Here is a 144,179-nt window from a genome sequence, read left to right as displayed (position 1 = left end):
ACAATATTGTTTTCTGCTGAGAATCGCAATATCCAGGATTATGTAGCAAACGGTACACCCTGCAAAAACCATTATGAACCTGTTTTGCCACTATCCACTGACACCAACAAAAATTAGGAACTTAAATGAGCCATGTTCTTGACGTTTATCGAACAACAGCACTAAAGAAGGATTTCCATAAACACTGATTAGGTCAAATATTAGGTGAAGAATATCTGAATATTTTTTTATATAGCAGACATGGAGCAAATAACTGCAATAGAAAATCACTGTCTTAGCTGAATCATCTGAGCTTTTAAGTTTTCCTCAGCACTGCTTTAGGGTCCATACACACCTAAGCACTTTTCTAGCTTTTCATGTGTTAGATCAATACACTCCTAAACTACTTGTAATTTTATTTGCTGTTATATTCAACAACACTTTTCACACCAAAGTATTTTTGCGGTGAGCAATTTAGAAAAGTCCTGTCTGCAGCAGTTTTTGAGTGTTTCAGTTAAAACACTTGTTCCATTGAAATGACTAGTAAAACACTGTCAACACAAAGAGATTTTTGCATCATTTTTACATAATGCATTTTCACTGCATCTTCCTAGCTGAGCAAGGAATGGAGCAGCTTATTCACTTTAGAGAAAAAAAAACTATTGTCTTTGTGTGATCCTGGATACATGCCTCACTTGTCTACTGACAGCTATTGAGGGAACAATTAAAGACACATGTAGCTTGCAATCAAGTGACAAGACCAGAACAGACATTACAGGCATACATTTAGTTTTAATAAGGTTAGAATTTAGTAAGATGGCTACAGATGTTTCAACACAGAGTAGTACCACAGAGCTGTCATTCCTGCCTCATTCGCAGGCTCAGTTTGTATGGGGTTTGTATGTTCTACCCATGCATTTCTGGATTGATTGGTATCAGTGAGTCTACTTAATTGCAGATGATTGTCTATTTTATGTCAGTAATACTTTTTAATGAACAAAAAAGTCTAGTATTTCATGTGCTGAGAAGTAGATAACAGTAAAATCCATCCATCCATTTTCCAACCCGCTGAATCTGAACACAGGGTCACGGGGGTCTGCTGGAGCCAATCCCAGCCAACACAGGGAACAAGGCAGGAACCAATCCCAGGCAGGGTGCCAACCCACCGCAGGACACACACAAACACACCCACACACCAAGGCCAATTTAGAATCGCCAATCCACCTAACCAGCATGTCTTTGGACTGTGGGAGGAAACCGGAGCGCTCAGAGGAAACCCACGCAGACACGGGGAGAACATGCAAACTCCACGCAGGGAGGACCCGAGAAGCGAACCCAGGTCCCCAGGTCTCCCAACTGTGAGGCAGCAGCGCTACCCACTACGCCACCATGCTGCCCTAACAGTAAAATATCTATAGCAAATAAGATTAAAGCTAAACAGATACTTTGTTTATAGCTTTCTGTTACAGAAGAGACACAGCACTCTCTTTTGTTATTGGCTGTGCAACTGAGCCCTTCATACCATCCACCACATTTGCTTCTTGCTGGGTGCTGCTACGTTAATTACAGGTTTCCTTTGACCTTACACTGGGCCAATTAAATATACCCCTCAGCACATAGGATTAAATGTATACCTATAATGTCTATTCAGTTTTTGTCACTTAATTGCATGATACTCACATGCTTGCATATCCTCTACCTTAGTAGCTGCCACTAAACGACTGGAGCACACATGTGCAATGTTACACTGACAGCAGCAGGCAATATCTTAGCAAAATAATGCAATATTGCTTTGAGTGGCTGGAATTAGCTTGCACTTTTGTAGTGTGAACATAAGGCAAAATGTAATAAAAATAAAAGCATTTTTTGAATACAGCACTCACAGAAAGATATGCCTGGGTAAAGGCTTGCCATTTGTATTTTGACAGGGATTGTAACCAGTAGTTAATTACGTGTTCTCCACAGCCTCACCAAGGCATTGCTAGGTCAGTTCTACATATACTGCAGGAACCTACTATGCCAAATTTCACAGATAGTTTCAGAACACCTAAAAAAATAAATGCCTGGTCCCTGGTGGCTAGTGGAAAGTGGCATCACAATATGTTCACTGTGAACTTTGTTTCTCAGATGTTAACTCCTTGTGCTTTAACATTTAATCTAAATACTTATACCTGTAAACTTAAAAGATTTTTAACATCGCAGTATACCTTTTCATTGCTGTCAACCTGCAGCTAAGACATATGTCAGAGATCCACTTTTGTCCCAGGAAGACTGTGGCTGTCAAGGTTCAAGGAAATTGACCGTCTCATTTTTACAAGGGCCTTCAGATGTTTAAGTCGTCAATCAAAAGAACTTTGCTTTCAATGATATCCTTGAGCCACTTTTCTCTAAACCTTGTCACGCCAGGCCTGTGAAATGCATTCATTGAGAGAAAAGTGTCAGTTGGATTTCCAGCTTGGAAATGAGAAACAGGAGGGATTGAATTCCAAAAGTCTGAGCCAACTGCTCAGAACAAGTTACAAGAAAGTAAAAATAGCTTGCTGTTTTGTACAGAAACTTACCTCCTGAATCTGTGTTTAATACACTAGAAAATAAAACATACTAAGATCTATGGTCCAGTTTTACCTGTGTGTACATCGGTTTGACTCCACAAAATATTGCACTTCAATAGGGAAAGTCTGGAAATGCAGAATAAAGAATAATGTAAGATTTTCTGCAATGGTGATAACTGTTCATTTGATTATGCAAAGAAAAACAAAATATTTACTGTATTTAAATGCGCATATGAAAGAAGAATCTTGCATAATAATGTACAGCAGTGGTTTTCAAACCCGGTACTTAAATTGCCATTCTTTTGCTGGCTTTAAATGCAAATGAGTGATCAATAATCAAATTATTAAAAGTTTAACAAAAGTTAGATTTTGTATGATAAATTATTAATGTGAATAAAATGTTAATTAGTTTTAATAATGAAACATTGACAAGAGGTTAAAGTTAAGTCCAAAAAGGGGAATTATGTGACAAGAAAGTTTGTTATTTCCCATCTATGGTAACATTTAAAAGAGAATGATACTATTACACTATCTGCATTCAACAATGTAGCTGACACAGAGGGTGCAAGGACATCCACCTTTGTTTCTATTTGGTATAACAATTACGCAAAGCATTTGGCAAAACTGTTAAAAACCCTGGCCACCAAATTTTAGTAATTAAAGTAAATTTATTAATTCATTAATAAAAGAAGGTTTCAAAAATGACTCAGACAGAAAAAGGGAAACTGAAAATAATTATAATGACAAAGACAAAAATCCAGAATAGTAAGACAAAGTTCAGGAAAGGTAAATACAGATCAGGAATTAAAAGAAATGAATGTAAAAGTCACACTGAAACAAAATGGGAGATAATTAAATATTCTAAAGACCAAAATTAAAAACACCAAGTCAAAATTCAAAATCCTGAAAACTAAAAACAAAAAGTGATTGAAAGACTACATAACTTACCAGAAAAGATTCAAAACAACACAGAACTACTCAATTAGAAGCCAAGTAACTTCATTGCAATAATGCACTGGCTGCCTTTGATACTTGTAGCCCTCAAATCCTGCTGCAAAATTAATTCCAGCACCTGAAGGCTCTTAACCAATCAGGGGTCTCACCTTAATTGATATAATAATGTATTTGAAACAAAAGGAAATTGTAACTAACAATATGAATTGAAGGAAGAAAGACAATATAAGTAACAAAAAAATGATTATCAGAAAGTGTGATTTGGCATTAACAGAATAACAGAAACCAAATACAACAAAAAAATAAACCCTGATATTGTCTGTTCAGGAAAAGGCAAGAAATGATTGCATTAATGAGAGTCAAACCAATATTCTTTATCCAAAAATAAGAGTTGTAAACAAAATCAGAAGAAAGCAAGGACTCCATTAAACCAAAAAATCTAGCATGAAAGCTCATGCCAGCAAGGAAAGCTTTGTTATTCAATCTAAATTCAACTTGATGTTATTTTGGACAAATTAAAAGGATGGGACTTTTGGGCTTTTTTTGCAATGAATGGCCTGTTCCTGTCTAAATCTTCCCAATCTTCTAATAGTCTTGGATACCTGGATGTGCAAAGGAGTTTCCCTTTATACCCCTGACCCATGATGGCAAGTGCAACATGACCGCGGAAATCACCCGTACCAGTGCCACAGCAACCGCTGGAAAAATACTGAATGAATTGGCGGCATCCAAAAGAAAATAAAGAGCATGATGGAAAGATGCAAAATACTGTATGTTTAGGACCCTCAAAACAAGGGAATTCTAGAAAACGAATGAAAGGAATACATTCCACAAATAACAAAAACCTTAACAAAAAATATAAATATTAAAAATAAGTGAAAATAAAACAAAACAGAATTAAATTCAAAAGCAGATAATGACAAAACCAAACCCACAGATGAGACCCTCATAAAATTATATTACCACAAATATAACTAACACACACATTTTTATACAAAAGCTGAACAGAACACAAGTCAAATACACAGAGATTTTAAAAATAATTGTTTCATTTGAGCATTTCAGAATAAATGTATTCTCATAAAATAAATGAAAGTTTAGAAGAAACACACACCTTCTCCCAACACCATTCACAGCATACTCACCTGAGGCTTATTCCTCATAAGACTTGGTTTCTATGACAGACATTGGCCTCCACTTGTCATTTTTCCTATAAGTATTTGTCTAACATTGTCTCTTGTTTCTCTTGTTCATTCAACTGATTTCTTGCCTTGTCCATTGAATATTTTTCTATGTATGCTTTTTTTGCCTGTTTCCTATCTGCTTCACCGTTACTTGTGTCCCTGTTTGACTGTTTGATTATATTGCTTCACATCCCTAAGCTCCTTCTTATTTGTTTTTATCTTACTACAATTTTATTTTGCAGTGGCATTCTTTAATTACATGGCTAAAGATATCCTTTACATTTGTGCATGGCTAAAATTATGAATATGGGATAAGACTTACGAGTGTGGTTTCACTTTTCAGGCAGCTACCAGAATCATTTAACTTTGTTGGTCTGGTTCACTAATGGACAAGCAAGAACCAGCATCTCCATTTTTTCCAGCTGCACAATCAGCAGTTGTGCTGCTATGTTCATGCTGAATTGCTGATGCAAGTAATAAAGCTTATTCTAGGTGATTATTCAATGATTCTTACTCTTACTACTCTAAAAAGCTCAGTTGCAAATAAATAAAAAACTGACAACAAAGTAAAAGAGTTGAAAAGAACTGCTGTACACAATGAACTGAATGATAATCTTGAAATGTTACTCTGATGTATTAGATAAATTTCCCTGTTTACATGCAAAATCTACAGAGATGATGTATTGGAATAGCACAGAGTATAAAACAGGAATAATTTTAAGTTGAGCGCATGCCTCAGGTTTAACCGTGGATATTTCAATAATGAAGTAGACAGAAGCTGTTGACTGTGGGACTGGTTTCCGTCGTGTTGGAATGCTCCACGTCACCCGGAAATGGTATTGTTTGGCATATTCTATGGCCTCTTCTCTCAAAAAGTCAGTGACATGCAACCAGTTGTCTTGCATTTCCCATGTCTGCAGAAAAATGAGCATTATTATCATCATACTTTGGAAAGAGGATTTGGAGGGTTGTGTTCAATACAAGTAATTGAGTAACATTAATAAAGCACACTAAACAAACATACATTTTTTAAAGGTATTTTGTGATAATAGTCTTTAGTAATGTTTTTAATGCCAAATAGTGCATCATGTGCCTATACAGTTTAAAGTTTTAATAAAAATAAATTCAGAGAAAATTGTATCTCTTTATTATAAAAAAAAAATCTTAGAAAGAGACAAGATGTGATTGTCTCAGAGACACTTTCATGTCCCGCGAGACGAGTCTTCGTGCCAAGCGATGTAACCATGCCCGGGGCCGGAAGCCCCGAAAGACAAGAGCTTATGCAAAGAGATTTGGAAAAGTCCTGCATGGTTATGTCAGATACACTTCTTGTAGAGAGAAAGAAATGATATTCACTCGCAGGCAGTTATACGTTGCATTGTCACGATGTAATGCCAAATACGGAATCAAAATTCAATGCAATATTGATGAAAAGGTAAAAGCGAAAAGAGAGCGAATATATGGACATAGGTGATATGACAGAAGTGTGCCGCGTGAAATGTGCCAGCAGCTGATCAAGCAAAGAAGAGGTAAAAAAAAACTGTATATGTTTCCCATTGTATCACCGTTTAAGAGGGCTTGTTGGAGGAACGATCGCATTTCCTTGGGGTGCATTCAGCCCCCCTCTTCACAACGTGAGTGGCAGAGACGCAAAGCGGTTGGCATGAACCACATGTGGGGGGGCGAGCAAAGCCCCATAGCATTTAATGAAGGAAAACATTTCTGTTAAGAAAATAAGCATTATAAAACTTTCAGAAGAAGCAAAACATTTACAGAATGAAAAACATTTTGATGTAGTATTTAAAGGATAGACTTGAGGGATCTCCAGTATGTGCCCTACATCCCAAATTTGTGCAAATAAGTTTAATTGGCAGCTCTTAACTGTAAGTGAATAATAATAATTATTATTGTTATTTACATTTATATAGTGCTTTTCTCACTACTCAAAGCTTGCATTCCCTGCTGGTATTGTGCCTGACACTATTAACAAAGGCACCAAACCCCAATAATGCCAGGAATGGATTCAGCACATTTCAAAATTGGGGGAACTGACTTGAAAGCTCTGGTGGACTATTTATTCACACCAGATGCAATTATAAGCAGGCAGCTATGATACTGACTTACTATATATATTGAGCTGTATAAAGTGCAAGGCAATAGATTATTATATAAAGCCAATAGGATATTTTATACACTCACTGAGCAAATTATTAGAAACACCATACTAATACTGCATAGGGCCTCCTTTGCCCTCATAAAACAGCCTCATTCTTCATGTCATGGACTCCATAAGGTGTTAGAAATATTCCTTTGAGATTCTGGTTCAAGGGCAGCACAGTGGCGCAGTGGGTACCGCTGCTGCCTCGCAGTAAGGAGACCTGGGTTCACTTCCCGGGTCCTCCCTGCGTGGAGTTTGCATGTTCTCCCCGTGTCTGCGTGGGTTTCCTCCGGGTGCTCTGGTTTCCTCCCACAGTCCAAAGACATGCAGGTTAGGTGTATTGGCGATTCTTAATTGTCCCTAGTGTGTGTGCTTGGTGTGTGTGTGTGTCCTGCAGTAGGCTGGCGTCCTGCCCAGGATTGGTTCCTGCCTTGTGCTGGCTGTGATTGACTCCAGCAAACCCCCGTGACCCTGTGTTAGGATATAGCAGGTTGGAGAATGGATGGATGGATGGATGGATGGATGGATGGATGGATGGATGGATGGATGGATGGATGGATGGATGGATGGATGGATGGATGGATGGATAGATTCTGGTTCATGTTGACATGAATGCATCACACAATTTCTACAAATTTGTGATATGCACATTCATGTTGCGAAGTTCCTGTTCTACCCTATCCAGTAACTAGGAAAGCTATTGAACTCACACTCATGTTCATGAAGCCAGTTTGAGATGACTTTTGCTTTGTGACATGGTGCATTATCATGCTGGAAGGAGCCATTAGAAGATAGCTAAATTGTGGCCATGAAGGAATGCATCTGTTCAGAATTGATAGGGCAAGGCATTCAAGCAATGGTTGATTGGTAGTAACGGGCCCAAAATGTGTCAAGAAAACACTCCTCCCACATTTACACCACCACCGCCTCTAGCCTGGACTATTGACCAAGGACCAAGGATGGATGCATGGATTCATACTGTTGGCACCAAATTCTGACCCCACCATCAGTGTACCTCAGCAGATTTTGAGATTCCTCATACCAGACTAATATTTTTTTCAGTTTTCAGCTGTACAACTTTGGAGAGCCTGTGCCCACTGCAGCCTCAGCTTTCTGTTCTTGACGGATAGGAGCAGAACTCAACATAGTCTTCTGACAAGGTTCAACGTGTTGTGAATTCTGAGCTGCTTTTCTGCTTACCACAGTTGTACAGAGTGGCTATCTGAGTTACTGTAGCCTTTCTATTAGTCTGGCCATTCTCCTCTGACCTCTTTAATCAACAAGCCTGCAGAACATTTACTGAACATTTTTGTTTTGGCACCATTCTGAGTAAACTTTACAGACAGTTGTGTGTGAAAATCCCAGGAGAAAATCCCAGCAGTTACAGAAATACTCAGACCAGCTTGTCTGGCACAAGCAATCATGACATGGTCAAAATCACTGAAATTATATTTTCCCCCATTCTGATGTTTGCTGTGAACATTAAATGAAGTTCCTGACCAGTATCTGCATGAAATCATGCAATTGTGCTGCTGCCACATGATTGGCTGATTAGATAAGAGCATGGATAAGCAGGTGTACAGGTGTTCCTAATAGTTGTGTTCAGTGAATGTAAAACAAAATAAGTTAACAGGGAAATTCAGAGTGGCAGTGATGAGCTACGGGGAAAAATTGAAGCAATTAAATCATTTTAAGTTTCTTAAGTTTATGGGGGAAATGAATTAAATTCAAACCAGTTATTTTTTTTTTACCAAAAGATACTGTATACTGTATATTTTAGGAAGGAGACCACATGTTGAGTAATTTCAAACAAAAAGTAAGACATTTTTTCATTAAAGACAGTAAAATCAGTTACCTGCAGTGTATCTGAAAACAGGTCTCTGAAAACAATGTTTTGAATACACAAAATGAAAGGGAATTTATAAATTCAACTATATGGCATTTCCTCCTGTTAGCATTTAAAATGCTTTTTCTGTTTTGCTAAATGTCATAGAAAGTAAAAATGGCTGAGCAAGTTTTACTCAGCCAGGATCTTCCGTGCATGTTTACTAGAATAGGCTTTTAAAAAGAAAATCATAATAAGCAGGAAACTAATGCACAGGCAAGAAAGGGTCAATTGATCTGACATTTTACGTGCTTGATGTCAGCTTACAACACCTCAAAAAATAAGATAAACATTTTGACGGATCCAGGTTCTGGCTGAATTCCTGATTTCATCAACAGTTTTAAAGGTCTTTAGTAAAAGACTGTTCAATTTTTGGGAACCTGAAACATTAAATACTTTGTATGGCACTCATTGTCTAAGATACTTACAGAAATATACTCTTCAATTTGTTCAATGCCTCGCTGTATGGTGAACTCACTGCAAGGAATCCATTTGATGTTCTTCACCATTTTTTTATCTGCTCTAGCTTCTAAAAGTAAGTAAATGCACTTTAATCTATTTTTCTCTATTTTCAATGCTTGTATTATTTTTTATTATGATTGCTTTCTAGAATTTTTAAAATATTTTAGTAAGAGACTAAAAGGCTGTAATTACGCAAAAATAACAATGTTAGTAGTAATAATACCCCACATCATGCTTATTGTAAATGATATAACCTGATTTTATGTATGCAATCCTTAAAGTCAGAAGTAACTACACACTGTTGCACATTTCTGTATATTGCTGTTTTTGCATATTTTTTATACCTTTTGTTTTTGTTGTTTTACATACCTGCTTATACGTTTCATCATACTTTCAGTATTAAGCATAAATAGGATTTTCTATGTAATACTTACAAATAGTTATAAAAATGTGCACATGAACTGGGAATTAATGCACTGTTCACTGTGTGAATTCTTATTTTTGAATTAGAGGCAGATTTTAGGGAAGGGAAGAAAGAAGGACTGAATGTTCGCTTAACTGCTATTCAATCCTGAATGATATTAGGTCTGTGCTAACTCTACGCACCAAGATAACATCTAAAATTAATTCGTCCGTTATGGTGAAGTTGTCCACGATTTGGACTTTTCAGTTCTTATACTGTACAATATGTACAGTACCTATGGAAGTATTCAGACTTTTTACATTTTACCTTTGTTCCTGAATTGAATTTGAATTTATTCAAAGTTGATGTTTGTCATTCACCAATATAAACAATTCACTATTCTACAAAAAATTCTACAGATTTCCTTACATTAATCATAACTTAAAAACAGAAAAATTACTGATTTTTTTTTGTTCTTTTAAAAAGTATATATGTTCTGTGGCCAGTTGTTAGAATTTTCCATTTTAGATGTGTGCGCATAAATATAAATCACACAAGTCTAAGTAAAACAATTAAAAGTAAGCATCATACTCACCAGAAAGTGCCCAATCTTCATCATCTTCTCCAGAGATATCGTCAGTGCTTAGCCCTAGTTTTAAGATGGCCTGATAAGCTTTTTTCTTTTTCGATATTCCTAGCCCAGTGCCACGCCTTCTAGCAGATTTACTTCTTAGTATCTGTGAATCTTCAAAGTCTGTCTCTTCTTCCCACAAACCTACTGCCAAGCCCGGAGCTTTTCGAAATCTGCTCAGACCATCAGGTGAATAGGTGCCTTCAACTAGAGAGGCAGAATCCTGCAGAGAATCAGCAAAACCACCCGCTGCTGGGAAGGATTTGCCTCGAAAACCTTTTTCTAGGTGATCTTTATCATCAGAAATGGATGCTCTGGAATCATCATATTCACCGGCCAATTTTGTGAGTGCTGCAGCTTCAGTTCCAGCAGCAGAAATCTTAAAGGCTTCATATTCAGAGGCCGCCTTTCGGTGGGCTTCCATGTCAAAGCCAGCGAGCCTGAGGGCTTCATATTCAGCTGCGGTCATTCTGAAGGTTTCAGCACCAGAAGCTGATTTCCAAAAAGCTTCGTACTCTGAGGCAGTCATTCCATGTGCCTCAAAATCAGAAAGAGTCATTCTTGTGATGGCGTCAGCTTCAAAGAAAGCCTTCCGGAGGGCTTCATATTCAGAGATACTCAGCCCAAGTGCTTTTGCTTCTTCCTCTGTGAAGAATGCCCTGCCAGTTTCAAGCAGTTTTAGTGCTTTAATCATTGCGTCTGACATTTCAGGTCCTTCAGATCCAAGGCAAAGCAATCTTTTGATTTCAGCCATTCTTGCAGCTATTCTTTGTGCTTCATCTATAGAGCTAGGTGATTCAGCGGCAAGGCCTGTTTTTTGTGCAACTTGGCCCATCCTGAGAGCTTCTTCTGCAGAATCAATTCCTGAGTCAGATGGCAAATGAGAACTGGGGATTCCATGGGCTTTGGCAGCAGCAGCACCTGTCTCTTTCAGGAGTCCAGCTGCAGAGTAAGTGGTCTCAGTCAAAGAGTCAGCTTCACTGTCAGCGGATCTTGCCATGCCTCCCTCCTGTCCCTCTAGCACAGTTCCTGGAGCTGTTGCTTTTGCTGCTAAATCTTTGTCAGCAGCAGGCCCTTCAGATGGCAGTCCTGCCTCACTTGGTGTTGTTCCAGGCAGTCCTTTCACAGCTGAGCTAAGTGCTGCAAGATGAGCTAAATCAGAGTCTGATGCAGCTGAGGAAATCTTTGCCTCCATCGAAAGTGTGGATGCAGCTCCAGATAATCCCAGAGAATCCTTAGCAAAGGATTCCTCTGTTGACATCCCAGAAACAGGGACTCGCAATGATGCACGTGATAATCCTCTCGCTATTAATTCTGCTTCTGACAGTCCTTCCAGTTCAGAATCTAGCACAGACTGTCCAGCTTCTAAATCTAGTCCTGAAGCTGTTAATGTTGAGAGTAACTGTGATGAATCACAGATTCCTAACCATGCTGATTCTGCCATTAATCTTGCTATTTCTGCCTCTGATGCAGAGAACTCTGCAGAGGTCAAGGTTGGTGTAATGCGTCCATCTGCTGGTGACAGTGAAGGGTGCATGTCTACATGCAGACTTGAAAGTGTTCCTGCTGCCAGGGAGCGTGCAAGACGTTCTGCTTCATCCCCATCCAATTCTGAAGGTGTAATCCCTGCAGTAGCCAGTGAAGTAGTAGTAGAAAGTTCTGACAAGTTTGCATCTGACACAGAGAGTCCAGTTTTAAGTGAACCAAGCATGTGGATTCCTGCCTCATCTGATATTAATCCAGGAGATATTGAGGCTGCAGACTCGAGCTCAGGAGGTTGTGGGGTCTTCCGTGAAGGGGTGGCTAGCATATCACGCTCTGCAGTCTCTGATGGTGCCATCATATCTGTGGCAGAAAGAATTCAACAATTTATTATAGTATCATGAAGAGACAAATCAATATGTAGGAAAACTATAAATTACAGTGATTTTATGCTTTTTTCTCATTTTCACTTCCTTAACCCTTACTCCTTAAACTGTTTACAGCATTTTAAAGTGTTGCTTATGGACAATCCAAATAATTAAAAGTAGTGGTAGGCTATTAAATTCAATAAAAATCAATGTGGGCAATGTTTGTGTACAACTCCTGTTACCTTTGGCATTTTCATTTTTATTTTGTTGAAATAGTATACCCTGCGTTTCACTGTGCTATAAAATATGATGCTGTAAATATTTCTCAAGTAATGCAGGCATTGTCACATATGCTCTCTTGTTTTATTTCAGTGATCAATATCTATGTTAGCAAGATGGCGTGCTTTAATTTAGCCTGCTTTGCTATTTGTATAAATAGTAGCAGGATGAACCTAAAGGAAGGAATATTAAAGTGCCTCACAAATAATCAGGACAGCTGATTTAGGGAATGAAGGACTGATTGTGTAGTAATTAACTTCTCAGGGATCACACCACCAAGCCATAGCAAATAAACAAGGCAATCTGCTTTTGACCACCCATCACACCCTCCAGAGTGGAGAAGGGACAGCTTAATTACTCATATACAGTATAATCTTTAAAACAACTGAACTTGCTATTGATTTTGTAAAGCACCTTGTTATGATGTGTTTAGTAAAAGGTGATAATATAAAATAAAGTCTGACTAATATTTTTCTAGTCATTATATATCTAATTTGAAAATGAAGAGAGATATTGCTAGACAATTATAGCATTTGTCTGGTGACCAAGCAGAGCCCTTTTGTGCCAGCAATCTTGTAAGATATAGAAAAAAATTAGAAATTAAGAATATGTGAAGCAATTAATAGTAGTAGCAGTATGAATATTGTTGCATGTGATGTTTAATTTTACATTATTAATTTTAAAGTTTACCTAAAAATTAATAATTACGCGTAGAAAATATAAAGATATTAGGCTTTTTCTATCAAGACCAGTGGGTTGTACCTTGTAGAGGAGGGGATCTCATGGGAATCTGGAACCCACTAATTAACCATTTAGACCCCCTGAAATCCTAAAAATGTAAATTGTAAGGAAGGGTGGGTGCCAGAAATAATTTTAAACATCTGTTATTTTTTTATAAATCAGTCAGTGCCCATTACTCGGCTTGCAAGAAAATATTGTAGTAGCTGACAGACAGCTCTTTACAGGCAGAGTGAGTGAGTTAGTGGGGCTAGACATTCAAGTGACAGCACTAGTGATGGGGATTTGAATTTACTTTACTGATTGGAGTCTTTTGAACTACCAGTTTGAGTATATCGATTCATTTGACCATCAACAGGATCCAGAATTGGATACCGTTAAAAACATGTTTGTGAGGGTCCCCTGTGAATGAATTGCATTGAAGTATATAATTAAATAATTAATACATAATTATATTTAACAATTTATATATTTAACATGCTTATAATTTATGTTGTATGACACTGTCCTATTTGAAAGTACAAAGTATGACAGCATAATCAAAATGCATAACTAAAATAAGATGATATGAATCAAATGAATGAAAATTGTTTGTCTCATTCTCGGGTAATGATTCAGTTTGTGAAGCAAATGAATGAGAATCATGTGACTCGTTCTTGGGTAATGATTCAGTTAATCAAATGATAACAATTATGCACCTTGTTCTTAGGTAATGATTCAGTTCAAATTTAAAAGAATCAATGAATGACACGTGCCGTGCCGGGTGCAGTTAAGTGAAGTTGAAAGAAAATAAATGTTAGAAATTTAATAATATTTTTATAAAGTTTAATTTTGTGTGACTAATTTGTTTAATGTCAAGAGTCTTAAATGCATTAGTTTAGTATTATGTTTTTATATTCTTTTAAAAATGAGTGAAATAGTCAACTGTACAAAATTGACAATTAATATATTGTAATATAAATGCATTGTTACTGTATTGCACTTATATATGAAGAAAGAAGGAATCATCAGTGACAGAGTTGTCATTTCCCAGCAATGATTCAGTTCCGACTTGAAAGAATAATTAAAAGAAGTGAATGAGAGTCATGAATCAGACAGTCTTGCACAAGAACTTTAAACATAAACCTCCGAAACAAAAGATGCTGACGATATCTCACATGGGCTAGAGCACTCCTGTTGAACTTTATTGATTTGATTTGCTCATGCTCACAAATTACTTTGTAGCACAAACTGAAAACAGTTCTTTGAAAAGAATGAATTGTTCAGGACTCACCCATCCAGCAAGAACTAGAAGTGCATACTTTGAAAAGTCTCATGAGGATTTGAGAAAGAGGACAGAAACGTAAAGTGAAAAAGAATAATTAGGGGGCCCGAGCAGCTATTAATGCTTGCCTTGGTCTTAATGACGTTGAAGAGTGTGACACTAGATCGGAAAAGTGATGGAGACTGCGAATGCTATTATTTTGACAATGTTCGCACTGCAGAGGAAAAGTACTTTACCCTCGAAATGACCTACTTCTGTCTTCTGTGCTCTTACCTAGCTAGAGCTGCAGTACTGGTGTTTGGCATTATGACAGTTTGATTTTGTTCACACAATTATCTTAATCTGTGACTAAATTGCAATTTTAGCATCACATATGTAATATCTGAGTGCATATGTGTCATGAAAGTGACAGTCCTGCATGATGCTGGTCTAAAGTACAAAGTGGCATGGTGTTTGTTTGCAGATTGTTATCTGTGTTGTGTATCTGTGTATGATGCCACTAATCTACCTAAAATACAGATATCTTAACTGGTAACACGGCTGGCACCCTGCCCGGGGTTTGTTTCCTGCCTTGTGCCCTGTGTTGGCTGGGACTGGCTCCAGCAAACCCACGTGACCCTGTTGTTAGGATATAGCGGGTTGAATAATGGATGGATGGATGGATTAAATGGTAACACTCTGCATAGCTAACTTTTTGCATACCCCACATGGTAATTTCAGTATGTAGCCAACAAATAAAGCACTAACAACGTGTGTCAAATACTGAGGGCACCATTGAAAGTATTCATCAGTTAGTGAAAAGTAACTAGCAAGTAATTGTAGTTCTGGCATTTAGAAACTACAGTTGGAAATACAGCAAACCAATTTAAATACAAAGTATGGGAGAAAATTGTGTAAAAGAATCAAGTGTATATGTATAGGTAAATAAATGTATGCTGTACAAGTATAGCTGAGGGTAATGACTAGCATTAAAGGGTGCAATATTCTAGGTGAAACTCAGACTGGATTTCTCTGTAGTACAACTTTCACAATGCTACAAACGGTCTGCAGCATCCTTTCAATTATGCTACTTCTGTTTCAACGTGTATACTTTTAGATAAATCTGCTCTGCAGCCTTTGCTTCAGTAATTTATTGCAGGATTATAGTAGCACTGTGTGATGAAAAGAAGTTATTGAAAATGGTTAGCTGGCTGGCATAAATCTGGAAACGTTACATAGATGGATCCATAAACTTACCAGAAACAGATGTAGATTTCTCCATCAAGTATTCCCCTGAAATATACTTTTCGGAAATCATTCCTTTGTCTTTGCCCTCAGGATATGCTTCAGTCAAGGCACTAGAAGGATGACCATATTCTTGACCTTTTAGAGCTAATTCAAAATCTGCAGCATAGTCTTTTGAAGCAGCAGAAATTCCACTGCTGTCCTGAAACATCCCACTACTAGTCAATCGGTCAAGTAAAATCTTTTCTTCTGTTTTGGCTTTCTTTAACCTGGCAGCATCTAATTCAATAATTTCAGAAAATGCCCGAGCTGTGTTAGGAGTCACTCCAGTTTTTGAGCGCATCTCTGTGAAGAAAATGTAATCTTCACTGTCAGAATCATCATCTGCATAGCCACCATGCTGTCTGAACTCATGAATAGACAAAGAGTAGTCTTCTATAATCACAGGCAGTAGTCTGGATCTTCCTTCAATGACAGCATCTTCCTCTTCGGATTGTTTAGTTTCAGAGTCAGCTGTCATTTCCTGATCCGCGTCATCTTTTGATATCCCAGGAATTCCTTTCACCCGTGACAGATACACAGCCAGATTAGAAATGAACTTGATTCCCAATTTCTGTCCACACTTAATAAGCTCCTGCAGCATATCAGACCGAATACGAACTATTCTGGAACGGTAAATGTAATTAAGGATTGCTTCAAAAATCTCAGGTCTTATAAAGTTGAGCTCAATCACATGGCCAGAAGTATCGAAAAGCTGATGAAAGTATGAGCTTGCTGCTGCCAGAATATTCTTATGGGCTCTGTATGTGTGATCCTGTACAATGAAGGTCACATCACAGAAAAGTCCCAGTAAGCGTTGCTTATTAAGAGACTTCAGCAAAGTTTTCTGGTAATGAGTGTCTGCCACAGAAATCAGTTTAATGCTCGCCATCGCTGAAGACAAAATAAGAAATGTAATAAGTGAAAAGAATGATATTTAACAAGGGGAATAAAACAAAGTTATCACACTAAATTAAACAATGTAGCAGAAACGGCACAAAGACAGATCATGAATTGAACGGTGCTGAAACAGGGGGATTGAAGTTAGTGACTCCAGATAATACTAGTTCTCAGTTATTTTTTTTTCAATAACAGTAGACTTTCTATTTGAATTCTACAGTTGTTATTCTCAGACCTCCTTATCACAGCAGAATCAGATAGAAGTTGGATGTGTTTCTAATTTGTATGAACAAAATAAGAAATATGACTCCTCAAGTATTTGACTAGTACAATTAACAGCAACCACATCCAAAATATCTTCCTATAGCACCACATGTATTCAAGCATTTCATTATAAACAGCTTACATCAAAATTGCAGATTGATCATAGCTTTTCATTTTAATCACACCTTCTTTCTAAATTGTCTCAAAATGACCCCAAACAAAACACAATATTTATTACAAATTGCAAGCCAAGGTTGCATTATAATGTACTTTTGTGAAAATGGACACTGCAACACCATAAAGCTGTCATCTGAATTCTCTTTAAAGTTGGTAAGCTTATTTGTATCTTAGTAGATAAGACTTAGGAAAATATCAATAGTGGTGCTCATGACATAGGCCTTTAGATGTATGAAAAACAATTGGTTAATTGAGGTTTGGTTGAGTAATAATTATGGTATAACATTTTGTTCAGGTTTCACTGCTTAGAAGGCAAACAAGTGCATTGTTTACCATCTATTGAACTTCAGTGTGGTGGAATCATTGTCATGTAATAGGAAAATAAGTCAGTCTGAGATGTTGCAAAGGCCTTTAGGCAGTAGGCCCCCAATGTTAAATATTTGTGGCACTAGTAAAACACACCTGACCTGAAACAGAAGTATACAGATAGGGTAGACAGGACAGTCAGTCACATGTGCAGATGATAACTGCATATTCTAGAACAGAGGTTCCCAAATGGGAGCAAATTTGTCCCCAAGGAGTAAATTTTTAATCTACTCAGGGGGTAAATTTGCTTAAAAAAGTGGATTTAGTTCCCAAAAGCGATCTGAGATTTGCCTTCTCATCAACTCAAGTGTGTTTCATTCTGTATCTGCTCATCATTAGCTGTTTTTACATAAGTGAAATGGCATTAACATGTGCTATTATTGTTACTGTTATTTGAACTTAAAATTAAAAAAAATAAAAATAGTATCTTAAAATTTCCCCTTTTTCACTTAATTTATTATGGTGAGAGTATAAACACAAATTACTGAACAAAAGAGAGTGGGGATAAATTACTTTTGAAAAGTTGCAACGTGATAAATGGGGTGAAAAAGGTTGAAAACCCTTGCTCTAGAACAACATTCAGAAATACATTTTGCATATTAATAATTAGTTTCATACACCAGACTGTACATCTGTGTGACATCTCTCTATTATATAAAAAAAATCCTGTGACGAGACAAGACTTTTTGGAAGATTTTTTCAAGTCCCGCAAGTTGAGACTTTGGCCATGAGATGTTTTCAAGTCCCGCCCTCCTCTCAGCCATAGAAAACCACGCACACAGTACTCTCACCTCTCATTCGTGTGAATTCTTTTGACAGACACAGTTGTTGCTCTCTCAGCTCTTATAAATTTTAACACTTTCCTCACTTTAAGTTCCCAATTAAAGAAGATGTATTGAGTCCAAATCTTATGTAAGAATTTCATCATGAAGGGTTATCAACAGAAAAAATGAGTACACGGGCAATCCTAGCACTGAGAAACAATGAAGTCAAATGAATTTATGCCAAAAATGTTGATCACTAACACTGCAAATTGGTTAAATGCATATCAATAGACTATGCTGAAACAGTTGGTGGTGATCATGCGGAAGATGAAAACATCAACTTACAATATCCCGAAGAATATCTACAACCATTAACAACATATGGTCTTCCACCACCCGAATTACTGTTGAGAGAAGGATGTATCCAAGAAAGGTAATGAAGTACATCTTCAGGGGATAACATTGGACAACAAAGCAAATCTTGATATGCCATTCAGTTTAAAACGTTAACAGTTTCCCGTTAGAATAGCTTTTGCAAAGACAATTAACAAATCTCAGAGCCAAACATTCGAAAAAGTCATTTTATTTAATAGAGAGAAAGAAACAAAATTCAGTCACGGGCAGTTATACGTTGCGTTGTCATGATGAAAGTCCAAACACAGAATCACAATTTAATGCAAAATTGATGAAAATGTAATTTAAAAAATTGAGTTTTACACCCCTCCTTTAACCGCCACCTTATCGTGGTGGAGGGGTTTGCGTGTCCCAATGATCCTAGGAGCTCTGTTGTCCAGGGCTTTATGCCCCTGGTAGGCCACCCAAGGCAAACTGGTCCTAGGTGAGGGATGAGACAAAGAGCGGTTCAAACCTCCTATGATGAATGAAAACTTTGGATGGTGTTTTCCCTTGCCTGGACGCGGGTCACCGGGGCCCCCCTCTGGAGCCAGGCCTTGAGGTGGGGTTCAATGGCGAGCGCCTGGTGGCCGGGCCTGCACCCATGGGGCTCGGCCGAGCACAGCCCGAAGAGGCAACGTGGGTCCCCCTTCCCATGGGCTCACCACCTATGAGAGGGGCCAAGGAGGTCGGGTGCAGTGTGAGTTGGGTAGTAGCCGAAGGCGGGGACCTTATCGGTCCGATCCTCGGCTACAGAAACTAGCTCATGGGACGTGGAATGTCACCTCTCTGAAGGGGTTTTACAGTAAAAGTGTAAGTTTAAAAAGTTTTCGCGTGCTACTTTCATAATATTTTTATTTTATTAATTTTCATTGTAATCATTCCATACAAACAGATCAATTTATAACCCAACAAATTTGAAAACAAATCAAACCCCACCCCTGAGAAGGAGAGCTTAGCTAAAGGAAAATTTCTTTAAGCTTTTTAATAAGGCAACATTAGACAAAAGAAGGGGAGAAGTAAATATCTATATAAATAAGAGATGGAGAAGGGAGTTAAATGCAATAATAGTTATTTCTCTTATTCTGAAATAATATTGATTAAATCCTGCCATGTTTTGAAAAAATTTTGTACAGATCCTCTAACTGAAAATTTGATTTTTTCCAATTTCAAATAATATAAAACATCAGTTTCCCACTGACTTATAAGAGGAGAATTAGGATTCTTCCAATTTAACAAAATAAGTCTGCGTGCCAAGAGTGTAGTGAATGCAATCACCGTTTGCTTGTCCTTCTCCAATTCCAGTCCATCTGGAAGGACACCAAACACAGCTGTTAGTGGGTTAGGAGGGATTGTGACACCAAGGCTGTCTGAGAGGCACTTAAAAATTTTTGTCCAAAATGATGTTAGTTTGGTGCAGGCCCAGAACATGTGACCCAGTGAGGCAGGAGCTTGGTTGCAGCGCTCGCAGGTTGGATCCTGGCCTGGAAACATTTTGGACAGTTTTAAGCGAGACAGATGAGCTCGATATATAATTTTTAGTTGAATAATTCTATGCTTTTCGCATATAGAACTCAAGTGAATTCTCTGCTTTGCTACCTTCCACTCCTTTTCTGATATATTATATTTCTTCCCAATGTCCTCTTGGATCTTTGAAAGGTAGGGACTCTAATAAGATTTTATATATTGCGGAAATAGTGTTTGTTTCCTCGGAATTGAGCAGAATTTTTTCCAGCATTGTGGAGGGTGCAAGGTGGGGGAAATCGGGCAATTTCTGTTTAACAAAATTTCTAATTTGAAGATAGTAAAAGAAATGTGTAGCTGGGAGGTTAAATTTTGAACGTAATTGTTCAAAAGATGTAAATATGTTATCTATATAAAGATCTCTGAGCATTTTAATCCCAAAACTTTTCCAGGTATTAAAAACTGGATATACTTGCGAAGGTTGAAAGAGGTGGTTCCCTTGCAGAGGTGCCACTGATAAAAGATTTTCCATCTTAAAATGCTTCCTAATTTGGTTCCATATTCTGAGTGAGTAAAGCACAATTGGGTTATTAGTATATTTGCGATAACTTTCATTTATTGGAGAGCAGAGCAGGGAATATAAAGAAGTACTACAGGATTTTACTTCTATTGCAGACCAAGCCTGTGTATGTGCATTTATTTGTGTCCAGGTTTTTATGGCTTGTATGTTTGCTGCCCAGTAATAAAACTGAAAATTAGGTAAAGCCATGCCACCTACTGCCTGAGGTCTTTGTAGGGTCGCTCTTCGGATACGTGGGTGTTTTGAGTTCCAAATGAATGAGGTTATTATTGAATCTAACTGTTTAAAAAACGATTTATTGATATATATTGAAATGTTTTGAAATAAAAAGAGAAGTTTAGGAATGATATTCATCTTAACAGTGTTAATTCTTCCGGCTAGAGTGAGATGAAGGGTTGACCATCTATGCAAGTCTTGTTTAATTTTTTCCATACAGACGCCAAAATTTTGTTGATAAAGAGCTTTATGTTTACTTGTGATATTTACCCCTAGGTATTTAAACTGATCTGCTATGGTAAAAGGTAGGGTGTCTAATTTAATATTATATGCTTGTGAGTTCACTGGAAAGAGTATACTTTTATTCAGGTTAATTCTAAGACCAGATATCTTTTGAAATTCTGTTAGTGCTGTTAAAACAGCAGGGACAGTGTTTTCTGGGTCCGATATATATAAGACCATATCATCTGCATATAGAGAAATTTTCTGTTCCAGTCCTTCTGTGACAATCCCCTTTATCTGATAAGAATTTCGGCAGTGAACCACCAGTGGTTCAATAGCGATTGCAAACAACAGTGGCGACAAGGGACATCCTTGTCTGGTACCACGTTCTAGTTTAAAGTAGTCTGAGCAAATTTTATTAATACAAACTGAAGCTTCTCGACTGGTATACAGTAGTTTGATCCAAGCACAAATATTCGGGCCAAACCCAAATTTCTCCAATGCAGTGAAAAGGTAATTCCATTCGATCATGTCAAATGCCTTTTCTGCATCTAATGATAGTAATATCTCTGGGGTGTTTGATTTTGCTAGTGAATATATAACATTAAACAAGCGTCGGAGATTTGAAGATAGATGTCGGCCTTTAATAAATCCAGTTTGATCTTGTGATATTACCGAGGGCAGCACTTTCTCCATCCTTCTAGCTAGGATTTTTGAGAGTATCTTAACATCATTATTCAGGAGTGAAATTGGTCTATATGATGCACATTGTAACAAGTCCTTATTTTGTTTAGGAAAGACGGTGATTAATGCTTGTCGAAATGTTTGAGGTAGTATTTGGTGGTCTTTAGCTTCTGTAAATGTTACCAATAAGAGTGGAGCTAGCTGAGTGGAGAATTTCTTATAAAACTCTACGGGGTAACCATCAGAGCCTGATGATTTCCCGCTTTGTAGTGTAGCGTTAGAGGTTTATCCAGTTCCTCAGCACTTAAAGCATCTATTTGTGGTATTTGTGAATTATCCAGAAATGCATTAGATTGCGTGTTGTCTTCTTTGGGCTCAGTGGAATATAAAGACTTATAGTAATCTCTAAATGTGTGCATTATTTTATTATGGTCGATGATTTCTTCTCCATTCTTGTTGGTGATTACTGGTATTGCATTGTGAACTTCTTGTTTATGAATTTGTTGAGCTAAAAGCTTATTAGCTTTTTCTCCGTGTTCATAGTAATGCTGTCTAGACTTATAAATAAGTTGTTCAGTTTCTTTAGTTGTTAAGATGTTAAGTTCTGTATGCAGGGCCTGCCTTTTCCTGTGAAGAGCTTCACTTGGACGCCTGGCTTGTTCTTCATCTATTCTAGTAATTTCATTTCTTAGCTCTGACACTTTCTTGGTTTCTAATTTATTTCTATGGGAAAGATATGAAATAATCTGGCCTCTTAAGAAGGCCTTTAGAGTTTCCCAGAGTGTTCCTGCAGAAACCTCTGTGGACATGTTTGTCTCTAGGAAGAAGCTGATTTGTTTGGATATAAATTCTGTGCAGTTCTCGTCTGCCAATAAAAGAGGGTTAAGACGCCATCTGCGAGGTGAGTGTGAGGGGCTTAATGATTTTAGCTCCAAGACTAGAGGGGCATGGTCAGAGATAACAATTGTGTCATATTTGCATGATTTAATTGTAGGCAGGAAATTATTATCTATAAAAAAATAATCAATTCTTGAGTAGCTATAATGCACTGGTGAGTAGAACGAATATGTTCTTGAGTTTGGGTTAAGAAACCTCCAGGGGTCTGATAAGTTGTGATCATTTAAAAACTGTGTAATTATCTTTGCAGTATTAGATGTCGTCCCCCCTGTCACAGGAGTCCTATCTAAGAGTGGATTTAAAACACAATTAAAGTCCCCAGCCATTATAATTTTATGAGTGTTCACATTGGGAATGGATGCCAATAGATTTTGCATGAATTCCTTATCATCAACATTGGGTGCATAAACATTTATCAAAATCACTTTACTGTTATATAAGTTGCCCATGACCATCACATATCTCCCTTCAGGGTCCGACACTACCTCTGATGCTACAAATGGAACTGTTCTATATATGAGTATTCCCACCCCTCTAGTTTTCTTTATAAAGCTAGAATGGAACATTTGGCCAGTCCAGTCTTTTTGTAATCTGAACTGATCCTTGGTTAGTAAGTGGGTCTCCTGTAGAAATACTATTTTAGCGTTTAAGCCTGTTAGGTGAGAGCATATTTTCTTTCTCTTTAATTCGTGATTCAGGCCTTTAACATTCCAGCTCACAAAGTTAACTGTCCCATCATGGAGACATTGATTCTGAGTTTTTAATGTCATTTATAGTTTTAATTGGTAATATGGCAGTTTTAATCTTAGTTTCAAGATTCCCCATGAGTTGTTGCATTTTAGCCTGTTGTTGCATTGATATTTATAATTATAAGGATTACAAGAATAGATTAGATATAGCCTGCTCTCCTTCTCTCCCCCCTTTATCCCCCCCCCCCATTTTGCCTCCCCACATGAGGCTAGATCCCACTTCGCGATGTTCCAGTCCTCTGACATACGAAGAGACAGAGCACGTCCAAAACAAAACAAACCCCACCCTGCAGCGGCGTTACAGAATTAAAACAGAGATATCTTTTACAGTTAAATCCTTAATACTATCTGCCGAAAATGTTCTCATTAACAATATTTAAGCTTGAAATAATCTTCAGCGCTTTTAAGTTAAGATATTAAGATTTAAAAAAAAAAAAAAAAAAAAAAAAAAACCACCCTGGGAATGATTTTAAAAACTAATCTAGGATAAACCTGGTAATTCCTACTGTAATAGTATAATGGTAATTATATAAATAGTAGAACAAGCAATAAACCAAGGGTATGAAGTTAAACAGTCTGCTTTAAGGTATAGTAAAATAAAAAAAAATTAGTAAATAAATAAATAAATAAATAAATAAATAAATAAAACGAATCCTGCTTTAATCACTTCCACATTTTCACACTCACGTCTATAACTCTATAACTCTGATTAAAACATAAACATATAACATATAAAGTCCAGATAAAAAAAAAAAAAAAAAAAAAAAAAAAAAAAATGAAAATAAGGGATGTATAATTATAATACCAGTCTCTTTAAACATGGATGCAGCGATCAGATCATAGGTCCTTCCCGTGCCTTGATAGAATACGGCTCTTTAATTTTAATTAACTTTCAAAAAAGTGTCGGAAACAGCTTCTTTAATTCTTTTCCAGCTTCTTCTTTGCTGAAGAAAATATAATGTCGATCTTGAACTTCCACTTTCAGTTTGGCAGGATACAAGAGGCTGTATTTGATATCGGCTTCCCGTAGCATCCTTTTAATGTCGATGCAGGATCTGCGTTTTGCAGCTGTTGATGGTGAGAAATCGGGAAAAATACGAATAAGATTATTTTCGAATATAATCTCTTGCTTGTGTCTGAGAAGTGCCATCACATCAAGCTTACATCTTAGTCGTTCGAAGCGGACAATAAAAGACCTAGGTTTAAAGGCGCTTGGTATCTTTGTGCGATAAGCCGTGGCTATCTCATTGTCGAGTTTAAAGTCATCTCCAATTATTTTAGACAGTAATTCTACTGCAAATTTCACTGGGCTTGAGCTTTCTCGTTTCTCAGGTATACCCTCAATTCTTATATTATTTCTTCTGCACCCATCCTCCAGGGCTGCAAGTCTGTCTCCAAGTTTTTTGCATTCCGAGTTCGCAGCTGTGGCTTTTTCATCGGCGTTAGATGCCAGTTGTTCCGCTGTTTCCACTCGAGCCGTGAGTCCCTGCTTAACGTCTTCCAGCTGATCTGAAACGTCATTAATATGATCATCAAGCCTTTTCAGTTTGGAATTAGTTTCTTCAATGTGTTCCACTAATTTCTCCAACATGCCTTTAAAGTTCACGTCGAAACGTTTAAATAGACGCGTTTCCGTATCTTTGTTATCCTTCTTGAGCTCAATGGCCACCTTCTTAAGATCATTTGTGTTATCTTTCTTACGCTCATTCATGGCCGTAACCATGGCAGTGGCCAGTGTAGCGATCATCTCCTTCTGTGTAGCGATCATCTCTTTCAGTTCGGACAGTTCGCTTCGGCTTTCGTGCTCCGCAAGTGAAAATGCAGCTCCTGTTACAGGCTCGCGATGAGTAGATGAGAGCATGTCCTGCAGAGCCCTTTCTAGTCTCGAATGATCCTCAGAAATCGGCGATCCCTCGCGACCTGTATCACTTGCGCCTTCGCTCCCATTTTCACTCTCGACTGGAGGCGATACAATGGAGCGGGGGTCCCAGGAATTCTGCGCACTCTTCTGCCTGTTCCAGGTCAGTCTCCGTGAGGCCATACCTTACACTTGCACTCAGGCCGGAAGTCTGTCCGGACTTTGATGCAGCTTTAAGTTTCTTTTCCGGTTCTTTCTGACTTTTCTTCTTGTTACTCATGCTTGTATATTGTAGTGGAAGTTCCTGGTCGGGTTAAATACAGGATACCTCTAAATAATATGAAATACGTGGGAAAATAAAGCCGCTGCTAGCGGAGCTCTGCTTCAGACGTCCATCTCCTATAAACGGACGAAACCGCGTGCTACTTTCAAAGCCAAACAGAACAAAATTGTATTAAGCAACGAATAACTCGAACATAACATGAAACATAATTTACTTTAAAATTATTATGTTTTACTATTTTTTAATATGGTTAATTACTCGCTGTAATGTAAAATAGTTAGTAAATTGCACATCCGCATCCCATACACAAGCGGCAGAACCGCAAAGAGGCTAGTGCGTAGAGGAAGCAAGGGGGTTGGCGAGAGAAGAGAGCAGGGGGCAAAGCTCCCCTATATTCCTAAATTTCAACTTGGGATAGACAGCAACAACATTCAGTATCTGTCTTTGAGAAAGACTCCATTCGGCAGCAAAACATCACTGATTCTTCCTTAGAGATGAGTCTTGTTTCTGTATGGAATAAACTTTTATGTTAAATTAGGGTTACAAAAGGCCTCAAGAAAGGACATTTTCAGGGATTATTGCCAACAGGCATGAATTACCATAGTCTGGTGCCACATAGTTGCAACATATGACAGCAATACAACTGACAGAGTGATTCATTTTATTGTTATCCACATTGTAGGCACCATTGAAAACAGTTTTTCAGCTTCCAATACATTTTGACACACACTGATATCCTTCAATTTATCATAGATACTGGGTGACCTGCTATGCTTCTCAAACAGAATATAATCAAACATGTGGGATGTTGTTAGCTAATCTATGGACTACATCCTTCACTCAGGCAGAGTTATGGCTCAGCTGACCAGAATTTTAAAGTAAGATGTAATCGGAAAATGAATCATAATTGTATTAATAAGCCAAGGTCATGAATTAAATAAACAAGGGCTGGGATGTGAGACAAAATTATATATCAAGAAAAAATAGTGAGAAGAGTAAATAGATAGAATATTTCATGTAGTCTAAGCCAAAACACAAGACAGAAATCAAAGTTGATGGACAGGAAAGAATTCATAACCAGAGATATCATTAATAATAATAGCTCAAGGTAACAATAATAACAAAGGTTTTTTTTTTATTTATCCACAAGCTTGTCAGGAAGCATTCTATATTAGTCTTTACACCATCATGTTAATGATGCCATTCCCAGTCTTTTAGCACCGCAACAGTCTGGCAACCCTGAATCACAAACAGCAAAGATGGTGGCACAAATAATAAAAATGCATTTAAAAAAACATCTTCAAAAAAATCGTAAATTAAAAAAACAATCCTACCATTACATTTTTACCGCTAAACCCCCTTAAATGATATCTCCATTACTTTTAAAGGTCAAGGAAAAGACTTGCAAAATAAAAAGCAAAATTCAGATCATGACAATAGGAAGATCGGACAGGTATCAAATCGCATTTGGCAGGAAAGGATAAAGACACCCATTGACTCAGTTTCCTGTTGTGCTCAAGCACTACTAGCTTTTATGCAGTAAAATGTTGAAAAAAACTCCCACAGCCTTTGTATGTTTTAATTTGTTTCATATTTTAGCATTAGACAATAGAATCCTGGTTTTGCAATTTCCATTTTCACTCATGAATTTAATCTAAATATATAATTATCTGATTCTGAATACTAAATGCCAATGAAGTATTAACTGTGTGATTATAGAGTTCTCCAAATATTTAATACCTTTTAAAACAACACAACACAAGTGGTTTACTGTAGCCAGTGTCACTAACCTGACTTGATGTAAGAGGGTGTAGATGTGCAAGTCTAACATCTCAGTGTGTTGAAAGGAACACATTCCCATATCTTATACTTTTTAAGTGGAAAAGAGCAAGATCAATTCAAAACAGCTTAACCAAATGAAAAAATGTAAAATTTAGGAAAATATATCACTTAGTCATTTTACTTTCTACTGTTTTGGAAATTCTGTAAATATATTTTTTAATTAACAAAAGATACATATTTTCCTAAATTATTGTTTATCTTTTGTTTGAAATAAATTTCTGCTTTACCTTTTATGTTTCAATTTTTCAGCTTACCAGCAAAACAAAAGAAAACTGATTCAATTTCCTTTCTGAAAACCGAATAGGACACATAATGTAATCTCTCCCTCACAAACACAGGCTGTTGTTTCGACAATGGACTTGACTGCACCACATACTGTATTGTGCCTCTGCAAGCTTTAATCTCCAATAACTACTACTAAAGCTAAATTAACATCATAATGCAGAGGAATAAGATGAATACCGCATAACAATTTAAAGTCAGACATTTTCTGACAATGAAATACATACCTGAAAAAGTAAGAATTCAGCAGCACAAAGCAGACAAATCTGTAATTAAAGGGAAAGCACATGTTAAATAAAAGATACAAAAATACAAAGTCTGGAATTTAGTGCAAGGCACTGAGTTATAATTTTCAACTAATTGTCTCCCTAGTATTTATCGAAGGCTACAAAACAGAGTAAGTAACATGCTGTAAAGTTTCAGCCCAATGTTTAAAGGAATGGAGAAGCATTGGATTTACCTGCCATACGAAGTGAATGCTCTGTGCTCCACTGACCTGCTCAGAAATAGAGAGCTAGAGCCAAGTGATGTATAGAGAAGGGCAGGAAGCCCAGGAATGTCCATGCTTTCTGGTCTTTTGTCAGTGGTAGTCAGAGTCCAAGGATGCTAAAGGACTACCAGGAAATGATTTCAAGTACTTCATATTTCACTTTGAGGTGAACCCTGGCTCTGGAGTTGACTCTGATGTAGGTTATAAATGTCTAGAATATTATAGGAGCTTACAATCTCAGAATTGGGAAGCAATTGTCAAAAATGAGTGGGTTGGGATTAAGGTGGTGTAGAGAAGAATGAACATTAGAAAATTTGACTAGTTGGGGAAGAGCACCCCCTTGTGGTAAAATAGCATTGACATCTGTTCTGTAAATGTAGGAAATCAGAGAACAGTTTGCTTTTGTTGGTTTGCTTTCTTTACTCCCATTGTTACCTTCCCTGAGAGGAGATTTGATTATCATAAACAAGATGTTGATTATCAGTTATTATATTATTTGGGAGCTGCAGGGCAAGGTCATGGCAAGAGTTGAATTGTAAATGTATTATTTTGAGTTTGGAAAATACATGAAAGTAATGATGTAATGAAAATAAAACCTGCCTATCATGATTCATTATTCTTGGAGTAATTAGTACATTGTATAGGGTGGCACCATGACCAAGTGCTACCACTCCAGAGACTCATGGGAATGTTGCAGCAAAGTCACTTTTCAGCATGGAACCAGCATACAATATATAATGTATGCATGTATATATGTCGGAATTGCCATTGAGGATGGACGGATATCCTGACTGGGATGCAGGGTGATATTTTTCCTGGCCAAGAGGCCATAATGCAAGGATTGCATAGTTGAAGACACAACCTGACTGGGATGGCTTGCAACTTTCATCCCATTTGGGATAACAGAACAATGGATGGACTGGATGTAGCTAGAAACCAGGAGTGGTTCATCCCCCTTCTGCATTATAGGTGGAAATGTCCCTCTTGAATGGTTCCTGTTTGGACACCTGCAGGGCTGCATGAAATCTGAAGTGTGGAAGTGTAGCCCTGTTGGGGGTCCATGGGTGCCACTAGAGGAGCCTGCCAGAGGAGAACGTCCTTGGTTTTCACACAAAACCGGACGTGTTCCCAACAGGCCATGCCTTGATACTGGAAGCATTCCCAGGTCCAGCTTAAAAGGAGTTCGCCAGCTCACCTCAGACTTGGGACACAGCAGGCAATTCTCTTCAGGAGGAGCGGAAGGGGATAAAGGGCATTCACTTGTTCTGTAGATGTGTTAATATTGGCTGTGGGCAAGTGGAGAGGAGTTGGTGACGAATAAAAATTCTTTATTTTAACACAGAACTGTGTTGGGTGAAATTGTGTCTTTTGTGTCTGAAATTGTGGGGTTAGGTGCTCAGTGGAGCCCCTTACTGATTACAATGTATGTTTATATGTGTATATGTATGTATATTTATGTGTGTGTGCATGTATATATATATATATATATATATATATACATACACTGTATGTTTATAATATGACTATTATTAGTTTCATTGACTGGGTGTATGAAAGCCCTTAATTGTATAGTTGAGGTTCATAAAGCTATCATGTGTGTACTAATACATTCTCAAAAGTCACATATATATCAGATAGGAGTCTATTTCATTTTTTTTTTGTTTGCAGTTCAAGGATCTTTCCTGTGATTCTTAGGCTAGCAGAGAAAGTTCTGCATTGAGACACTAAGGCCATGATTTAGTGACACTCCTTCACTGTGGCCTGTCAAAGTAGCTCATCCCTATTGTCCTTTTATAAATTCTAAATATTTTGAAAACATCACACCCCCCCCCCCCCCCCCCAAATAATTAATAGGTGATTACCTCCTTAAAAAACTTACGCATAAGCAACGTGCTCCAGGGAAAAGGTCCCAGAAGTCGCAGGCTGACACGCACTAGGCACTATGGTTGGTCTTCAGCCAGAAGAATGTTGAATCAAGCAGTACTGACCATGATGGTCAGTATCCATAAAACAGAAAGATGAGTGGCACTGTGGATGTTGTTAATTGCACCCTGGGAAATTCATGCACCAAATGTCACTCTCATTAAATCTTAGGGTGTCCTGGAGCCCACAGTGCAATTCATAAAAGGAACTTTATTTGGAAAAAAAGCAGTTCAGCATAAACACATAGGTCAGCAAGAGACAGAATTCTCACCAGCTATAAATCACTCCCAATTAAAGCAAAAATCTGTCAAATTATAATAATTAGAGTAGATTATAAACAAAGCAAAGATAATGTACCTGATGAAAAGAAGAGAATGGGAATGTCAATTTGCCACACAGTGCATATCTGTAATAAGTAAAAACAAACATCAGCAAATATTTCAATTCATAAAGGTAAAATAGCAAAGTACATATGGAGAAATACATACAGTGCCTAAAGAATACAGTGATGAAAGATACACATGGATCCATGAAATTAAAAGTCTGTTTCGAATTAGGTCACCTTGGAAAAAGACATTCATCCTGCCTGTAGTTTGCCTGTAAAGACTTAGTGTCTGGTAATTTAAGTTGAACTGTTTCAGCAGCACCATGGCACCTCACAGCACTTGGACCCGGCTCCAATTCCCAGCAGCATTGCCTTCTGTGTGGAGATTGCATGTTCTCCCCATATTCATGAACGTTTCCTCCAAGTACTCTGGTTTCCTCCCACATATTGACTGGTGTTATTGACCCAAATTGACCCACGGTGAGTTAGTGCATGAGTGTGCCATGCCCACATCCAGGGCTGGTTCCAACCTTGTGTCCATTACTGCAAGAATAGGTTCCAGCTTCCTGCGACCATGACCAGGAATAAACTGGGTATATAAAAAATGGATGCATAATTATATAAAGCATATGAGCATGGCACGTGGCATGCAACAGTAAATACATTAGAGGCTTAATTCACATCAACAACTTTTATCCCTGCTGTTGGTGCAATACATTGGCACTTAAGGCACTCTATCACAAGACTTTTTAAAATAAAAATGAATCTTTTTTTTTTTTTACTGTTGCACATAAGTTTCAATTCCAAATAGATTATGCCCATTGTCTGGGAGGACTGAACTTTGAGCCTAAATCAGGGGCAATGAAAGTTTTTTAAACACAACATAAACTGATAGCAAATGAGAACCTGAAATGTGTCAAGATTAGCAGAATAAAAACAATTTTTAAAAAATTGCAAAGAGGTAAATAAATTCTGTCCTGCACATAAAGTGATTAGACAACTCAATGCAAAATCAGATTGTACTTAAATCAAGTTAGCTTCTTTTTTATGGTGTATGGTTAAGTAGAACAATGATCAGTGCTGCTATCCCACACCTCCGGGGAATCAGGCTAGACGTGACGGTTTGGTTTAGACATTCTGGGTCTCTGAGAAGGTTTTGGTAGCACCTCCAGACTCTTTGTACTCTTCAGAGTGGTACGTCTAATGTAAATTACATGTGTGGGGTGTGAGGGAGTGTGCCCTGTGATGAACAGGCTTGGCTCCTGCCTCTCCCCCATTGTTACCAGGAAAGGATCCAACTTCCTGCAATCCTATAAAGGAAAACACTTATTCTGAAAATGGACAGATGTTTCTTAAAAACTGCTGTATTTTCCCCTAAATTTCTAAAAAGGACAGTTTTTAAAACTGTTTATTTAAATACTTAAGAATTATGTTTGGTTTATTTAAAACATTACAACTTTAAAATATTTAAAAATGTAACTTCATACAGTATATACTGTGTTTCTAGGGTTAGTTTAAGCCTTGAACCCATTCCTATCAGAAAAGGCTTAGGTCTGAACTGAGCTAAATGGGTCTGATAATTTATATTTATGTGGATATACTGTGTGCTATTTTTGGGTTATTTTGTGTTTTATTCAATGCAAGTGATTTTAGTTTTTACTATTAAATTAGTAAATGTGGACAGCATTCTGGACTATTAAAATGCATACTGAATTGAATCTTATTTAACCTGACAGTAAAGTTTTTGTTTAGTTAGTGTGTCATTTGAAATCAATCTGTTATATCTCATGTCAGAAATGTTATTCTCATTTCACTTGGTGATGCTGTTAAATTTTAAGGGAGGGACATCACTTTAGGTTACTTGAATTCCATACTAAAATTAATTTTTAGTTTGTTCTGCACATGTGGTATGCTCAGACATTGCAGCAGATGGGTTATTTGTGTAGCATGGTGGAGCAGTGCTACTAAGGAGACCAGAGTTCATGTCTTGGCCACTCCCTGCATGGAGTTTGGATGTTACCCTTTTGTGCTTCCTCTCAAAAACATGCATGTTAGGTGAATCAGCGTTTGCCACCAGTGTGTGTGTGTGTGTACTGGTGCCCTGTCGAGGTGTTTTTCGTGTTTGTTCCTGCCTTGCGTCCAATGCTTGCTAAGATAAAAGACTCCAGCTGCCCTCTCGACAAATGCCCAGGTCTTTAAGGTATCGTCCACTTGGTATATGATGTGCTGGTAACTGAATGAAACTGAGAGGCTGATAATAAGTTATCATAACTGAATGGAGGAAGAGATAGCTTTTACAGCTCAGAAGACACACTTGAAAGATAAATAAGAAAAGGAATTTTCATAACACGCATAATGGGTTTCAAAATACCGAATCTTTTGTTCATACAGTGCACATGCACAAACTAAACTTCAAATATCTTAAAATTAATTTATTGAACACATATGCATATGTAAAGAATGTATTTCACCCATAAACAGAGCAGTGTTTATTCAGATAGCATTGCCTTTTATACAAATAACTGGCAGAGCAAAGACACGCTGTAGGAATTATATCTCACACCTAGGAATTCTGAGGGGATGTCAAATCAATCTTGATCATGGCTGGATGGATTATGCACAGATATGCCAATAATTGACAAATGGAGAGATGGGATGGATGAATGCTGTCCACACGACACCTCTGTATAAATTGTTGGCTGGTCTTTAAAGATGACCCACTTTAACGTTTTCTGGAATAAAATATTCTTAAAGAGTGGAGTCTGGTAATGAACTACGCTGTTCAAGAGTTGAATTTTGTCCGCAGTTAACCATTTGAAGATAGGCTTTTGGTAGCCAGTTTATTAAACTGTTCATATTTGGTTCTGTCAGAATGTTTTGCTAGAAGGAACTACTCTTCCAGTGAAATGGCCTATGTACTTGAATCCAGCCTTTTACATTTCAATGGTGGGACAGCAAAGCAAACAACATCACTATCTATTATTTTAAATGGAGGATAACATTCTTGTCTACCAGAATTTCTTCTTTTCAATATACCAAATGAACTATCAATTAGCATTTCTTGCTTCATCTGCATTAAAATTAGGCCCCATACAGTATATAAAGATGAATTCTGAGAGACTCACATCTGTTTATTTTGCTTGTGAATTTACAAAAATAAGTGTTTCTGGGCACTTTGCCATGAACTCTCACATCACTTTAACATTTTAGTTCTCACGGATGCTAGTGTTTTGCTGATTATTTGATTACCCTTTCATCTGATATTATCTTGAATAATGTTTCTGATTCTATTCTGATTAATATTTTATTTGTAATTTTGTAAGGAGGAATGGAAGTGGGGCTTGATTTTTATAAAGAAAATGGGCCATAGCAAGTTAGAAATTAATTTACTTGTAATATACTGAGAAATTCTTTCTTTTAATCATAACAACATGAATTTTGCTAATGTTCTCCTGTCATATCTGTGGAGATATACAGTATGGGAACATATTATAATATGTCAAAAATATGCAGAAAACAGTGAATCATATGCAGTGTTTATTCTCATTAACTAAGAAATCACCTCATTGTCTCAGCCACTCACCAGAACTGCAGCAAGTTAACATCTGTTGCCAGGTTTTCTAGACTATTTAGAATGTTCCATGTTTTACAGAGGTAATCTAATTCATGATACAAGAGTAATAAATGCAATATTTTATTAAAATGGTATATATTAAAATTTACAGAGTAAAATAAAAGCTTATTATCTTCTTTATATCAAAATTATAGTCCAAGAAATTCATTTGCAGAGTTCTATACTTCTTTGATATGGTACAATCCATAAAGTAAAAAAAAATAGTGGAATTATAAACTCAGGGTATTTCATGAAGCTTCAAAAACATCTACAATGGAAGTCCAAAAGTCAGCCTTTAGTCTTCAGTTCACCCATTTTCAGTTTACCTTTCAGCCATCTGTTATCAGTTTCTGCTTTGTGCATTCCGGGGTCAGGAATGGAGACAATCCCAGCTGGATCCGACTCAAGCCAGGAATCAGCCTTGAACGGGAGAACCAATGCATCATGTGCAAGGAAAAACTGAAAAATTGAAGGAAAAGCCATGCAGACAGCCCACTCTTTCAATTTCAGTGTACTAAGGATTCATACCTTCATATAGTGATGCTTGTAAGACTACAGAGCGCAGTTATGTATAAACCTACACCTGCTCATTAGAATAGAAATTACAGGCACATTTTTAGATGTAGTTTTCTGTATGGAGCATTCAATACAAAATGAAACCTACTTGATTGTATAATTTCTTCTGTCAATGCTACATTGATTGGAGACAAGAAGATATTTACAATGGTAGTTATTTTAGTTCCTTGTTCAAATGTTTACAAATGTACCAGATTTCCTTGTTATGCATTGCATAAAAACCTATGAATTTGCAGCCTTTGGAGTACGTTTGAAAGAGACAGTACTGCTGTGATAAATTATTTCATTGAAGGTCGCGCATGGCGCAGCAAGCCTCTCGCGTGAGACATGAACAAGCACTGCGCCACCGTGTTCCCATGTTTAATAATATGCTTTAACTCCTATCATCATGAAAAAGATATCACGTATACATCTCAGTATTTTAATTATTCAGAGAGCTGTAATATCAGGAATGTAATGGATTATGTGTTCTGTCAGAGAAAGAGAAAGCCCGTTTAAAAAGCAGGTAGTGATTCACACACATAGAGCACATAGAAGATCAAATACAGAACAAAGCATTTAACATGCCACTTTAGTTACAATGGGATTTGAGAAACTAGTAAATTAAACGATTTTAAGATGAAGTTTATGATGTTCTACTTTAATGGCAAAATAAACTACATGATTAAAGTGGAAATTTCAAGATTAAAGTTGACATTTCGTGCTTTTTTCCCACTGTGTGCCTATTTTTTTTTGTCTGTACCCTAATAAGCTTTCATATGACACTCAGACGGTGGGCTACAACTCGTCTTTTCACGGCGACTTTGATATGTGATTTCTTTTTTATTTCGGGCACTGTGCGACTTTGTGAACTTGAGCCTTCGAGTTTCTCCAACACTGTCACTCGATCAACTTTCTTTTGTTGATTATACCACTGTTTAAACCAACAAATAGTACGTTTTTCCTTTGCCTCCACTTGGTATTCGCTGAAATTCTTATATTTTCTCCCGTGCTTTTCCTATTGTCTTCTCACAGAAGGCTATTTATATTGATTTGCATATTCAAAGAGGAGGAGTTAATTCTGGGAGGAGTTGGGGCGGGACAGAAGGTGCGTGCACGTGCGTTACTTTCCACGCTGATCGGGATTTATGTAGTGGAAGAACGTGAAAGTTTGCGTACGTACAGATTCCTGCATCTGGATTTTTCTGTGCATACGCACATTCCCACTTTTGTGCTTACGCCATGTTATAGTGTGAGTTCTACGCACGGCGTTATACATGAGGCCCCAGGACTCCACATCTGAAGTATCTGCTGTGAATGTACCCCTTCATTGGCCAAAGATAACAATGATTCACCAATTTAAGAAACAATACTTATTAGAGCCCACCCTCTCGACTTTTATTTCAAGACTTATATCATGTTGCAGGCAGGGGTCACAGAACTAAATAAATGAAGAAATAATAAAATAAATAAACATTAAAAATGTTGTCACCCTGCGATGGACTGGTGCCCTGTGCTTGCTGGGATTGGCTCCAGCAGCCCCTGTGAACCTGGTCTGGATTAAGCAGGTTAGAAATGACACGACATGAAGAATGTTTCTCTTTTTGGTTAATAACATTTATTATTTTACATTATCAGAAATTTTTTACCCAAAGTGACTGACATCATCAGCATACATTATAATTGTTTGCCTTCCTATTTTATAGCACCAGCAGAGTAATGACATGGTCATTGTGTGGGTCTGATCCAAAAACATTGTGGTTTAGAGTCAAATTATCAAGAAAAGGCATATTGTTCCCTTATGAGTTAAAGGTAGCATCACTTACCAAATAGCTTTATTTTTACATTTTTTTTTTGTGAGGTACTTATTTGGGTTACAAACTCGAAGATAGCTTGAAAAGAATTTCAATGTAAAAGATAAAGACAGTTTCTGCACAGAATACTTGATACCTCATCTCATTTGTTTTAGCCATTCATTTATTCAGAATCCCCATTTTGTGCTGCACGATTGTGGTCTACCAGCAGTTTCCTGGTAATGTCAGGCTCAAAGATAAATCAGACATATCAAGATTTTTTCATATTGGGACATTTCAGAGTCAGTAATAGTCTACACATTTTTGAGAATGAGTATCTGAAGAAAACCTATGAGAGCGAAGGGAAATATACAACTTCCACAAAGACAGCAATGCAGGTCGGAACTCAACTGTTAAATTCTTGCCTTCATGGCCAGCCTACATCTGCATGCTTTTACTTTTATTGGTATTAATACTAATAAAAATATTTGAACTGCATAATTGTTTTGCACAAATACTAATTAAAAGTCTGAGGACATCTTCCCTTATAAATAATAACATACAAATTATACAGTACATTACAGATGTCACCATTTTAAATAAAGAGGTAGATACTAGGAAGCACGAGAGCAGGAGAAGGTTTGAATCTTAAGATTTCAGCAAAAACAGGCTTAGTGCTTTGTTCTCATTAGAGCTTTTCTTCAAAATGTGATTTCTTCCATTAAATGGATCTTGCTTTCAATTACATCTGCAAGCCATTTTTCTCGAAATCTTGACTGGCCGGGCCTGGCAAATGAATAAAATAATAAACCCATGGAAGAACACAAAGAATTAATTCAAAGTATATTAATAGGGAAGTTTCAAAATAAGCATGTGTAAAATATTTGTTTAAACAGGCTTTACACATACTTACCATTCAACTAATCAACATTTATTATTTTTCACAACAATCACTGTTCTAAAATACATATATAATATACACTGATATATAAACTTACATATAAACGCAGAGGTGACATAATGATCTCAGTTCACTCGGTAATCCAGCAGTTGGATATAAACATGCCTCACCTTTAGCCACTAAACCATGTTTTGCATGACTACTAAATCAAATTGTGGTCCAAAAAATTATGAATTAAAATAAATGTTTCATATCAGTGAAATAATAAAAATAATAATTACGGATTTGATTTTATTTGTCTTCAGAAAAATTCATTTTCCAAAATAATTAAATGGTTTATAGGATTTTTTTAAAGAATACTCGGGTATAGTCGTAAGGTTACTGAATAGCCAATCATGACAACAAATATTGTAACATCTGAAACAGTGCGGGTGGGTGTGTACACGTGTATAGTAACTCTTGAGAATACATACTGTCTATATAGTGTATAATTGTATGCAGTGACATCACTTCAGGGGAAGCTGACAAAACCCACAACTAATTCAAAAGACAGACTAGGTTATGGAATGCACTCTGGACCCCCTGGAGGTAGCAGTGAAGGAGAAAGCTAAAACAAAACTGAGTGCCATTATGAACATCCTCTCTCTGACACACCAACATGGATGACTTTCAGCTAATGAATCATTCCACAGAAGTGTGTCAAGAAACATTACGGGGCTCCTTTATACCTACAGCAATTAACATTTATAATGCCACACTGGTACTGTGACTGCTTTTTTTATCAGAAGTTTTCCTTTCTTTTTAGTAATTATTATAATTCAAACACCATACTTTCACACTCACACAAATAAGCCCCACAGCATTTTTTTGATTATGGGAAGAAACCAGAATTTTCAGAGGAACTTACATAAACAGAGGAAAAATACACAAACTCTAAAAAGATGATTTCCTATCCTATCACTATGCAATATTGTTTTTTCTGTCAGATAATAATTATATGTACAGTAATAAATGGTACATTTTTACCTGTGCATAAGTTGATTTGATTCCACAAAAAAGCATACTTGAACAGGCATATTCTGAAAAAAACAAAAGCAATAAAACAGTCTATCTGTGTAGTATTTCAATGCTGAACAATATGTATGGTATATAAAATGATGTAAGACTGCTTGCCATGTTCAGTATTACCAAAGCTGCTTAGGTATTCTGATTGTTCTAGTATAATTCTATTTAAGATTGTTTTTAATAAAGAATGTCAGCTACAGTGAGTGGTTTGGCATTCATTTTTTCATATAAAACAGTCCATCCGTCAACCTGTTGTGCAAAATCATTTTCATTTCATGGTGAAAAGGAGCAAGGGTGTAAGGCAGTAACTAATTCTGGATAAGACACCATCCCTCATGGGACACACTCACACCTACACAATCAACTGGTCCAGTTTGAGTCCTCAATTAGTTTTATGTGCACATATTTGTTATGTGTGAGGAAACCAGGGTACTATTTTCATTGAGACGGGTACAATGTATAAGTTCCACACAGACAGTGAATTAAAATATAATCATTTAAACTGTACGACCACAGCACAAAGCCCTGTGATTACCTGTGATTTGTTTGTAAAAGCATCAACTATGAAATAAACACAGGCAGTTGACCGTGGTACTGGTTTTCGTCGAGTTGGAATGCTCCATTTCACTCTGTAATGGTAGCGCGTGATGCTCTCCAAGACCTCCTCCTCAATAAAGTCTGTGCAGTGGAGCCACCTGCTGGACATTTCCCAAGTCTGTAACAAGTGAGTTGGAGAGAAATCACATTTGTACTGTATTACTATAGATATAAAGGTAAAAAGTAAGAAATATCAGATGTTTCACCTAAATAATTAAATTGACATATATAATATATCTTGTCAGTAATACTAGTGTTTTGAATATGAGTACCTCTTGAATGTTAACTTTGTAGCCATTCACAGAAGCTCTTTGAATTAATTCAAAGCACAATGTACCTGCAGAGAATGCAAATGACAGACGGATAATACTATTGCATCTAAATGCAAAAAGATTGTTATAGAAAGGTTTCAGCCTGCTGCAATGTGGACTGTTTGTTACACAGTTTTGGAATAAGGCTGATTATTTTAACACAGAAGCACTAGGGTGTTGTACTGTGTTAGCCATTATGAATGTAGTGAGAAGTCAAGCAAAATGACACCTTTACATCTTACCTGATGAAGGGGCCTGAGTTGCCTTGAAAGCTTGCATATTGTAATCTTTTAGTTAATAAAAGGGGTCATTTTGCTTGACTTCTCACTAACACAGAAGTAAAAACATGTTTGACTTTTTTATAAAATTGTTTGGTGGCTAATGGGACAACATTAACCAACACCAGTGGAAAATTTGAAGTAATGTGGCCTTTAACTTTTTTTTCACTTTCTCTGTATCAACTGATCTCAGCTCCATCAGTGCTTCAGTATGTGCTGATTTTAAAATAAAAATAATGGTGACATGAGAATAAAACCACTGCTTATAACAGATACAAATTTCTAGTTTGACTTGTACATTCTCTGATTTATACTACTTTTTCCTAATTGAAATATTGACTCTATTCAGATTATTAATTCTAAGTGAATAGTTTCTGTGTATTTATCCTTTTTATGTTTAAAATTAATTTGGACTATTTTTTGGGTTTGCGCAGTATTTTTTTTTTAATTTGGTAATGCTTAATGTGTTGATGACATCATTATGTCACCATTTTGTTTGTATTGTGAGCTGTGTCTGAAGCAGTTTTGCATTTGTTTGGATTACGGTGGCTTAACTGTTGTTGGTTTTGGTTACCAAAAGTCGAGTCACATAACATATTTGTGCCACAAGTAACTTTTGCATGTATCTTTTCATCAAAACTCTTACCCTGTGTTTTATTTTTCTTCTTGCCTGATGTCTTCTTTCGCTGTTCAAACTTTAGTCTGGTTTTTCAAACTGCCGCTGTGGTTTATCCCAGTTTGCAGGTTTCATTCTTTGCACGCTTCTCACTTTTTAATTTTTCTTTGGGCTTCACAGCTTATTACATTAGAAAATTTGTGAAAGACTGCCACTGATTTTTCTATGCTTGTTCATTCTTTGAAAGAGTGCAAGAAGAGTCTGAGTTTATCCTATATGTGAGATTCCAGTATATTACAGGGTCTAGAAGAATGTCTTTGGTTATGTTGGACAACCAACATGAAAAATGTTGGGTGTAGGAATACTTTGCACTTATGGTGTCCCAAATGAAATTCTTGCTGCGGTACAAGTACTGTGAAGTAGTTGTATTTACTGGTATTTATGAGGTGGGCAAGTGGGTCAGCCACTCCACCTGGCAGGCAGACTTCAAAACCAGTCAGGACCAGAGGATCACCTAGAGATTTTGTTTTGGTACTGTCTGTTTGATCAAAGGTTTTCCCTCCCTTGCATTTATTTTGTCAATAAAGATTGCATTGTCAGTTGAATATACAGTATATACAGTATATTTAGGTTGAACTCCAGGTTGAAGTTCATGAAAATCAAAATGCACCTTGATCCAATACTGAACAGGGACTCTAATCTGTGAGACAGCTCTGCATGTGATATTACTAATAAATGACAGTATATGCACTACTAAGTAGTACTTGTGTGAAAAATCTGAATCGGACATATAAAAAATGTAAAGGAAAAGGAAGTCAAAGCAGGTATCAGGTGTTCAACGACAAGGTACCATCATAACAACCATCTTACTGTTAATAACACTAAGCAAGCCAAAATTTACAAGAATAGAAAATTTATTAAAGATGTAAGCACATTGGAATTGACAAAAGAAGAAATAATAACAGGGAAAAAACACCAAATCCCATAGCTACTTTGAGCCTACCTACATAGGTTTGTGTTCCTTTTTAACATTTTGCCTGTCTCAGAGGACCACAAAGCACCCTTAAGCCCACCTCCCATGCTCCTCTCTTTCTCTCTTTGTCTCCCACCACTTCAGCTCCTAATGCTAAGGTTATGACTTTGAGTAGGCATTAAGCCCATTCTCAGGGCCAAGTCCTAGTGTCACCTCTTGTTCAGGGCAGCTCTCCTATTACAACAGCTCTACAACCTCTAGCAGCTATTGGTGCTCCTACATCCCCAAGCTTTTACGCATATTTGAGATGGCCTCCTTAATGTCTGATCCTGATCTCATAAAAGAGCGATGTGGTTTTTGCTTACTCTCCTAGTAGCCATATGGTGCCCTCTATCAGTCTGGAGGTCTTTTAGCCCTCTGCTAGTTCTTTGTGGCTTTACTCTGTCAAGTCTGGGCACTGCTGAGATCCTGCCCTCCATCCTTCTGTGGAATTTTTGTCCATTTCTTCCAGAAAATCTTGGGTTTTTTTCTTTTTTCCTAGTGTACCTGTGCTTGTTCCTTCTGTGTCATCCATTACATATATAGGACACACTTCTCACTGATGCTATCCTTGCCAGAAAGTGCTTCCCTCTCTTTCTTAAAACTGGTACTCTAAGCCAATGTTTGGTGCCTACAATTCCTCCTCTTTTCTCTGCACCAGCCATTACAAAGTTAAAATATTCAACATTAAAAGATGTCCAAACATCAATCTATAAAGGTCTCTTAGCTGAATATTGTAAAGAGAAAAAAAACATACAATACTTAACATACACCAGGGATCTTAAACTCCAGTCCTGGAGGGCCATAGTGGCTGCAGGTTTACATTCTAACCCTTTTCTTAATTAGTGACCTGTTTTTGCTGCTAATTAGCTTCTTTTGAATGAATTTTAATTAACTTGTTCTTGAAGGCTCTGACCCAATAATTGTTTCTTTTTCCTTAATTAGCAGCCAAACAATAATGAGATACAAAATGAACCAAAACATGACCAGCAAACTGTGACCATCATACAATACCTGAAAATAAAAAGGGTGGAGGTCTCAGGGATGTTGATTTGCTCAGCCCCCGAAAACATTTTACCAGTGTGCTTAGAAAAGAGAAAATCAACAATTTTGAAAATATCTGCTATTGCACAATGAGAGCAGCTACAAGCCATGGAATTAAAGAATGGGTTTAATTAACAACAAGATTCGGCACCTAATTAAGCAACTGGGTAGAATGAAATTAGTTGGAGTTTGAGGCTCTGACTTAGTTGGTCTTCTGTTGGCTCACTCACTTCATATGTCATTTCTGTTTAAGGAAAGAGATGAAGCAATTCAGGGGAACGATGAAGAAATTCCGGGGAACAAATCTTAAAAAACAAGTCAATTAAAATTATTTCAAAAGAAGTTAATCAGCAGCAAAATCAGGTCACTAATTAAGAAAAGGTTTAGAATGAAAACCTGCAGCCACTGTGACCCTCCAGGACTGGAGTTTGAGATCCCTAACATACACTTTAGTGATGGGGAACTTGAATTAGAAATACAGATATCCTTTTAAGCATTTAGAGAAAATACATGAAGTGTATTACTTAAATCCTTTTATTTGAAGAAGACATACAGATTTAGCCATAAATCAATGGTTTTGAAAATCTTTACTTACTAAAATATACTCTTCGATTTGGCTGATTCCTAGGTCTATTGTAAAGTCTTTACTTGAAATCCACTGAATGTTTTTCACCTCCTGATTGGTATTTTCTGAAAACAAACAAATGTACTTGTTCCATAAATAAAGTAAAATAAAATGTTTTATATGTACATGATTTGTATTTTAATATGCAATACAGACTTATTGCAAACTTGACAGAACAGTTTCCAGAAAGATAAAAAGGAGAAACGCTCAGATACTACATTATCAAAAACCAAAGAGCAGTCACCAAACAAAAACAGAAAATAGAGCATGACAATGAAAACACATAAGGAGGCTGAAAAAGTCACTTTATTAGAGATACAAAAATCTGATTACCTGTTGTCACTTGAAATAAACACGTTTTAAATGTCCCTAAATGTGTGCTAAACAGTAAACAATATACACATCCAAAATAAGACTGCCTAGTACAAGAGAACAGGAATAAGAGAGTTATGCCTTATTCACTTCTGCCTATTAGGATCATTGTAGTTTTGTGTAAGAATGTGAAAAAAAATATATCAACCATAGTCTTATGCTCATGTTGACATTCTACAAGAACTTTACCTCTTGCTTGCAGATGCATATCTAACAAATAATTCTTGGCATTTTCTAGTGCAATCTCAGTAACTGTTGCAGCTTTCTTGTTAATCAAATCAACATATTCATCATCCATTGTCCCTGAAGAAAAAAATGAAAGCAAACTTTATGGAGGTTAAAAACCAAATATATAGTAAAGTATACTATAGTACAGTATAGTGTAGTATAGTATAGTATCATATAGTTTAGAATAGTATATATAATGATATGTGGGTCAGTCTTATAAGCACAACATAGCACTCAGTGTGGTTAAATTGGTGAGCCGTGATTTCCCACAGCCGCGTGAACTCCACAAAGTCAATTTGCATGGCATGGTGCGCACTTTAAAAAGCTGCTATTTAATATTAATCTTGGCACACACTAACTCAACCAGTCTTATTACGCTTTACCTTATATCACAGCTTTGAAGATATACATGGTTTCAAAGTGTTATTCTCCAAAATTAAAAATTTAATTTACATTATTTTTACCATGAAGAAGCAGTTATTTTTAGTTGCTTGTTCAGTAGAATGAGATCTGTTGCAGCATACACTATATGGAAGACTGTCACAAATTAATCTCGCGTAACACATGCCACAGCCTGTGGAAATCCACAGAATGTATTATTTAATGTCGGTATATGTAGTAATTACAATACTCCTCCACTTTATTTCCTGCTACCTTTTAGGAAAGTTTTAATAAGTATTCGGATTTTTCATATTCTTTTATGAAATTGTATACAGAACACTTGTTTATACATGTTTCTATGGAACTCCTTCAATGAGAAATAAAACAACAAGAAAACTTTAAACTGACATATTTTAGCTTTAGATTATTTGAAAATATTTTAATGTATTTTTGAAATGTCACAAAGGAAAGTAACAGCTTAGTTACTGGTTCCGAAATTACAACGTACAAAATTACAAAGTTTCAGTATGATACCTGGAGCATGCTTCTGACTTTTCAAAAAGATCAATACAATTAGGCACTCTGTACTAATTTATATATATTAAGCAAAATGATGAGTGATACTATATACTGTAGTTTGTAAATAATGACAGCTTCTTGATTTCTTTATGACATTACTCATTATAGATCCATTATTATTATCATTATTATTGTTGTTGTTATTGTTATTATCATTATGAAGCATAATAAATTCATAATTGCTAAGCAGATGACAAGTTTCCAGTCTCAAGTAGCAGTCATTAAATACGTAACACCATATAGCAGTGTGTACACAATTAAGACCTCCATTAAGCTGTCCAGTTTCATAGGGTGACCACTACTTTTTAAACTGCATCATAATTTACTTTAAATAACCTATATTTACATTAAGAGATACATATCAAACAATTGTATGTAGAAAGCCTCTTTCTCAACTGAATAATTAATTCTGCATTAAGAAAAGGCAAAAATAAAAGCTTCATCCTGTACTCAATACGTCTGACTTTAGTTTAGAGGGTTTTATTGCTGCAATTGCACCCACACATCAACAATTTTTTTTTTAATTCCCCCAACTCCGGTCCTGGAGGGTCCCAGTGGCTGCAGGTTTTCATTCTAACCCTTTTCTTAATTAGTGGCCTATTTTTGTTGCTAATTAACTTCTTTTGAATTAATTTTAATTGACTTGTTTTTTAAGATTTGTTCCCCTGAATTTCTTCATCGTTCCTCTGAATTGCTTAATTTCTTTCCTTAAATGGCACCCAAACAGAAATGAAATGAGAAGAGCGTGAGCCAACAGAAGACCAACTAAATCAGGGCATCAAACTCCAACTAATTTCACTCCAACCAGTTGCTTAATTAGGCACTGATTCTTCTTGTTAATTAAACACATTCTTTAATTCCATGCCTTGTTACTGGCCTCGTAATGCAATAGCAAGCATTTCTGAAATTTTGATTTTCTCTTCTAAGAGCACTGTTAAAATGTTTTGGGGACCTGAGCAGATCAACATTCCTGAGACCTTCACCTTTCTTTATTTTCAGATATTATATTAACAACACAGTTTGCTTGTCATGTTTTGGTTCATTTTGTATCTCATTATTGTTTGGCTACTAATTAAGGAAAAAGAAACAATTATTGGATCTGAGTCTTCAAGAGCAAGTCAAATAAAATTAATTCAAAAGAAGTTAATTAGGAGCAAAAACAGGTCACTAATTTAAAAAAAAGGGTTAGAATGAAAACCTGCAGCCACTTTGCCCTGCAGGACCGGAGTTGGGGACCCCTGGCTTATACAAATAAAGATTTATTGTTTTTTTGGTGTTTTAATTAAATACATGTATTGTTGTATTACCTAAAATAAATATCCATCCATCCATCCATCCATTTTCCAACCCGCTGAATCCGAACACAGGGTCACGGGGGTCTGCTGGAGCCAATCCCAGCCAACACAGGGCACAAGGCAGGAACCAATCCCGGGCAGGGTGCCAACCCACCACATGATACACACAAACACACCCACACACCAAGCACACACTGGGGCCAATTTAGAATCGCCAATCCACCTAACCTGCATGTCTTTGGACTGTGGGAGGAAACCGGAGAGCCCGGAGGAAACCCACGCAGACACGGGGAGAACATGCAAACTCCACGCAGGGAGGACCCGAGAAGCGAACACAGGTCTCCTAACTGCGAGGCAGCAGCGCTACCACTGCGCCACCCTAAAATAAATATAACATTCACAAAACTATTTAAGCCAGTTTAGTATCACGGAAGGATGGAGCCTAGCCCAGAAATATCCAATACAAGGCAGGAACCAACTCTGGGCAGAATGTCAGTATTCCGTAGGAGGGCTAACGTATGGCCACTTCTACACAGGGCCAGTTTAGAGTCACCAATCAATGTAACACTCATTAATAGGATAGACATCAGAGAAAAGAAAAACGGGCATTCAACTTCAACTTTCTTTTAATATAAACCCCACATTCAACTTCAACTTTCTTTTAATATAAACCCCAAGACAGTGCCTCTTACTTGTATGTCTTTCACTCACTAGTATTTCACCTTTGAATTTTTAAATATTCTACTACATCCACAATGCATTCTCTCTCTCTTAGGGCTCGAAACTCGCTCGTTTTCCAAGATCAGGATAGGTCCTGATTGATAAAATATTTTAAGGCTCCGTCTCGAACTCCTGGACCGTTTTTCATGTTCGCCGTAAGGGTTACGTGAACGCGTCGGTTTGGTGTACAGTATCAGCATTAGTTCTGGTACAGGAAACAGTTAAAGAACGAAGTGTGTTCTTCTGCAATTAATATGTTTATCACTTAGAACATTAAGTGTACTACTACATTTATAAATGTTTATTACTCAATTAATTATGACGTGCACAACGCGGCCTATCAATTGTTTTATTCAGTCGCCTCTTTACGGTTCAACGACGAATAAAGGCGTCCTTTTCACGACACTCACATACCAACACGCGAAAAGGATGCAAATAGCAAACAGTGATATGATAATAGGCATTTGAATTTTGTGGGTTCATGGAATGCATAGATTTATACTTTTAAGACTTACCTTTTGTTACGGAAATGCGTTTTACTTGCAGTACTCACGGCTGATCGCCTCTGCCGAATTTGTTTGTGTCCGTTGCCAAGACAGCAAGGAGCGAGCGCGCACTGTGCAGGTTTCTTTGTTACTTAGGTTAGTATTGAATTCAAGTTTAGTGCTTTTTGGTTTACTGTGCGGAGTTTTGAAAGACCCCGTTCCAGGCTGTGTATTCCTTAAGGAGTTCTGTGCTGCAGAGATACTGTATTTTTGTCTACGCCGGCAGCATCGTGGTAGCTCAGGACGGACTGCCAATTCATTGTGGAGAACGCTCGGGTACTCTCACACACGTACTCTTAACATGGACAATCTGTAACAGCACATTTCCCAACACGAAAGACTTAAATGCCGTACTGAGAACAAGAATTTCACTGCACTCTGTACATGTAAGAACACTGCTACTGCTACTACTATTGCACGCTAATAATGCATGATCATTGCTTTTAGGCAAGCTTGATTTCAATGTATTTTATTACATAAAACGTTTTGTTGTTGTTCTTTTTTTCCATTAAAGAAGAAAACTGGACAAGTATGAATGATCCGTCCATTTCTTGTACCTGTTTTGTCATAAGATCGTAGGCTTGAATTGAGATCTGGCCAGTGTCTGTCTGGAGTTTCCAGGTTTTACAGAGTTATTTGAAACCTTGTTATCCCCCATTCACAAAAAGTACATTTTTAGGTTAATTTCCAAGGTTTTTTAGGTTGATTGTCAATTCCAAATTGGCCAGGAATTAGTAACTGTGTGTGTGTATGTGCATGAGTGCGCCCTGCAAATGCTTTGTGTCCCATCCTAGGTTGGTTTCCACCCTGTGCTGCTAGGTGCTGGCTCATCATGATTCTGAAAAAGGTAACAGGTTATAAAATTGATGGATGGATGAGAATGTGTCTGTGAAATGATTGTCCTATCCAATAAATTGCCACTCTTTGCCTTTTTGCTTGATGTTGTAGGGATGGCGCTGGTACCTCACAAATTCAAATTCCAGTGGGTGACCTTCCCGAAGTGTGTAAAGTTTTAATGTCTCTTGCCAGAGTACAAACCTAAAGAGGAATCCACATTAACCTCACTTGACTTGACAATTCTAAATTTCTGTATATTTAGAGTAAACATCAAGACTCTTCCACACCTCTACTAAGGTTTGAATTTGTTCATCCTGAAGTATGTAGCCCACTGATTATATACAGTGGCAGTAAAAGTACTTACCCCAGTGACGTTTTTCACATTTTAATGTGTTAAAACTTTTTACAGATCTTCAATTAATTACATAAAGAAACATGGAATAACTGATTAATTAAGTATTCAGAGCCGTCTGTAATGCATGGCCTAAGCAATCTTTGGTACAAAAGTCTTCAGACATCACGCAGTTAGCAAATTGAGACTAGTTTTCAACAAAGTTATTTTTCATTAGCTTAGCTCAAATACAGCTTAACAATAAGAGTATTCTCCTGGCACTTTTCTACCCTGAAACAGTGTTAAGGACACAGTATATACAAACAAATCTCTCTTTTATTTTAAAACAACGCAATAGGAATGTCTATACACAATTAGAGCACAGAGATACAGTTAAGTCCATAAATATTTGGACAGAGACAACGTTTTTCTAACTTTGGTTCTGTACATTACCACAATGAATTTTAAATGAAACAACTCAGATGAAGTTGAAGTGCAGACTTTCAGCTTTAATTCAGTGGGGTAAACAAAACAATTGTATAAAAATGTGAGGCAACTAAAGCATTTTTTAACACAATCCCTTCATTTCAGGGGCTCAAAAGTAATTGGACAAATTAAATAACTGGAAATAAAATGTTCATTTCTAATACTTGGTTGAAAACCCTTTGCTGGCAATGACCGCCTGAAGTCTTGAACTCACGGACATCACCAGATGCTGGGTTTCCTCCTTTTTAATGCTCTGCCAGGCCTTTACTGCAGTGGCTTTCAGTTGTTGTTTGTTTGTGGGCCTTTCTGTCTGAAGTTTAGTCTTCAACAAGTGAAATGCATGCTCAATTGGGTTAAGATCAGGTGGCTGATTTGGCCATTCAAGTATTTTCCACTTCTTTGCTTTAATAAACTCCTGGGTTGCTTTGGCTGTATGTTTTGGGTCATTGTCCATCTGTATCATGAAACACCGCCCAATCAACTTGGCTGTATTTAGCTGGATTTGAGCAGACAGTATGTCGCTGAACACCTCAGAATTCATTCGGCTGCTTCTGTCCTGTGTCACATCATCAATACACACTAGTGTCCCAGTGCCACTGGCAGCCATGCATGCCCAAGCCATCACACTGCCTCCACCGTGTTTTACAGATGATGTGGTATGCTTTGGATAATGAGCTGTTCCATGCCTTCTCCATATTTTTTTCTTGCCATCATTCTGGTAGAGGTTGATCTTGGTTTCATCTGTCCAAAGAATGTTTTTCCAAAACTGTGCTGGCTTTTTTAGATGTTCTTTAGCAAAGTCCAATCTAACCTTTCTATTCTTGAGGCTTATGAGTGGCTTGCACCTTGCAGTGCACCCTCTGTATTTACTTTCATGCAGTCTTCTCTTTATGGTAGACTTGGATATCGATACGCCTACCCCCTGGAGAGTGTTATTCACTTGGTTGGCTGTTGTGAAGGGGTTTCTCTTCACCATGGAAATGATTCTACGATCAACCACCACTGTTGTCTTCCGTGGACGTCCAGGTCTTTTTGCGTTGTTGAGTTCACCAGTGCTTGCTTTCTTTCTCAGGATGTACCAAACTGTAGATTTTGCCACTCGTAATATTGTAGCAATTTCTCGGATGGGTTTTTTCTGTTTTCGCAGCTTAAGGATGGCTTCTTTCACCTGCATGGAGAGCTCCTTTGATCGCATGTTGTCTGTTCTTCCACATGCAAGCACCACACCTCAAATCAACTCCAGGCCTTTTATCTGCTTAATTGATAATGACATAACGACAGACTTGCCCACACCTGCCCATGAAATAGCCTTTGAATCAATTGTCCAATTACTTTTGAGCCCCTGAAATGAAGGGATTGTGTTAAAAATGCTTTAGTTGCCTCACATTTTTATACAATTGTTTTGTTTACCCCAATGAATTAAAGCTGAAAGTCTGCACTTCAACTGCATCTGAGTTGTTTCATTTAAAATTCATTGTGGTAATGTATAGAACCAAAATTAGAAAAAAATTGTCTCTGTCCAAATATTTGTGGACCTAACTGTATATTAGAAAAAAAGACAGAAAGGCCCTGTTGCCATATGAGTCTACTTTAAAAGTTTATAACTTTAATTTTCAGGTGCACCAAATTCCCCACTTTCCAACTACCCTAAATTACTCTCCATTTTACATGCTCTCAAATTATGATTTGGACTGAGATCTGGATTTTGACTGAGCCTCTCAAGCACAATAACATTGTTGTGTCTAAGCCATTTCCGCGTAACTCTGTCTTTATTATACCTGAAGTTGTTGATTTGCTGGAAAACAAATCTTCTCCCAAAGTGCAGGTTAGTTGCAGGCTGTATCAAGCTTTCCTTTGGGATTTTGTAGCATTCATTTTATCCTCACAAGCCTTATTGGGCCTGCTGCAGAGAAGCAACCACACAGCCCGATGTTGCCACTACCATGCTTCACAGTGGAGATGTTGCGTTTTTGATAAGGTGTAGTGTTTGGTTTATGCCATACATGGCTTTTAGTCTGATGGCCAAAGCTGCTCACTTTTAGTCTTACCAGAGCACAGGACCTTCTTCAAGCTGACTGTAGAGTCTCCATGGTGCCTTCCTGCAGAGTCTAGCTGATGTGTTGTGTGTGTGTGTGTTTTGTTAACAGTGGCTTTCTCTTCGTCACTCTGTCACAAAACTGTGACTAGTGAAGCACCTGGGCATCAGTTGTCTGCACAGTCTCGCCTGTTTTAGACTCAGTAGCTTGTAACTTGTTCAGAGTTATCAGAGGTTTCTTGGTGGCTTCCCTCACCGGTCTTCTTCAGTTTTTGTTGATGGCCTGATTTTCAGCTGTGTAATACTCTATCCATTCTTTAATAACTTAACTGGACTCCAAGAGATATTCAGTGACTTGAACATTTTTTTTGCATCCATTCAGTGACTTGTACTTATCAGTCAGCTTTTACACATTGGCTTAAGAGTGTTCATTTATCTTCATTGTGTAGGTTTGGCCATGATATTAACTCACCACAAGTTGGACCTTCCAGATAAGGTGCATTTGGACTAGAATCAATTGAAATCCATGGACTACAGACTGGCGATATCCATTAAACTATTTAGGTAACTTCTAAAACCAGATAGCTTCACCAGGGATGATTTAGGTGTCATATTAAAGTGGATGAATATTTCAGGGATAAATGCTTTTGTGTTTTATATTTGTAATTAATTAGATCTGCTATCACTTTGGCAATAAACAGTCTTTTCCTGCTGATCGCTGTCAAGAACTCAAATTATATCCATTGCTGTTTAATGTTGTATAACAATAAAATGTGAAAACATTCAAGGAGTAAATACTTTTTATTGACACTGTATTTGTATTTTGATACTATGGAAGAAACTAAAAGTTAATGGAATTGTACCTACTTGGTTGGCCTTGGAAAGGAAATCCTTCTTAAACTCCTCACTACATGCCTTTTTTTACACTAAAGTAATTACTATCATTAATTTACTGACAAATCTGTTGTGTTTCACTTGCTTAAAATATGGAACATAAGTAGGGAACATTTTAGGTAGAAATGCTATTCTCTGCTGCTCCAGTGTAGAATAATTTTATATTATGGACCTCTTTAACCTAGAGAGTATTTAATTTTCTGGAAACCGTTAGCTTTCTGGATATTTACAGAACTCTACATTGAAAATGTGTATGCACCTTTTGAAAAAATACATCTTATACATAAAATTCTCTCAACATGCCTTATTGTTTTGTTCAAAGTTACAAACCTTTTCAAATGTTGCCTGCCTAACTTTCCTAATCTTCCATGCTTAAATGTATTGTAGCCATTAATGGGGAGGATAACCTTGCTAAAATATTTTTTGACTAACGACTAACAAAATTTCAAACATAAGAATTTCCATGTGAATATATTCAAGATGGGCGGCACGGTGGCGCGGTGGGTAGCGCTGCTGCCTCGCAGTTGGGAGACCTGGGGACCTGGGTTCGCTTCCCGGGTCCTCCCTGCATGGAGTTTGCATGTTCTCCCCGTGTCTGCGTGGGTTTCTTCCGGGCGCTCCGGTTTCCTCCCACAGTCCAAAGACATGCAGGTTAGATGGATTGGCGATTCTAAATTGGCCCTAGTGTGTGCTTGGTGTGTGGGTGTGTTTGTGTGTGTCCTGCGGTGGGTTGGCACCCTGCCTGGGATTGGTTCCTGCCTTGTGCCCTGTGTTGGCTGGGATTGGCTCCAGCAGACCCCCGTGACCCTGTGTTCGGATTCAGCGGGTTGGAAAATGGATGGATATATTCAAGATATAATGTGTAGGAGGAGAAAGGGCATCCTGAACGGAATGGGGAATAATTCATTACCCGGACAGGACACCAGTATGATGACATGGATAAAGTGGCCAGCGGAAAAGGAAAATACATTTGTACCCAGCCAGTCTGATTTAATAAATGGACCAGCGGAAGCCGAGATTAAGGAACAGTTACATCCCCCATGCACCGTGGCAGTGGTCCTTATATGGCAATCCATTCAGGACAACTGCAGGAGTGCTTGGGGGATGGAATCTAGATATACAGCCCTGCAGGGGACTCTACGTGCCAATAGAGGACACTGTTGGGAGAGGACCTCCATACTTTCTTCATGACCTGGAAGTGTTTCCAAGAAGACACAGCATGGCACTGGAAGCATTCTCGAGTCAAGCTTAAAAAGGAGCCCGCTGCCACACATAGACAAGTCAGAGTTAGGAGGCAGCGAGTAACACTCAGTGGGAGGAAGAGAGGAGGAAGAAGAATTATGGCATTTATTTGTATTGTTTATGTGGCTGATTACTGGAGGATTGTGAAGACATGCTTGATGTGAATAAATACCTTTTATTTTATTCACAGACCGTCTGCTGTATTACTGTCTTGGGTTTGGGACTCTCTGGCACCCCCTGGTGGCCACAAGTGGTAAGAACACCTGGTGTGAGTGATTGCCATATTCCCACAAGGGTTAGCAGCTGAGGGGGGGATACCTCCAATAAAAAGTAGCATGGTCAGCAGGCACCTGCTTTGGTGATTTGCACAGGTGTAGCTTAACTGTCTGGTCTGCTTGTTCTGATTTAGCAAGTCTCTTTGATTAAAGCAGCTGTCCTCATACAGATAAGGCTGTCCATGCAGGGTGCTATAAAGCAGCAATATTAAGGACATTTCCACAACAACACACACCCCAATTGTGAATGAGGCCATGAAGCATCAGCCTCACTAGGACATGTTATATGTTTTAGGATACTCCTAATTTAAGACAATTCTGGGGATAATTGATTTCCCTCCCAGTGCCACCTTGAATACCTGGAATGGCCAGTGATGAGTCCACCATCAGAATGGGCTGTTCATAAGTAAGGAGGCAACTGAGGAAGCTACACACAGGAAAAGCTGTGGAATCAGATGGTGTCAATCCTCAAATCCTTAAGGTCTGTGCTGACCAACTTTGTGCTGTCCTATGTAGCTTGTTCGTTTTTTCTGTTTCAAAGAAGGCTGGTGTCTCTTCACCTAATGACCACAGACCAGTGGCACTTACATCTCATATCATGAAGCCCTTTGAGAGACTGGTCCTGGACTATATCAGTCATCTTGTGGTAAACCCCCTGGACCCACCGGCAGTTTGCCTTTCAGACAAAGATTGGATGTAATTATCTCTCTTCTCCACAAGGCTTATCCTCACCTGGACAAAACTGGCAGCACTGTGACGGTTATGTTTTTTGGTGTCTCCTGTGCTTTCACTACCATCCATCCATTCATCCCTGATAAGGAATACACTCAGAGATCTACAGGTGAATGAGCCAATGGTGTCCTGGATAATGGACTATCTGTCGGACAGACCACAGTTTGTGTTACTCAAGGATTGTTTCTGTGATATGGATGTCAGGAATACTGGAGATCCCCAAGGAACAGTCCTGTCTAATTTTCTATTCACTATGTACACCCCCAACTATAAATAAAACACCACATCATGTCACTTGCACTTTCTATGCTGTGGTGTGCTGGTCTGGTAAAATCACCAAGCTTATTAAAAGGGCAAGCTCAGTTATAGGATGCATTTAGGACTCCCTGGAGGTAGTAGCAAAGGAGAGAATTAAAACAAATGCTACTGCCATTATGATCAATGCTGCACATCCTCTCTCTGACACACTAACACTGAGTATTTACAGCTAATGAATTATTCAGTAAAAGTGTGTCAAGAAACACAATGGGGGCTCCTTTATACCAATAATGTCTGCATAATGCCCCACTAGGGCTGTCTCAGCCAAGTCAGACGTTTTCTTTCTTTTTAAATTTTCCTTCCTTATTAGTTATTCTGGTGTGTGTTCCAACCAAAGTGAGTGTATATATATTTATTTATCTATCAATTTATGTTTTAATTTAAAGAGCTTCTGGAAAAATAAAATTCCATATGAAGATCTATCTATCTATCTATCTGATCATTTTAGAAGTAAGTAGAAAGTAAAAACCTATGAAATAAGATTATGTGACAATAAATTCACCATTATTTCTTACATTCCATTGCTTGTGTGTAAACTAATTTTCACAGTTGGAACAAACCTAACAAAGCTTCCATATATCAATGGGGAAGTGATAAGTGGAGTTATTTCAAACTAGAAAAAATATCTCATTTTCTTCATAAGGCATGACGCAAAGTTTTTTACAGAATTTGGCAAGAATTTATAATATCATTCTGAAGTAAGCCTGCTAGGTCTCTCTCTCTGTTCTGTCTTCTTTATTTTTTCATAATACGTATGAAGAACCATTTACAATGGGCCTTTTCTTCACATACAGTAACTGTCCAAACTGGTTAGGGGAGAGGGTTCAAGTGTTGGTTATGATTATTGAGTGTATTATTGATTAGACTTTGTTTTATGTAATGAAACCTATAAGATGAAATAAATGAATAAATAAATGAATGAAGGGCTAAGCCTATTTGATACACTGTCCCACTCCTTCAACTTAAAAAGTGTGAGCTCCCACGTAATGGACTACAGGATCATAGATATTTCTCTGAGACACTACCTTTGTAAACGTGACATGATCCCACTTCTCCTACCAAGGAACATTGTCCGTCCCTTTATTAGTCAGGAGGCGCAGTGACCTCCTGCCACCCCTTTAATGCCTTATAAAAAATTCAATCTAGTAGACAGAACTTGAAGGAAAATTTCAATAGATTTGATTTTTTGGCTAAGAGTTAAAAAAATATAATTAATGAGGCTCACTTTAACAGAAAGAAGAGGTAGGAGATACAGTAGTACTATTACAAGGGCATTAGGCAATGTCATTTTATGATTTTGAGTTTTGCTTCATGTACTGTAAAAGTCCTTGCTTTTGTAAATTAATGTGGTGTTTGAAGTTACACCAATTTAGTCTTATCTAACAGGCACACTACTAAGGCTCTGGATTTCCATATTTTTTAAGTAGGATAAGAATATAACTACTACAGAATTCTTACCTAAACCAAAACCAAAAAAATGTTTGAACACAACTGATAGTCAGGATCTGTGGCACAATCAAGAAAACAGCTTTGCAGCTTTCCTGAAATCTCATCTTGCTAAACATGGCACAGTGTTCAGGCAGCGTGTTTAAAAACAAAAAGGCATACAATAGGCCTTTTGAATAGTTTGGGAATTTTCAGCCAAAGTTGTGACGTACCACCTACCAAAAAAGGGGAGTCTTAATTGTCCTGTTCTGCCTCAAGACAGGAATAACAGAAATGAATATTTGTGCCTGAGTGACTCAGCAAGTGCCTCTTCTTATAATGGGCAGAGAGAGGAGGGAGTGAGGCTTTAGTCAATGGTGACCGTTTCATACAGTAACCTTCTTTCCTGCAGACATGTTCAGGTGGTCTTTAACCACAGGTTTAATTGGTCTTCTTTATTGGCAAATGAAACTAGCATCATCGCTGTCCAATGGAGCTCCTGTATCAGCTCGTGCCGATTTGATACCTCGACACTCAGGGGTCCAGCCACAGCCTTTTCCTATTCCATACACCATTGATTTCAAGAGGAACTTGGATGCAAATGTGCAGACCTTCACGGGTAAGTCAAAAAGATTTGAAATATTTTGCTCCAATACTAGATAGATGGATATAAATACATTTATACATTTCAAAAGTGGTACATACAACTCTTGTTGGTTTTATTCTCTTTATTCTCTAATGCCCCCTCAACAACCAACAATGGCACCCTTCCCTACTTCCATGTCAGATACATGATCCTTTACATATTTCTGACTATGCTGATTTAGAAAAACATTCTTAGTTTTATTTTCTTAGGACAGAAATACACATCTTTCTGCTTGCTGTACAGGCTACTTAAGCACGTGTTTTGTATACTCTACGCCACGCTACTGTATATTAGCATATGGACCTTCTAGTGAGCTTGAGTTCAATACCATCCAGCCTCGCAAACAGATTTAGAAACTAAACAGTGTGAAGGTTAACCCATTTATCCCATTATGGTTTCAGGACTTACTTTAAAATCATTCACAAGACATTTCACTCAAATATAGGCACTCCTCAGGGATGTGATTTGTCTCCGTTACTATTTACACTGCACACCCAGCCACAGGGGATGCACAAACCAGTGTGTTTCTTCGTGCCGGTCCGAAGCCTGGATAAATGGGGTGGGTTATGTCAGGAAGGGCATCCGGTGTAAAATTTTGCCAAATCAATATGCGGACAACAATACAAATTTCCATACCGGATCAGTCGAGCCCCAGGATAACAACGACCGCCACCAGTACTGTTAGCCAACAGGTTGCTGGTGGAAATTGGGCTACTGTTGGCCGAAGGAGAAGAAGAGGGGGGAGACGTGTCCGGAGGCAGGAGGAGAGGAGGAAAGTAAAGAGAGTGGAACTGAGGGTAGGAACTTTGAATGTTGGCAGTATGACTGGTAAGGGGAGAGATTTAGCAGATATGATGGAGAGAAGGAAGGTTGATATATTGTGCGTGCAAGAGACTAAATGGAAGAGGAGTAAGGCCAGGTGGATTGGAGGTGGATTCAAATTGTTCTATCATGGTGTGGATGGGAGGAGAAATGGGGTAGGAGTTATTCTGAAGGAACAGTATGTCAAGAGTGTTTTGGAGGTGAAAAGAGTGTCAGGCAGAGTAATGATTATGAAGCTGGAAATTGGAGGTATGATGATGAATGTTGTTAGTGTATATGCACCGCAAGTTGGGTGTGCAATGGGTGAGAAAGAAGATTTTTGGAGTGAGTTGTATGAAGTGATGAACAGTGTACCCAAGGCACAAAAAGTGGTGATTGGAGCAGATTTCAATGGGCATGTTGGTGAAGGGAACAGTGTAGACGAGGAGGTGATGGGTAGGTATGGTGTCAAGGAGAGGAATGAAGAAGGTCAGAGGATAGTGGATTTTGCCAAAAGGATTGACATGGCTGTGATGAATACGTATTTTAAGAAGAAGGGGGAACATAGGGTTACGTACAAGAGTGGAGGAAGACGCACACAGGTATATTACATGCTATGCAGAAGAGTTGATCTGAAGGAGATTGAAGACTGCAAAGTGGTGGCAGGAGAAAGTGTAGTTAAGCAGCATAGGATGGTGGTCTGTAGGATGACGTTGGAGATCAAGAAGAGGAAGAGAGTGAGGGCAGAGCCAAGGATCAAATGGTGGAAGCTGAAAAAGGAAGACTGTAAAATTGAGTTTAGGGAGGAGGTGAGACAGGCACTGGGTGGCAGTGAAGAGTTACCAGACAGCTGGGAAACTACAGCAGATGTAGTAAGGGTGACAGCAAGAAGGGTGCTTGGCGTGACATCTGGAAAGAGGAAGGAGGAAAAGGAAACATGGGGGGTGGAATGAGGAAATACAGGAGAGTATACAGAGGAAGAGGATGGCTAAGAAGAAGTGGGATAGTCAGAGAGATGCAGAAAGTAGACAAGAGTACAAGGAGATAAGGCGCAAGGTGAAGAGAGAGGTGGTGAAGGCTAAAGAAAAGGCGTATGATGAGTTGTATGAGAGGTTGGACACTAAGGAGAAGTGACCTGTACCGATTGGCTAGACAGAGGGACCAAGCTGGGAAAGATATGCAGCAGGTTAGGGTGATAAAGGATAAAGATGGAAACATACTCACAAGCGAGGAGAGTGTGTTGAGCAGATGGAAAGAGTACTTTGAGAGGCTGATGAATGAAGAGAACGAGTGAATCAGGAAGTGTAATGGATTAGCAAGGAGGAAGTAAGGACAGCTATGAAGAAGATGAAAAATGGAAAGGCCGTTGGTCCAGATGACATACCTGTGGAAGCATGGAGGTGTTTAGGAGAGATGGCAGTGGAGTTTTTAACCAGATTGTTTAATGGAATCTTGGAAAGTGAGAGGATACCTGAGGAGTGGAGAAGAAGTGTATTGGTGCCGATATTTAAGAATAAGGGGGATGTGCAGGACTGCAGTAACTACAGGGGAATAAAATTGATGAGCCACAGCATGAAGTTATGGGAAAGAGTAGTTGAAGCTAGGTTAAGACGTGATGTGATGATTAGTGAGCAGCAGTATGGTTTCATGCCAAGAGCGAGCACCACAGATGCAATGTTTGCTCTGAGGGTGTTGATGGAGAAGTTTAGAGAAGGCCAGAAGGAGTTGCATTGTCTTTGTGGATCTGGAGAAAGCATGTGACAGGGTGCCTCGAGAGAAGCTGTGGTATTGTATGAAGAAGTCGGTAGTGGCAGAGAAGTATGTACAGTTGTACAGGATATGTACGAGGGAAGTGTGACAGTGGTGAGGTCTGCGGTAGGAGTGACGGATGCATTCAAGTTGGAGGTGGGATTCCATCAGGGATCGGCTCTGAGCCCTTTCTTATTTGCAATGGTGATGGACAGGTTGAAAGACGAGATTAGACAGGAGTCCCCGTGGACTATGATGTTTGCTGCTGACATTGTGATCTGTAGCGATAGTAGGGAGCAGGTTGAGGAGACCCTAGAGAGGTGAGGATATGCTCTAGAGAGGAAAGGAATGAAGGTCAGTAGGATCAAGACAGAATACATGTGTGTAAATGAGCGGCAGGTCAGTGGAATGGTGAGGATGCAGGGAGTAGAGTTGGTGAAGGTGGATGAGTTTAAATACTTGGGATCAACAGTACAAAGTAATGGTGTTTTGTGGAAGAGAGGTGAAAAAGAGAGTGCAGGCAGGGTGGAATGGGTGGAGAAGAGTGTCAGGAGTAATTTGTGACAGACAGGTATCAGCAAGAGTGAAAGGGAAGGTCTAAAGGACAGTAGTGAGACCAGCTATGTTATATGGATTAGAGACGGTGGCACTGACCAGAAAGCAGGAGACAGAACTGGAGGTAGCAGAGTTAAAGATGCTAAGATTTGCACTGGGTGTGACGAGGATGGATAGGATAGAAATGAGGACATTAGAGGTTCAGCTCAAGTTGGACAGTTGGGAGACATAGTCAGAGAGGCGAGATTGCATTGGTTTGGACATGTGCAGAGGAGAGATGCTGGGTATATTGGGAGAAGGATGCTAAGGATAGAGCTGCCAGGGAAGAGGAAAAGAGGAAGGCCTAAGCGAAGGTTTATGGATGTGGTAAGAGAGGACATGCAGGTGATGGCTGTAACAGAGCAAGATGCAGAGGACAGAAAGATATGGAAGAAAATGATCCGCTGTGGCAACCCCTAACGGGAGCAGCCGAAAGAAGAAGAAGAATATTTACATTGTACACAACTGACCTGAGACAGAACAATGACCACTGTTCCATTATCAAGCATAATGATCACATCATATTGATAAAAGACACATCTGCTAAGGATGCAAGCAATTATATAAATCAAGGGGACTGTTTAATAAATTATCTTAATAAGAACCATCTTACTCTGAATGTCATAAACACCAAAGAAGTGATATTTGGCTTTAAGAGGAAGAAAAGGTAATGTTCACATATCACTGTTCTGGGGGTGGAGGTAGAAATAGTGACTGAATATAAATACTTAGGAACTACCCTAGATTATAATCTTATTTGGAATATTAATACAACTACATATACTCTAAATGCAATCAGCACTTATTTCTTCTCTGTAAACCCAGACTATTTAAAATGGACAAGGACCTCATGTTGTCCTTTTTATCGCAGTGTAATCCACTCTGTCATCACTTTCAGCTTCATTGCCTGGTTTAGTAGTCTGACAAACCAAAACTTTAAAAAGTTTCAGCACATAATCAAACATCCAGCTAAAGCTTTTGAGGCTGACGTAAATGATTTGGTAAGTGTGTGTCAGAAGGCAATGGTTGAATAAACTGGAAGTTCAGTACATCAGGGAGAATACTTGCTTTACAAACATATACAAATCGCTCCAGAAATTCTTTTCTTCCCAGTGTCGTATGTCTTTTTAATAAGGAACAACAGAGATTAAAAATATATTGAGAAGTGTAGATGTTTTCATACAGTATGTATCATGTAAACATCTTAAGTAAATATGCAGACTGCTAGGAGTAGTTAGCAAGCAATCTGGTTTTTAAATAATGTAAATATTTCAGAATTTCTGTGAGAAATCAAGTCAAATGACATCTTTTATTGGCTAACTAAAAAGATCACAATATGCAGCTTTCGAGGAAACTCAGGCTCCTTCTTCAGGCAGTTTGAAATACAGAAAGTGGACTTCCCTGTGTTTATATAGACACTAGGACAAAGACAGCATTGGTCAACCATCCACAATGGCTACCACAGTACAACATCCAACCACTTAGAATTTCTGTGTACGTTTTTAACCTGTCTTGTCTCTATGTATTTGTTTTATATCATTTCTGTCTGTTATTGGATACATCTGAGAAGGCAATTTCATGTTGTCTTGTGTAAATGTGACAAAATAGAAACCTGAACTTTGAAGGGGAGCTGATGAAACACAGTTTCAAATTGAATTTCATGATATTATTATTAATTTAAGCAAGCCATTATGTGAAAACAAATGTCAACAAGTTAATATAACCATGGAAATGGTTTACATATCCTGTGGGGTGTTGGCACCCTGACTGGGATTGGTTCCTGCCTTGTGCCCTGTGTTGGCTGGGATTGGCTCCAGCAGACCCCCGTGACCCTGTGTTCGGATTCAGCGGGTTGGAAAATGGATGGATGAATGGATGGTTTACATACTGTAAGGGCCACATGCAGCATGAGTATACTACTGTATATTGTGAGGGTTGTATGGTTACACAACTTAAAAGATGTACAGTAGATAGTAATACATTTTTTACTCTAATTGAGTTATGCACTGGCTGCTATTTGTCCCAAGTGTGACATTACATACTCTTCAAATGTCCAGAATAATACTCCTAGATAAAAATGTTTCAATCATTCTTAAAGCTGAAGTAGCTCATATTTTAGGAATGATAATAACAGAAAGATTAATTATTTCAGCAGTTTTAATGAAATGTGAAGTCATGAGGACCCTCTAAACACTATGCTTCACTATTTAAGGCTTTGGACTCCAAATGCAGAGGTTGTGGGTTCAAATCCCACCACTGACACTTGTGTGACCCTGAGCAATTCACTTTGGAAAAACCAAAAAAAAACGTAACCGATTATATCTCAAATGTCGTAAGTCACTTTGGATAAAAGTGGCAGACAAATAAATAATTGTAAATGTACTTGACAAGCATTAAAGAATTTACCTATCAGATTTTGAAAGTTAAGTGTGTAAGCATTTCTTAAAAATTATTGTCAGGAAATTGATCACGGGAAGGGAATCACAGAAACTAAATGAAGCCATGTGACAGGCTTGAAAACCAGTTTCATGTGTGGTACAGCAGCTGGACTTGGGTGCAAAAGCAATATGGGTTTTAGTAAAATGATGGTGGGACATTTACAAGACAGTGACAGACATCTGAGCTGACAAAAAAGATGGCCTTTTCTCACAGAAACATTGCAATCCCCATTAAGTCAATTTTGGCAGGATGTACATCACCATGCCAGGATGGTAAACTTGCCCAACCATATTTCCAAAAAATGTTTTAATTAGGAGAAAGAATATTTCCTTAGTAGAATATTCATTTACAGAGAAATAACCAGTTTTGGCCGATATCTTTTATCAATTAAAAACAAAATGAGTAAATCTTCTATTAAGCTATACTTTATTATTTAAGGAACATTTACATAACTCAACACAATAAGTGAAATAACAATGTGTACAAGTGATGAAAAGCCACTCAGTTCATCAGGCGATTTATTAAATAATATGACAAATTTAATTTAGTAAAAGAACCACAGCCTACTGTCACTTGACAACCACCCTCAACTATTCCATGACTTTGTTGAATTAAATCTTTTCTTAGACTGAATCCAGCCATATATTAAATGCATTAGTCACACCAACAGTAGCACGGGTCTTAAATGATTTCTTACACAGCCCACAATCAAAGCTACAAACAGAACCATCTGACAGGAAAACTTAAAAACAGCTTGAGTTAACCTTTACATCTGATATGAGACACATTGCTCAGTGCATGGGCACAAAGGCACAGTAGTTAGTGATTCCTGGCCCGACTACTCTATGTAGCACCATGAAGACATGCTCTGTATGAATCCATGTTTGAGTGGGTATGTGCTGCTTTGTGATGTATTGCCTTGTGACAGATACGTTTGGTATACACTCTTGCACTTTGGAACCATGTAAAAGAAAAAACAGGTTCAGAAATTATTTAGATGGGTATAGGGACCAAACTGAGTATGCAGATACTTGAACAATCCACTAGCAGTTTCCATTTAGTTGTACTAGGGGGCTTTGCTCGCCAACCCCCGTTTTTGTTTTTCCGGATACACACCTTTAAGATTTTTTTTTCTTTGAATTGTTGCTATTTTATTAGTTTCACTTTTATTTTTGAACTTCTGTAAAAACAATATTTGTAATCTTTCGAGTCCCAATATGCTGAATCTTTTTAATGAGGTCAGTGAGACATGTGTTTAATGACTTTATACCATAATTTAGGATATGTTTTTCCGTTTGGAATTTCAGCACAGACAAAATGATCCACATTATCAGCAGTTAATTTTTTTTTTTTTTTGCAAAGTAACCAATAAATGCATGTGAGGTAAACTCAGTTTTTGAAATTCTCTTGACTTAAACTTCAAAGCCTTACAATATTTACAGTACATACTTCTGACATATCACCTATGTCCATATATTCGATCTCTATTCACCTTTTAGTTATTTCTCCGAGTAATAATTTCTCTTTCTTTGCGCTAATGCAATATTTACTTTCTTTTTTTGACACTGTAGTTTTTTTCTGCTTTCATATTGTGTATCTTGCCCTGCATGTGTTTCGCGCTTACGTTTTTTTTGAGGCTTTTGAATTCCAGTTTTCATTATCTTTAACCTGCTCTGCATGTGTTTGAACCCCATGTTTTTTAACCTCTTTATGAAATTTTACTTTGTTTTCTACTCTGTCTTTTATTTCTGACCTCGCTTTAACATGCTTTTTTTTCCAATGACACCTGGGGCCTCATGTATAAGCGGTGCGTACGCACAGAAATGTTGCGTACGAACCTTTCCACGCTCAAATCGCGATGTATAAAACCTAAACTTGGCGTAAAGCCACGCACATTTCCACGGTAACTCATACCTTGGCGTACGCAATTTCTCCGCTCGGTTTTGCAGACTGGCGGCACCCAGCGTCAAAGCAGTGCTACTGTTCCTGTGTGGTTACTCTTTCTTAGATCCACATCCACGGCGGCGGCTTTATCAAATACACTGAAATTAACCGCATATCGTTCATAAATTTAATGCATCTGATTGTAATTAACCTGTAACAATATAATGGTCCACAGAATGGTCAAACTACTGTTCCTGTGTGCTCATCCTTTCTTTCTTAGCTCCACATTCCTGACGCGGCTTTATAAATACACTGAAATTAACTTCATATTGTTTATTAGTGTAATGCATCTGATTGTAATTAACCTGCAGCAATATAAAGGTCCAGGGAATAGCCATAGTATTCCAAATACCATAACTGCTTTAGCGTTGTTACGCTCACTGCATCTTGTTCTTCTTTTTGCTGCTCCCGTTAAGGGTTGCCACTGCGGATCATCTTTTTCCATATTACTCTCACTGCACCACTCGGAGTATTTATATCACTGTATCTGAGTGTGAATCACAGCAGCAGATGATCGGAAAGAGAATTATCGGTATACAGTTTCAAGTACACACTACCTCAACCACGGCAAAAAGCGTCAAAGCCTTTTTTCTGTACGGACCTCGCGTTTCAGAAACAGTTTCATCCCAAGAACTCTAAACGCACTCAATCAGTCCATCAAGTGCTCCTTGTAGAACTGTTTGTACTTATAAGTACAATTACCTCACTGTAAACTTACACTACAGTTATAATATTGCACAACCTGCGCTACTTTATAAAGCGCGTATGATGACAATATCATTTTTAAGATGAAATGCAGCAAAATATGTTGCTTATAGTATACAGATAAAACTTTAACTTCATTTAAATAATCAGTATTGTTAATAATTAAACATGTGAGGACACGGTGCCGCAGCGTATAGCTAGTTCAAGGATAGCTCCTGCCTTGCACTGTATTCTTGCTGGTGCTGACGCGACCCTGGAAGGATAGACGAATAGAATAACATGTACTACGAAGATATTTCAATGTTCCTTAAAAGTTTTGAAGAATCGGCGTTCTAAGCTTTCAGATGGCTTAACGTCTATTACAGAGCTGATTGTGTGGCGATTGGAGAAAGAAAAGTATGGACAGGAATTGGAGGTTAGTACGTTTGAAAGAGACAGCACTTCTGTAATAAATTATTTCATCGAAGGTCGCACATGGTGCAGCAAGCCTCTTGCGTGAGATATGAACAATCACTGCACCACCGTGTTCCCATGTTTAATGACATGCTTTCATTTCTATCATCATGAAAATGATATAACGTATACATCTCAGTATTTTAATTATTCAGAGAGCTGTAATATCTCGAATGTAATGCATTCTGTGTCCTGTCGGAGAAAGAGAAAGAACAGAAGCACATAGTGATTCACACACATAGAGCACATAGAAGATCAAACACAGAACAAAGCATTTAACATGCTACTTGAGAAACTAGTAAAATAAACGATTTTAAGATGAAGTTTATGATGTTCTACTTTAATGGCAAAATAAACTACGTGATTAAAGTGGAAATTTCGAGATTAAAGTTGACATTTCGTGCTTTTTTCCCACTGTGTGCCTATGTTTTTTGTCTGTACCTTAATACGCTGTCATATGACACTCAGACGGTGGGCTACGACTCGCCTTTTCACGGCGACTTTGATATGTGATTTCTTTTTTATTTCGGGCACTGTGCAACTTTGTGAATTTGATCTTTCGAGTTTTTCCGACACTCTGTCACTCGATCAACTTTCTTTTGTTGATTATACCACTGTTTAAACCAACAAATAGTACGTTTTTCCTTTGCCTCCACTTGGTATTCGCTGAAATTCTTATATTTTCCCCTGTGCTTTTCCCATTGTCTTTTCACAGAAGGCTATTTATATTGATTTGCGCATTCAAAGAGGCGTAATTCTGGGAGGAGTTGGGGCGGGACAGAAGGCGCGTGCACGTGCGTTACTTTTCACGCTGATCGGGATTTATGTAGTGGAAGAACGTGAAAGTATGCGTGCGCACAGATTCCTGCATCTGGATTTTTCTGTGCGTACGCACAATCCCGCTTTTGTGCTTACGCCATGTTATAGTGTGAGTTCTACGCACGGCGTTATACATGAGGCCCCTGGTCCGTGGTGATTATTTTCCCTTTTTCGAGTAATAATTTCCATTTGTTTGCGCTACTGCGATCTTTACTTTCTTTTTTTTTTATACTTTCTAATTTTCCTACTTTCATATTCTTTAACTTTCTCCACATGTTGTCGCGTCGTTTTTTTTTTTTGAGCCTTTCAAATTCCATTGCTTTCATAATCTTTAACCTGCTCTGCATGTGTATAGCGCCAATGTCTGGATTGGACGTGCTTTTTTTTTTTCAATTCCACTTGTTCCGGGCTGATAATTACTTTCCTTATTTTCTGAATTTGCACCTAGATTATTCTTTTTCTTTTCTGTCTCTCCCAACAATTTTGAGTCTGTTTTCTCTATGCTGCTTTCTTCTTCGCTTAGTCGTCTATGTTTCATCTATAACATATTGTCCTTATACGCTTTATATGCGCTGAGAGCCCTGGATCTGTGTGTGCTCAAAGCCAAACAATAACTGAGTGTGTTGCTGCCCGTGCTCTTATTTGGATGTAAGTAGGGTGTGTCTTGCAAGAATCTCATGTTCTACGTCATCGCGAGACAGTCCTGGGTCAATCTCTTGGCACAAAGTGTCATGTTTAAGGTCCCCACGAGACGCTCCGTGGCCAATCTCTTTAGTCTTGCGGGTCTTTTAAGTGTCTTCCGTGATCTTAACGTGAACATCACGCATCGTAGCCGTACTGTTTCTCTGCAGGATTTTTTTTTTTATAATAGAGAGATAACCCTTAACTTACCTTGGTACTCATTGTGTATATGTGGCAGTGCAGTTATTGTGAATAATTAATACAAGCATAAATGAGGCATTTTACAACTCCAAAATGGAATAAGCAAGATCAATAATAGAGGGATGGATGGATGAAAAAAAGCCCTTATCCCTTTCTTGTAATCACATGAAGATTTCTTTTTCAGTTGTAATTTTGGGTCCAGATTATAAGGGTCTGCTTCTAGAAGCTCTCATGCCTAATAGTAACATTGCTCTGGGGAAGTGGCAGACTCCTCCTCCCAACACAAAATACTTAAAGGTAAGTCATCCTTTAATTGTGTAATTTCTTAGGTAAATTTGGCGATACTTTCAGTTTTAATGTTATAAGTCACACACTTTAAAAAATATTCCTGTAAAGAAAAATTTACACATCACTTTCTCTTACAGGGCGGCACAGTTGCACAGTGGTAGCGCTGCTGCCTCACAGTAAGGAGACCTGGGTTTGTTTCCTGGGTCCTCTCTGTGTGGAGTTTGCATGTTCTCCCGGTGTCTGCTCCGGTTACCTCCCACAGTCCAAAGACATGCTGGTTAGGTGCATTGGCGATCCTAAATTGTTCCTAGTGTGCGCTTGGTGTGTGTGTGCCCTGCGGTGGGCAGGTGCCCTGCCCGGGGGTCGTTCCTATAATAATAATAATAATTCATTACATTTATATAGCGCTTTTCTCAGTTCCTGCCTTGCGCCCTGTGCTGGCTGGGATTGGCTCCAGCAGACCCCCGTGACCCTGTGTTAGTCATTCTCCAACCTGTTATATCCTTACTGATTGACTTTCTCTTACAGACTAAACCACAAACTCTGTTAGAAAACCTCACATTGGCAGCATCTACTTGCCATATCACTCTTGCAGTCACTATACAAACCTCAAGATCATTGGAGGGGATGTAAACTGACCAGTAAACCAAGGTCTCCTCCAGCAATAGCATTCCCTTGCACAACAACTGTTGTACAGTCTCCACTGTAATCTGTCTAGGACTGGCAATCCTTTCTACTTTAGCTGTGAACTAATCAAGTCAGTACAACTTTTTAAATTCAAGCACCTAAAACAAGTTATTACAGATTAAGCCATTCTTTTCTGAAAAAGAACCAAAACCTGAGATATGGAGATGCCGATTCTCAAACCGACCTGATTTTCCTTCCACATGACAAATGCTTAGATGTTACATTGAATGATGACTCAACTGGCCGTGTATGCGGGAGTTTGAGTGTGGCTGTGTGTAAATATACCCTGTAATGGTGTGGAATCCCGTTCCAGGGCTGGCGTCTATCCTACCAACAAAGCTTCTAGGATATTCCCTGGCACCCCATTAACTTAACTGGATATATTTCTGAAATTATTCTAATTCCTATTGCTTCAAGTGAAGCTACAAAACATTTCAACACACACCAGAAATTATAGCTGTTGTGAAGAAAAGAGGGCAAACACCCTGCTTCAGATCCTGAAACTAGGCACTCCCCAAACCTTCCAGAAAGGGAAGTGAAATGCACCTGCAGATCAACCCACAAGATTCTTCAATGTAGATAGCTATTCATTAGACTTTCCCTCCTGAAGTCAATTAATAGTCATATAGCATGAAAGTCATTCTGCATTAACTCACCAAAAACCCTCCAAGACCAGCAACTGCTGTTTTCATTATTGTTAGTACATCAGTTTCCAAAGTTCATCTGCTAACATTTGAAAGAAAAACTCCCATTTTGTATTAAATTCCACCAGTGCATCCAAGGGTTCCTGCTATGCTAGACATCTACAAATATTTGGCCACAACTCCTTGCAGTCACCTATACTATTGTAGTTTTGAACAGATATATTCAAACTCCACACCCCTGGCCTTTTCAGTGAAATGAAAGAAGCATATTCCTGCTAGAGGTGAACACTGAAATCATCTCTAACAGAGCAATCTACTAAAACATCCTGATTCCCCTTTTGGATCTTCTAGGTCTGTCTAGGCAGTGATTCTGTCATGTGAGCCAACACCTGGCCAAGTGATGATCATTTCATCTGTCTTTAAAAGACTGCCCCGAATATCACAAATTAGGTGTCAGGACTACAAAGTTGACCACATATTTTTGGCCTAGGCCCTAGATGTTCTCATACCAAGTATATGTAAGACCACATTCTTGCTCAAACATAGTGTTTGTTTTGGCCAATCAATTAAATACTTTTATCAGCTTAAATTCTTGTACATTTAGGCAGTTCCTCCGAAAATATGCTTGAACTTTAGCTCCTATGCCACCAGTGAAAAGGTATTTCACAATCCAAAAGGCTGTTGTCGCTGCCATGGTCTAGTATCCTAGGATGTACCCCACACATGAATGTCAATCAAATGTCATTACAGCCAACACCTAGTGCAAACATCACCTGCTGCCTTGGTTCTACAGATATGCCCCAATACCCCTTCTGAGTAAGATTCTCCTGGTTTTGGTTTTAGTCTTCATGATGGCCAAGTTTGTAATTGTGTGCTCCTCCACCAACCCCAGGTCATGATCTTAAGAAGGCAGAAAAGAATACACCATTATCAAGCTTACTTTTTCAGCTGCCACCATCAAATTATCCATATTACTAACCGAGAATGGTAAACCGGAAGGCACGGACCCAGGTACACGGCGATGGACGCAGGAGACATAGTGCGCAGGCGCTGAAAGCACACGTCTCATAAACCGCAACCAAGTCTGATCCACCACGAACGAAGGACCGCTCAAAAACGAAAGAGCTCAACTAACAAAGGAGTCACCGCTCAAAAACGAAAGAGCTCAACTAACGCCACACAGAAAAGACGATTCTGCACACAGAAAAGAGGATTCTGCACTGCAGCCCAGAGTCAAACGGAAGACACTACGGGGTCCGCAAAGGTCCACAAAGATTGTACGGAAGGCACGAGAAAATACGAAAGGCGCATGCACCTACAACGCACTTCTGAACTAAACGTCCACACTACACAGCATGGTCCGGGTAATAAGAATAAACGAACTCTCCGTATTAAACGTACGGCATCCTCACACGTCCAAACCATATAGCATATGTGAATCACATTACAGTCATGCGTTATTAACAGTACAACCACAGAAAACGCTCCGTATTAACAGTAAGTGCAATTATCCATATTACTAACGGTAGACAACGGATAACTAATGGAGTCATGGTCACGGCTCCAAAACGATCCAGCTTAACTAACGGAGCTACAAAAGCGAGCCCGCATGGATAAAAACAATAGATGTGGGCGCCTACAACGCACATCTGAAACCGCGGAAGCAAAACTGTTTCGGCTCCAAAACCAAACAGCTCAACTAACGGAGCTACAAAAACGAGCCCGCATGGACAAATACAATGCACATAGACGCCTACAACGCGCGTCTGAAACTGCGGAAGCAAAGCAGGCACGGCTTCAAAACGAAAGACCACAACTGATATCCCATACATACATCAATATATCTCGGATTACCCAGCACCAGGGGTTGGCGAGCGAAGCAAGCAGGGGGCAGAGCCCCCTAGTTTTCCTATAAATAGTATATTTTAAGACAGTAAGAAGAGTTGAAAATTGTTTTCTCTGTTATAAAACAAAGTGACTTGCTTCATACTAATGCATTACTTATGTTTGAATATGCAGCTTTTTATTTCTTTTGTTTCAGTGTTCTGGAAATGAGCAAGATGCTATTACGCACTCAAACACCCAGATCAAAAATAACTCAACTACATATTCATGGATTCCTCCTTCTCCCATGCCTCCTGCCATTCAGTTCATGTAAGTCTTTCTTATATTACTTATATGTAAGTGGCTGTACATGACTCGTTTAGCTTATGTTTGGTTTAATTGTTCATTTTGAAAAATTGTAGATGTATTCATCATTGTTTTTTTATATAATTATGCGTGTGTATATATGTGTATATATATATATATATATATATATATATATATATATATATATATATATATATATATATATATATATATATATATATACGTGATCTTCTCGGAAGACATTTTAAACACCCGCAAGACCAAAGACACGCCCTACTTACAATCTACCCACGAGACCAAAGACACGCCCTATTTACAATCTATCAAATAGGACAATAGGCAGCAAAACATTCAGTCTTGTGAAGGATTTGAGCATACACAGATCCAGGGCTCTCAGCGCATATAAAACATATAAGGACAGTACGTTATAAATGAAATGTCGACATCTAAATGAAGAAGAAAGCAGCGCGGAGAAAAAAAAAAAAGCAAAAAAGAATAATCAAGGTGCAAATTCAGAAAATAAGGAAAGTAATTATCAGCCCGGAACAAGTGGAATTGAAAAAAAAGCACGTCAAATCCGGCTCAGAATTAAAAGACAATGAGTAAAAGACAAAGTAGAACTTCATAAAGACATTTACAAACATTGGCGCTAAACACATGCTGAGCAGGTTAGAGATTATGAAACCAGTGAAATTAGAAAGGCTCAAAAAAAAAAAAAAAAAAAAACAAAGTTGGCGCTATACACATGTGGAGAAAGTTAATGGATATGAACCAGGAAAATTAGAAAATAGAAAAAAATAAAGTAAAGATCGCATTAGCGCAAACAAACAAACTGCCTCATTTAACTATGCACCAGTCTAACTTTGGTTTTGCACAATAATTACTACACTATTGCACCTTAACACTTAATTCTACTTTATTCACAAAATTTTACTTATTTATTATGTTCTACTATACTGTTCTCTTTCAATCTATGACTTTTTGTTAATCTAACTGATATTCTTCTAACTTTGCACAGTTTTTGATAAGCGGATCAGGATGCATTTCACTGCGTGTTGTCCTGTTTAACTATGTATGTGACAAATAAAGAATCTTGAAAATTTCAAAAACGTAGTTTACCGCACATGCATTTATTGGTTACTTTGTTAATGTATATATATTTATCTGTCTGTTTATTTAAAAAGCTAAATTTACCCCAGGAGTCAAAAACGTTCTGTCTAGCCCTTGTACAAAAACCTAGACAAAAGCTGGGGTATCACCTTGGTAACCCCATGTACTTTTAGAAATGTGATAGGAAAATAGCACGACTTTACAAACAGGAGTCCAATGCAGAACTCTACTTACTTTTTTACTTTGTAAAAAAAAATGACTGCTGATGATGTAGATTGTTTTGTCTATGCTGAAATTCCAAACAGAGAAACCTATCCTGACCTCATTAAAAAGATTCAGCATATTGGGACTCGCAAGATTACAAATATTGTTTTTACAGAAGTTCTGAAATAAAAGTGAAACTAATGAAATAGGAACAATTCAAAGAAAAAAAATCTTAAAAGTGTGTATCCGGAAAACCAAACACGGGGGTTGACGAGCGAAGCGAGCAGGGGGCGAAGCCCCCTAGTGTATATTATATATATGTATATATATATATATATATATATATATGTATATATATATATATGTATATATATATATATATGTATATATATGTATATGTATATATATATATATATATATATATATATACATACATACACAGTGGAACCTCGGTTTGCGAGCATAATTCGTTCCGGAAACGTGCTCGTAGTCCAAAGCACTCGTATATCAAAGTGAATTTCCCCATAAGAAATAATGGAAACTCAGATAATTTGTTCCACAACCCAAAACTATTCATATAAAAATGATTAATACAAAATATAAAGTAAAAATACATAAAACAAATTAACTTGCACTTTACCTTTGAAAAGAATCATGGCTGGTGTGAGTGAGTTTCTAAACTCTTGTGGGATTCCACCCAACGGAAAGACACGCGGAAGAGCGTCCCAAAGCAATCACAGTCTCCCAGCGCTGTAGCAGTTCGCCGTAAAAGCGAATCCGAAAAGATCGCGGACATGCTATAAGCACCTGCCGTTGATGAGTGATACAAGGAGCAAGGAACATTATAAATGCGCAGGGCCCTGCTTGACTGCTGTGTCTGTTTCAAGCTGAATAAAGCTGGTGTTGCTAAAGTACAGAGAATCAGCTTTGTGTTTTAGTGTGCAAGACGGGGACTCGCATGTCACAGCACACACACACACACACGCGAGCGAGCACACACACAAGCGCGCACACACACAGTCACAATGCTAATGCTGTAGTAAACAGTATACGCTCGTACGGATGTTTACTATGAGTGAGGCACGCCGACTCAGAAGGAGAATAGGAGACAATTGCCCACAATCCCGCAGCGAGAGAGAGAAGAACCATCAGCTCAGTTGTGATCACATGACGCTCAGCAGACAAACAGTATACATACTACTCGTACTGCAAGACCGCGCTCGTTTATCAAGTCAAAATTTATTAAAAATTTTTGCTCGTCTTGCAAAACACTCGTAAACTGAGGTTCCACTGTATGTATGTATGTATATATATATATATATATATATATATATATATATATATATACACACATACACACACAGTGGACCCTTGACTTACAAACTCAATTCGTTCACGAGAGCTGGTTGTAACTCAAATTGGTTGTAAGTCGAGACTATTTTTCCCCATAAGAAATAATGGAAATACCCATAATGCGTTCTGAACCTCCCACAGCAACACTTAACTTTTTCATAATAAAAAAGGGTTGTATAATGTGCATAATTTACCAAAACACCAATAATTTTTCTAATGTACTAACCAAAAAGTTATAAAAAGTGCCTAGCCTACCAGAAACAACAATTTCATACTGTACTCACCATTTAATTTGACATCTTTGGGCTGCAGGAAGGGAGGAGGAGAATGAAATGGAAGGTGGTTATTGTTTGGAAGGAGCCTCCTTATACAAATCTTTTCTTTGTAAAATTGTCGAGATGGTGGATTTCGACATGCTGCACATATTAGCGAGATCGGTCACACGAACACCACGCTCATATTTCCGCACAATTTCCTTCTTCGTTTCGATTGTGATCGCTTTCTTTACCTTCGTTACCTTCTCTTCCTTCCTTAGCAATTATCGAAAAAAATTATATAAATCACTGCACTGACCGAAATTACATCCACAAACGCATGTATCTGGGCTCCGACTGACGCTTACAAACGCTCTCGGCTGTTTATTTACAATCGCACAAGTGGATACACATGACCACATTCAGGACAAAACGCAAGATGCTGGTCGTAAATCAAAACAAAAATTTTGGTCGTAAATCAAGTTGTTCGCATGGCAGGCCGGTCGTATATCAAGGGTCGAGTGTGTATATATAAAATCCAATGTCTGCTTTTCACTAGAGAACTATTTAATGGATACAGATGGTTTTTTTCTTTTTCTATAATTTGCTTGAACATCCCGGTTGATTTTGCAACTTCTTTCATCGCGCTAAGTATTATAGTTCACTTGCAGTACATATTTACTCATGAGAATCCGAGAGAGACGCTGCAGGCCGAGGGGAGGAGCCCTCCTTACTCACGTGCCAGCCTCCGTTCAAATCGGTCTATCTCTTGCCACATGTTGGAGAATACCTTGCCTCCGCTTAACTAGCGATACCTGTTTGTTCAACAGACATTATCATCTACAGCAGGGGTCCTGAATCACAGTCCTGGAGGGCTACAGTGGCTGCAGGTTTTTGTTCTAACCAAGTTGCTTAATTAGAAAGCAATTCTTGTTAATAATTTAATTTCATGGCATGTTAGTGCTTTAACTCTGCTATGTCAGCTCATTCTCAGATCCAAGATTTTCTTCCTCTTTCTTAGGATATCATCCAAATGATTTGAAGGCTAAAATGGAGGAGTAATTCTCAGTCTTTCACTTTTTTCTCTTCACCTTCCTTCCAAGTATTTAATTAAACCCAATAGTACATGATAAATACACACAGGTGTAAATGGTAACAAGCTAAATGGAGAAATGCTGGTTTCTTTTGTCATTTACATCTTATTGCTAATTAGGAGCAATTAAAAAACCAAGACTACAGCTGTTTAAGACTAAAATAAGCAATAAGGGCTCAAAATCTTAACAAATGAGACCACTAAAATGAAGCAGAAGTGTTACTTACGCAATAAGTGCTTCATATTAAGCAGTTGGGCTGGAGCAAAAACCTGCAGCCACTGCAGCCCTCTAGGACCGTTATTGAGGACCCCTATTCTACAGATTGTTAAGGAGTAACGTTTAATGTTTTTGAGAGAGAGATCAGGGGGGTATTTTCTGTACGTCTCTTAAACCATCCGAGATCAGGTGCCTCATCTTGGATGAGTTAATGCCAATGAAACTCATCCAGATTAGTCGGTTTTTCAAACGCAGCTGTGTATTAGATTAGTCGAGCTGGATCTAATCATCCGAGATGAATGCGCGCGCCCGCGCTGAGTGAAAAGCCTATATATATTGAGTCTAGAAAACATGATCAGCAAGTCTTTGATAGGCTGCTACAAAATGACGAAAGAACGGGCGCATTTTTTTTCCACACAAGCGGAGCAAGACCTTTCAATCGAAGGACATGAAGAATTTCAAGATTTAATATGCACAAGGGGTAACACTGCAAAAGCAGCCCAAACCAGAAAAGACAGCTGGCAAAAAGTGGCAGACAAATGAAATTCGTGTGCATTGTACTTACTGAAAGCACCGTTTCATTTCCTATGTGTCAGATTAATTATTATTTAACATGTCATAATTCCAGATCAAACGTGAGCACAAGGAGAACACGGGAACAGGTTAAAGTGAAGTACAAGAATATACTTCAAACTGGTAAATATTGGTATATAACTATTTAAAGAATTGATGACATAAAGAATCATATATAATGTAAAGAACATTAATTTTAAAGCTAATAAGAAGGCAGACAAGCAAAAAACAGGTGGAGTTCCACGCGGTCCAGACCTAACCCCTGCAGAAAAGTTGGCTCTCCAGCAAAATGCCCATCGCCCTGTTTCTGAGGGCATTCCAGGGTGAAGCTCCTCCTCAGAACCAGTGGCAGGATGCCGTGGTCACTTCATTTGAGGTAAAGGATGATCATTGCATATATTTGTCCTCAATGTGTGCCATAGGTATGTTCCATATAGCCCTCTTTTTTGTTGGGTCAGTTGCAGGGAATGTCATATCCCTAGAACCTGTGTCTGACCAACGAGATATTGACGAAGGTCAAATATTTGATGAAGACACTGTGTCTGATTATTCATCAGGTGGAGAGGTACATTTTCCAAATAATGTTTGATCAAACTCCACTGTGATCAGTCCCATGTGCCCCAATCACATTTGGAAACCCTGGGTAATGAGAATGTTAGGCTGATTGTGAGATTCTTTATGGAATACCTGCAATGGCATGAAACGCCTCTTTTGTCTGCACACGCAGGTGTCCAGGAAACACAATGAAAACCCGAAAGAAATGTTTCAGAGCCAAACAGACTTTACGAATTGCCAGGCAAACTGCACTTTTCGATAGATGTTCCACATCGCCTACAGTATATAAAAAAGTGCCGCTTGCAAGAAACCTCAAAGCAATGCATACCGTATGTGTGGTTGTGAGTGCCCGACTTCACTGAGTTTGACTTCAAATATAAGGTGCTAATAAATTTTTGAGGTACAATATTCCCCCTCAGCTAAAGCGGTATCTTTCGTACAGAATTTCCTCCGGGAGCAATAAAGGATCTTGCAGATCGCGCAAAACCCTCTCTATATGAAATTCTCTTCGTATAATTTGCGCACCAATATCAATTGGTCGCTCATTCATGAACGGCGAAGCCATGACCGGATGACTTCCACTCACCATCACTGATTACGTGTGTAAACTAATCCTTGTTTACGTAGAACAAACCTGCTCCGAGCAGGTTTGCGGATTTGGATGTGTTGCTATGACAACACTTCCAGCAAGAGTTTCGAAAAACCGACAGATCCAGGATCAGGCCAAATCGTCAACAATTACATCCGGCTAAACGACTAATCCACGTACGAAAAATACCCCCCAGAGCTACGTGTGTTTTAGCGATTTGCCAGAGATATCACAGCTACATGCTTTTTTCCCCACGCGGGGGATGCTCTGAAAACAATCAGATACAGTGGGAACGTTTGACGTTGGAGCATACCTACCTTCCGCTTGGCCACAATTACATTTTTTTTTTTTATTGATTTTTAAAGTTTGTCCTGTTTCACTACTACATGCAGTATGTCAATAAATATACAGTAGACTATGATATAGACTAGATTATGAACACCACTGCTAAATGCAACAGATTAGTGGTAAATCATTATATATTGTCCATTTTTATTTTAGGGCTACTGTAGCACAATCCCGTATTGTATACTGGCTGAATGTGAAGTCCAGAGTGATAACCACAGGTATGTAACATGCATTTAATATCCATCATCTATTTGTACTTCTCAGTGGCATTCAGATTCCTGCCATTATAAACAGCAACCCAAGACCACTTTTAGATTTAATGTTATGCACCTAAATAAATTACTTGGAAGAAATCTGGCTTTTTAATTAATTTATTTTTTTACATTACTTTCATTGTGAAAGCTAGCTTGCTACAATGTAAAAATAAGACTAAAAGATGTAAGCTTAACATATTGACTGACAAGTTCATTATAAGGCTTTACTATAACCCAATCCTGATTACATGTAATCAAAAAAATAATATAAAATTGAGTAACAGTTTTTCTTTTTCAGTCACATCAAGTCCAGAAAATACTGGGACAATCTGCAGTGCCGACAATTTGATCATTATCTTTATTGCTCTTCTGCTCAACTTCCTAAGCTACATTTAAGAAAATCAGAAGAGTAATGAATTTTTCCAGGGAAAAGTGTTGTGATGAAACTGACTACTACATAGCTTTATCTTTAATTTTTTATATAATTACTTATCTAATGGCGAAAAAAAATAATTGAGCATCATCCTCTACTTCTGTCTTAAAACTAATCAATGGGATTACAAATAAATTAAAATGCATACATATTACTTTAAACTCCTAAAAATCATTCTAATTAATGTCTAATAAAAATGCGTATGACTACTCCTGAAGTCCATTCTTAATAATTTACTGATTCCTAAGGATGACTTTATTATTTAAATTCATAACAAATTCACCACGTCCCATCTTTGTTTTCTAAGAGACTTTTATAGTTTAGTAACTGGTAACAGTTCTAATGTATATCTACTGTAATGCAATCTGAGTCACCTGACACATTTAGGCAGCATGTTAAGGGTTTTCTTTTAGACTGTGTGTGTTACACACATGCATTTTAAAAATACATTGATAATATAAAGATCACATTAAACCCAAGTTTGCATTATATTCTGGTTGGCTCCTCAGAAGCAATAAGTATGATGTTTTACATTAGTTAAAGAAAACAAGTCATAACAAATAAGAAAGATAAATTGCACTTGGATGGATACATCTTAAAATGGTGTATGATCATCATCTTTAACATGTACAGGTCATACATCCATTTTGTAGACTGTTTATCCAGTTCGGGGTCACAAACAGTCGGTGCCTATCCAAGCAGCTTGGGCACAAAGTGGACACCACCCCTAGACAGATGACCATTCTCAAGACACACCCTTACATAAACTCACATAGGGCCAGTTCAGAATCTGTAAATTTTAGGACATTGGAGGAAAATCAAAATATCAACACATTCCAGACACCCATTCACAGATAAAACATGCAAAAGCCACACCAGAGGAACTCAGGACAACTGAAACCAAGATACTGTAGCTCTGACAGATACAGAACTTGCTACATCAGCCAATATTTCTTGTTATAAAAAAAGCATAATTATTAGTTTCTTTTGTAATCATATAATGCGCACACAATGAGACGGCTCAAATAAAGAGACTCACCATAAAGGTGTCATAAAGCATTTTAATACAATTTTATTAATTTACAGTATGCAAAATATCTGCAGATAGTATTTGAGATGTCTTAGATCCCTAGATTTCTGATGTACTCAGTGAATGTTTTCAAGTCCCTGTTGAGTGGGGGAAAAAAAAAAGATAAAAATCAAACCAGTTTTTTCACACTATCTGTACAAAGTAATAAGCACAACTTCACATACACTACAAGGGAAAAAGTTTGTGGACACCTGACAATAACACTTATTTGAGCTTGTCAGACATCCCATTCCAAAACATTAATATGGAGTTGGCCTCCTCTTTGTGGCTAGGACAGACTCCACACTTCTGTGAAGGTTTTCCACATGCTTTTGGAGTATGCCTGAGGGAATTATGTGCCAATTCATCCTGGATGTAATTTGTGATGTCAGGTACTGATGTTGGACAAGATGACATGGATTGTAATCAGCATTATATTTCATCCCAAAGGTGCTGAATAGTGTTGAGATCAGAGCTCTGTGAAGGCCACTCAAGTTCCTATACACCAAAATCAACAAACATGTTTTATGGACCTGGATTTGTACACAGGGACACAGTAATGCAAAATTATTGCCACAAAGGTGGACATGCTGAAGCATTGACAGTACCTTTCTCTGAAACCAAGGTGGATCCAGACCATTATCCTTCTTAAACAAAAATTTACAGTAGGCACTATACAGTCTACAAGGTAACATTGTCTTGGCATTTGCCAAACCCTGATCTGTCCATTAGACTGACAGATAGTGAAGTGTGATTCATTAACTCCAGAGTATAACAACAGCATCCTGTAAGCCATTCCAACTAACAGCTGGCATTGTGCATAGTGATCTTAGGCATGTGTGCAGCTGCTTGGCCATGGAAACCCATTCCATGAAATTTCCAACTCACACTTGTTGTGCTAATGTTGCTTCCAGAGACAGTTTGGGACTCTGTTGTGAATGATGCAACAGAGAATAAGTGATTTTTACACACTATGCTTCAGCATTAGGCAGTTCTGCTCTGTGAGTTTACACGGTCTACCACTTCATGGCTGAGATATTGTTGCAACTAGATATGTCCACTTCATAATAATCACACTTACAGGTCACCAGGGTAGATCAGGCAGAGCAGACATTTTACGTACTGACTTGTGGCCGAAATGGCACCTTATGACAGTGCCACATTTAAAGTCATGGAGCCCTTCTGTACAACACATTCTATACCAATTGTTTGTCAATGGAGATTACATGGCTATGTGCTTGATTTTATACACCTTTTAACAATGGGTGACAACGAAACACTTGAACTCAATAATTTGGTAAATTATCCACATATTTTTGGCCATATAGTTTATCTGAAAATATCACCAATTACTGTTTTGTTACATTTTTAATTTGATTATACTTCCTTAAAGAAACAAAAAAAAAAACCACATGGAAAATGACATTCTATTTACATCTGTATGTAAAAAATACCGTTTTCCCAGACAATGATAAATTACTTGCAGTATTTGTTTGTAGTTTTTCGCCAATAATAAAAAAAATCAGTGTACCTCTACTAAACAATGATATATGAGAGAAAACAAAAACTGAGTAACAAATTTAAGCACAACCTAACTACACCCTTGACTTAAATGCTGCTGCTTTTGCAGCACAGAGCTCTTAATTAACTATAATTGTACTCACATTTCTAAATACTCTAAAAAGGTGGTGTAATGACACACCAATCTAGAAGGAAAAGCACTAATATCCAAATGTATATCAAACATGAATGATTTACTGAAAAAATGCATGAAAGAAGTGACTGATAATTTAAAGGATAACTCCATTTAATCAAAAGGTAACAGAAAACAAACCATAGCTGTCTCACTGGCACAGGCTATCCTGGGCCTTGTAAGTGGTGGAATGATTAACCCATGGGCCTACAATTCAGACTGCCTCTTACCCTGTCAGTTCAGCCTTTGCTCACCTCCTCATCTCTTAGCTGAAGCCATTATAGACCATCACCTCCAGGTTCAGAAATACCTTCTAAGAGTCCTTGTATCATCTCTCTCACTAGCCCAAGATGGTTCTGCAATTCTAAGACCCCATTATACAAATGATCAGGCTGCATGCCCTCAAAAGTTAGATGTTGGAATCCTCTGTTGCCAATTAATGCTATGATGAACTTCTTGTGGCATCTTACTTGTATGCCTTGGCCTCTCTTCCATTTTGTTGCCCTCAGAATAAATGATTCTAGGATCTCCTTTAACATATGGGATATAAGTGTCCCTGATGTCCCTATTTAACAACATTGGCACATTATTAATTCCTAAGGTGGAAAATATGAACTATCTTAAATAAAAGATTCAAAATGAACAATATAAAAAAAATTATTTTGAGTGTTTCAAAAATCTTCCTTTTTACAAAAGAATTGCAAAACAATAAAAAAGTAAAAATTTTCATAATCTGAATATGTATAATGTGAATGGCATTGCATTTAACAATACAAGTAAATGTTACCTTTGATTTATAATACTTATTCTCCCCAGACACCCTCTTGTCACGTTCCATCATATACCATTGGTAGGGAATTTGTGCAACTCTTTTTTCCTGTAAATGGAAATAGATACAAGGCTGTAACACGTAGTAACACTACTATTCTCCCCTTATATAATTATTTCTACACACTGACACAGGAATAAGAAACTATCCATGTATTACAATAATTTAACTCATGTAACATTGAATTTGGTATCGTGGCTGAGTGGTTGGCCTAACAGGAGAGACAAAACAATGGATGATCCAAAAACCAAGTGCCACGATAGATTAAAAACAAAACAATAAGACTCTCTACCCTAATATTGCTCCTTGGTTGTACACCAGTAAGAAGAAACCGTGTGAAAATGTCAAGTGTGCTACACATACCATCAGCTCTGCATCTGCACTTCTCCATTGGCGGTGGCCTACTTCATTTAATGGAGCTGCCTTGTTCAGGTGTATGGATGCTAGCTGGCTGCTGTTACGTTTGCCAATAGTATAGGAATTTTAGGTGAAGTGAGGAACATTTTAAACAATAACTTGAGTACCTATCAAACATAATGAATACAGCCCTAAAGTGCACTGTTCTAAAGAATATTACACATCAACTCTGTCCAACACATACAAGATGTAGACACTGAAAGAAGTGTGATTGTAAGAAACTGTCTGTTGTATTTGAATCAGAGTACAGGATGGTTATTAAAATTTCCTGCATGTAGTTGTGTGCCATAGCAAACACCTAATTCTAATACAAACCTATACCTGGTGTTCCAGTTGTTTAAAATAAGAAGGTGAAACTGCAACCTTTAATTGAATGCAATTCTTGAAAATAAAGCATTTCACGAAAAAGTAGTGTCATCAGGCATATAGTGGCATGACCAAAGAGAAAGTGCAGTTTACACACAAAAATGCAGACAAAACCTCTTGTGATTGTTTAAAGAAAATACATCTCTCTATTATGATAAAAAAAAATCCTGGGACGAGACGTGACTTTTTCAGAGATACTTTCATGTCCCGCCAGATGAGATTTTGTGCTAAGAGATTTAACCACACCCGGGGCCGGAAATAAAAGACAAAGAGTAGATGACAAAGTAGAACGTCATAAAGAATTCAAAAACATTGGCGCAATACAAATGCAGGGCATGTTAGAGATAATAAAAGTACTAAAAGATCTCAAAAAATGATAGCATAAACAAACGGAAATGTTACTCCATGAAATAACGGGACAGCAAAAAGAGATCGAATATGTTGTTCAGATTTAAACTAAGTCAGCGACTTGTTGATTGTCTATTTCGTGTTGCCATCAGGGAAAAGTAGTGTTTCTTCCCAGTGAAGAGCCGTATCCACGAGAAATAAAATATTTGTTGTAAGGTGAAAGTGAAATCCACATACTTGCGCGGCAGAGACGCAAAGTGGGGGGTTTGGCGTGCGAAATGAGCAGTTTGCCCCCTAGTGCAAAAATAACAAAAAAAAAAAAACCCTTGCTGCTGTTCAGAAACAGTTCAGGTGTGCTGAACCATATGTCTTGATATTCTCATTGTGTGACATGCCAACAGAGGGTTGTGAGCTGGAATAACAGTAACAGGCTGGACTAAACTCAAGTCAGTTTCCCTTTATTCACTTTTTACAATTACAGAAAATACTTAATATATGTAACCTTAATATTCTGAGTGCTAGACCGTTTTTCATATTTATACTATCGCAATTAATGTTTGCTTTTTTTTATGGTGTGATTGTAGAGCATTAAATGCTTATGAAAAATGCACTTAAAAGATGCATAAGAAGACTCGAATAAATGTGACAAAAGATTCTCAGTCCACACAAAGTGATGAGGTCAAAGAGAAAGCGGAGCTGGGGACCCTTTACACTGTGTATAATGCACATAATACACCCAGAAAAAACTGTCTGTGTTTATGTGTCCTAAAATGTGTTTTGAAGGGTTGTGTTTAAGAAGTAAAAAGCTGATCATAGAAGTGATGTGCAAAAACAGAACTGTAACATACAGCAATATTGTGTGGGAGGTAAAGCAAACAATATTCTTTTCCATCTGAACGTCAGCTTTTAATTCAACTGAAATATTAATATGTAAGTTACATTTTATCAGACAGTCCTAGGTGGGGGCAGAATTTGTGAATAGGAAGTAAATTCCTCTGTTCAGAATAAGTATAGCACTCACCAAAAAGTGCATTTGTATCTTGTGTTTTCACCCTGCGATGGGCTGGCGTTCCGCCCAGGGATTCGCGACCCTGCTCTGGACGAGCTAGCCTGGGAAAGCCTGGATGATTTAAATAAATGTCGCATGTTTCTCCACCAACCATACTGAAAATGACATAATTCTAAGGAATATACGCTTCACAACAATGCGTATCTCTACTGTTTCTCTCGAATTCCCTTTCAGTACAAATATGCAGCTATATATTCTCTATCGGCTCAAGCTTCAGAAGCCGACTCACCTTCCAACCGTTTGTCAACTTATGGATGAACATTGTCGACAACCCTGGTATAGTCAAACACACTGTCATCACAGCGAGTCCAGGTAAAACTTCATACCACATGATGGCTCGTTGAATCCGTTCTTCAGAACCCTTTCAGCTTACTTCTACTGAAACATAAGGTGACCCGCAATCACTTCCGGTGCAAAGAACGCTTTTTCCTACCCCTTTATTAACGAGATTCCGAAAAGACAGCATCGCTCTCAATAGTAATAGAGAGACAAGTCATTATCTAACAGCGCTCCCTAGCGTCCACAATATCCAGGAAATTCGCGTCAGTTATTTTTATCTGGGAAAGCCCGTCTTGATTTACATAATTTTTTGTTTATTTAAGAATATAAAATCCAGAAGTTGAAATGCAACAAATACACATCGATATTTTTAGCTTCTACTCCCCTTATCTCTTTCGTTCGTGAAGGTCTGTTTTATTTTATTTTTTGTCTTTACTGAACTGCTGTCTTAATTCCAGGTTTGGTCAGGATCAGTGTATTTTGTACATTCTCATTTTCTCCTCATTAATTTTTATTCAGACACCAGCCCAGATTACATTAATCAGCAACTTTAAACTGGCCCCTTTACTTTTACTTATTTGACTGGCACCTTGAACCAAAGCACCTTACAACATTTGAAATAAAATTGTTTGTTTTTGCTTTTCCAGTTGGAGCACAAGCAGTTGAAGTGGCTTGCTCGTGGTTATACAGTGTTAGTAGCAGGATCTGAACCCACAACTTCAGGGTTTGAAGTCCAAATCCGTAACCACTATGCCAGTGTGAGCACTAAACCTAATTTCAGTAATATCTGCCCATATCTGATTTTTTTTCACCCTCATAACCTTCTCTATTTCTGGCCAGATCCTACCCTGAGAGTATTGTGAGGAATTAGCCTGCCCTTTTTTTAAAGTTCTGAAGGTTAAAACCATTCACTTGATTCCATATCAAATGCATCTTCACATTCCTTGTCGTATCTTAAACAATTTGTTTTTGTTTGTTATGTGACTATTCAAATGAACTTTTCCTAATATTTTATATATTTATAGTATTAAGTTGGTATGTTCTGTTTCTAAAGTTCACATTTCCAATTTTCTATAACAATTGCAAGAAAAATGGATAACGTGTCATAAATGTGTTATGTATTGTTTGAAACTGAATCTGGATGACAAGGTAACGCATTTATCCAACAAAAACCTCCAGAGGTGCTGGACCCGATCCTAGCAACATTTGGTACAAGGTTGGCGCCAGCTCTGGATGGAATAAAAAATGATTGCAGGGCCAACGTTTGCCACCAAGTAACATGCACATATCCTTTGCATATGGAAAGAAATACCAAGCAGACATAAAAAGAATGTGCAGACTCCACACAGACAGCACATGTGTGTGGAAACCAAATTCAGTGGACCGTAAACATGAGTTTACAGCACAAAGCACTTGACCAAAAACTTTGTAGGAAAAAGTTGAAATAAATTTTATTTTATTCTTCATCTGTACACTGTAAGTTTATTATGTTTTTTTTTTCACTTCTCCTCTATCCCTTAAGTTAGTACTTTACTTTCCAAACTTGTATTTATTATGTAAGCATTATCATACAATTGTCCCAAACTTTCCTGATCTCTCTATTGATACTCAATTATTGAATAAAAATTTATTGATAGTTATCAGTATTCATGTCTGTCAGATTAATCCTTGAGTGTATACTTTATGGGGCAATTATTAAAGATAAAATTAATTGGCAGAAAACTATTTAACCTCTGTTACCAATGGTTTGTGAAATTCAATACAGTATACAATTCTACATAAAATTTACCCAGTAATGCCCTTACAAGTAAAATGTTCCCAGAAATAGATATTAATTGCACATTTTGTAATTTACAAACAGAATTTTTTGTTTTGCTTTTTCTTTTTTAATTAAATATTATTTTCTTTTATGAGAACAAATGTATTAATTCCACTTTACTTTTAATAATTTCTTTAATATATTTGTGAGATATTTCATTCATAAGTGTAAATGGATTAGATGTAGTCTCTTATTTAGCCTTCTTAAAACTGTATGTTTGGTATACTTGCGCTCTTTGGCGTTAAGAGCCGCAAGACGTTGGTTATGGCGTTCTAATCTCTTTCTCAATGATTTTTACATTTATGAGAATGTTACTGCTGATCAAAATGATCCTATTTTCTGCAAATATTATTTTCTATTTTATATCATATATGGTATTGCAATAAAATAAAAAGGTTATAGTTTTCGACAAATTCAGCTAAAAATTTATATAAAACCACACTGAGGTTTTACAATTGCGGATTACAAATAAATAGTCTTTTTAGATGTAAAATTAAATGATCGTTTATTTCTTATAAAATACATTTTAATCTGTCGCCCGACGATTCGTTTTCGTAAAGGTTCCAAAGTTTAGTCTGCATGATTCCCACTATATTACCAGCTGTTCTAAACAGACATGCTAGTAAGAACTTCATTCTGCTATGTCCATGTACAATACTATGAATACATGACCGTAAACTTTAACTTGAACATAATAATAAATAAGCATTAGATTAAATACTTCAGATCAACGAGTGAAACTCAAAAAATATACTCAATTCATTAAATGCAGTAATGTTTTTAAAAGAAGCCAAGAAAAGACAGTTCAATTCAAAACAGCCCGTCCCGTGAAGCACTTTTAAAATCTCGTCTTGGACGCGGGATCTCGTGTGCTTTCGAGACTACCCGCCCCCTGCACTCACGGCGGACCAATGATCATGAAGAGCCGCTTGTTGCTCTACTCGAGGCTCATTGAAAGTTCGTTCGGTACCTATGTACGCTGCGAATGTCTTAATTAAGAGTTCTCAGTTCGATGTTGTTTTTTAAAAGAGCAGTATGAAGGAAGACAAAGAGAATACAAAACCGAGGGAGAAAAGGTTGGAAGTGAAATCCGAGGAGAATGAAAAGTCTGATAAGTCTTGCAAAGAGAAAAAAGAGGTTATGACCAAGGTGCGTTACGCTGATGATGGTGGTGACGAATTGACAGAAGGGAAGGCCCGTGTGAGATCTGACGTTGACAATCTGGTTGTACAGACTGCGAAAGTTATTGAGTTCTTGTGTAAAAGATTTAAGAGCAAATAGCGTACACATGACAGCATGGCGCTGTATAGTTTTCTCTAAAAGTGTTTCTTAAACTTGTCTAACATGATGTTATTCACTTAAACTCTGTCGAGAGGACAGGAGTGCCTTGTTCTGTTTTTCATTTTAAATATTTTTAACCCTTACAGTAATCAACTGACGAACACCGTAATTGTTGCCAATACGTTTTTACGGGAATATCTGGTCCGTCGCGAGTGAATATTTATTTAATTTCCAACTGTAATCATGTTCATTTTACGATTGCTTAAGCACAGGATAAGTCAGTTACTCATTCCCTTAACATAAAGGAAAGGAAGTGGTCAGTGTTTTCCTTTACGATGCCAACCTAACGTGCAAAATAATGATGTTCTTTCCTGAGTATAACAAGAAGGATGTGTCAAAACTCAGCTGCAGCGCGTCGAGTTAGAATACTTTGATTACTATTCCATATTCCAAAACTATTCCATAGTTTTAAGGACAATTTTCACACACAGTAATTTGAATTATTTGTTCACCAGTCGTTCCTTATACAGTTGTCTTTGTTTGTGCTTCAGTGTCGTGCTGTGATTTTGCTGACTGACTTCAATCTTGGGAACCGTGTTGAATCAATACTTAATAATATATCGTAATTTCGGTTCTGTTTGTCTTCTTTACTTGCATTTCGTTCAATTATATTAAAAAATGATTGTTACTTTTGAAAAGAGGGCGCTATAATGCCGAGAACAAGTTATCGACGAAGCCCTCTCTTCAGCTGTCATGAAGAAGGATTTTTTCCCTTCAGATAATTTTACGTGTAACCTCCTTAGCGTTGCATTTCATCCCAAAAACCTGTAAAAAGCGTTGCATGTATAGTTCCATCCTGTGTTACTGCTCCCTTCACTCTACTAGCTGTTTTGAGATCCCTGGTTAAACTTCGAAGGTATTAGTAATACTGTGCAGAACGTTTTTAATATACTTAAAGCAAGGTAGTGGCATTACGTCTCTTCTTAGCAGCTAACAAAAATCGGTAACAGTGACGCTGAAAACTGTGCACAATCTGCTTAATATGTCTTGAATACTGTTCGTTTTGCTTGGATCACCGTTCTGTTCAGAAGCCAACCATTATAAGTAGTCTTCTTTGAAAGTAAAAGCACTTCCCCAGACTAGGCGTGTTGGCAGATATATACCTTAGTAAACCTATAAGGTGTAAACATTCAAACCCAAGTTTCTTAATATGTGAGGTCATTGACCTTTAATGTGAATAACTTAAAAATGTTACATGTAAGATATAGTATACAGTGAGCTGTTTGAGGAAGTCTTTGAAGTTATAGTGAATTCATGCCATTCACTAGACATTGTACAGAACCAGTCAAATATAGGTTATGTTTTAATCCACACTTTGGAGTACAAATCAAGATAGATTATACTAAAGTATTATGATGCAGGCTTGTGTGGTCTTGGTCTCCATATTACAAGAAGGATATAAAAGGAATAAAGACAGCACAGCAAAAAACTGCAAGAGTAATTCCTGAATCGAAGGGTATAAGAGAAGATTGAAGGAATTCAGTTGATTCAGTGTGTCTATGTAGAGACTAAGGAGTGACACGATGTTATCAAGTAGCATAATTTACAAAAACACCTACTGTACCTCCAGATCTCAAATATAACATTTTGGAAGTGTGAGTCAAATTGGAAATGATGAGCTATTTTGTATTAAATTGATTTTTTAAAGCATTTCTATGCTCTTATTTGAACTTCCATAGCTATTTATGCACTTACAATTTTCATATCCTTTGCTGCCAAACCATAGTAAATAAAATAAAAAGTAAAAATTTGCATTCAATATATCTGTTAAATTTTCATTGTTGTAGAACAGGAATATTTGTTATGCACAAAAGATAATCAATGTTCAGCTGTGTTTTACCTCCAGCATTTTTTTTTTAAGAATAAATTGTGCTGTAAGAAATAAGGGCTTGCTGGAAATCTGCAATGATGCACATTTTATTTCTTGTAATTCATGTTATATTTGGTTAGGAGTCCTGTTTCAAGAATGGTGCATTAAAGTTGCCAGTATGTAGTTAATAATTTACACAAACCAGAAATATGAAAACTTCATCAGGCAGTCCATCTCTAAACTGAAAACCAAGATTAACATTATTATCTTCTGGAGCGGGTGCTGGGCATTCTCCTAATAAAGTCGAAAAGTATACAGTATATTAATGGTTTTGTGTCTAGGTGAAGAACAGCTTTTGTAAAATACACTTCAGTAGCCATAACTTGTGACATTTCAGTTTAAATGTAGGTTAATCTATGCCTTTCTTTATGCACCTTAAGTATGAAACCTTTACTGAGCAGCATTCCTGTGTGCTGGGGAACCTAAAATACTTGGAGAAATGTATGCCAAAATATTGCATGGCTTGTGAGGCTTATTTTTTTTTTTTTTTTGTTTGATTTTTTTTTTTGTATGCAGATAGAATAATGGGAATCTGCCATATATTATCTTTAGAAAGGTTGTCATATAAACAAGGTTAATGTTTTTCTTTCTTCCAATAAAGATTGTTATCCGCCGCCTTCCCCCAAATCTGACGAAAGAGCAGCTTGAGGAGCAGCTTCAACCTCTCCCAGAATTTGATTACTTGGAGTTTTTTGCCAATGATACAAGGTATGAACACACGCATTCTGTTTACTTTTGTAGTCTCACTATAAATGGTTAAATCAGTAAAGTCCTAGACAAATTAAGTGTATTAATCCACCGCATAAGGAATATGTTCAGTATATCAATTTTACATATATTTCAGTATATCAAATTGACAGAAGCTTGATTACATAAAATCTGAATCTGCCACACATTCCAGTTAACCAGACTCCTGAATTGCAAGGTTGCTATATTTAAGCCAGAAATAGGTAACCTGTAACTTAATGCAGGAACTCACCTAGGATTCTGTTGGAGACAGTGTGCACCCTGAAAGTTCCCAAGGAGAAGACTCCAGTCCAAAGAGGTGGATATAGGTGAAACAAGCTAATATGTAAATGCAGGAAAGCATTACACAGTATACTTAGGCATTAATCCATAAGTTAAAAATGTCCACATTTTTCAACACCATGCTGTGCTGGATGATGATTCTGATATCTCTTGGGTTGGTAGGAAGGAATGAGGAATCCTAGCAAGACACTTCTAACCTAACCCCACAAGACAGGGATGCAATGAGAGTAGGGTAGTAACTATTAAGAGTATAGTCATACAGGCTTGGACGAGAGATAAGGCGCCTTGTTCAGTGGTATATTCTTGGTGCACAGATGGAAGACCTCCACAGGAGTGTAGATAAGCACTTTGCTAGAGCCAGGCAAAATTACCCTATCATACCTGAAAAAAATGTGTATGTGTTACACCTAACATCTCATCTTTCTAACCATACTATCTTTTTGGCAGTAGGCCATCCTTTATTTTCCCATCAAGTTTTTTTGGTTAAAAAGTCACTTGTGATTTGCTTTTTTTATATACTGTGGAAAGTTTTGGAGATGCCACTTTTAATTTCTCACCTTCTGTTGGTGCAGTGCACCTTAATTTTATAAATAAAATCCATTTTCCCAGCATAGTAAGCATATTCTTGCTGGATTTCTTATTGTTTCTTTTAAAAACTGTTAAAGAGAAAGCCTGAAATGTGTTAAGAAAGTATAGTGCAGTTCTTGCGGTGTATAGGTTTGTACACAAATATTTTGTATCATGTACTTAATAGTAAGATCTCATATTATTTAGTTTCAAATCATAGTGTAATTTATAGCCATGCACTGGGAAATGGGTTGCTAAGGATATTGCTTCACCTCCAACTAAAGGCATTGTGTCCTAATCTTGCAAATAGTATATTGTAAGGATGGTTCTAAATCATTTAATATTGGTTTAAAACTAAAGCCAATCAATACGATTTTTTTCTCCAAACTGTGCGGTGATCAGTTTGTTTCTCATGTAATTTTTCATCTTTTTTTGTTTTGCACCCTCCCCTACCATAACCTATCGTCTATGGAGAAGGAGCGAAAGCTTTAGATTCGTCAAAAATTTCAATCTCCATTTTTTTCAATGGATCTTAACATTTTAAGATCCCCTGATATCAAAAATATTCATAGGTCGATGATGGGTGTGTGTCTGTCTGTGTGGCACAGTTTCTTGAGGATGGTCTAGAGCTAAAAAAAAGCCTGTTATGAGATGACGATGTTCTGATTAGTTTTTGAGCCAAATCATGCAAGAGAAAGAGGCACTCTAGAGAAGCCCTCACATATCATAATTGTGCAATTAATTATGAATTCTTCTCATCATTTGCTATCATAATGGCCTATTTTATGATCATACAGATCAGCATCAGAGCAGTAAATAATTACTGAAATGTTATAGAATAGTTTGGGTAACTTGCTACCTAGGGCGCAAAGCCTACTGATGCCCACATCTGAATTTTTTTTCTTTTCAGTTTTCCTATTACTGTTAAATTCAGTTCAGTTCATGTTTATTGTACCAAGAGGGATATTTAGTATGTCTGCAGGTCTTGCATAGAGACCACAACATAATATAAAAAACACATCAACAAAGAACTTGGCTACATAAATAAAAAAAAGGCAGTGAACCTAATACTTATACCATCAGATTTTACATATTGCTTGCATGCTAAACCAACATTAAGACTTGATTAATTATCGACATAAGTGATATCCGAAGCCATGATTTAAGACTGTGTATTTTCATTAAGTTAAAATTTGTGTAGAACAGGAGTTCTTAACCTGAGGTCCATGAACCCCTAGGGGGTCCGTGAGGATCAGATAAAAATTAACATTTATATTCACTATACAGCCCAGTACTTTTGATTTAGAGTAGATGTTGTAGTAGAAGTAGTAGTAATGGTTGTAGAAAGTGTAGTAGTAGTAGTAGTAGTAGTAGTAGATCTGTTTTAATTTGCACAAGAGGATTACATTTCATAATTATGAGTGGCCATTACGTTTTGCATAAAAAAGGAGTGTTTTTTTAGATTGTTTACTTTAAAGTTTGATAATACTTTGTGTATGTATGAGACAATGAAATCTCGATAAATAAAATTTATATTACATTATACAATTATGTATACATTATATAAAATACATTATATTCATTGCCTGCAAAGTTGTGCTTATGTGAATATTTCTGGGGAAGGAGGTCAATAGCTATCATCAGATACTTAAAGGGTTCTGTGAATGATCCTATTTTTAGACTTACTTTGGCATTAGTGTAAGGAATACAGTATACAAAAGAGGTGAAAGAACACACCCCTTTTGGATCCTTAGTTGTTTAATTAATACACCACACCCTTCACTATGCTTCAGAACTTTATTGCATTTATCACAGGTATTAAAGGTCAAATATTAAGTCTTTTCTATTTTCATGATGATTTTTGTCCAGTTAAATGTGTTTTTATTTCTTTTTTTGAATATTCTGTTTAAATATTAAATATTCTAAAATTCAGAGTCAATGAGAAGCTTTGTAAATCTTTATTTTCAGTTTTCAGTAACTGTTGGGGGCCCTTTGCAGTAATAGTCATAGCCAAACTTTTTCTGTATCTACTAATCAGACCTGTATTTATAAGTTTTGATTATTTTAGATTTTAATGACCTCTTAAGCACAGCCATCAGCAGTGTGTCTGCAGAGAGAGCATCGACCTTGTCTAGAGGTTTACTTACTTTGGCAGTGACATTTATGTCTCTGGTGACTCTTCCTATGAAGTCAGTAGACAGATTGGGAGAGCATGGGGGTAAGGGGTTTGTGGCACTCCCGATATCAATACAAAAGGACGAAGGTCCAAGTCTTTAGAGTCCTGGTGCTTCCTGTCTTGCTCTAAGGTTGCTCACGGAGTCCTGAATGAGCCACATTGCCTGCATTGTGAGGGAGTGTCGGTTACAGCACTACGTCCATGTGGCACTGTTTAATCAGCCTGTAATTACTTATTATTCCTTAAACCTAACTTGTCATCATTACTTTACATTCTTGTATAACATCAATCTGGTATTGAAAATATTTAATTTTTGCACTTTACTGTAAATTTACTTTTTTTTTTTTTAACCTGACAGAAGCACACATTTATTGTGTATGATTCTATTTTTATTGTTTTTTTCTTTATTAATGCAAGTTGAGCATGTATAATTTAAATTAAAAAATATTTAAAGAAAATAATAGATTTGTTAAATGTATGCATGTAATGTGGGAAGTAATAGTGTTGGATTATATGAGATGGTCTCTGAATTTCTTTACTGTTTTGTTTTTACTAATGTAAAGCTGTTCTCAGTCATTAAATTTATGACATAGATATTCAGACTTATATTTCAGATGCTAGGTAAAGTTTTCATATTGTAATGACATCTCTATATAACACATGTATAAAACTTTGTACCAATATAGCCTTTTCTAATTGCTTTTGTTTTGTTGGCAGCCTGTATCCACATCTTTATTCTAGAGCATACATCAACTTCAGAAACCAAGAAGATATAGTTTTGTTTAGAGATCGTTTCGATGGCTATGTTTTCATCGACAGCAAAGGTAAATTAAAACCATAGAGTAAAAGAAATACTTCATCCACTTAGCATATTAAAAGTTGTGTTGTAAACATGGGTGCATTGTAATCTGGACAGGTGCTAAGTGCATTGAATTGTGGTTTATGACAACTTATATTCCAATTACTGATTGGTAGATATGTGTCTTTCAGTTACCTTTCCTTCAATTTGCAGTTATTTGTGGGCATCTGTCTTGTGTTGTTTGTGATGGTTGCTTTGAAAAAAAAACTCTCACTTAGTGGCTTTGTCTAGGAAACTGTTTTTGTCTTAGCTTAGCATTCACAGTCAAATAAACCAGTTATTTGTTACAACACTCCTGCATTTTAAGTTAACATTGCTATCATAATGAAAGTGGTTTATTTATCTTAATGACCTTTGTAGCAGCACTTGGTTTTAATTATGTGTTCCTAATTTACTCTAGGATATTCTTCATTTTTTACATTCATATATTTCCTGTTGTAAAAACAATTACTTTTATAGGATTTAGTAACAGGTTTTTTTTGTTCTCATTTTTTTCTTAACGTTAACTCCATAAATATTTGGACAGTAGCACAATTTTGATAATTTTGGCTCTCAATACCACTATAATCGACCTAAAATGAAGAAATAATTTCATGATTGAGGTGTAGGCTTTCAGCATTAATACAATATTTCTGTTAAACCCTTGAATCATATTTTTATACATGCTCCCCCCCATTGTCAAGGGCTCAAAAGTATTTGGACTATTGACTGACAAGCTGTTCCATAGCCAGATATAAACAGGTCCCTCATTATATCATTAACTATTAAGCAGGCAGAAGGTCTGGAATTGATTCCAAGTATGGAATTTTCATTTGTAAGTTATCACTGTTAACTGTCACTATGATGTCCAAAGAGCTATCCATGCAAGTAAAAACATGCCATCTTTATGCAGAGAAAACAAAACGAGCCCATCCAAGACATAACAGAAACACCAGGAATGGTCAAATCAACAATCTGGTTCATTCTTAAAGAGAAAAAACACACCGGTGAGCTCAGAACCAGATGGCCTGGGCAATCATGGAAGACAACTGTACTAGATGATTGCAGAATTCTTTCCTTGGTGAAGAAAAAACAATTTACGACATTTAGCCAAACCAAGAACACTCTCTGGGAAGTAGGCTTATCATTCTGAAAGTCTACAATAAAGAGGAGACTTCATAAAAGTAAATACAGAGGGTTTACCACAAGGTGCAAACCATTGGTAATCATCAAGCATATTAAGGACAGATTAGACTTTGTCAGAAAATTTAAAAAAAAAAAAAAGGCCAGTTTTGGAATAGTTTTCTTTGGACAAATGAAATTAATATCAGTATACAGTATACTAGAATGATGTATGGAGAAGAGAAGGAACGGCTCATGATCTGTAGCACACCACATCATCAGTGAAGTATAGTGGAGGCAGTGTTATGGCATGGGCATGCATGACTGCAAATGGAAGTAGGTCACTGTTGTTTATTGATGATATGACTGCTAATAAAAGTTGCAGGATTATTTCTGAACTGTACTGGGCTGTACTTTCTGCTCACATTTGAACAAATGCTGCAAAACATATAGGATGACGCCTCACAATACAAATGGACAATGAGCCAAAACATACTACAAAAAGCAAAACAAGTGCTTTTCAAGGCAAAGAAGTGGAATATTCTTCAATGACCAAGTCAATCAACTGACCTCAACCCAACTTGACATGCATTTCACTTGCTGAAGACAAAACTGAAAGCAGAAAGTTGAATGAACAAGCATCACCTGAAGACCACTGCTTTGCCAGGCCTTTACTGCATCAGTAGGGTGGAAACCCAGCATTTGGAGTAGGCCATGGTTTCCAGCCTTCAAGCAGTCATTGAATGCAAAGGATTATCAACCAAGTATTGAAAATAATTGTTATATTCATGATTAATTTAGTTTTTCAAAATACTTTTGAGACCCAGAAAATAGGGGGACCATGTATAAAAATGTCTGTCTTTTCTAAATGGCGCATGCAATGTTTTTGTTAAATGTCTTAAATTAAAGCTGCAAGTCATTTCAAGTCCATTGTGATGGTGCACACATCCAAAATTATGAAAATTTTATCACTGTTCAAATACTTACGGACGTATCTGTATGTGCAATTGTTTTTAGCATAATTTTGCACATTTTATTTTATAGAATTTTCTAAAATTATAGGTAATTTGCTTGGTTTTGTATGCATGTTGATCCTGACTGTTTTAAAGATGTTCCCATTATACCAGAACTGTAGTAAAAATACATTTTGGGAAATACTGTCTTTTTAATTTATCATTTTTTTTGCAAATAAGGTCAAGAATACCCTGCAATTGTAGAGTTTGCTCCATTCCAGAAAGTTGCAAAGAAAAAGGCCAAAAAAAAAGATGCTAAAGCAGGAACAATTCATGAAGGTATTGCTATAACTTGCTTTTAAAGTATAATACGGTATGTTTTTATTACGTGATTTTCTTCTCCTTTGCTGTTTTTGTTCATCCCAAAAAGCAAGAAGCCGGAAGATCACCATGTTGTTTTCAATATTTGTAGAACTATTGAACCTAGTAAATATTGTGATTTTTTTTTTTTTTTTAAATATTGTTGCCTTTCAAATGCTGACTTGCACATCTTTGTTGCAGATTTTTTAAGTCAAAAAAATAAAGACAAGACTATTTATTTCAGGGGATATCTTAAACTTTAAACCATAATAATGCATTGACATTGATTTAAATACAACATTCTTAAGAGACTGACAGTGACATGTAGAGGTAGGTATCCATGACCGTGTCAGTAAAGTTGTTCTTCATCAAGGCTGAAGAAGGAAGATGGTTGGTTAGTAAGTGTAATTTGTTAAGTTTGCAAACGAAGTACATTTAGGATCATCATTCTTTTACTTGGAACTTTGATGTATGAATGTACTTGTACTGTACCATGATTCATTAAATCAACCAAATTGCTTGATATGTGTGAATTAGTAAAAATCCCAGTAAGGTTCTGGCATACATTACATACGTACATTTAGTTTCATTTTAAGAATTCCAAAATTGTTTATTTAGATGCAGATCTTCCATCTTAGGTTGAAAATTGTAGTAAATTATTTCTAATCACTGAAATGGAGAGAGGGAGTGGGAGAATTCACCAGGAGAAAGTTCAGCTGTAAATATGCAGGACTTGTACTAAATTCGTATAAGTTAGTTTTTCAAATTACTTTTTGCCATATAAGCCCCTGCTGTTATGAAGGCGACATAAGCCTGATAACTTTATTTGAAAACAAACACAAAACTATCCACGTCCTCTGCAAGAGGCACTTGTTCCAAGTTCTGGACGTCTGATCATTTCTCTTTTTCTTCAGTGTTAAATGAACTGTCTTTTAATAAACCATTCTCATCTTTAAACTATGGAGCATTCCATTCAGGCTTGGTTCCTGCTTTGTATTGAGTCCTAACAGGATTGGTTCCTACTCCAGGTCCATGAATTAGATTAAGTAATGCATTGAATACAAACTTTTTCTGGATTAGACAATAAGTGTTGGTTGTTATGCATTTACATTTTAGTTTCTAGTACTCTAACTATACTATTTAATGTTTATTAAGAGTATCACCTTTTCTTTTAGCATACGGTAACTTTGGCAACATGAATAAGCAACTGTTGTGTACCATAAATAGACTATTTTTTTGTTATTCAATGCTGAGTAATGAGCGCTACTAAAAATAGAGTATTTTATAATGGCTTGAAACATAAACACATGTAGTATTGTAACATTTATAATTTCTAGCAGGTGGTGGTCGACAGTTTGCTGATAGGTGTGCCAAAAGGTTTGATAGCAGGATGGAGAGTAAAGCTCATGTTCCTATAACCCCTAAAGTAGATTTATTTGTTAAACACTGTATATTTGAATGCATAGTAAATTTGAACATAGTTCCTATACATGCTTGTTTTCTACTAAATATTTGATTGTTTTTAGCAATTATAGGTTTATTCCTGTGCAGTCTAGGATTAGGCTACAGTTAAGTGCCCTTATATACTTTAAACATTTTAACTTTGGAAACACATCATACATAAGAATGTTAACTAAAAACAAAAGTACTCTACACTTCTTATATTTTTTAAACAGACTCAGATTTCAAAAAGTTTTTGGAAAATTACAATGGTGACGAAGAAAAAACTACTTCAACTCCTGAAACGCTTCTTGAGGAAATTGAGGCCAAAACCAAAGAATTAGAAGGTAGGTAGCATAAGATGAGATCTAAAATTTAGATTTTAATTTCTTTATCCTCACTAGTTTGGTTTGTTAAATTAATATTTCCACAGGGTGTCAGTTTATTCATCATTTCATACAAGGCATGTTTCACCCTGTGTCACTCAACAGTAACATATTTGCTCTGTAGCTAGAGGAACACAGGAAGTTCAACTTACAGGTGAACAACCATGCAGTGAAATGGGCTTTTAGAAATAATTCAATGTTTTATCTGTTTACTTATTTTGTTTTTGGACAGAAAAATGAAACAAGGAATTGGAAATACACCAATACTATTTTTTTTTTTTTTTTTTTTTTTTTACAATGACAACGATACTGTGTCAATACTGTAGGACAGTACAGAGTACTTAACAAGTAGATTTATTAGAAGGAAAGATGCTGCATTATCAAAAACAAGAGAACAATGTTATTTAATAAGTCATAGTGAATGAAACACATTGCATTTGCTTACAAAAGAATAAACATGCATTTAAATACATTTTATTAAAAGTAACAGCAACTCTTGTAAATGTTTGAAATTTCGGCACAAAAAAAAAAACTAAGCGTAATTCTTTGCAACTTATACCTAGCTTAACTATGCTTTCAAATGTTAGAGGCAAGTTCTTTAAAAAAAGAAAGAAAAAAGAAAAACATTTCGGTCTGTTTTTTTTCTTCTGTCTTTTGCTGTACAAATTAGTACCTACTGCTGACAAATGTTTTTGTGCTAACGCAGCTATTTAAGCTAATCGGACTATGTTGCTTGCCCAGCAGTGATGAATACTGTGTGATCATGGGATATTAGTTTCAGAGAGGTATGTCTGCACTTCGTTTATTGCCATGTGTACATAGTAGAATAAAATTCTTACTTGCATACCTCCTCTGAATAGTGACAGAAAATACAATACCATCAAAAGATGCACACAAATGTATTTCTAACCTGTTTTAACCCTATGAACATATGTTATGTGTAAAATGAAAGAATTCTCATTGTCAGTCCATTCACAATGGAAACTCGCATACTGGTTTCTTTCAATAAAGTAAATCTATCCTTTTTTTAAATATTTTTCTTTTATTGTTTTTAGCGTAAGTACATAGTGGTTACTTCATCATTAATGGCATCTCTGCATAAAGATCAGCTGCAAACCTTACCGTATTGTGCATCTTACCACACAAGGAGTCATCCGGCAAATCATTCTAAGTGTGAACTGCAGTAACATAAAACAGAGTAAAGGGATTTGAAGCATTAAAGTATATTTCAAATACTAAAGGCATGTGTAAATCCATCCATCCATCCATTTTCCAACCCGCTGAATCCTAACTACAGGGTCACGGGGGTCTGCTGGAGCCAATCTCAGCCAACACAGGGCACAAGGCAGGAACCAATCCTGGACAGGGTGCCAACCCGCAGGACACACACAAACACACCCACACACCAAGCACACACTAGGGCCAATTTAGAATCGCCAATCCACCTAACCTGCATGTCTTTGGACTGTGGGAGGAAACCAGAGCGCCCGGAGGAAACCCATGCAGGCACAGGGAGAACATGCAAACTCCATGCAGGGAGGACCCAGGAAGCGAACCCGGGTCTCCTAACTGCGATGCAGCAGCGCTACCACTGTGCCACCGTGCCGCCCATGTGTAAATCACATACTGTATATTCTAACTTCATATCTGTATCTGGCAGCTCTAGTGGAGATAAGCTTTGTACCCTGAATAACCCTGTATGAACTCTGAGATCAAAAACATAAGGAAATCTGACTGGTCCGCAATAGCCCAATAGAGTGTAGGCACGGAGCTGGACAGTTTGACATCTGTGGCAGAGCGACGGGCACTGAACAGGCTCCTGTCAATCATGGAGAATCCACTGCATCCACTGAACAGTATCGTCTCCAGACAGAGGAGTAGCTTCAGCAACAGACTGCTGTCACTGTCCTTCTCTACTGACAGACTGAGGAGATCGTTCCTCCCCCACACTATGCAACTCTTCAGTTCCACACTTGGGGTGGAGGGGAGGGGGTTGTAAACGGTAACATTATACAATGTTATTGACTGTTATACCTGCCTCGCACTCTCCACCTTGCATTTTTTAACTTGCACTGCATTTTTATCACTCTTTAATTAATATTGTTTTTATCAGTATGCTGCTGGAGTATGTGAATTTCCCCATAGACAGATTAGATAGATGGCGATTAATAAAGTATCTATCTACATTTAAGTGCAACCTTATTTCTCTGGTGGAATACAGTTGTGTTAAGTATTCCCCGATTATATCCTCCTCATGTATTTAGCATTAGAAGTAGATTACAACTTTTTGTATTTTATATTCCGGCCCTCCTTGATTTCTGTCACTTGACTTTTGGGTCCAGTGCATGGTTGTTTGTTTGTTTGTTTGTTTATTTATTTATTTTTATTTTTTGTTATTTTTTTAATAACATAGTTTGCGGCCATAATACAGTCTATACAAAGTACAAGTACTTACGTGGCCATATCAGACCGACAGGAAGACTAATGAATAGTATCTGTGCATCCCACTAAATATAATTGATAAAACTATAACAAGTTTGTAGATGGTTGCCAGTGAAATAGTGAGTTAGAGAAAGTATTTTAAGAATTTTGCTGGAATTAAGGAAAAATTGGGCAAAGTGTTATACGTATTGAACAAGAGGAAAATAAGTAAGAAAGAGAAAGTGAGAGGTGATGGAAAGTACAGTGTGAACTTTGTCCTGATGTAGAGCAGTTGGGGCAGCATCAGTATTGCTGCAGTTGCCATTGAAAATAGGTCAGAGAAGATGTAAGTGAAGAGAGTGTTTATGAGCATGGTTTACTAAAAAACTAAAAAATATGCCTGATAAACATGGTCTCAGCATATGCCATTCAGGTATGGTAAAAACAATGAATAGAATAAGGAGTTTTAAGGTGGGTATAAGGTCCGAGTTGGCAGTTTGAATGGATATGTGGATCAATTGTTAATGGTCATAAAATAATTTATGGGGCTTCTTGTTTGGCAGAAAAAGTGATTGATAAACATGAGAGCATTTTCTGATTCACTGATTCAATAAAAATGTTTGTGGATGGCATCACTGTTTATTAAAGAAGAAGGTAACATTTAAATTTGGTAGACTAAGGATCAAGACTGACTGCTTATTGGGTAAGAGGAACAAATAAGACATACCACAATATTTGACTATGACGACTGTGTACATCATTTTGAAGCAGTAGATATTTTGGACAATGCAGTAAGGAAAATAAAGAGGACGTGTTTGCCAAGACTAAGTACCAGGAAGTTTAATATCAATAAACGTCAAAAAAGAAAAAACACAAAATCAAGGTCTAAAATAGCAGAACAAGTATAATATCCATCCATATTACTAACCGAGAATGGTAAACCGGAAGGCACAGACGCAGGTCTTGCTAAACCGGAAGGCATGGACGCAGGTACACGGCGATGGACCCAGGAGACATAGTGCGCAGGCGCCTACAGCCTGCGTCTCATAAATCGCAAGCGACGTGTGATCCACGGCGAACGAAGGAGTTACAGCTCAAAAACGAAAGAGCCCAACTAATGTAAATAAGACATGAAGCAACAACGCGCTCATAGCTAACGACTAACGACACAGCCACACAGAAACAAGGATTGTGCACTGCACCCCAGAGTCAAACGTAAGACACTACGGGGTCCGCAAAGGTCCACAAAGAGAGTACGGAAGGCGCATGCGCCTACAACGCGCTTCTGAACTAAACGTCCACACTACACAGCATGGTCCGGGTAATAAGAATAAACGAACTCTCTGTATTAAACATACGGCATCCTCACACGTCCAAACCATATAGCATATGTGAATCACATTACAGTGATGCATTATTAACAGTACAACCACAGAAAACGCTCCGTATTAACAGTAAGTGCTATTATCCATATTACTAACGATAGACTACGGATAACTGATGGAGTCACGGTCACGGCTCCAAAACGATCCAGCTTCACCGCGCGTCAGAAACTGCGGAAGCAAAGCAGGCACGGGTTCAAAATGCAGCGCGTGTCTGAAATGCCGCAAGCAAAGCAGGCACGGCTCCAAAAAGAAAGAGCTCGACTAACGGGGCTACAAAAACGAACCCGCCTGGATAAAACAAATGAACGCAGGTGCCTACAACGCGCTTCTCAAACAACGCAACCAAAGGAGTCACGGCTCCAAAACGAAACATCTCAACTAACGGACATACAGAAGCGAGCCCGCCTGAATACAATTAATGAGCGTAGGCGCCTACAATGCGCCTCTCAAACAGCAGAGTCAATAGATAAATGGCAAAGAAAGAAACGACAGACGGCCGCTAAACAATTCCGCCAATTAGCTGACAATGCATTCTGTAATCCTAATGAATGTACTTCCTTTGTTCGTCATCTACACCTTTACACTCCAATATATATCATACATTCATCAATGTATTTCGGGTTACCCAACACCGGGGGTAGGCGAGCGAAGCGAGCAGGGGGCAGAGCCCCCTTGTATGTTTGGATTACTTCAGTGTGTTTTCTGTTAATGTTTGCAAAGTTGTAAGCTGTTTTTGAACATTTTCTATGCTATGCTTATTTTTTCCTAAACATACGTTTTTGTTTGCAGCAAAAAAAACTACACCTCTGTTGGACTTCCTGAAAAATAAACAGGTAATTTTTTTACTGTTTTACAATCCTATCACTGTTGACTAATTTTAATTACTTTATTTGTAGATTTATCTTTTTATTTTAACATACATACCTAAGATGTTTACTGTAATACTAAGAATGAATTACACTTAAGCATATGAGCACCACTACTCATTGTATTAAATTCATTGTGGTGATTGTTATTTTAAGGTCAGGTCAGGCTATGGAGTATGCACTGGTACAGCACATTACCGCACCCACCACACGATGAAACAGCTCGGGATTCTGGTTGGCAACCCACACACAACCCATCCCCCCCCGGCAGACACGCGGTCCAGTCACACCCTCCGGAAATGACCCTCTATCTGCCACAGCCAGGTGTTACGTGGGCGTCCTCTTGGCCTGGTCCAACCACTCGGGTCCTTAACAATTAAGATCATGCGAGCCAGATCACCCTCTGGGAATTGTGCCATATGGCCGTAGTGCCGTAACATACACTCCCTCACAATGCAAGTAATGTGCCTCATTCAGGACTCAATGAGCAACCACTCATTCAACACAAAGCCAAACCAGCAGTTCCCAAGGATTCTCCAAAGAGACACAGTACCAGAGGAGTCCGGTCACCTATCAGGTCACTGGATAGTGTCCATGTTTTGCAACCATATAGCAAGACAGGAAGCATCAGGAATCTAAAGTCTTGGATGTTTGTCATTTTGCTTGGATATCGGGAGCACCACTCATCCCTTTCCAGTGACCTCATGACCCCCCCCATGCTCTCCCAATCCATCTACTGACTCATAGGAAGAATCACCAGAGACATGAATGTCACTGCCGAGTTAAGTAAACCTTTCGATAAGGTTGACACTCTCTCTGCAAATAGACACACTGCAGTTGACTGCGCTCAACAGGTTATTCAAGTCCTGGATCTTGGTTTTTATCCAGGACACTTGCAAGCCCAGATACTCGGACTCCTCGCTCAATCTCTCAAGAGCTCAGGTCAGAGCATCCATTGACTCCACGAAGATCACAGCATAGTTAGCAAAGTCAAGATCAGTGCATCTTTCTTCACCAACAGATGCCCCACAGCTACTGGACCCACGACCTTGCCCAACACCCAGTCCATGCAAGCATTTAACAGAATAGGAGCAAGAACACACCCCTGACAAACCCCAGAATCAACTGGGAAAAGCAGAGGTTCTGCCTCCACTCTGCTCAGCACTCACAGTACCAGTGTACAGGCTGGCCATGATGTCCTGCAACCCTGAGGGGATCCCTTGAAGTCTCAGAATGTTCCACAGGGCAGCTCGATCAACTTAGTCTAATGTTTTACGAAAATTCACAATGGCTGCAAAGAAACTCTGCCGGTATTCTTGTTTGTGCTCCATGAGAACCCTCCGTGCCAGGATGCAGTCAATGGGAGACTTCTTAGGGGTAAAAAATTACCCTTAAGTTCACCCCCTCCCCAACATGTGCTCGTTTTTTAATTTTATTTTTATGGTGCCATACTTTTTACAATCTAATATAACCATATTTCTGTGTTTCTGATCTTTTGGCCACCTGTCTGCAGTAAATTCATTCAGGGCTTTTGTGTTTTATGTAGAAGCAGTAGTGGCAGTGCAGAGAAACGACAAAAGAAATGGCAAGAAAGTACCCACCTTATCTGTATAGTATTGTTTGCTCAGGCTGCGTGACCCACTTTAGTTTTAAACAGAGAAGCTTGCCAAGTTTTCACAATTATCAAAGCCTTTCTTGTAAAAAGTGAATCCCATACTCAGTAACGTGTAATCACAATTTTCTTGGTAAAAGAGAATCATATACATAATCTTTATCAGGTTTCAGGCAATAAACTGAAAAGGAAACCAATTTTTGTTTAGTTTGTAGAGCTGATTACAAAGGTTTCAAGTATAATATTTTAATTCAGTTGGTTTCTGTATAGCACTATTCATGGAATACATGCTTAGAGTGCTTTCACACATTTACAGCTATAATGCAATAATAAGTTTCTAAACCTTACAACATTATCATAAATAAACAGAAACTATGCTAAAACTGTTAAACATGTGGTAAAACAGTAATTACAATTTGTTTGATATAAAACATATGACAGTATAAAATAAGTATACACCTATTTACAGATTGACTTTTCTGTATTTAGTAATAGTTTTGATTCAATATTGACTATAAAAGTGTACAATTTATTACTAAATATTCAATTTATACGAAAACGGCAAAACTATTTTTAATTTTCAAGTCATAGTCTGTAATCATCATAAGTAACTTAGCTAAGGAGAGTTCAGGTTTCACTGTCTTTATGGTCTGTTATTTGCGGAGTGTTTTGACTGGATTACTATTTTTCTTAGAGGCTAAGAGAAGAGAAGCGAGAGGAAAGAAGGCGGCGAGAGCTGGAGAGAAAAAGGCTACGAGATGAAGAGCGAAGAAAATGGCGTGAAGAGGATCGTAGAAAGCGTAAAGAAGCAGAGAAACACAAAAAAGCTGGAGAGAAGCTGTATGAGAAGGAAAAAGTAATTGAGCCAAAAATTAAGGTGTGTAATATTTTACTAGATTATACTGAATGCAAATCAAGTATTGGACATTTAGTATATTGCAGGACAGAGTAGAGATGAGCCGATGATTGATGATATTTTCCTTCTTCGATTGGTGGGGCATATCATCAATATACAGTAAATAAACATCGTCAATTGGTTCCAGACATTTGCAGAACTTTCCTCAAAGTACCAAACTGCACCCTTTTTTTTTCTTTTTTTTTCCTTCTCTTTCCTTTGTATAATCTTCCACGCCTCACAAGAAAGCTGTCGGATACTCCTATTCACAGTAGGAGGCATGTAAGATTCCTGACTTTAGCAGGAGTGTGCTGTAGCTGAGGGAAGGCAACCTGATTAGCGCATTGTGGTATAGTGGGTCCACAGCTCCTGTCAAAGGCTAGCTTTAAATAAATAAGCACTGCGCTCACGGCTTGGTTGAAGGGGCGTGGTGGTTGTGTGGCTGAAGCGGTTCTCGGCGCGATTCGCGATGTGGGCATTTCTCACCTTAGTGCACAAGTGAGAAACCACCTGCATCTGTGATTGTTCCTGGGGCTGCTGATTTGCCACAGCTGCCATGCCCTCTTGATAAATAGAAGCGCGAGTCAGCTAAGGAAGAAGAAAAGAAAAAGGTGAGAAAGAAACGGAGGTTGCAGAAAGAAAGCAGGAAGCAGTGGATAGAGAGAGAGAGAGAAAGAGAAAGCCGGTGCGGGAGAGCGAGCAAGTGCAGGCTCGCGTTGCAGCTATGCAGGAAGCCTGGGTGTTGGGCCCACACCCAGAAGTAGTCGTAGTGGTTGCTCCCACTGTGTGATCATGGAGCAGGAGTGACCAGTGATGAAGGGCGGATGACTCTCCGCGGAAGACAGCGGGAGTCGGGACTTGGGACGTGGTGTCCCCAGTGTGAGAGCCCTGGTCGTTGGGGAATCTCAAGTTGCTGTCAGGAGGAGTCTACCGAAGCCAGGGGTCGGTGAGGCGATCCAAACAGCAAAAGTAGGCAATCAGAAGGTCAGCTGCATGTAGGGTGACTCCCCTATTGAGAAGTACAGACGGGAGAAGTAGGGGAGCCACCAGGTAGAAGACACCGGGCTTGTAATGTTTTTAAAAGACTGCTTTCTGCATGGTTTTAACCTTGTTGTTTTAAAGAGTTTTCAAATGGATTTTAACCTCCACTGTTCACATTTGTTTTATGGATTATCTATTTAATAAAGAATTTTTTTTAAATCACTGCACTTTATTTAATTTGAACATTGTTTTGATTATTGTTTTAAATAAAAGCACTTGGCACTTTTATACACCATCCCCTTGCTCCATTGTTATTGCCTCACTGGCTAGATCATCAGTAGCATTACCGACGGTGTTGGGTTCAAGGGCTCCCGGTTATAAGATGGGAGCATGGAGTCGAACCTGCATCGTCACATGCATCACATATAAAATTTGAATTGGAAGACTGCAGATGTATGCTGCTATGGTCCTCAGTGTGCCCATTATTTCTCCCTGTTTTGTAGCATTGTTTTAGTCAGCTTACTCTCCTTAGCACAAGTTGGAATTCTTTTGAGACTTTGGCTGGTTTGCCTGTTTTAAAGGGTCCACTGAAACTGCTCATTTGTGGGATGGAATGTCAGCTTATCTATTGGGTGACTGATTCCCAGGTTAATGCAGCTTGTAAATGACAATACAATATTTTTTGGACACAATCTTTTTTTCCTCACCCATTTATCCTGTGTTGGGTCATGGGGCAGCCACAGCCTGTCTTTGCATAGGTTTTATAACATATAACACCACAGTGAGATTTGGTCTTGTGGGCAGTGCTTGATGTCGGCATGTGGATCCCCACTCCCTTCAATATCCCATACTAATAAACATGCACTCTGACCTCCAAGGGCGAAGGTCCTGTAAAAGTAATAATGAAATTGGAGGCTCCACTTTAAGCATTGATTGTGGGCAAATAGGAGTGTAATTGTACTGTGTACACAAGGTAATAAATCTGAAATAAACTGATTACATCATATATCAGAGAAGTGCCTTACATTTCTTAAAGAGCCAGTCCAATTGATGTTCTACATGTTCAGTACATCATACACTGCAAGCTCGCAGTACCAAATCAGTGCTGTGCACTGCGCACTTTTTGTGGCATGTTGTTTACCACACATATGATAAGAAAAGGTAGAATATGCACTATAGCCAAACCACAATGAAACAAAAAATAACTTTTTTTTTTCTTTTTTTTTTCCCCCCTCCTACATGCGGAGTCGCTTTTATTTTTTGCTTAGAAGATGGTAGAAAGGGAAGTCAGGGAACAGGGATTGAGTCAGTAAAAGTAATTACTAACTTCTAGTTTTCTGTTGGTAGACATTTATTCTAATCCTTTTCATGAGGCAGTTCTAATTTTAGAGTTTCATGCCAATATGGCATTGAGATTGTTAGTACTGTTAAATAAACTTGGAATGAATCACTTCTGAATTATTGTAATAACATTACTGAATCCCTCAGTGTGCGGAGTTACAGGAATCTGTGAGACAACAAAACTAACTGTCCTGAGCTAAAACATCCACACACCATTCCCCACCACCCCGTGCAGATGCTTTCCGCAGTACATGGGTAGAGCAGTTAGTTATTCTTAATCCACAAGCATCTCTCCAAAAATGGCCCCCCAATGAAGCGATGGTATCAGACATCATCAATGTTTTGAAATGACGATGTGGACTTTTAAGACATGTCACAGTGCTAGGACAGAGTGACGTTGGTGCTCTTTTTCTATATATTGTCTCACAAGACTTGGAATCTGCATCCCGCAGTTAACTGACACTTAACGTCAAAAGTCAGTTTCACTAAAGCACAAATTTAGAAGATGCGGCACTGGGCCTCTCTTGGGTTTCACATTTCTAGTTTCTCCTCTGATCTGACTGATCAATCACTGGCAAATAGCATTTGGAGATTTCTCATTGTTGCATCATTCACTCAGCACTTGATGAGTGAACAAAGGCCATAGTTCTGTCGTTGGCAACCTTGATCGACAAAACTTTGAATCTGTTATCAACCAAAAGGTCCAGTACACAAAGGCAAACAATGGCAGAATTTCCACTAATTCTATTGTACCCTATTGCAAACAGTAGAACTGCACCATCATCCAAGCCCTAAATTCTGCTCTATAGCATATTGTATGGCAATATCCTATTGCATATGGTATGGCAATAACACAGGCTTGAGTGACCTTCTACTCCATAGAGGAGGCCATGCTGTAAGAGCAGAAAACCGTCTGTAGTGGAGATCGATGTGGGTGCCTCATTGAGTCCAGCCATGCTAAACTCTGATCCACCTATCTAGTTGGACTACCAGAACTCTGAAAAGAACATTTAAAAACTGTCCCAGAATTAGTGATGTTTCCTGAGGTAATTCTTTAGATAGGAATTAAAGAACTATAATTCATTAGTGCCTTTCCCTATAGAAGCGAAAAGGTCAAACCAACTTAGCATAAATTTATGTTTATGATGTTTGTTGTCCTTTGGCTGTATATGCCTGCAAATATATCCATGCTTTATTTTCCTTAAGTTAGGAATTATTGTAATATTCTAATTGTGCAATAAACTGAATACATTTCTGCACGGTTTTGGTGTCCTGGCTGGAGCGTAAATCAGAGATGATCTTACTGATTTTGTATTACTTTTAGAAGAAAAGTTACCAATTTTATTACAGCAAAAAAGTCATTTCTATGTATTTATTCACATTAAAGATTTTAACCTTTTATATAAAATAATGCACATTTAACATCACTCGATTCAGAAAGGGTTGCTCTAACACTGGTAAGTGTTTTGGTGTCTTATTGGGCATATCTTGCTGAGATCTGGTATGTGTAACTTTTCTTGTAAATTTGCGCTCTGTATTATTCCTTTAAAAATGTATTTTTGTTTGTTTTGTAAAGCATTTTAATGGTGTGGTCTAAGAACGGCACTAAATAAAATAATTGACTGAAATCAGTGAGAGTTGGGATGTTGGGTGACTGCAGCTTTCCTTCAATTAATTGATAATAAATCTGATCTGCTCCCTGTGTGATCTTCAGTGCACCTCAAGAAATGTTACACTGTCTCACTAAATATTGTCTATTATCAAATCATCTTGTAAAATCAACTAATCATCAACATTTTATTACCAGGCTTGTGTTCTTTTTTTTAATTAGTAGAAACCTGCTTACCATCAGGTTGATTTAAAAACCTTTACTAATTTTTTTTGAATAATCATACAAGTTTTTTTTTTTTTTTTATCATGTGTAAATGTAGCACAGTAAAGAAAGGTTACATACTAGTGTAGTAAAAACTACCCTTGTATAGTCATGACACAAAAAAAGTAAGTTTATTCTTTTCAAGAATTTACTTTTCTAGCTTAGGTGGTAAATTTGTGTTGCTGTTTCCAAACAGCTTCTCAGAAAACCAGAAAGAGATGACTTTGAATCTGAAAAGCTTAAAGAAAAACCAAGAAAATTAGACAAGGAGAAAATAAAAGATGATAAGTTTTCTATGGGTTTTGGAAATGAGCTGAAGAAGAGACCAGAAATTGGACACAGAGAGGACAAAGGAAGGAAGTGAGTGTGCAGATTAATTCTTCTTTTATAGTAAATGCTTTTTTTATTATTTGAATATTCCCATGATGTTACAATTTAGTATTTTTATATATAAATAGTATTGTTGATATTCAACATTGATTTTTTTCAATATAGCAGAATTATGTTAGGATGGTTAGTTGTAATAATATTTGGATAAAATCTTTACTTACTGTTATATTTTCTGCAAATAGTTTTTGCTGTATTCCTCCAAAATGCAGGTATGATGAAGATGGTCGTAAAGATTACAGAGATTTAGACCGAGAAAGAGACAAGCGTCAAAGAGAGAGGGAGCGTCTAAGGCGCCTAGATGAGGAACGTCGAAGAAGGAGGGAGCACCATGATACTGAATTCTCTTATCGAAGAAGAGAAGAGGAAGGTAAAAAAGAAAAGGATTATGTGTGGGAGAGAAAGAAAAATGAAAATTCAGTTGACTCTCACATTGGCAGCTCTGACAAAAATGAAAAAACACTGAAAGACGATAAAAGAGATGAACCAGTGAAGCGTGATCGTCTAAGAAATAAGGTAAATGACAGTGCAATAGATACTCTAACACTTAATACTGCAGTTATAATTTTTGAAAAGTTGCCCAATTACATTTGCATAAACCAATGGCTTATAGAATCTTTACAGAAATGCCCAAAGAATATTCTGTAAATAATATTTTAATGGACTTGCCAGTTATTTATAAGTCAAAGTACTAGTGATAAATTCAGTGGACTCTAATAAGTTAGAATTTTCAATTCAATTAATTTATTCTTCATATGCACCCAGCAGACTAAGTAATAAGAGCATAATGTTATTAACATTATTTGTCTAAATTTGTACGTGTTTTGTTGATTATTTTTTATTTATATGCTACTATCTTACCCAAAAATATTTTAAAGTTAAAACTGCTGCTAAGATCATGGTACAATTAACTCTTTGTTTGGGATTGATAAAAATTATATTTGGGGATTTTTCTTACTGAGTCACAAGTCGATAAAAACATCATCGACCCTAAGCCAAGAGCAAATCCTAAAAATATGAAAGTCTAATATGCGCTTTCTGCACATTCTAAGTATTGCATCTTGAAACCAAGCTTGTTTTAAGAGCAATAATTAGAACCACATTAATACTTATGAATTATTATTTATTGGCATGATGGATGTTGAAATATTTGTGGATACATAAAAAAATATATATTTTGCTGGTCAGGCAAAACTACCCTGTTTAAAAATAATCTGTTGCATTGTTCCTTATATCAAGCAGACAATTTTAAGTATTATTTATTTCGACAACCTGATATATTTAATAAAGCATGAATGACAGTTTTCTAACCACCTGTTATTTGTTTATTTCATTTTTAAAATTAATGTAAAATCATATTGATATTATTAAGGTGAGTGGAAAAGTTTGAACAGGAAGCACATTCCTTCGTATTTTATGGTGCTCAAAGTGTTGCCAGCTGATGTAACTAAAATGTATACATCTTATGAAAATAGGGCTGGGGATTTGGCAGATTACCCTAACTAAAGTGTTACACATTTAAAAACAGTCTTTGCAATAAAAATACATTCACTGTGGAATTTTTTTCTCAACCTTTTTTTTTTTAAACCTATTAATTTCTGCTGTTTCTTTCATGTAGGACCGGCCAGCTTTACAGCTCTATCAGCCTGGTGCCCGAAGTCGAAGCCGTGTAGTCAGTGCAGAGCCGCCTTGTGAAGATAAGAAATCGGAAACAGATGCCAAAACCTCTCAAGAAAAAGGAGAAGATTGAGAGTTTGGGAAAGGAGAAGCTGGTTCTCGATGATCAACAAAGCTTTAAATTTAGGCTGGATTTATGTGCCTGATCATAACATACACTTCCAACACTGGTGTGGATCGACAAGCAAATCATTATGCAGTTTGAGGGTGTGGTCTCATAGAAAACTGCCGAAATGCTAAGCACTTAGGGCTGGCTATACAAGAAGTCAAAGCTTGCAGGGACCAAATACAGTAACTCTGAAGTGACATAAGGAACACATGGAGTCAACGGAAAGAATACCCAGCATCATTCAGGTTCTTGCCTGAATAAATCTGCCTTGCCTTATGTATGCTTTCTAAACAGTAATTTGTTAGCTTGGTTAGAAACCGATCAGACTATGAGCAGTTAACAGTGAATGGTAATATATTCCTCATATAAGTGATGCTGGTCTAGAGTTGGGAAGAGCAGTAACACAGTCTTATTTCAAAGGATATTTTATGCAATTATTGTAGACGCTATCAAGTTAGATACAGTTACAATTGACAGCATGCTTGTAAATGTATCTGATATGCAGAAAACTAAACTAATTTTAGGTCCAAAGCAGATCTTAACATTGCTATTGGCATGCAGATTTTCCAATTAAATACAAATTATAGAATGTCTCAAATTCACAGCTATCTTGTAGTTGGTTTTTTTGACTAGATTGTGGATTCACTATCCTTGGATGTTTGTAATAAAATTTATCAAGCAGATGCTTTTGGAATATATTTTGCTTTCTTTTTGTGCAGTAAGTTTTTGCATAACTTTTTCGTATGTGTTGATTTTTGATGCTTCATTTCTGCAATAATCTCTAGTGCCAGTGTTATTTCAGAAGTCTAAACAATTTTAGAAAATAGCAAATGTTCTGTAAATTTGTAACATCTTTTGCTTCTTATTCTGAGGATACATGCTTCTTTATAAAGTATATAGCAAATGTGCAGTGAGCATCAGAATTTTTGCTGCATAAGAATTTGCCCACTTATATATTAATATATACTCTGGTCCGTAAGTATTTGGTCAGTGACACAATTTTCATAATTTTGACTCTGTACACCACCACAGTGGATTTGAAATAAAGCAATCATGATGTGATTGAAGTGTATACTTTCAGCTTTAATTTAAGGGGTTTACCAAAAATTTCATACAAGCTGTTCAGGAATAACAGTCATTTTTCTGCATAGCCTCCCCATTTCCAGGGGCTCGGAAGTATCTGGACTTTTGACTGACAGGATGTTCCATATCCAGGTGGGAGCAGTTCCCTCATTATTTTATTAACTATTAAGCAGGTAAAGGGTCTGGAATTGATGCCATGTGTGGAATTTGCATTTGGAAGCTGTCACTGTGAACTGTCAATATGAGGTCCAAGGAGCTGTCTATGCAAGTACAAACAGTCCATCATTAAGCCAAGAAAACAAAACAACCCCTTTAGAGAAACAGCAGAAACATGGGGAGTGGTCACATGACCATTTGGAATATTCTTTAAAAAAGGAATGTACTGGTGAGCTCAGCAAAACTACAGAAGACAGATATGCCGGATGATTGCAGAATTCTGTCCTTGGTGAAGAAGAAACCCTTCACAACATTTAGCCAAACCAAGAACACTCTCTTAGAGGTAGGCCTATCATTGCCAAAGTCTACAATCAAGAGAAGACTTCATGAAAGTAAAGACAGAGGGTTTACCACAAGGTGCAAACCATTGTAAACCTCAAACACAGGAAAGACAGATTAGACTTTGCCCGAAAACTTTTTTTTTTTTTTTTTTTTTTTAAAGCCTGTTCAGTTCTGGAGTAATTTTTCTTTGGACAAATTAAACCAAAATCAATATATGTCAGAATGTTGGGAAAATAGGATTATGGAGAAAAGAAGAAATGACTCATGATCCAATAAATACCATATCATCTGTGAAACATGGTGGTGTCAGTTTTAAGGCATGATCATGCATGGCTGTGAATGTAAGTCAGTCACTAATGTTTAAGTAGGAGGATGAATTCTGAAGTGTATAAAGCTATTCTATCTGTTCAGATACAGACAAATGCTGTAAAACCAATAGGATAACGCTTCACAGTAAAGATGAACAATGATCCAAAAAGTACTGCACAAACAAACCCAAGTGCTTATCAATACAAAGTAGAGGAGTATTCTTCAATGGCCAAGTCAGCCAACTGACCTCAACCCAACTGGACAAAACTGATGGCAGAAAGTCCAACAAACAAGGAGAAACTGAAGACAGCTGCAGTAAAGGTCTGACAAAGCACCTGTAGGATGGAAACCAAGCACTTGGAGATGACCATGGGTTCCAGACTTCAGGCAGTCATTGTCTGTAAAGGATTTTCAACCAAATATTGAACATGATCATTATATTTATGATTCTTAGTTTGTCCAAATACTTTTGAGCCCTTGAAAATAGAGAGACCATATATAAAAATTTCTTGCCATTCCTAAACAGCTCATGCAATATTTTTGTTAAACCCCTTGAATTAAAGCTGAAAGTCTATACTTAAATCACATCTTGATTGCATTGTTTCAAATCCATTGAGGTGGTGTACAGAGCCAAAATTATGAAAATTGTGTCACTGTCCAAATACTTCTGAACCTGACTGTAACTACAATATTTTATGATACATGCATGTGCATAAGCTAATGTAAGAAACCCTTCATTTCAAATGCTGTATACTATGAAAGACAGAGTTCTATACCCTTCATAGCTGGATCACACGTAGATACTGCTTAATTGCTTTTACCTTGTACTTAGAGTCAAGATGCAGAAATGTGAACTGTCACTGTAGTCTAAGTTATTTGACAGGTTCGAAAGGTTTTTCTTCATGATCTGACTAGATTTGCAAAGGCCTATCATTCCATTAGGGTTTAAAAGCCTTTCTACCTTGAGTTTAGTGTATACTATTGATTTAGCTTTTCATTAAAACCAAGAGCATTCAGTCAGGTCACAATCAACTGAAAATGCTATAAAGTCTCTAAGATGACAAGTTGTGCTATAGCAAATAAAGCTGATGTCTATGAATGTTCTTTGTACTACATCATGTGCCAGTTGCTAGAGTGCTAAATGTAGTTCAGCTTGTCCACACTTTCAGTTTTAGATCTAGATTAGAGGCAGAACCAAAAAATATTAGCTTTGCTCATATCTTCAACATGCAGGGTTTTTTTGGGGGGTGTTTTAATTCTTGGTGTCCTTTGTGTTTTAATATAAAACACACACAATTTTAGATATTCTCAAGATGCAACTTTTTAACAAAACTTCCAAAAATCAAGTTGTATATTTTTCTAATATTTGGGTATATATTTTCTAACATTTAAATTTTACTAATGAACAAGTTTCTTTTATCCTAATAATAAATTTCATGATGGGCAATATGGTGTTGTTGTGTGAGTAGCATGGCATCATTCACCAAACTTGCATCACAAAACTGTTTCATTATACTGATGTTTTTATGAGTCTACAGCGGTATTTAAAAGCGCCAGATATTTAGAAAAAAAAAGAAGAAATTTGTGAATTTCCCCTTGGGATTAATAAAGTATCTATCTATTTATTTCTAGGCTTCATAATAATGTTTTTTTGAGCTGTATGCCAGTATCTATGAAGGAATATTTTGAACAAAATTTAAATAAATAACAGCAATATTTAGTTGTATAGCACATTTTCATACACACAATGTACCTCAAAGCACTTTACAAGATTAAATAAAAAGAAAGTTAATATAAAACTTAAACAAAATTAGACAATAATATTATATAGAATGTAACAAAGAAAAAGGTGAGGTCAGATGGCCAGGAGGACATAAAAAAAACAAAAAAACTCCAGTTAGGCTGGAGAAAAGAAAAATCTGCAGGGGTTCCAAAGCCAAACGACCGCCAGGCACTCACTGGGCATTCTACCTAACATAGATGTTCTAAATCAGACCTCGTGGTTTACAGGCTTCACATGGAAGAAATAGTTGATGATGGTCATGTGGACATCTGGGACACGCGCCATTCAATCCAAAAACGTAGGGGGCAGCATAGTACCTTGATTAGGTGGTGGTATTCCAAAGTTTAGATATATAAATAGCAAAAAGCTTCATCGCCACATTTTTTCAGATTGTCTCATGGAATTATAAGTAGACTTTAATTTGAAGATCTGAGATTACGACTTGGAGTGTAAGGGGATAGACATTCCAAAATGTAGGACGGGGCGAGATTATTTAAGGCTTTGTAAACCATTGGTGGTATTTTAAAGTCAATTTTAAATTACACGGGTAACCAATGTAATGACACTAAAACTTGTGAAGTGTGCTTTTTTTTTGTTGCCGGTAACTAAAATTTCTGTTTTCTCCTTATTTAGTTTGAGAAAATTACTACTCATCCACTCAAACACAAGTAAGACACAGGATCAGAGAGCCAAGAGTGTCAGGGTCATCCAGCGTTATCGATAAATACAGCTGTGTCATCTGCATAGCTGTGGTAGCTCACCTTGATCCTCATGTATAATGCTGTGTGTAGAATTCACAGTAAAACATGGCGAACAGACAAAAACAGCAGTGTGCGTATGCACAAAAATTCAGATGCATAAAACTCTGCATAAGCAAAGTTCCATGCACTTCCCCTTTATAATTACCAATAAATGTGAATTTTAATGCACAAGCACACACATTCAATCCCACCCTGACTCCTCACAGAATTTTGCATATTTGAATATAAATAGCCCCTTCCGTTCAGTGTTTTGGTAAAATACAATGGTAAAAGCATATGTAAAAAAGAAGAATTTCACCAAAGTGGAGGAAAGGAAAAACATACAATTTGGTGGCTTAGGCAATGGTATGACAACAAAAGAAAATTGATGGAGTGGCATTCAAAAGTTCAAGTTCAGAAAGTTGCACAGTGCCCCAAAATGTCTTTTCAGGGGTGGCTATGTCAGCTGCAGCTCTTACATTAGCATGATAGATGGAGCATGATAGTTTCTTATCTATCACACAGATCTGCGGTATTCTTGTGCTATTTCATTTACTACCTTCTCCTGTACTGACATATTGAATTAGGATGAGAAATCTACAGAAGACAATTCACCAATCAAAACACAGTATGTGCCAGAGCCAACCTCTCAACTTTGACGAGTGAAAGTGACAGTTTTATTTCAAGCTGTATTTCATGATCCATTTGGAGGAATATTACAGACAAAATTAAATATATAAATAAGCAACCAAAAAAATATTTCATGACACATTTTTAATGCTCACATTTCACAGTACTTTATTTGTGTATTTATTTATTTAATTTAGTCCAGAATATTCTGCCATAGTATCTACTCACAGTACATTGTAAAATCAATTAATATAAGTAACATAACTCGTTCAGTTGTTTCACCTTACTGCCATCTTCACTGATATTTAGCTATTTCTCCACTGTCATTTTGATGTCCCCACTGTTACTTTGTGTCATTTACCATGATTGTTGTCATCTTACCCAGAGTAGTTACTGTAGACAGAATATTTTCCTTTATTTGCTCAACAACTGTCAGTATGGCTTAATCATCTGCAAACATTACATTGTGCAGTAGCTCGTCTGTTTCTCTCACTCCTTCTTTATCCTCTTAACTATCATGTCTGAGTATATTTAAAACAGTACTTATGAGTGTGAGCCTTTTGGATAAATCCATTTTAACTGCATTCTAATTATCTCTTGTATATATTTCTCTTCTGGTTCGTCCTGCTTCCACTTCAAAACCGGTCTCGCCCACACTCAGCAGAAACGGCATTTCTCGATTCCTATTCATCCTCTTCCATGTCATGCACTATACTGTCCTGCTAAGAGTAATACATCCAACAGGTACTCGAGGTGCTGTAGATTTACCACCTTTGCAGGAGCCACCTGTGTCTTTACAACAGCTTCTTACACAACAAACATCAGAAGCTTTGTCGTGAACACATTCGAGAATACAACTCTTCTCTAGCGTTTGCTTCCATGGCTGCACAGATAACTCAACCTCCTGACCACAGACCATACTGTTTTGAAATACACGGGCAAATTTATCACCAAATCTCTCCACTATATACTAAAACTTCTACATCTCCAGGATATGAATAGTTGTATGTTTTTGACACAGCACAAGCTACTAAAGTACGCTTACAAAATAAAGCAAACTCTGCATGCGGTGAAAATGTACTTCTCCAGCTAGATTCCATGCTCAAAACCATCAACCTCTTCGCTAAATCATACAAACACATGCATGAAATCGCTCGGTCCAATCCAACAGCATCTGTACGAATGGTTTTCAAGGAAACCCTTAAGCAGGATTTACAACGATACAATGCCCCGAAATGTCACACCGATGTTGCAGCGATTTTCGTCGGAGAAGATGGTGAAACGCCTTCCGAAAGGGACATTTGCATCTATCCCATAGGCAACTCCTGTAAACAGATTTCCACGCTCAATATGAATTGCGATCCTATGGTTTACCCACTTTTATTCTCTTACGGAGTCATTGGCTGGCACAAAAATTTACAACATGTTCCAGATAAAAGAACCGCCAAGCGAATAAGGCTTACTCAATGCCAATTTTACGCGTAGGCCTACAGATTAGCAATGAGGAATACATTTAGTATTTTGCAGCGGCAAACAATTCCAGCAATACGTCGTAGATTCGTATGTTAAAACAGAAGGCGCGCGTCTCAACTATCTCAGATTACATCAAGATCTGTGCGTCGAACTATCAGACGCATTGCAAGCAAACGCTGAAAATAACGTACGTATAGGCAAAATGATCATATTACCGTCCACATTTCCAGAAAGTCCAAGATACATGCAACAAAACTAGCAGGATGCCATGGCCATAGTAGGCTACGTAAATTCGGAAAGCCTGATTTATTTATCACTTTAACATGTAATCCTGCTTGGCTGGAAATTCTACATGCACACTGCATCTTTCAAGAAGTATTTATTTCTTCTTGATTTCTGAATTCCTTTCTCACCGTTTTCCATTCCTATTCTTACACCGCCGTATGCTACGGCGGGCGTCGGCTAGTCTTCATTATTTGAAGTCAAATGGGCATTTCACATTTTAGTTATCTCCAACACTGAAAATTCTTCTTAAAAAATTCTACTGAAGAAATGAATATCAGGAATAAGTCTTCACTTCTTAGAAGAGGCAACTGTGTTTATCTGTGCCAGTAATAACATAAAATTAATAGTTTACAAAAAAGCTCAAGAACAACATGGTAATGCTTTTCTGCCTTTTTGGGATGATAGAAAGTGGAGGAGGTGTGACGCTGCATCTTAGAAGCAGCACTTGGGTCCAAGAGTTGAACGAAAGAGAAGAGGATATGCCAATGGCACAACATTTAAATTAGAAGTTAGGAAGAAGTTTTATTGATGTCGTTTTTTTTAATTTCAAATGATCTTCAAAGTGAAAAAAAAAACTTCTTAAAATGCCATTTTTCTTGAAATAATCCATCAAAACAGACGAGGTTGTGATAAAATTTCCAAATATCACATAGAAAATACTTGTTGGATAAACTGAAAAAGAGATACTGTAACTGCTGTCCGTATTCATTTCCAGAGTATGAACTTTGGGGCTAAAAAAAAAAAAGTAGGACTTTTTATACTAATATAGAGCAAAGCGGCCTAAAGCGTTTACTGTATTACAGAGGGATCTATTTATGTGTGCCTGAGCTTGTCAGAGAAGATATTGGCAGGTCAGCCTGTGGTACTTTCTCAATCAGTACCCGAAGGAGCAGTAAAAACATTCAAAATTCAGACAAGGATTCAAACATGATGTACAAACACAAGCAAATACACTAGACCGAAGCCATTGTGAAACAGAAACTAGGTGTCACAAGACGAGAGGCTTGCACCAAGGACTCTGTTTGTAAGAAGTCGACTCAAGTACCAGCATGAAGAAAGCCAATGAGATATGTCTGATGGAGAAAATGCAAACAGGATGCAAGTCTGGATTCAAACTACTTGTAAGAAATCTATTCAACACCATAGCAGTACGCATGTTGAATCAGAATGCCATAAAGCCAGCCATCCACTAGATCAGGGGTGGGCAGATTCAGTCCTGGAGGGCCGCAGTGGCTGCAGGTATTTGCTCCAACCCAATTGCTTAATAAAAAGCCCTTATTACTCAAGTAACACTTCAGCTTCACTTTAGTTGTCTCGTTCATTAAGATTTTGAACCCTTATTGCTTATTTTAGTCTTAAACAGCTGTATTCTTGGTTTGTAATTGCTCCTAATTAGCAATACCATGCAAATGACAAAAGAGACCAGCATTTCTCCATTTAGCTTGTTTTCATTTACACCTGTGTGTATTTATCACACACTATTTGGTTTAATTAAATACTTGGAAGGAAAGTGAAGAGAAAAAAGTGAAGCACTTAGACTTCAAATCATTTGGATGATATCCTTAGAAAGGAAAATAAATCTAGGATATGAGAATGACCTGACATGGCAGAGTTAAAGCACTAGCAAGCCATGCAATTAAATAATTGACAAGGATCGGTTTTTAATTAAGCAACTGGGTTGGTACAAAAACCTGCAGCCACTGCGGCCCTCCAGGACTGAATCTGCCCACCCCTGCACTAGATGTCACTTTGTTTTACTGTACAATAAAAAGGGGAATATCAAGTAAAGGATACAGTGTATGAGTGAGTATAAGTAGGAGGGGAGGACATGTAAAGACAAGAAGCTATACACCTGCTGTTCTTTGCTTTTACTTATAACTTACTTTGAACACCACATACTCAGTTCTAGGAAACTCTGCAAAAGAGACAAAGTTGATCTAAAGAACAGCCAGTTAGTACACTTTATTGCAGGCTTGTTTGAAAGTAAGCAGAAATAAAACTATTAAAAAAAAACCCTTTTCAAAGAATAATAATCTGATAGTGACGAATGGCAATGTGAACATGCCATTGAACCCAGGACACTGGAATTGTGAGACAGCAACATTAAAGCATTATGGCTGTCCTGGCAGGACCACTTCTTAGCATTGTCAATTGTTCATTACTGACTGGCACAATTCCTAATACACCAAACCATTAGACCATCAGACGATTACTGAAAAAAATCAGAGCTAGACACACTGACATATAATATTAATAATTGTAGACCTATTTCAAATGCACCTTTTCTTTCTAAAATACTTCAAAAGTAGTTACCACATAGCTTTGGTCACTCCTTACATGTCAAAATATATTTCAGAAATTCAAGTCTGGCTTCACACTGGTTACAATAAATACACTGCAAAAACCTGTGTTGTAAACAACATGCTGATATCCTCTGGTGAAGGAAGGGATAGAGGTATTATGTTGGTAGACTTACAGTAAGTGCAGCACTGGACACCATTGGTCATTCTATTTTATTAAATTGGCTGGAAAATTACACTGGTGTCTTGAGTGGTTGAGTTGATATGTATCAAATTGATCTCAGCATGTGTAGAAATGTGCTGACAATGCCCCATCATTATACTCAGAATTTAAATGTATGAGTACTGGGATCTTTACTACTCTCACTTTACATGCTTCCATTGGGAACTATCATTAGAAAACATAACCTTAATTTTCACTCATATGCAGACGATACCCAGCTATACCTTTTCTTTTAGACCAAATGATGGTTCTGTAATGGTATCTTTACCTAATTATGTCAATGAATTAAAGGACTGGATGGATGATAACTGTTTGTCTCTGAATATAGAATTAAAAAACAGAAGTGTTGATTACTGGGGAAATTATGCAGACTGTGACAATATTCTGTCACTTTTTAACTCAGTTGGACTAACCATTAGTTTTACTGAATTAGCACACAACTTAGGCATCATCTTAGATAACAGTTTATCTCTTAAAACACACATTACAAAACTATCTAAACCCTGTGTTTTCCATCTTAAAATTATTAGAAAATTTAGATGGCTTCTAAATATGAAGGAAACTGAGAAATTAATTCAAGCATTTATTTCTAGTAGGACCAACTACTGCAAAGCATTATTCACTGGCTGTTAAAACTGTTCTTTTTGAAGCTTTTAGTTAATTCAAACTGCTGCTGCAAGAATCATTAGAAGAACTGGAAAGTACAACCGCATAACTCTGGTTCTTATGTTCTTACACTGGCTCACAATTACGCTCCCCCTTACATACAAAGTCTTAAATGGCCAAGGTCCTGCTTAATTATCTGAGTTTATTATCCATATTACTAACCAAGAATGGTAAACCGGATGGCATGGACGCAGGTACACGGCGATGGGACCATGAGACGTACTGCGCAGGCGCGTACAGCTCAACTAACTCTCACTGAAGCCAGACATATAATATATATGTTCAGGGACGTTCTTAGGCATACGCGAACTACGCATCCGCGTAGGGCCCCAACCATGAGGGGGGCCCCCGACCCGGCCCCGACTTACAATTTTTTTTTTTTTTTTTTTTTTTGTTGGGCTGTGGGCCTGGGGCCCCTGTCATGCCCCTGGCAATGCAGCTGTTTGTGCCAGTCCCAAGAAATTCAGTTCAATGCATCTCTTAGTCTTATTAACAATGGTAATTTATTATCCAAATTGCAATCTTCACCTAAATCCCTAATAATATTGTCACGCCATCATAACTTTGCCAAATGCACTATAGTAAACGTTAAATTTAGAGATTCATTTCGGATTCATTCAGAGAGATCCCCATAAAATCATGAAATATCCCTATATTACCGGCCTTTACCAGATCTAGAACAAAATCAATATTTTACCACTCTGCATAGACACAAGCATACATGTAGGCCTACTGGTCATCTAAGGCCTTTTCCGGACATTTTATTAGAACACCTTCCTGAGCTCCAGGGGGGCTCAGCCCCCTCCCGGACCCCCCACCCCCCATCCAGGGCCTGCACATCCGGGGTCTACACATTTCTGAACCACGTAGGGCCCCCAAACTGCTAAGAACGGCCCTGATATGTCTGACGACAACCATGAGTGGGTCTTGCTTAATAGTAGGTGGGAACAATTAGGCGGCTCAACAGATGTCACATTTCTAAATCAATCCGATGTCTCATGAAGGCGCCACTCAAAGTAGGGGTGGTGATTTTAAACCGCAAAGAGCAATGGTGCTCTCATTAGCATAGTCGGAGAGAGCACAGTACATGTTTTAAAAATAAACATAAACTGACGCAAGGGAAAACCTTTCTGTACCATCAGATTATACATTTGCTTACAAAGGCATCAATGGATGAATGGTAAATGTGAACGATATGTTGTCATAGGTGCTGTGTGTACAATCTATTGTTCAGCAATACGAAGATAGTGTAGGAATTGATGAAAGAACTGGCAGCTATATACATAAAAATATGAACTGCAAAATATGCACTTGAAGTAGCCCAGTGGTGGTCTGCATTTGTGTGTCTGTCTGTCTCCACGCTCATTACAACATACATATTAATTATTACACTTCAGTTACCTTGTACTGCTGAGCTCCTAAATGGATAACAGCAATTCTAGCTTTTTATTTTCTCTCAGCATCAAGTCTTTCATTCAGCATCTTTTGCTCTCTTTTCCTGAAATACCGGCGACGGTTTAAAATGCACGAACTGGAGAAATTGGGAGTAGGTGTTTTAGGAAGAAGCCCTGTGGGTGGAGCCTTTACAGTGCAGGATTTCACGGCCATTCCCTATACACTTTTTTAACAGGTTGTCCCCAGACATGTATTCTCGTTTGAGAATTAACATGCCCTGATTAAAGATGCTGATTAGCTGTGCATATTGCATCTCTTTTTGTTAGTCATTTGTACAAAATAGCCAACCTCCTCTGTTCTGTTTCTCTTCTCAGTGTCTTGCTGTGACGTGGGACTTGATGCACTTGTCACAGGTGTCTGGTCACACTTATAGGTAATCTAACTTAGACACCATTAAAATATCCGACTACGCCACCCAGTTTTATTAAGAGACTGGGAACTCCTGAAATTTACCAATAATAGCACACAGGGTTCTTTAAATTGGGCGGTGAGTAAACACACAATGAAAGACACAACAGTAATTTCAGAAAAAGGCAACAGTAAGTTCTATTGTACAAGACAATATAAGGTACATTAAAAAGATAAACAAACATAACAGAACCTAAACATATCAGGAATTAATTTCCTTTTTTTAAAAGGAAAATACACAGTCCACACTCTAAAAGTCCGTAAAAACAAGAATTGGAGGATTCAACCTTTAGTGGTGCAGAGTCCAGTTTGGGCATTGTGTTACCCCAACACTTAATTGTTCATGGATGCACTCTGTTCCCCGGCAGAAGTTGTGTCAAATTGTTGACTCCCTGTCAGCGTCTCTTCGTTGTTCCTATTTCTTCCACTCTGGGCTCCTTGTGTGGCTGGGACCTAGACACGCCTCATTCCTCGTCTGTCAGCTTCGCTTGGTCCTCTCATGTGGCTTCCCTCTTTTGCTGGACCCACAACTGGCGTCTCCTTGTGGAGCTGTCTCTTCCTCCCTGGAAGTAAATGTTGCCGTCCTTGTGCCTCATGTCGTGCCAGCCAGGTACCCTTGTCTGCCTGCGAGCCCCTGTGCCCTGTCTGAGTGTCTTGGCAGCATTTCCTGTGGACTCTCCCTCTGCCTTCTGCTGGCCAGGAGTTTATATTTACTTCAGTCCCTGCTGTTGTCAGTCCTGGACAAACAGTTTAATCAATGGCACATCTAAATTGCCTGGGTTTAACAATTAACAAAAACACAAGTTAGCAAAATGTATGGTTACCAAACATTAATAAGTACAGATATCCTGATTAGGAACCAATATTTCCAAGCCAGGTAAATACAGACATTCTTCTAAGGCCAAACTTCAAAACAGTGACTCCTTTGCAGGACAGCAAATACCATTAATAAGTACAGATATCCTGATTAGGAACCAATATTTCCAAGCCAGGTAAATACAGACATTCTTCTAAGGCCAAACTTCAAAACAGTGACTCCTTTGCAGGACAGCAAATACCATTAATAAGTACAGATATGCTGATTAGAAACCAATATTTCCAAGCCAGGTAAATACAAACATTCTCTAAGGCCAGACTTCAAAGCAGTGACTCCCTTGCAAGACAGCAAATACCATTAATAAGTACAGACAGCCTTTTAACTTCTCACCCCCCAGTCCCAACAGTGGGTGCCTAATGGAACCACCCAGTGCACAAAAAAAAAATGTAAAAGTGTCCCCCTCTGACACACTGTGAGAATAAACTGAATTGAATACCCATTTAAAAATTTGTTCAGTGAATTTATATAGCATGCTTCAAATTGGGCAGATTCAGATTCAAGTTAACTCAATTTTATTTTCCCAAGAGAGAAATTTTGTCGGTCAATAGGTTTTACTCAGACGCCACGTCACAGCATTAAAATCATATCAACAAAGAACACAGCCATCAAACATAAATTTAGTACAAATAAATAAAATATAGCAGTGAGCATAATACATAATGATTGTACAATTTAGAATATATTTAGCAAAGAGTTTTATTGGGATTAACAGTGCAAATCGCCTCTACGAATTATACAAATTAAAGCCTGTAATGGTGGATTATTTTTTTACCAATTTAAAATAACTGGATTTTTTCGAATGTTGTTGAAATGATAAAAAGTCATTACTCCTCCTACCCAGCAGGGAGCACACTAGCTATTAAGGCAGCCCTGTTCTAAAGAGAAGGTTCCTGTTTTAAGCTCTGCACTCTTTGACTTTCTTCCTCTTTGCCACCCGCCATTGTTGGGAAAGCGTTGTGGATTTCAGTATGGTAAGAAAAATCCTTTACCATCCTTAATAGTTTAGTGTTAGAAGTGCACGACGGTAGTGATTAGTATACTTATGAACCATTGGCTATAATTTTATTTAAAATGTGGTGTTAATAGTAAAGCACAGACATAAAAAAGTAATGTTTATTTGGTTACCTATCTTCAATGTAAAGGGATGAAGCAAACGGCCATCTTTGTCCTCTATTCTAACAAAAATATATTGTTATTATTTAACTGAATTGTTGCTTTCCCCATTTGTCTTTCAATGAACCTGGGCCGTTGACTGCTATCAGTCTCTGTGGGGTTTGCGGTCGGGAATTCTTTCCCGGTAACGTTCTGAAGGGATTTGTGTTTTGCTGGTTACGTTTTTAGTGCCAGTTATTTGCCATCCATCAACGTTAACTGAATATTTTGGGACTTCACACCACCCTGAATAACAGTGGTTGGTTAACAACTCGGTATTATCCCGGCATGGAGAGTTCTTGTATTGAGCGACGCGCCGTCCGCCCTTTCAGGTTTACAATTTCAGTACAGTCAGGACGTAACTCTTCAAATTCGTTGGTAAATTATTTTGCTCATTAGTTTCGAACATTGTGTAAACAAACGCTTTATATTCTGCCATTTTGTGAACTGCCGGTAGATGTTTTGATCCTACAAGTTACGTTTCGTGCAAGTCAGTGGCAAATAAAGGCGCCAATGACGTGAAAAGGTGGCTTTTTAGTATAAAGTTATAGTGAAGCAATTCCAGGATTTTACTCTGTATTAGTTTCTACGGTTAATACGAGATTGCCTGAGCAAATATACCACTCGCTTTTACTAAGGAGAAAAACGTAACCGTTCACATCCTGTTTGCATTACTAAGAAATGAAAATGATCATTGGCATGGCGTCCGTCTCGACTGGCAACAGAGACCTTTTAAAAATAATTCATTTTATTTTATTCATAGGCGCCTTTCTAAACACTCAAGGACACCGCACAATAGATGAAACACACATTATAAACAAAACTAAAATACAAAATTTAAAATCAGACAGCACTTGTCAAAGAGAAAAGGCAGTCTTAAATAAATGAGTTTTAAATTTAGATTTGAAAAGTGAGATTGATTCAGTATTTCTAAGCTCAGATGGTAGTGAGTTCCAGAGCTGGGGAGGAGAGCATTCAGATGGGGGCTCATTCAGGAGAGGGTTCAAGTAATGATGCGGACAGTTAAATTCTGGACCAGTTGAAGCTTATAAAGAAATTTGTGAGAAAGACCAAAGAAAAGGGAATTACAGTAATCCAGACGTGAGGGAGGGGAGAATACGATTAATGTTACACAGGTGGAAATATGCAGACCTGGAGATGTTTTTGATGTGGGACTGAAAAGATTGAGTATTATCAAGGATGACACCCAGACTCTTAACCTGTGGGGAAGGGGAAACAAAGGAATTATCAATAACAAATGAAAAATGATCAGTTTTGGATACTTTGTTATCCAATTTGTTTGTTGGATTCTCTGTATCTGATAAAATACAATAGTATAAATCAGAGGTTCTCATGTTCAGGCCAGGGGTTACATCCCTACTAGTTTTACAAAACGGAGGTCACACTGCGGTCTAGTTGTTTAATTAGCTAGTCTTACTTTTTCTCATTTTGCATTTGAAAAAAAAAATGTGCCTGCATGATGTTTACATTTAAAAGAAATTCACAGATTTGTTTTTTCATTATTTTAAAATGTTTTAACATTTTTGCTGTATTCATTCTAATTCTACTTTTTATGTGGATTTTGCAACCTTAATTATGTCCAATCTTTGAACCACATGTAAATTACACAGAATGCTATGTGAAAATAGCAACTTGTGTATTTCATTTGCATGCAGAAGAGCCAAAACAAGAATAAAGAAAACTAAAATTATTCACACCAGTGTAACATACACATTCTCGTAAATTACAACAAGGTAGCCATTTCTGGGTTGGCACATAGAAGGAAGCAACTGGGAAATAATGAAGGAATGGGTCCAGTTAAAAGGTGTTTGGCACGAACACCTGCAGTTACAGTGCTCCACAGGACTGAATTTGAAAAGACTTTTTTTTTTTAATTAGCACATCAAATGAACTTGACCCTGAATGTCAAGTCTGCATGTCCACATTAGCCTTTCAGTGTCATTTGCACCTTTGTCTGCACAGTTTGTCACTAATCACTTCTTTTTGGATACAGTTAAAACAGCAAAATCCAAAGAAAAAAATGAGTTAAAATAATACACAAAGTTAAGCATGTAAAGCTATAGCAAAAAACACAAAATCCTGAATTAAATTTGCCATACTTTTCTGAATGACAAAAGCTAGCTAAATAAACAGGTCAACACAGACACAGTCATAACTTAATGATTTCTGAAACTGATTGGAATAAAATTCTGCAGCCATAATTGTACATCATGACTGAATTTGAGAACCACTAATGTACATTAAACGTCAAATAAGCCTTGTTACAACTTCTACAAAGCAAAATATGTTGGCTATGGACTGCCAAAATTGAAATGGGAAAACCAAGTTCAGAATCAAGTGCTGCTGAGCAGAAGGATCACAAGCCATAATAACACGAAAAGAACCTGCAAACTACCCATATAGTATGACTAACCACCATATGGCAATTTGTGTTCTGGGCAGTGCAAGGATGGCAGTCAGTTGTGGGGTTGGTGGAGACTTTCTACATACCCATTTATTTTTAATGTACATAAATATGACAGTGTGTTTGTATATACAGTGTATGTGTATGCTTTGTGTGTGTGTTTTTTTTTTTTTAATAAAAATGAAGAGCATAATACTTAATTGTATAAGAAGCAGGGATTATTTTATCTTGTGCTAATTTTTGTAGGAATAGCTTTTCCATATTTTAAGTAGGATAGCTCTGTCAGAGCAGCCTTTTCATTTTCAAATTCTGGAAGCCCTACAGAGCCTTCCATCCATTTGATGAAGCCCATTTGCACCCAACTGTTTAATCGCTATTCTGTAACTAAAGGTGTAGATTTCACTTGAAGACTTATTTACAGTATGTTTCATCCAGAGGTCATTTGTGTGTCTTTCTCACATGTACACACAAAAACTTATGGACAGCCATGTGCTTAGTGTTCATATTGTAGCTGCAGTTATTTTGAACAAGAAAAAAAAACAGGTGCTATAATAAGTAATATCCTAAAGTCCCTGTTTTATATTGATTAAAGCACAGTGTGTTTTGTGTTTAGAATTACTGAAAGTATGAATTGTCATATTGTAAAGATCCATGTTTTAACATTCATTTTAGAAGGAGATTTTATCCAAAGTATCTTATTAAAAATACAAAATCGCATTTGAGTGAGTACTTGGAAGTTACATATTTAAAGACTGAGCTGTCTGACTGACTTTTAAACTGTTTCATGTAAATATCAAGAGCTTTCAAGCCCTTGCAGTTGTAACCTTCACTTCATCATTGCCAAAGTCATAAGATAAAGTAAAAAACAAAACACTTTCCAATTCTCTGTATTCCACTGGTATTTTGACTTGAAATGCCCTCTTTTAAGATATGATACGGTTTGTTGCAGCCTTGACAGTAACACTTAAAACATTTTGTCAGTTGGGAAGACAACCTCTTCCCAAGAGTAATTGCAGATTGTACTGTACTTCAGTTTTAAGGGGGGGAATGGTAGGGGCCAAGTATAAGTTTAATGGATGTAATAAATATAACTCAAAACTAATTTGCTAGTCTTTTTGTGAAAAACTTGAGAAAAATCTTTGTGTTTTTGTAGTTTTATTCTAAATGAAAAGGTGTCATTTTGAGCTGCAGTAAAGTTAATATACATTTGTGTAGTAGAATATTGAATGTGACTACATGAGTTCCTGCATGTTAAATGTTCATATTGTTGTACATGTAGGCCTACTTTTTTATTAGGTTTTTTTGTTTGTTTTTTTTTTTTTTGTGTGTGTGTGCATCTTTGACTATAACATCTTTCTCCTTAACTGTGGTATGTTGCATAGTGTATAATCTTGAATTTTGTGTATGGTCACAGTCTTTGTGGCATTTTCCTGTCGTCCTTGTGTCTGGGTGAGATTCCCTCCTGTTCCTCCTAGGTTAATTTGGAATTCTACATTATCCAAGAGGGGCTCTGTGCTTGGGTGAGCTCTGCAGTACAGTGGCTCCATACAGAGGCCTGTCTGCAGCCTTATGTTCAGTTCACTGGATAGGCTCTGGTTGCCTGTGACCCTAAATTGAACTAAGTGGATTTAATGATGTAACACTTCTCTTTCTCCATGATTGTTTCTCTCTCTTCTCACTTCTCTACCACCTGACTATTCAGGAATCAATCTGTGACTTGTCCTCTCTGTCTTAACTTTGAACTTGAGAGCATACCAATATGACCCCTTCTACATCATATTAGCGTTTTTGTGAAGGTGCTTTACGTGGCACAGGATTGAAGAGAGTCGGAACCTTTTGTTGCATGCCAGAGTGTCCATTCTGGTAGTAGCAAGGGTAAAATATACAATGGATCCTGTAGAGATGTAATGTCTGAGGAAATGTTTTCAGATCAGGTCTGAAGTGGTAAACAGTAATTTTGTGTGAAGGCAGGCTTAAGTTCCTGGTTCAGTGCAAGGTGAGAATCTGTTGTAAGAGAACTAAAAATCTTCTTTAGGGCTTACTTTTCTACATTGTTTCTAAAATAGTGCCAAGCTGATGTTTTTTCTTATTTTGCACAGTCCTCCCACAAGACTTTTAGGATCAAGCGCTTCCTTGCCAAGAAGCAGAAACAGAATAGACCAATCCCCCAGTGGATTCGCATGAAGACTGGTAACAAGATCAGGTAAGCTTGTTTTAGAGTTTATGTTAAGGCTGGCTGTGAAATTGTTAAAATACGCTTATGCAATAGGTACATAGCTTATGGGTTTGTGGTGACATCCTGGGATTTAATTTGCAAATAAATTATCCGCTTATGGCTGAATATGTGCAAATGAGTGCCATTCAGTGGGCTGGCATCCATTGAGAGTTGACTTGCACCTGATGCACAGATAGATTCATGGCTTCAGGCAGTGGATGTTTCAGCTTTGCATTGACACCAGAATAAAGTAAAATTTCTTTGACCCTGTTAAATTGTTAAAAAAAAAAAGTGTTTGATGTGCCTTTCAGCATGAGCCTTGAGAAGAATTTTAAGGTGTCAGATGTTTATCAGGGATAGAAAGATATTAACAAAGAACACTAATTTTATATTCTACGCCTTTTAATGTTGGAGCATTCTGCCAGACAAATTTGGAAACCTCCCATTTTAACTATCTAAGTGGTGTTTATTCATTAAGCAGGCTGCAATTACAGTGCTTCACACTGTGGGAGTACTGCCATTAACCTGCTGAGAGTAACATGCTGCTGGGAACCTGGTTTAACATTTTCACCAACATGGTGATGGTGTTTACCTAACACAGCTACATTTCATGTCTGAGTCAGTTATGTCCAATAATATATATCAGGTGTGTCAACCTAACCAATTAATGAATGTTTCATTCATAACTTTTTTTTTATTAGGTAGACTATGTTTGGCAATACCAAAATTGCCTTTAATTATGTTTTCCCCCCAATTGCCAGCAAATCAATTTAAATGGAACCTTCGTTAATTTAATCCTTAGTGGCTTTTATGGTTGTGTAATTATTTGTTTACAGTATTGAATACTAGAACATTTGATATAATCTGTGATCTTTTATTTGTGTTTTTATATTTATTACAGGTACAATTCTAAAAGAAGACATTGGCGAAGGACAAAACTTGGCCTGTAAACAGGGTGCCCATTATGTTCCAGGAGTTTTTCATGACTTTGAAGAATGAGTGAAAAAAGGACATGCTGCCTTACATCTGGAAGATATTTTGTACAGATACATGGCTGATGATATTAAGTGCACAATAAATATTTTGGAAAGCAGTTTTTGGTGTGTGTGTGAAATTCTTAGCTGGTTATGAGATTTATTGTGGGATTTAGGTAAAAGGAGTGGCTAGGCTAAAACAGTAAAAAAAAAAAAAAAAACCTTCCAACCTCCTACAGTAAGCACATCACTTGTAAAACACATTAACACAGTGCTCCCCAGTAACTTAAGATATTAACTGGTTTGTACCACATGGGCACAACGGTATTGACATTTGTGTGTAGCAGTTCTTAAATAGTAGTGAAATAGCTGTCGTAAGTGCAGAAGTCTTTAAACATTTTGCATTAAAAAGGTGTCTTTAATGTCAAATTCATGATACTTGTTTAATACTTTTATAAGATTCATTTCTTCACTATTGTCATTTGCTAGTAAACATTACAAATTTAATGTACAGTACTGTGAGAAAATGTAGACTGGGAATTCTTTCAGAATAATACCCAAATAATTTTTATTAAACTCCTAGAAAGTGCATTAAACAACAAAACAATCAATATTTGGTGTGACCACCCTTTCATTTCTCTTGGGTCCACTGTTATGCTTTTTCTGAAGGTACTTGTGGAGTTCAGTAGGTTGTTCCAAGCCTCTTGAAGAACTTACCACTGTTCCACTGCAGATTTGGCTGACTTGCTTACTTTTGTCTCTGCATGTAATCCTAGATGGGATTGATAATGTTAGGGTCAGGGCTCAGTAGGGACCATACCATTTCCAGAAAGGTTCCCTGTTCCTTTTTATCTGTAGACTTTTTTATGATGATTTTGGCCATATGGGATTTATGTCATGCTGCACTTCCTGATGGTATTGGGTGATGAATGACTCTGCTTGTACTTTTCTGCAGTGAAGGGCCAGTCTTTTTGATTAAGTCACAAATTCAGTTTAATGAAAATTGCAGCCCCAAACCTGCAAATAACCTCCACCATGCTTCACTGTTGTCTTCAGTCATCCATTCATCCATCCATTTGCTATTCTCCAGCCCTTCGCAGATAGTGTGCCTTTTGTTAGAGCCAAAGGTTCAAATTTTGACTTTGCTGCAATTTTTCTGCACCCCAGGTATTATGTTTTTGTATATTAGGCAAGTTGTAACTTTATTTCTACCTTGGAAGAATAGCTTTTTGGTTGCAACTCGCAAGACTTCCTTGGACTGTAGATGGGTATTACCAGAGTCCTTGTGTATCTGCCTGTCCCGAGCTGGTAACTGTGCTGGATATATTCCAGTTCTGAAGTGAAGTAAGCTTGATATTTTTCCTGTTTGCTGCACTCAATGGTCAACGACTGCATTTCCAGTCAATATTGCACAGCATATCTTGAAAGACCTTGCTTATGTAGGGTGACCACCTTGTCTTGTTGCTATGCTCACTTTTGCCATTATGTCACATTTCCACGTAAATGACCACAACCTTGACTTTTTAGTATTTTGATCACTTAACCAGTTTTATTCCCTCTACACAGATTTTCAGTTAATCATGTTAGTTCAGCCTCCCCATGATGTCATTGATCATTGGCTTCTGTTTGATTTTCTTACTCAAGTGCTGGGCTTCATGCCTACAAAGTCTCACGTTTCTTAACAGGAAGTGCTCCATTATTCTGTCAGTTTCTTTTCGTATATGCAGATAATATTTGCTTCACTTTTTACAGAGCTTGCAACTCAAAGATATGCCTCTTACGCTGACACTAATCCAAAGGACACAAATTAACTGCCCAAGACACATTTTTGTTAACTACCTGAAGTGCCTAAGTCTTTCTCACAGTGGTATGTCGGTGCAGTTGCATTAGTGTCTATATGAGTGTGTTCACGTGAATGATCTGCAGTCCTCCTTAAATCCTGTTCACTAAATGACAAGATAGGCTAAAAATAGTGCTGTTTTACTGGAGGCCTTGTGAGAGCATAAACATCAAGATTGCAATCTCAGTGTTAGTGTCTGCAGGACAAGTTTACCAGCTATTTGAAAAAAGACAGCTGTTCATGTGTTCACTTTTAATCTAACGAAATTGTTGGTTATACTTGCGAGGACTGGCTGTATTTGTGTGCTTAAATACTTTCACATGAGAGACATCCTGCATCCTCCAGTCTTTTATGTATGGAGATGCAAACAGGTAAAAAATCCTTATTAAAGAAGTCTCAAAAGGTTATGTGATAGAAGCAACTTTGTAGGTATGTAGGTTGTAGGTATGTTTGATTATAGCAGTGCATGTGTGAATACACATAACTTTTAAATCTGAAGTGAAAGTAATTTCTGTATATGTTATACAAAATGTGTAGTCAATAATCAAAGATGGAGCAGACATGCAGCTTTACTATTCACTGGTGCGCCAAGTGAGTGGATTTCTTCTCCTGGGTATTATGAAATTGGGCACAAGTTAGTATAGGGAATATCTTTGTGTGCTGTTCTCAAACAGTGTTGCCACTTTTACGTCATTGTTTTGATAAGAATTGTTTTCTTCTGCATTATTTGTCTTCTCCATATTGATTTGGCACTAAACTCTACATTCCCTGCTTTGGTAGTTCAAGTGAATGTTTGAAATGCTGGTGGTGCACATTAACTATGACAGATCTAAGGTAGCTTGATGCTTTCAGGTATTCATTGTCATCTGTCCCTTAATTGTCAACATTATGCAGTGTTATGGTCCACCTGTTTGATGTCTTAAGCTGTGGTCTGTCCTTCTGTGATGAAAATTTGGATCACTACATACGAATTCATTAATAATGAGGATGTTTCATGTTAATAGATTGTAGTTTGAAATGCCACTATCACATTTCAATTTCATACTACAAAATGATGACTTGTAGTGCATGAAACAATCATCATGCATTTCTTCTAATAAACAATCATCACCAAGCTTGCTTTCTGAGGACTTGCAGCAATATTTCACAAAGTTTCTCATGCAATAACAAAAAGATCTTTTGAGGTTAGTATGGCTTAATCGAGGTCAGGTTATCATGAAACCCCAGGCATTTCAGATTATCTTGTACAGTTTGTATTGCAGTAACATTTTACACAACCAAATGTCCTTAAAAGGGAAGCATCTGGACTTCATCTCTGCTAAAGTCATTAAAGTGTCTTGGGGTCTAGTTTGTTACTAGAAGGACTTGTGCCTTGTGAATTCTCCAGCTGCAGTTGAATGTAAACATAGCCTTTGGTTACATTCAATTGTTCAAATGATCAAATCACTGATGAAGCATTAAGGTAGAAATTACAGCCAAAGATTGTAATTTTAGGAGTTGGCTCTTCCAGTCGTTTTGAGAATGCAAACATACAGCACCTTAACGTGTTTGGGCCCCAAAATTGTTTTCATGTTTTATTGTCTCAGATTGTGACTTTACAATATATTAAAGTCAGATTTTTCTAGTTAGTCTCCATGGCAGTGTACAGCATGACAAACCAAAAGAAACCAATTGTAAACCTTTCAATAATTTGTTAAAAAGGAAAAATCAAAAGTTTTCATACCCTTTGTAAACAGAAAGCTACCTTTGCTCGGGGGTCTTACCTTATCACCACATTTGTTGATGGTCTCAAACCTGTATAGGAAATGGTGGCCCAGATGTTCTCAGTTCATGTATGATGATAAATACTACCTCTCACACTGAGGTCTAACAGTAAAGTTGAGATTTTTCCCCAAAGGAAACCAAAATGACAGCAAAAGAGCATCCACAAAAGTCAGTAATATAATTAGAGAGAAGCAACGATCTGAGGCAGGGTACAAGACCATCTCAAAGTCCATGGACATGCCTCAGAGAAAAGTGCAGTCCATCATGTGGAAGTGGAAAAATATAAACCAGCCACACTGAGTCCCTAAACTTAGTCACCTCCCACGAATGGTCTTGTCAGAGAAGCTAAGGTGATGCCAGTGGCAGGAGTCGGTGAATGAAGTCAGAGGTGATCTTCAAGACTCACCAGTCTCCAAGGGATTGCACAAAATGGGTCTTTATGGATTACTGACAAGGAAGAAGCCCTGGCTGAAAAAAAGAACATGTCCTTACACATACAGATTTGCAAAACATCACTTGGAAGATGCTGCAAAAATGAAGCAGTTAGATATTATGGTTTGATGCAACTAAAGCGGCTTGAAAACTAAGTTATGTATGTGATGTAAATCTAACAGCACACATCAGACAGGTAACACCATCCATGCTGTACAATGTGGTGGCTGTAACATCATGTTGTGGTGATGCCTTTCAGTAGCAGGGGCTGCCAGTCTGGTCACGACTGATTAGATGGTGAATGATGTACAGAAGAAAACCTTCCTTCTGCCTGAAGGCTTAAACTGGGGAGGATGTTTGTCTTGGCCAAAAGCACACAGCCAGAGCTACAATGGAGTGACTAAAAATGAAGTAGCCCAGTCAGAATGCTGACCTTAACTCTGTCGAAGGCCTGTTGTGAAACCTGAATATTGTGCACAGCCACTTCACCAACTCACCCAGCGCAGCTCGAAAAACTTTGCAAGAAGGAATTGCCTAATGGCACACCATCGTGCTGTGCAGAATTAATGGAGGCTTATCCAAAAGGACCCCTTGCTGTAAGAATGGCAAGGGTCGCTTCAATAAAGTGCTGAATGAGGGCAGGAATATTTAGAAACTGTTGACATTTCCATTTATAAATGTAATTTTTTGTAGTTTAGAATTTTCTTTCATTTATAGGCAGCACAGTGGAAAATAGTAGTTGATTTTGCAAAAAAAAAAAAAAAAAAAATCCCCATCAAACGGATCAAAATCCCAATCAACACGAGGAAATTGCTTTTGGGGCTGAATACTTTTTAATGCCAGTGCGAACGTATTGGCTTAACCATCAGAAAGCACCACAATTTCATAAAATAGTTTACTCTTCACATCACATATGCAGGAGTCCTAAACACATCATGGCTGCGCTTTCAAGAGGAAACGTAAATGCAGTCAGAAATGTCCAGTTGCAAGGCCACACTTACAGCACAACACGTGCTTCTGCATAGTTTTAGTTACGCCTTATATGTTATAAATTTTGCAAAGTACAAGAAATTCTTCAACCCTGTAAGATCTGCTGTTCCTTTCATCTTTATTTCATTTTCCTCCTGAAAAATGAACATCAGCTTACTTTGCGATTCACGGCTCTTGCACTCCATTCCCAAACTAGTCTGACTTATCTAGTGGAATGAGAATCAGTTGTAAGCACTGCATTAAGGATGTTCAGTTTCTAGGAATCATTAAAATAATGCGCAGCCCTTTTACGGAAACGGCAGATTTGCATTAGTGACTACGGGGAAAGCTAAATGCTCACCAAACAATTAGGATGCACTACTAAAAATGACGATCCCTGAGCAATGACAAAATAACCATCCATGTGAACGTTGTGCAAAGGACCCTTTATTTATTTAGATCATAACAGGTCCAAACAGTAACCATGAAAAACTTTCTAATATGAAGAAGAAGCCTAAAATTGTTAATGTATGTCAAGTTGCCTAACAGGGCACTAACAGATTAAGGAAACCTGGACTAGCCTGTGTTATTGTAGGCAGCGAGAGTCCTTTTAAAATAAAGAACTCACTGGTCTTTCACAAATCTGTCATAGTTATTTACTGTATGGAGCCTGCTACACATCTAAATAAATAAAAGTTCTTTCTGGAATCTTCATGTGGCTGGGTCTTTTGAGAACCAAACATGGTTCCCCTCTGGCACTGCTCTAAAAGACCACTCTGACATGTTTATTTTTATGAATGTAGGTGCTATTACAGAACTGTGATTTTTCAAAGCGTGGGTCCGACAGTCAACTGCTTAGTTAATACTTCACACCAAAAGTCCTCTCTCCTCACATTACTGAGTGTATTTTTTTCCACAGTTTCCACTGAGAATTCAAAGTCTTCAATGCCTCCTAGTGAAGCAATGGCCGCATACGGACACCAGTTCAACTCCCAGCTGAGCAGCCCTCTCCCTATTTCTTACTGGTTTTGTTTCATGCTCTATGCGCACTCGGCCGCCTGATATGCACTGGCACCCAGTGTGCGCCCCAGTATGTGGATTAAGAGGGCTCAAGAAAGATCAGCTAAATCATGTCAATCGACCAGTTCAACGTGTCCCATTCAGACAGGGTCATGGCTTTGCACCTGGTTTGTTCAAACAAACCGCCACAATTCTTAAATTTGGAGAACTGTAATTTTATTTTTCAAATACTATGAAAATGTATTTGTAACATTTGCATATTTGGATAATTACCACACAATATTTTAATGTGTGCCCTTTTCACAAAGCCTTCCTTTTTAAGAACTGTGCTCCAAATAATTTTCATTTTTACCAGAATGACTGGAGCCGATAGTACCGCTGCTTCCTCACAGTTAGGAGACGAGGATTGCGTCCCGAGGTCCTCCCTGCGTGGAGTTTGCATGTTCTCCCCGTGTCTGCTTTGGTTCTCCGTCGGGTACTCCGAGTTCCCTACCACTCTCCAAAGACAAAGCCATGTAGGTTTGGTGAAATGGCTGCGCTAAACTGACTTTAGAGGTTTATGTGTGTCTGTTCGCGCCCTAGCCAGGGTTTGTTCCTGCCGAGCTTCCTATGCTACCTGTGACTGGCTCGAGCAGCCCTCGTGACTCTGGTCTGGATTAAGCGGGTTAGAAAATGACACGATATGTCCAGAATGTACGCGTTAACGTCGTGCCACTTAAATGTTCGCTTTTGTCTCTCAAAACGCCCGGTCTGTCCGACAATATATGGGTGGTATCATTCACCGACTTTTACTTTTCTTACACTCAAAAAGAAAGACGCTTTTGTTGTTCATTTTTATGGTGTGGCAAAACAATATTGAGAGTCAAAGAAATTAATTATCCTTGGATGGGAAAAGTGTATAAAAATGGGAAACTCTCAATGAATGATTTAAGCCGCCGCTCTCCTGCACCTGAAAATATTTACAGGTCAGAATACAAGATTCTTTAAATACTATATTAGAGATATACTTTACAATATTTTTAAGAATTACGTCTAATGCGAAAATGCTATTTTTCCCTCATTACGATTAATCAATAGTACTCTCCTCCTCGTTTTGGCTTTGTCTAATATAGCGCCTTTTTCGGTGAGCACTATGACAAAGCAGACTTGCAAACAAACCACCATCATTTACAATTCGGCGATCACACTCCGACGTTTGTTCTCACTATGTGGTGACTTCTTTTGGACTTTTTCCTCAATTATCCTTTTCTATCCTGTCGGCTGCTTAATGTATTATTTGTTCAGTTAAATATGGGCTGTGCATACCGTGTAATCTCCATGCATAAGCATCAGAGCATTTGCAAAGCGTTGTAAAATAAACCAAGATTAATAGTGTGAATATGAAACTGCAAAGCTAACAATAATGGTGCACCATCGCCCTCTTCTTTAGACTCGTTACAAGCAGAAATAATGGCAGCCCCTTATTCTTTTTATACTACTGATTAAAGGTTATAACTAGGCGAGACCGGCACAAGCAGCCCGCCATTCCTCTGTCAGAACCAGCGTTCTGGTGTACCGGGCGGACCCGACAACGCCAGCCTTTGTCTATCGATCTCTGGGTCCATTCGCGCACCTGACGTGTCGGTCTATGAAATGGAGTCGGCGGAGGCGACACACACGCGCACACGGGAAGAACACAAACAATCCACAGAATTGGCCGTCGCTTTGCTTTCTGAGAGTGCGGCACTGCTCGCTGTGCTATCATAGTACCTTGACCCACCGTGTTTGAATCCACCATGCAATGTTTTAAACATTTGTCATTTCCTTCCTCATACCGTATGCAAATATAAAAAATATCTTACAAATGTACATGTTTTCAGCCCTCATGATTCAAAGTTGTTTAGACGATTAGATTTGATATGACTCCTCAGTCCATGTATGTCCTTAGGTACCGATTTGTGCTAGATGTTTGTTGTCCTACCGCACCGATCCTGCACGACTCCAGATCTTACGAAAGGAGAGTAAAGACCCCAAATTAAGGAACCTCCTTAACGGCGCAGTCCATGGTTGCTGCCTGTTGTCCTGCGGAGGCTCTTCTGGCGTCTCCGTGACATTTCGTGCTACTCTTTTACTGTTGGCCCCCTTGGTTGAGCCATTGTTATTCACATTATGATACGCGATGCCCAAAGGTGATGCCGCCTCCGTGGCACCCACGAGCTCCTTGAGTTCGCTGGAGCAGCCCGCCCGCAAATACTGCCAGGGTCGGCGCCCGCTGTTGTCCCTGGCCTCAATGTCCGCGCTGTAGGCGCCGATCAGCACTTTAACGACCATGTCGCGACCGTGCATAGCCGCTACATGCAGAGGTGTGAGCCCGCCGCTCGCCTTCAAGTTGATGTTCACGGGGATCCCTTTGCGTTCCGCAAACCGCATCAAGTTGATGAGAGTTTCGTGCTTCCCGTATTTTGCAAGCCAATGAATTGCAGTAAAGCCGCTGACAAAGTCCCGCTTAGTGAGCAGCGTGGGGTCCTCCTCCAAGAATTCCACGATGGTATCGTAGTTCGCCTCCACCACCGAGACCATCCAAGCATGCTCCACGGGATCAAGCGCCAAGAATGGCCGGTTGGCATTCTCATCAGAAGTCCACTGGTCGCTGTCACAGTCCTTGGAGACACTGCAAGTAGTAGTGGAGGACAGCAAGCTTCCGAGTCCATTGCTCAGCCCATTACTCAAGAGCAGCTCCTTAAGGTATTTTTTCCTCATCGCCGGAGTGATACTGTATTTCTCTGTCCCTTCTGACGAGCTGCCCCAATCGCCTACATCCTGCTGCCTCTGCAGCTTCTGCCTCCGGACAGAGTGGGGCGCGGGAGAGGCGCTCAGTCGGGGTGAACGCGGAGTGGTCGTGCTCACACACCCCAAACTCTTGGACCTCAATGGGACTTGCGTCGAGCCGCTGGCCTGGGGGGCTGTGGTCGGCTCCTCCTCTCGCGCTGCATCCGTGCCTTCCTGCGTCTTCGGCGGTCCGATTTTATCACTGGATTCCTGGATACAGAAGGCTTCGTCTGAGCACGAGGGATCGCCCTTCTCCTCAGCGGAGAAGAGATGGTCCATCCCGATAAGAATTAACCGTCCAAGTATGGAGCACTTAAAATCAAATCATCGGAACGCAGTTAGGCTTTTCCTGCAGAAAAAAGGAGAGAGAAATATATCACGTACTGTGTAAGGCAATTAACACACGTCGTACTGTAAATGCAACGATATTTAGAATAAACACCAAACTAACCGATTTGTTATTTAATGCGAACACCTCGGCGTTGCAAATTCAGCGCTGCTCGATGTCGTCTGGAAGTTTCTTAACTAAGAAACAGGATAAAAATGAGCACCACCCATTAAGTGCGGTTCCCTTTTCTTCATATCGTTTATGCGTTTCCGCTGATAAACAAGTTAAAATCTGCAGGCGGCTTAGAGTAGAAAGCGAACTCTCGCCGATCGTAGCCCACCGCGGTTGCACCTGTCGCTTTCCGCCCACCTTTAATGTCCAAGCTCGGGCGTCGAGTCCCTCTGCAGTCACCGGCGCTGGAGTTTCAGTCTTAAAACCTGTTCTCCGAAGTCATTCGATACATTTTTCTAGTTTTTTTTTCAACCATTCTTTTCAAACAAAACACAAGGAGGAAAAGAATTCACACTCCTCACAGGATCAGTCTTAACTAGCTTGAACTTTGTTCTTAGTAAACGAACAGAAAGTAAGACTTCCCCCGCCTCCTCTGCTAAACGTCTGAAAGTATGAACAAAAAATAAACCAAGTTAAAAAAAAGACGTATGAAACAAACTGTCTCCCGGGAAGCCCGCAGGACTTGCTTACTTTTAATGCGTAACCAATTAACTGGAAAACAGCTAGTGTTGGGTCACCAGTCCTGCAAGTTAAGATCGCAGCAAGAAAAACGTCTTGTAAAAATCTTCACTTCCTTTTAGATAATTCTGGCTTTTCAGCATACTAAACAAGTCACTTGAGGCTGTCGCATCCACTAAAACATAAAAAATATATAACCCCCTCTCCAAAAAATGCAACTGATTTAAAAGACATATACTGTATATTAAAAGGTTTCACTCATTATTTATATAGCACCTTTCCACAATACAAGGATACTCGATAACAGAATAAAGTAATATATTATCATTAACTAAACACCAGAACAGGACTGCTGGACATCAATTAATGATCAGATGCAATTTACATGAGGTTAAAGGCTAAATCTGAAGTCTGGTGGAGACTGCCTCACCAAACACCTGGGGACAGGCAGAACTGGAGGAGCCCATCGCTGGAATTAAGGAAATGTTGCTGGCATAAAAGCAAGAGCACCTGAAGGGAATCAGAGAGGTATGTATGGTGTTAACAGTAGGATACAGTATTGAATGCATTATTTTTATAAGATGTCAGTAAAGATTTTTAAATGAAAGTGTGATATGTTTCCGAGTAATGGAATAAGCAGAATCAGAAAATGGATGGATGGAATGAAGTACTGCCAAGTATTTAGAAGTCCGCCACAGATTGTGGATGGTTTGTTAGAGTATTTGAAGGCCATGAAGTGATACATTACTGTCATTGCATCAGTAATTGTTAAGCTAAGAGGTGTAAGTGGTCATTTTGTTATGCCCTGTGTGTTACATTGCCTTTTGCTGGTGTTACATATCCTCGAGCCAGGTGAATAATGGACATTGTAGTTTAAACTGTGCTCGGTTGTGATAATTGTGATACCTGGCTACTATGTTGTCTACAGTTCAACAGTACTGTATTGTGAATAGGTATTATGACTGATGTAAAAAGGTTTTATAGAATGACTATCAAAAATGACCCCTAAGTTCTTAACAGGGGTGGGTGTCTGTTTCCTATATTTAAAACATTGTTTTCAGTGTTGACCAAGTATCCAAATATGTTTATTTTTTACTGAATATCAATTCATATGGTACTTCTGCTGTATGTGAACTTGTTTTCGATATTTAGCATTTCATCCTTTAGAATAAGTTCAACATGAGTACTGCCCCATTATAGGTAGTGTTATCATTTTCAAAATATTATATAACTTACAGATGCTGGCTACTGATCTCAAGGAAAAAGGAAAATTTACATGTGTGACATAGCAGGTAACGCCTCCTTAAAACTCTTGGATCCCAGCTCCCTTGCTAATGGAGTGCCTTCTGTTTGGTGGTCGCTGGGTATTCCTTTATTTATGTACCTTGTCCATAAGGAGTTAACATTTCTTGTAAACATACTGTTAAGTGGAGTATCAATCCATCCATTTTCAAATCTTCATACTCTGACTCATGGTCACCAGGACTGCAGCCTATCTAGGCTGATTTGAGCAATAGGCAAAAACAAACCCTAGGCAAGCCAGTAGTCTGTCTCAGTGCACACTTAAACACACATCCATAATCATTTATACAGATATCTATCTATCTTCATCTCTCTCTCTCTCTCTCTCTCTGTCTCCCTGGCATCAGAATCAATTTTATTCACCAGTACTTAAAATATAGGAATGTAACTTGGTAGTTTTGGATGTGCTTGTACCAGAACAAACATCACATGCAAATAACATAGGTTAAATAACATATTCACATTTGCAAAATAGTGCCATTATAAAGGAAATTTGCAAATGAAAGACACATGCACACACAAATACACACACATGCATAAGCATACCACTCCCCCCCACCCCACCTGCATATATTAATCAGTGAGGAAGACAGGCTAAAATAGTGGTTTGTGAGGGCTCTGTCTCTGGGAAGGAAACTGTTTAGGTATCTGTTAGTTTTAACCAACCTAAACCATTGACCAGAGGAGCGTTTTTGGACAAGTGATGACCTGGGTGAGATGAGTCCGTGGTGACTGTTTTGACATGGTTGATGATACTGTCGGCAACAGGTGGAACAGCACAGCCAATTATTTTCTCAGCAGATCTCACAACATGCTGCACAATATTTCTGAAGTGGACCATTGCTGAACCACACCAGACAACTGTGGAGAATGTGATCGCATTTTCAGTTATGGCTTTGTAGTATCTGGGAAGAAATCCAGAATAATTAGAGAAAAAAAAACATGCAGACACAGAGACAACATACAAATTACACTCAGACAGTGAGCAGGTTTGAATTCAAACCCAGTCTTAAATGGCAAGATGTGAAACTCAATAGTCTGTTACAGACTGGTATAACATTTCACTTTGACTCCTTGTTAATACATTTGTGTATCGGTGTGTCATTAAATCAGTCGTAAACACAATGCTGTCCATCTTCTATTTGTGGACATGTTGCTACAGTGTTTGGATGTGCAAAATACAGCATAATGCATTGTTATCAAGTGCTATTTATTCTGGAAGAACAAGCACAGCAAAGGTTTTCCTGGAGGTGTTCATATAGGTTTTCCAAATGTTTTACTGGAATGTGGTCAACTTGGGAGTCACGTCATTCCCAGCTTTGACATTTGACTTCTGACATTAACGTTGCAGCATAATTTAGTAGAATATAGCATTTCTATACACTGGCTTGTTTATGGTGGTGATAATTGTTAACTGAAAAATCTCTGCAACAGTGTGATGAAACACCACTCTAAGAAACAGTTATATCGATTATAGTAAAATTATGTTATTCGCTGGTTAACTTTTAATGTATTGTACTATGAAATGAGACATACAAAGCACAAGCTAGCAATGTTTTGGATCAATGGATTAAACATTTCCCAGAATTTTGCTGTGGAAACACAGCGGTTTGCTGCAGACACATTCTAAAATTAACTAACAGCTTGAGTTGGCTGTAGACTGTAGTCAGTATGGTAATTGACAGGAATTTACTGTCATGTTGAGGTGTATTATTGGCAACTCAGCTGCCTTACAATATATACAGAAAGATAAAATCCACTTTTAGTATAACAACAGTTGCTTTATATAAAATAAAATCAAATTTTGGTATAACAGTTGCTTTAGAGTGCTTTTAAAGACTGTTGCATACAGAATTTTATATGTATGGCACAAAATGGGCAGACAAGCACAACAAGCCCCATTTGCTTTAGTCCTACAGGCACATACCTCCTTCAAGTGCTGACATGGTCGCATTTCTAAACCTACAACTCCCAGGTCAAGGTTGTATGGTGCTAGAGTGTATTCTGGCAGAAACTAGTGCCGGCTGGTGAAGACCGCACTGGGCTGAATGGTAGTCAATCACAGACTATACTTCTTCGTTCTTCAGACCAACATCACATTACTGATAAATCAAGCAGCACGTCTGTGAACTGTGGGAGAAAAAACAGAATCCATAGCAGAAACCTGTACTGGCACAAGAATAACACCATAATTAAAGTATATATTTAATAAAAAAAAAAACCAGTTACGTATATATGCATATTACTGTATGGAAAAGAGACCACCTCCTCCTTAGATTTTTTTTTGCAGTCTTACCAAAAGGATCTTTGATAAAAACTTTTTTGCCATTGACCAACACAAACTATACTTAAAAGTGTAAATTCTACACATTGTTGTTAATTAGTTACACATGAAAAACTAGAACGGTAAAATAAGTTGGGTGCAGACTTTTGACATGTTGCAGTTTTTTAACTCCTGACACATATTCTCAGTGGGACTCAGGTCTGGCAGTTGCTTTGGCCACCCCAGGAAACAGACATTTGTTTATCTGTAATCCACCTCATAGTAGCTTTGGATTGTGATACATGTCATGGGTTCTTGCAAACCAAAGGTCAGAGAAGCATTCCTATAGCATGAATCTAATACATCAGTGCATCAAGTTATGGATTATATACACAAGTTTGGTTAGTGGTGTTACATTAAAACTAAAGCTTAGAGCCAAGTATAACAGAGTCAAATGAAGCCTCCTCAGATCAAGGAATCATGTTCTGCTGGTGTTAGATTCCCCCAGTGTCTGTCCTGACAAGTTATTTTCAAGATCTGATATTTCATGACTTTCATTAATAGTAGTATTGTAACAT

General features: G+C 37.8%; 6 protein-coding genes and 1 non-coding gene across 10 annotated transcripts; 4 read left to right on the top strand and 3 right to left on the bottom strand.

Annotated features, from left to right (window-relative positions):
• Positions 1-36,144: 36,144 nt before the first annotated feature.
• akap14 (A-kinase anchoring protein 14) lies at positions 36,145-78,307 on the bottom strand. Of its 3 annotated transcripts, none has more exons than XM_051934966.1 (6): positions 78,211-78,307; positions 43,253-43,366; positions 42,662-42,756; positions 38,744-38,923; positions 38,170-38,222; positions 36,145-37,028 (listed from the first exon to the last, which is right to left on the bottom strand). In XM_051934966.1, the coding sequence occupies exons 2-6, from the start codon at positions 43,359-43,361 to the stop codon at positions 36,944-36,946; spliced, it is 522 nt and encodes a 173-aa protein (XP_051790926.1). In that variant the 5' UTR covers positions 43,362-43,366; positions 78,211-78,307; the 3' UTR covers positions 36,145-36,943. The 3 variants fall into 3 exon arrangements, 2 of the variants coding, with proteins under 2 accessions (XP_051790926.1, XP_028670488.2); XM_028814655.2 differs by lacking the exon at positions 78,211-78,307 and adding an exon at positions 46,782-46,868; XR_007936469.1 differs by lacking the exons at positions 42,662-42,756; positions 78,211-78,307 and adding an exon at positions 46,782-46,868.
• Positions 46,889-77,203, top strand: LOC114662412 (defense protein l(2)34Fc-like; the record flags this gene model as incomplete). The annotated part of the gene is made up of 6 exons (XM_028815863.2): positions 46,889-46,907; positions 55,862-56,005; positions 66,603-66,715; positions 70,079-70,191; positions 76,638-76,702; positions 77,037-77,203. Coding segments are annotated over 6 exons (552 nt in total), but the record flags the coding sequence as incomplete, so codon positions are not given.
• Positions 78,221-83,383, bottom strand: ndufa1 (NADH:ubiquinone oxidoreductase subunit A1). The gene is made up of 3 exons (XM_028815864.2): positions 83,192-83,383; positions 80,721-80,810; positions 78,221-78,338 (listed from the first exon to the last, which is right to left on the bottom strand). The coding sequence occupies exons 1-3, from the start codon at positions 83,291-83,293 to the stop codon at positions 78,318-78,320; spliced, it is 213 nt and encodes a 70-aa protein (XP_028671697.1). The 5' UTR covers positions 83,294-83,383; the 3' UTR covers positions 78,221-78,317.
• A 2,592-nt stretch (positions 83,384-85,975) lies between these two features.
• upf3b (UPF3B regulator of nonsense mediated mRNA decay) lies at positions 85,976-111,372 on the top strand. The gene is made up of 10 exons (XM_028815862.2): positions 85,976-86,209; positions 88,873-88,979; positions 92,761-92,867; positions 95,197-95,295; positions 96,993-97,103; positions 101,738-101,781; positions 104,121-104,303; positions 108,713-108,876; positions 109,116-109,419; positions 110,522-111,372. Exons 1-10 carry the CDS (start codon positions 86,096-86,098, stop codon positions 110,651-110,653), a joined length of 1,365 nt encoding a protein of 454 aa, XP_028671695.1. The 5' UTR covers positions 85,976-86,095; the 3' UTR covers positions 110,654-111,372.
• A 12,903-nt stretch (positions 111,373-124,275) lies between these two features.
• On the top strand, positions 124,276-130,304 carry rpl39 (ribosomal protein L39). Its single transcript, XM_028815861.2, has 3 exons — positions 124,276-124,390; positions 129,096-129,199; positions 130,113-130,304. The coding sequence occupies exons 1-3, from the start codon at positions 124,388-124,390 to the stop codon at positions 130,159-130,161; spliced, it is 156 nt and encodes a 51-aa protein (XP_028671694.1). The 5' UTR covers positions 124,276-124,387; the 3' UTR covers positions 130,162-130,304.
• LOC114663295 (small nucleolar RNA SNORA69) lies at positions 129,686-129,820 on the top strand. The gene has a single exon (XR_003718109.1). It is a non-coding gene; the product is annotated as a small nucleolar RNA SNORA69 (small nucleolar RNA).
• A 4,150-nt stretch (positions 130,305-134,454) lies between the features above and the next one.
• sowahd (sosondowah ankyrin repeat domain family d) lies at positions 134,455-140,559 on the bottom strand. Of its 2 annotated transcripts, none has more exons than XM_028815860.2 (2): positions 139,698-140,559; positions 134,455-139,367 (listed from the first exon to the last, which is right to left on the bottom strand). In XM_028815860.2, the coding sequence occupies exon 2, from the start codon at positions 139,295-139,297 to the stop codon at positions 138,167-138,169; it is 1,131 nt and encodes a 376-aa protein (XP_028671693.1). In that variant the 5' UTR covers positions 139,298-139,367; positions 139,698-140,559; the 3' UTR covers positions 134,455-138,166. The 2 variants fall into 2 exon arrangements, with proteins under 2 accessions (XP_028671693.1, XP_028671692.1); XM_028815859.2 differs by having other exon boundaries at positions 139,470-140,268.
• Between the last annotated feature and the right edge of the window lie 3,620 nt (positions 140,560-144,179).

This window comes from Erpetoichthys calabaricus, chromosome 12 (assembly GCF_900747795.2).
Source record: "Erpetoichthys calabaricus chromosome 12, fErpCal1.3, whole genome shotgun sequence".
NCBI classification, from domain to species: domain Eukaryota; kingdom Metazoa; phylum Chordata; class Cladistia; order Polypteriformes; family Polypteridae; genus Erpetoichthys; species Erpetoichthys calabaricus.
The sequence above is the reverse complement of the archived record's forward strand: the minus strand, read 5'-3'. Positions and strand labels throughout refer to the sequence as shown.

Excerpts from the sequence above, each read along its gene's own strand:
- akap14 (XM_051934966.1), bottom strand. The coding sequence starts at position 43,361 with ATGGATGATGAATATGTTGATTTGATTAACAAGAAAGCTGCAACAGTT. Across the intron at positions 38,924-42,661 it reads AAATCGAAGAGTATATTTTA|ACTTGGGAAATGTCCAGCAG; the intron begins GTAAGTAAAGAT and ends CACTTGTTACAG. Across the intron at positions 37,029-38,169 it reads TCAAATCAACTTATGCACAG|GCCCGGCCAGTCAAGATTTC; the intron begins GTAAAAATGTAC and ends TTCATTTGCCAG.
- ndufa1 (XM_028815864.2), bottom strand. The coding sequence starts at position 83,293 with ATGTGGTATGAAGTTTTACCTGGACTCGCTGTGATGACAGTGTGTTTG. Across the intron at positions 80,811-83,191 it reads AGTTGACAAACGGTTGGAAG|GAAAAAAGAGTTGCACAAAT; the intron begins GTGAGTCGGCTT and ends TTCCATTTACAG. Across the intron at positions 78,339-80,720 it reads ATAAGTATTATAAATCAAAG|GGACTTGAAAACATTCACTG; the intron begins GTAACATTTACT and ends CCCACTCAACAG.
- upf3b (XM_028815862.2), top strand. The coding sequence starts at position 86,096 with ATGAAGGAAGACAAAGAGAATACAAAACCGAGGGAGAAAAGGTTGGAA. Across the intron at positions 86,210-88,872 it reads AAAAAGAGGTTATGACCAAG|ATTGTTATCCGCCGCCTTCC; the intron begins GTGCGTTACGCT and ends CTTCCAATAAAG. Across the intron at positions 101,782-104,120 it reads ACTTCCTGAAAAATAAACAG|AGGCTAAGAGAAGAGAAGCG; the intron begins GTAATTTTTTTA and ends TATTTTTCTTAG.
- rpl39 (XM_028815861.2), top strand. Across the intron at positions 129,200-130,112 it reads AAGACTGGTAACAAGATCAG|GTACAATTCTAAAAGAAGAC; the intron begins GTAAGCTTGTTT and ends TATTTATTACAG.
- sowahd (XM_028815860.2), bottom strand. The coding sequence starts at position 139,297 with ATGGACCATCTCTTCTCCGCTGAGGAGAAGGGCGATCCCTCGTGCTCA.